Source organism: Arachis ipaensis, chromosome B8, assembly GCF_059453495.1.
Source record: "Arachis ipaensis isolate K30076 ecotype BB chromosome B8, ASM5945349v1, whole genome shotgun sequence".
NCBI classification, from domain to species: Eukaryota; Viridiplantae; Streptophyta; class Magnoliopsida; order Fabales; family Fabaceae; genus Arachis; species Arachis ipaensis.
Genome location: NC_142443.1, coordinates 17,729,700 through 17,864,173, shown reverse-complemented (window position 1 = coordinate 17,864,173; position 134,474 = coordinate 17,729,700). Strand labels below are relative to the sequence as shown.

Sequence of the window (134,474 nt, the reverse complement as noted above, 5' to 3'; positions counted from 1 at the left end):
ACCTCTCATTTTGCCTACTCGCGAAATGTGTTGAAACTCAATGACTGCTAGTGACACTGCAGCTACCTCGTTAAAGGTCTCTGGCGGATCTACTTTTCTAGGCAACAAATTCCTGATAGCCTGCAAAAAAAATAATAATCATAATAATCACAACAATGTTCCTCATGATAGTTGTTGAGTTTGGAAAACTTCAAATTGTTATGATGATCAAACATTATTAAAAATATTAATTACAAAATTATTAATTTGATGTTTGATTCAAATTGGCTGTTTAATAATTTTGTTGGTGTGCAGATTTTTGTTGGACCAAAGTCACATAAGCCTAAATTGATGTATGATTTAATTTGCTTGGTGACAATTTGGATCTTTCAGGTCTCTGAGGTTTGAATTAAAGAAAAGCCCAAAAACCTCAGGGCCATTTTTGATGAAACAAATTGTTGAAGAAAGTGGCCCAAGGATGCCATACGTTGATCCCAAAACAAAGGGGTTCAACTTTATTGAAGCATGGTTCGGTTACCCATTTGATTTGGTAGAATCCAAATTTTAATTAAATTAATTGAATGCATTGGTAACAGGAAAGAGAAAAATCAAAATTGATTTGATTGCTTTTATTGCCTCACACGTTACTATGCATAGGGGAATGGAAGTGGGATTTAATTTGATTAATTGTATTTATTGCTTCCAGAGTTTCCTTTTCTCTTCTCTCTCTTCTCTCTCTTATTTTTAGAGTGTCACTTCTATCAGAGAAGAAGATGGTAGAAGCTATCAGTAAAAATCACAGAGAGGCTAGGAACAAGCAAGAGGCTAAGGTGATGATGGCCCTTGCAAAAAAAAAAGATCCAAGGCATGGCGTGGCTGAGATCTTTTCCACTTAAGGCAAGATGTGGTGAAGAAACTTTAAGATCTCCATGCCTAAAGTAGTAGCAATCCGTTTCGGGTAGAGAAGAAGATCTCTGAGGTGAAGTTTGTTTCCACTTTTGTTCATCCATCACAGAAGGTAGCTACTGGAGCTACGTGGAGGAAGAAGCAAAAATGGAATAGATGGAGCTGTCAAGGATCAGAGGTTCATCAAGGGTCAGAGTGCTTTCTTGGAGACAAAGACAAGATCAAGGGCTCAGATTGAAGAAGCTTGTTGAGAAAGGTTGAGAGAGGTACTTGCATGTCAGTTTTGCTTTCGGTTTCCCTCTCTCTCTTCTCTCTATCCGAACCGGCCTTGGTATTGAAGAAGAAGAAAGTGGCTTGGTTGAACCGTTTCACCTTGGAAGCTTTCCCTTCTATAATAAGGGTGAACGGCCAAGGGTTGAAGCAAGGAGAGTAAGCACAGAGTTCTCATTGCTACCCAAGCTAACAAAAGTTCTTCTCCTTTAATGTGTTGCATTTTGTATTCTTTTCTTTAGTTTTGTCTGTCTAACTCTCATGGTGAAAAAGGCAAACAGAGTGAGGTTTGTAAGAAAAAGCCAGTGAGAGGAAAAAGGCAGAGTACAAAATCAAAGAAAAAGCCATAGATGTCTTAGAGGTCCTTTGTACATCTGTGTTGTGTATCATAATTATCTGGGAATCCCCTTGCAAGTTGGGTTAGCACTTAGCAGTTGAAAGTTTGGTAGGTGACCAAGTCAAGTTCAGTTTTGGGTATAGATTCTGGACTTGTCCCAGATAGGAATGGGTAGTTCCTAGGAAGAATTAGTGTATGTAATAAGATGATTATAGTGAAATTTTGTCACTGTTGTGATGGAGACTGGATGTAGACTACATTGCACTTAGCAGCTGAACTAGGATACTTCTTGGTGTGATTCTCTCTTTCTCTTATACTCCATTTTTGTTTCTGTTGCATAGGAGACAAAATCGAAAAATATCTCCTGACTGGTTACGAGACAAAAAGAAAATGTCTCTTGACTGGTTATGAGACAAAAAGCAGAAAAATCTCCTGAAGCTATTTTAAAGGGCAGAAAGTAATACTCAGTAAAAAGAGGCTAAGATTCAACCCCCTTCTCTTAGCTACTGATTACCATCAATTGGTATCAGAGCTTGGTCTCAAAGAGATCAAGCTTTGCAGCTTGGAGAAAAGATCTTGATGGTGGCTAACAGTGGCTCAAATCTGGTGGCATATACTCTGACAGAAAGATAGTCAAGCAACAGACCTCCATTCTTCAATGGAAAGAATTACAATTACTGGAAAGAAAGAATGAAGATATTTTTTCAGTCTGTAGATTACAGACTTTGGAAGATAATCCTTGAAGGTCCACAATTTCCTACCACTACAAGAGCTGATGGTGTGGTTACTCTCAAGCGTGAAGTCGATTGGACTGAGGAAGACAGAAAGAGAGTAGAACTCAACGCCAAAGCTGTCAACTTGCTCAACTGCGTGGTCAGCTTCGAGGAATACCGATGGGTATTAAGATGCACAATAGCAAAGGAAATCTGGGACAAATTTCAAATCACTCATGAAGGCACAACCTTAGTGAAGAAGACCATAATAGACATGCTGAACAGAGAGTATGAAATGTTCTCAATAAAGGAAGGAGAAATGATAGATGAGTTGTTCGAAAGATTCAACATCATCATCACTGGCTTGGATGCTATGGGAATCACATATCCTGAATCTGTGCTTGTGAGAAGAATTTTGAGATGTTTCACAAAAGAGTGGGAAACAAAAGCAATAGTGATAGCTGAAAGTAGCAACATTGATAATATGACATGATGATTTGAGAAGAAATTTGCTTGCTTTTGAAAACACTTATTTGAAAAAAGATACAAAAAAGAAAAGAATTGCTCTCAAATCTGTTTTTGAAACTCTAGATGATGAATCTAGTGATAACTCATCTAAAAATGATTTTGTTTTGTTTGCTAAGAAATTCAGGAAAATGGTGAATCTGAAGGAGAAAAATAGAGGAAGCAGCTCAAGGAAGACAAAGAAGGATCTCAGCAAAGTAATCTGCTACAATTGTAAAGAGGCTGGACACTTCAAATCTGATTGTCCGAAATGAACTGAAGAAGGAGGACAAGCCGAAAAAGGTAAAGAAGAAAGGTCTCATGGCTTCTTGGGAACACTTGGAAAATGACTCTGATGAAGATGATGAAACCGAAACCAAGTTTCAAACATGCCTCATGGCCGACATAGTTGATGAGGTAATATTTCATGAACCCTCAACTGAAGACCTTCATCTTATGATTGATAATCTTTCTAGAAAGATTAAATGTTTCCTAAGTGAAAACCAAGATCTTGAGTCTCAAATTTCAATACTGAGAGCTGAAAATGGTTTCCTCAAAGATAAATTAAGGAAAGCAGAAACTGCTGTTGATCTTGTTGAGAAAAACAAGCGGTTAAAAGCTGAACTTAAAAGCTGTGAATACCACCATTCTGTGACTGCAAATCTGAACTATTTTGAAGAAAATGATTGGCTGCATAAAGAGATAAAAAGACTTAAAGAAGACTTAGCTAACTTTGCACAAAGTTTTGAAAATTTAAATCAACTCTTGGCTAGTCAAAAACCTCTTTATGATAAAGCTGGGTGGGTTTTTCATAAAACTGCAAACTTTGTTGAAAAACCTTCTTTTACAAACATGGCGTCATCTTCAAATGATGTAAGGTTTCAAAACCCAACAAGCTTTATAAAAACAGCAACTCATAGATTTTGTAGATTATGCAATCGGAATGGACATTTTTCTATTCAATGTTTCTTTAGAGAAATAATGATTGGAAATAAGGTTTGTAAAATTGTTTGTGACTATAATGGCTTGGGACAAAGAAGATGGTTTGACGTCAAAGGATCCAAAAAGATTTGGATACCTAAGGTCACTTGAGCTTATTTTGTAGGTGTGCCTAGCATCCAAGCAAAAAGACCATGTGGTATATAGATAGTGGGTGCTCTAGGCATATGACCGGAAAGGCAACGTTCTTCATCAAGCTTGATGAGTATAATGGAGGATTTGTCACTTTCGGTAATAATGGAAAAGGAAAAATAGTGGCCATAGGTAAAGTTGGTAAGAGTTTTTCTTCTTTCCCAAGTGATGAATCTGTCCGTCCAGAAATGTCTCATCAGGATGGAGGAGATATTTCAGTTTTGTCTCCTGAACAAGCCAGAGAATCCGGAACAGAACAGTCTACTAAAGCTCATCAAGGCAGAACCTTACCTCAAAGGCCTAGAGAATGGAAGTTTCTGAAAGGCTACCCTCATGATTTCATCATTGGTGACCCATTTCAAGGCATAACTACAAGATCCTCAAGCAAGAAGCAAGTTGATCAAAGCAATGTTACTTTATTGTCCCAATTGGAGCCTCTCAACGTGAAGCAAGCTCTTGGTGACCCCTCATGATTCAAAGCCATGGAAGAAGAGCTAGCTCAATTTGAAAAGAATGAGGTTTGGACACTTGTACCAAATCCAAATGCTAAGAAGGTAACCGATACAAAGTGGATCTTTAAAAATAAATTGGGTGAGGATGGTAGTGTTGTTCGTAACAAGGCTAGATTAGTGGCCCAAGGTTATGATCAAGAGGAAGAAATTGATTTTGATGAATCATTTGCCCCGGTAGATAGAATGGAAGCAATTAGGTTGCTTTTTGCCTACGCTGCCCATAAAGGTTTTAAGATGTTCCAAATGGATGTTAAATGTGCTTTCCTTAATGGATTTATAAATAGAGAAGTATTTGTGACTCAACCCCCGGTTTTGAAAGTAAAGAATTTTTAAATCATGTTTTTAAACTCTCAAAGGCTCTTTATGGCCTTAGGCAAGCTCCAAGAGCTTAGTATGAAAGGCTTAACTCCTTCTTGTTGGAAAATCATTTTCAAAGGGGAACCACCGATACAACTTTATTTATAAAAGTATCTAATGATGATATTCTTCTTGTTCAAGTTTATGTGGATGATATTGTGTTTGGTTCGACCAATGAAACCTTGTGTGAAGAGTTTGGAAAACTTATGACTAGTGAGTTTGAAATGAGTTTGATGGATGAATTAACCTTTTTTCTTGGTCTTCAAATTAAACAAACTCCTAGTGGTATTTTTATTCACCAAGGTAAATATGCAAAAGAATTAGTCAAGAAATTTGGCCTTGAAAATTCCAAACCAATAGGAACACCTACGCATCCAAACACTAAACTTGATAAGGATGAAAATGGCAAAGATGTGGATGAGACACGGTTTAGAAGAATGATAGGCTTACTCATGTATCTTACATCCTCTAGACCGAAGATTGTTCAAAGTGTGGGTGTATGTTCAAGGTTTCAATCTCACCCAAAAGAATTCCATCTTTCAGCTGTTAAGAGAATTATTAGATACATTAAGGGAACAAGTGATTTTGGCTTATGGTATCCCAAGTCTGATGAGTTTTGTGCAGTAGATTTTGTGATGCAGATTATGCGGGTAATCGAGTGGATAGAAGAAGTACATCTGAAATGTGTTGCTTCCTTGGAAGCTCACTCAACATGTGGTCAACCAAGAAACAAGCCACTGTTGCACTTTCCACGGCTGAAGTTGAATACATATCTGCCGCTGCTTGTTGTTCTCAATTAATTTGGTTAAAAACTCAATTAGAGGATTATAAATTGAAGATCAATAGTATACCTTTATTTTGTGATAACATGAGTGCAATAAACATTTCTAAAAATCCTGTTCTGCACTCCAGAACTAAGCACATTGAAGTTAGATATCATTTCATTAGAGAACATGTGCAAAAAGGTACTATTGAATTATTGATATTCAATTTATGAAATCTGAAGAACAACGGGCTGTCATATTGACTAAACCTTTGTGTGAAGATAGGTTCTGTTCATTAAGGAACAGTTTGGGAATGTTAGATTTGAGTTCTGTTGAAAAATTGTGATTTTAATGATTCTGTTTGTTTTTGTCTCGTAGGAAGCAAGGAGACAAATCTGGGTATGTGAGAAACAAGCCATGAAGCAGGGGGGACTGAACCATGGCGTCATTAAACTTAAGCCCAACCAAACTCTTTTGGACCCACTCCATGATTCTAGCCCGTTTTTATTTTTTCATTAAAATAATATTTTTTGGGAGGTTATCACATCATATCTTTATAGGGAGAGTTCATGTCAAATCAAAATCTTTTCTCTTATTCTCTCCCACATTTCAAGGAAAAGATTTTTCAGTTACTTATTTAATTTTTTAAAAAATTTCCTTGATTGATAACCTCTCCATTAAATGCTCATTATTTTAAATGATCCTCTCTCCACTCAGCATTCAATGCGGTTGTAACCTCTCCACATTCCAACCTCTTCGACCATCTCTTCCTCTTCTCACTACTTCATTCTTTTCATCATGAGAAAAAAGTTGGCAACTAGAAGAAGTAACCGAACCCCCTCTGTCAAAAAACCTCCATCCTCTTCTGCTCCTCAAACACACACCCATATCCATATACACTCTCCTTCGTCCTCATCACCATCATCTCACTCAACCGACTCCATGAGGAAGAAAGTGATTAATCCAAAAACATAATCTCGCAAGAAATATAAGGGGCCAATGCCTGAAGAAAAAGAAGCGTCTCAGTCTTCACCTCCACCGTCACCTCCACGGCGGTCAACACCACATCCTTTTGGCCGAACTACACCCTCCCAGCGTTCGAAGAGCTATGTTCTTCTCAACACTCGTGAACCACCAAACCTGAACTCACTGGATTTTAAAAACAAGTTTGGTAAAAATCATTCTCATTTTGACCCTGCTCGTTTCCTATCTTGTGCTGCATTTGAATTCCATTATCAAGTTTTAGTGAACCGCCATTTATGTGCTTCATATGTGGTGAATCTGGAGAATCTATCTGAAAAAGGGATTGAGTTTACTGCTCTCTTTGACAAACTCAAATGGACTCCACTCTTTAAGATTCACAAACCGGTTTACCCAAACCTGGTTTGTGAGTCGTGAGTTCTATGAGAATTTGATGTATCATGATGGAGCATTACACTCCTATGTCAAAATAGTGCATCTTACCTTGAATAGAGACACTGTGAGTGCAGCCTTAGGGTATGAAGACAAAGGAGCAATGGGATACATGTATGGAAAATGGTACTCCCATGTTGGAGTTTTCCTTTAGGTTGCTCTATCTCGGGTTTGTGAGAACTTTTTTGAACTGGATGGAACTGTCTTGACCTACAAGGCTCTTGGACCTGTGAGAACTCTGCTTCATCGCATTATCAACCATGTTCTCATGCCTCAAAGTGGCTCATGATAACTGTCTGTGATACTTTGGTTTTATTTTCTATTCTCACATCTTCATCTATCTCTTTTGCATATCTCATGGCGCGACACATGTGGGATTGTGTTCGCAGCGATAAGAAGGCTAATTTACCTTATAGAATTTTTCTGACATGTATTTTTGAATATTTTAATATTGATCTGATCAATGAACCCATAGAGAACAGGGTTTTGACCATAAAGGGAAGTGGAGTTTCTGAATCCATGAAAAATAAAAAGGGAAAAAGCTCAATGGCATCCATGCTCTCTGACAGTGAAAGTGAATCTCTTCCTTCTAAATCCTCTAAACTTTCAGAATCTATCAAGGACGTATTGAATGAGTTCTCTCATATGTCAAAATTGATGGTCAAGTCTTACAAAGAGGCCAGGAAACAAGCTTATGAAAACGAAAAAGTCTGGACCAAGTACAATGACAGGATCAATCAGCTGATCAAGAGCTTAGAAAAAGACATGGCCCAATCAGATGAAGAAGATGATCACCTCAACTCGGACATAAATCTCTCTGATGCTTGACTGATGTGCTCTTTGCTACCCATCACTTTGAACTCTGTCTATTTTATTATTCTTTTGATTTAGTGTTTGATGAACTGCTGGATAACTGTACTAAACTACTTTAACTCCTTTGTTTTTTAATTAAATATTCTGCATTATTGGCATGCTATTTTCATCTGTTTTGCAGGTCCCTCCTTGATAATAAAGGGGGGAGGAATTAAAAAGAAAAGAAACAGGGCTAAAATCTATTGATAACTGATGATTATTCTTGTCCTCTAAGTTTCTGATTTTTTATTACTGATGATTATTGGTTCATGCTATATGGTTAAAAGGAGGTTTTGTGATGATCTAATTTCTGCATTATCCTGTTCTGATTTTTTTTTGTGCTCTGATGCCTTTTGTCAATTTTTACTCTGATATTTATTGCCAATTTTTCTGAAGCTTTCTTTTTTTATAACTGAATATGAGCAAATGCTTCAATGAGCCTGATTTATTACCTTGTTTGGCAAGAAATTTTGTTGGGCAGGAAATTGTTTTGAACGTGTTGATATAAGTATGTTGAGTCTTGGTTATTTGTTGCAATGTACTCTGAAAATACTCAGGCATACTTTGTTCTATGTTGTGAGCAGCGGGTTATCTAAAAGATAACAAATTTAGCTTTGATTATTCTTATCCATCTGCTCAAAAATCAAGTTGTTCAACATGTTTTTGTCTAAAAGACTCCATATGTTGAATACATTAAATTTTTTTTTAACTGTTCTAAGTTTGTTTTAAGCATGTTTCACGTACTGCTTCCACTGAAAAAATTGCACACATTAAGGGGGAGCTATATGACAAATGGAAAGGGGGAGGATTCAAAATCTTTAAGGGAGTACTCTTAATCCTTAACCTCTTTCAATTCATTTTTAATAATGTTTGCCATCAAACGGGAGATTGTTGAGTTTGGAAAACTTCAAATTGTTATGATGATCAAACATTATTAAAAATATTAATTACAAAATTATTAATTTAACTTTTTATTCAAATTGGCTGTTTAATAATTTTGTTGGTGTGCAGATTTTTGTTGGACCAAAGTCACATAAGCCTAAATTGATGTATGATTTAATTTGCTTGGTGACAATTTGGATCTTTCAGGTCTCTGAGGTTTGAATTAAAGAAAAGTCCAAAAACCTCAGGTCCATTTTTGATGAAACAAATTGTTGAAGAAAGTGGCCCAAGGATGCCATACGTTAATCACAAAACAAAGGGGTTCAACTTTGTTGAAGCATGATTCGGTTACCCATTTGATTTGGTGGAATCTAAATTTTAATTAAATTAATTGAATGCATTGGTAACAGGAAAGAGAAAAATCAAAATTGATTTGATTGCTTTTATTGCATCACACGTTACTATGCATAGGGGAATGGAAGTGGGATTTAATTTGATTAATTGTATTCATTGCTTCCAGAGATTCCTTTTCTCTTCTCTCTCTTCTCTCTCTTGTTTTCAGGTTGTCACTTCTATCAGAGAAGAAGATAGTAGAAGCTATCAGTAAAAATCACAAAGAGGCTAGTAACAAGCAAGAGGCAAAGGTGATGATGGCCCTTGCAAAAAGAAAATCCAAGGTATGGCATGGCTGAGATTTTTTCCACTTAAGGCAAGATGTGGTGAAGAAATTTCAAGATCTCCATGCCTAAAGTAGTAGCAATCCGTTTCGGTCAGAGAAGAAGATCTATGAGGTGAAGCTCGTTTCCACTTTTGTTCATCCATCACAGAAGGTAGTTACTGGACCTACATGGAGGAAGAAGCAAAAATGGAACAGATGGAGCTGTCAAGGATCAGAGGTTCATCAAGGGTCAGAGTTCTTTCTTAGAGCCAAAGACAAGATCAAGGGCTCAGATTGAAGAAGATTGATGAGAAGGATTGAGAAAGGTACTTGCATGTCAGTTTTGCTTTCGGTTTCCCTCTCTCTCTCTCTCTCTCTCTCTCTCTTCTCTCTGTCCGAACCGGCCTTGGTATTGAAGAAGAAGAAAGTGGTTTGGTTGAACCGTTTCAACTTTGGAAGCTTCCCCTTCTATAATAAGGGTGAACGGCCAAGGGTTGAAGCAAGGAGAGTAAGCACAGAGTTCTCATAGCTACCTAAGCTAACAGAAGTTCTTCTCTTTCAATGTGTTGTATTTTGTATTCTTTTCTTTAGTTTTGTCTGTTTGAGTCTCATGGTGAAAAAGGCAAATAGAGTGAGGTTTATAAGAAAAAGCCAGTGAGAGGAAAAAGGCAGAGAGTGCAAAATTAAAGAAAAAGCCATAGATATCTTAGAGGTCCTTTGTACATCTGTATTGTGTATCATGATTCTGTGGGAATCCCCTTGCAAGTTGGGTTAGTACTTAGCAGTTGAAAGCTTGGTAGGTGACCAAGTCAAGTTCAGTTTTGGGTATAGATTCTGGACTTGTCCCAGATAGGAATGGGTAGTTCCTAGGTAGAATTAGTGTATGTAATCAGATGATTATAGTGAAATTCCGTCACTGTTGTGATGGAGATTGGATGTAGGTTACATTGCACTTAGCAGCTGAACCAGGATACTTTTTGGTGTGATTCTCTCTTTCTCTTCTACTCCATTTTTGTTTCTGTTGCGTAGGAGACAAAATCGAAAAATATCTTTTGGCTGGTTACGAAACAAAAAGAAAATGTCTCTTGACTGGTTATGAGACAAAAAACAGAAAAATCTCCTAAAGCTATTTTAAAGGGCAGAAAGTAATATTAAGCAAAAAGGGACAAAGATTCAACCCCTTTCTCTTAGCCACTGATTAGCATCAATAATAATTATTATAACAAGATTACTACTACTACTACTAATAATAATAATAATAATAATAATAATAACAACAACGACGTCGTCGTTACTCTACTCATGATAACAATAATAATAATAATAAAATTATTAAACACTCTTTCCTAATTTAATTAACTATATAGTATTCTATTCTATTGTTACTATCATAACATAACAGTAAACAATAAATAATTAACAATAAATTATTAAGAATTAATAAAAAATTGTTAAACAATATTCTTTATTTTAATTTATTATTACACAGATCACATAATACAACTAGAAAATTGATTAATACAGACAGATTTATAGACAGATTTAGTCTTTATTACAGATGGATTTTTGGTTACCGACAAAATTACCGACGGATTTTGTCCCTCTGTAAAAGCTCCGTCGAAAATTATTTACCGACGGATTTTTTTTCGTCGGAAAATTACAGACGGATTTTTACAAGTTACCGACAGATTTTTCCTCTGTAAATTTTCTATCCATTTCCCAAAGGCGACAAATTTTCTGACGGATTTTTCGTCTGTAATTACAGACGGATTTTTCGACGGATTTTCCGTCTGTAATTACAGACAAATTTTCCGACGAATTTTTCGTCTGTAATTACAGACGGATTTTCCGTCTGTAATTTGAATTTTGGAAAATCATCTTACACTCTAATTACAGACAGAAAATCCGTCTGTAAATCCGTCAGTAAGGTAAAATATAATTTTTTTTATTTTTCTAATTACAAAATAAACTTATTTTCATACAAAATAAATATAAATTTAATACAAATTTTTATCTAATTTGTATTCGAATATTTATAATATTTCAAAAAATAAACAAATTCTTCGTATTATCAAACTAAAAGAAAAGTACTATAATAAACAAACAAGTCAATATAATTCAAAATATAAACAAAATGTATTGATACATCAACTATAATCCTCAATGTATTATTCAACTATACTAGAACTATCAACCATACTAAAAGCTGTTATTTTCCATACTAAAACAGAAATTGAAAAACTCCAAAATCTCCAGATCAATTTAGACCTCAGATACAACAATCTCTCAAGTGAAATCCCAGCTTTTCTTGGGAATCTGTTGAAATTAGAAGCACTTGATCTTTCCCACAATCAACTCACTGGAGAAGTCCCTCCACAAGTTGGTGACATGAGCAGCTTGAGAGTGCTTGATCTCTCCTACAATAGAAAGTGCAGCAAGCCAAATGTTCCACTTAGTTGACCAATAAAAAGTCTTTTTTCTTTAATATTTTCTTTAATAACTTAATTACAAGAATAATAAAATTTGTTAGCTATTCCATTCTACCGTATACACTTGACACAAGCAATAAAAAAGGATACACATGAGAGACTAACCATTCATGCTACCTACTGCCATATGTCCTAGACATGTTACCACACACATGAAAACACCAGTACAAATTAAAGTATAAGCAAACCTGCAACAAAAAGTGAAAGCATAGGAGCATAAACCACTACTTCAAATCAAAAGCTCTAATATTAGTTAGTATATAACATGGTTCTAATCATTAGTACTAATTTAAACAAAATATATTTAGAATTCAAAGCCTTCTTCAGGTAATAACTGTATACAAAGCTCGAGATGTGGCTTTTATTTTAATTATTTTAATTTCAACCTTGGGCTTCTATTTTGAAGAAGCTTTCGTTCATGGACCCCCTCCTATGGCGGCCACCAACACTTGTGTACAAAAACAAAAAAAATGCCAAATTTTCTTTTTCAAAAGATTAAGAAAAGTGTGGCCAAATCAATTCTGAATCACCTAACTCAAGTTGTTTAGTTGGACTTGTTCTTTCTCCTTCACCTGCCAATATATATATATATATAAAATATAATTTGTTATTGTCACTAAATAGAATAAATTATAAATTAATATACCTTATTTTCAATCTATTAAGACTTTCAAGTCTCCATACTTGAATTCTTTAATACCTTCTGTTATGCTCTCTCTATGTCATATACCTTTCAATCATTTTCATGTAATTATGGGCTTTTTTATTTAAATAGAGTAAGATATAGTGCATGAGCAATTTTATTTAAATCACAATATACAATTTCTTCTTTATTACCAAATTAAATACCGACCAACAAAAAGGTAAAGACTAAAGAACTAATAAAGATGCATGGGAAGTACACCCCTTTTTTATGTTTCTGGTACGTTATCCATGTGAAGTTGGTAAAGAGAAGCTAAGTGTAATTTAGGTTTCTTTATTTTGTCTTCAGAATGATTAACATATCTGAAAAAGGTTGGGTGTTATGTAATTTATGTGGGTCCTATATATATATTGAGCCTTGCTCATCACCCTTTCTAATTATATGTTTGTGGCATAGTTCCTTTTATAAATTGAATCATGGCACAACAATATAAGTTTCTGGCATGATCATCACCAAGCTAAGATGGCATTTAAGAAAGTAAATTTTGGTTTCAATCATGGTCTTATCATTGTACACAAGTGGCACTTGTTTATTGAGAAGCAAGGATTGGGGAGAAATTTTACCTCCACTCTCTTATTCAGGATGTCAAGATCACCGTGATTATTGTCAGTTAAAGCACAGTGCTGCACAAGATACTCAATGAACAACTCTCCAGATGAACCAACCAAGTAACAATGTGAAGCCATAACCACAATTAACTACAAGAAAAGAAGGAAGGCAGGAAAAACCAAAAGAAAGTGAAGGGTAAGAAACTGTGTTAGTTCAGAAGTAAATTACATGAACATGGTTCATAATGGATTACCTCAGAAAGTGCTTTCCGAACACCTAAACTCGGCTCCTCTAGCAAGGACTTTACAGCTTCAACAAGTAGAGGTATTTTACTATGCCAAGCTTCAAATAACCTTCAGATAAGAATTGTAGGTCAGTTTACACAAGATAATAACACACAGTAACTGTTAAGGTACCAAATTAGTCATATCCCTCAACCCAAATATAGTCTAAGCTTTTTGGTAAGGTAGTTCATGGCCTGGTGGTATTAGAGCTCCTATAACCAAATGCAGCCAAGAGTTCAATCCTTGTTTACGACTCAATCTTCCAAATAAAAGCTGAATTTCAGTAGAAGATACAGTGGACCCAAGCATTATCAGGGCTGCAGCCCCAAAAAATGTTATTGCCTGATGCGATTTGAAGGTATAAAGCTATTCATGTATCTACCGAACAAATTAAGCTTTCTGAAAATATGATTCATGACAATTATCACCAGCAACAGAAAAGCAAGAACCTTGGTAAAAGATACTTCAAAACACAAAGTCCACCAAAGGTCAATGTTTCTTCCTTCACCCTGCATTTCTGAAAGAAAAAGAAAAGTAGCCAAAAAGGCAACACTTTTATATCATATTAGGAGAAACAAAATAATTTTCTCCTTGGAAAAGGAAGAAACATCAGTGCAAATAAGGCACCTTCCTCAACATAACACACAGGCTAACAAAAATACATAAAAGAAATAGGACATGATTCAACTTTAAATCAAACCAGAAACTAGTTCAACTGATTGCCTTCCTTCATCTAATATTTAGTCTGGGTCTAATTTCTTCTAGCAAGTTATTTAGCTTTACATGGTATAACTTAATCTCCCTTCAGCTTACTATTCTTTTCCTTTTTTATCAACAGAATAGAAAATTCACTTCAACTAGATTTTCAACAACTTACATTTACAAGAAACAGAAACAAATCATCTGGATACACCAAGCCAACTGTGAGAAAGCAACGTTGTACCTCATTATACATCTGCCAAAAATTATTGAATTAAAAAAGAACATTTAACCTTTTTCATCAACAATCAGTGTCATAAATATTCAATAAGGTTGGAATCTTACAGTAAGAACAGATAGTATTACCTTAAGTCCAATTGAGAAATCTGATTGATCTTTGCTGTCATTATTTATAGAAACTACAGGTAGAAATGTTGACAGAGTAAGCATCAAATCCTGCAAATAACGAGTGTTTATTTTTAAATTTATTTATGAAAAAGGTGTTTTGTTTTAAATCTCTGAAGTAATTAGAAACAATAAAATACAGATAACAAGCCCACTAACAGAAAGAAAAGCATACAATTTAAATTAGAAACATTTACAAATGCCAAAACCCTGTAATTGGATGCCTGACAAAGCAATTCATATCACCATTAAATTATAAAAATTAATTAAAATATGAAAACAGATTTGGATAAATAGATTTTAAAGCTAACGGGATTAGTTAAAAGGCTATGAATAGCATTTTTTTCCATTTCTATAAAGATAAATTTTGCTGTCAAAATTATTGCCACTGCCACTAAATGCAGGCTCCAGTTTGACACCAACTTGAAATATTATTTTTAAGTTGCTGAAATAGCTAATTGCATTTCATAATAAATTGGAACAGCATTTTTATCCCCAGTAACTCCTGCAACCGTGTTTCCTTCTAGCAGTTTTCCATTTAAGTGTTCTGCTTAGAGAAACTATCATGCTGAATGTGGAAGCTATTACTCTGTACCTTCATAGCCATCTTTGTTTTCTGGTCCAACTAAGGAGAAACCATTGATGGCATAAGCACCATAGAGAAGACACTATGTGCTTCAATTTGTGTTTCATGTCCGGATGAGCCATGGCCACAAGCAATTGATGGAACAAGGCATCAGGGAAAGCCTGGAATAAGTCCAGAAAACACCCTATGTCTTTAGATAAACGAATAAAGCTGAATAGGTAGAAATGTTATTTCCAGTCTATGTAGGAATGCTTGTCTTCTTCTGATATGACACATTAGGGACATAACTGATTAATTTTGCGGTTTGATAGACAGCAGAAATTGTTGTTCTGGCTAGGAGGGTAGAAGTAGAAATATTCTCTAAAACCACAGCCATCAAATCAAGAATGGGTCCTACATCGCCAACCTGTTCTACAAAGCACACTACTTCAGGAATTACATTAAATCAAACTATTGGCAGTTCAGTATTTTAACAATCAGGTTCTAAGCATGAGATCTGAAAAGGAAATAGAGTCACTATCACCTTCACAGTTTGAAGAAAGTCACTAAGGAATAATTCCTGTGTTTCCTTGGACTGGTGACTGCAGGCCAAGATTTCCATCATATGCTTGACAGCCACATCATATATCCCAAGTTAAGCATACCACCTATAACAATGAAAAGTAAGAAAGTTTAAAGAATCTAGATGCATATGTTCTACATTATTAAACAACCAGAATATTCTATTACTGAAGCAAGTCAAACTTACTGTCCTATATGAAAATGAACATGATCATTGATGTAGCTCCAAGTAGAAGGATCACTATCACACTGCAGCAAGAAGCAGCAGCAAAAGAAAAAAGATAATGCAGTGAAAGGAAACACCAAAAATTGAAAAACCATGAGGAAAAAAGCTTCAACAACAAATTTTAAATCAAACTTATTACTAAAATCAGAAAAAAACAAATCTAACTAAACCTAATCTAATCAAAACCTAAAAATCCACTAATCAGAAAACAAATCTAACTAAACTAATTACTAAAATCAAACTAACTAAACAAAATTAATTGAACTTAACAGAAATTAAAAGAATTTTGAAACTAAAACCTGGAAGCATTGACTGGAGGAGATGATGGCTATGGCGCTGAGAAGATATGCGAGCCAGAACTGAGTGGGGATAAAAGGAGAGGGAGAGGCGCGGCGGTGGTGGGGACAGACGCTGCTACAGGTGGCGCCAGCGTGCTGGAGCTCACCTGAGACGAAGAGAACAGGAACTTGAGCTTGATTTGTTCTACGAACGAGAAAAAACGAGAGAGATAGGGGCTGTGTTCTACTGGTTCAGTGTTTAAAAGAGAGGAGAAGAAGGAGAAGGTAGCTGCGGTGGTTAGGGTGGCGGCGGTGGCGCTGTGAGTGAGGAAAGGAGAAGAAGAAGCTCGTGCGAGGAGAAACTCGTTGAAGGAGAGAGGAGCAACTCGTTTGTTATGTGATTTTGTGTGTGTGAAAGGGGTTCGATAGGGTGGGGAGAAGTTAGGTTTAAATTAAAATTTTTCGACGGAAAATTTTAAATTACAGACGAATTTTTCCGTCTGTAATAATTTAATAAAAATAGCATTTTTACCTATTTAATTTTCCGTCTGTAATCATTTCTCACGAAAAAAAATAATTTTACCGACAGAGTTATCGACGGATTCTGTTTTCCGTCTGTAATTTATGCTAATTCATTTTTTTGTTTTCCGACAAAAAAATCCCTCTAAAATTCTGTCTGTATTTCCGAGGGATAAAATCCGTCGAAAATATCCGTCTGTAATAACTAATTTTCTAGTAGTGTAAAAATTAATAATAAATTATTAAAAAATAATAAAAAATTTTTACACAGTTTTATTTATTATAATTTATTACACAGTACTATTAGTATCATAAAAATTAATAATAAATTATTAAAAAATAATAAAAAACTTCTAAACAGTTTTATTCTTATAATTTATCACACAGTACGGTTAATATCATAAAAATTACTGATAAATTATTAAAAAATAATAAAAACTTATTAAAAATAATACAAAAATTATGAAATAGTATTTTTTATTATTAAATAATAATAATAATAATAATAATAATAATAATAATAATAACAACATTAATAATATAATAATAACAATAATAATAATAATATTAAAATTAATAATAATAATAATATCATTGAAAATAACAATAAAATTATTAGTTAAAACACAAATACATAAAATATAAATAAATATATTTATTTATTAATCACAAAATAAAAAAAAATTACTTACCCATTGAGGATGATTCAGATATTCAATAATGTGTTCTTTCGATTTGGTAAAATCACGAACCATTTTTATCAAACCCTTCAAAGTATACTTTTTTTCTCCCACACTTGCTTCTTCACTCTTATTCCTTCTTCAGTTCTTCTTCAGCAACCTTTCTCACTCTCGTTTTACACTATACGTTTTTTCACCCTTGGACTTACTTGCGTTTTGGTTTTATAAGCGGATTCACCATCCTCAACGACACGTGTCGCGCATGCAGCTTGGGAGGCTGCCAATCGCAACCTGCGATTTTCCCTGCACGACTGACAAACGCAGCCTGCGTTTTGCCGAGTCCAATACTGGTCAACACCTGCTCTAGTCTGCATGCAGGAGACACCAGCTAGCCCTCGTTTCGAAATTCGGTTGCCTGCCCTGCCAATCGCAGGTTAAGTTTTGCAGGCACCAACATTTTCTTGATCTTCGTCCCACTCAAAACGTAGGTTATGTTTTGTGGTTTCTGACTAGCAAATCCACATTTGTGCATAATACGCCATTCATCCATTTTTCAATATTTTTCCATTTTTAAATTCATTTACAAATTAATTTTTGTCTTTTTTTTTAGAACAAGAAAAATGATCTCATTATTAACGACTAATCTTGGAGTATATAGAAGCTTCAAATCACTAACAAAAATAAGAAAAACAATTAAACAACAAAGAACAAAGTATAACCTTATTTAACTTATTGCAAATAGCAAACAACATAGTATAACACAAACAATCAACAAAGAGAAATTAAACAACATACATGTTAGATTTTAGTCTCAGTTTCTTAATTATATTATAATAAAATTTGTTAGAATTATTTATTTAGAACAAATGTTAAACAATTTATTTCTTGAGGAAACTGCTACACGACGATGGGGTCCAAAAGCAGTGCCATGATGTGATCGTTCAGAAGTTCACAGTTGGTGTATTTATCTTCAAAGTTTGCATATATAAACTCACATATGCGTGCCAAGTTAACAATGCAATCAAGGATGGGTCTTGGGATTTCCTCAGTTAATTTGAGATACTCTTCGTTCATATCCTTCCAAGAATCATTGATATCCTTTTTGATGAATTCATAGGCCTCCTCTTCTGAGAAGTCATATTGCTTCATGCAACTTTCTACTGCGGAAGCAACATGTTTCCTTTGTTGTTCAAACTACACATACATGTTGATCAAATTTAAAAAGCAGCAGTTAATTATACCCGGCACTATTCCAAAATTTATAAAATTAAATTAAAGTCATTTTAGTGTATAAATATTATAAAATATTTTATACAATTTTTCATTCATATCATTTTTGAAATGTTTATTTAGAGAGTCAATATTAAAAATAGTTATTTTTATTGATATAATATTACGTAATTATATAAAATTATTTTGTGTTGACAATGTATTAAAATTAAATTATATATATATATATACCAAATTAATTAAATAGAATTAAAAAAACTTAGACAAACCTCTACCTTATGTGAGGACAAATCATTTGTTAGTCTGCCAACAAATGATGTGGCTTTTAAGATGAAGGGAATATTAGAAATCCAATCAAACATTTCTTTGGATGCAAATTCTCCAAGAGCAATGAACATTGTTGTGAACAATGGGTTTCCTGAAGTGAGAATTCCGTTAATCTTGTAGTCATCATATGTTGGAATATAGTCCTCATGGCACCATTTTGCTTCAACCATGTAAGCTTGTACTATATTAGAAAACTGCAGGTATAATAAAGTTATTTAATTAATTAAAGTGATTATTAATCAATAAACCAATAAGTCTAATGAATGAAAGCTTACAGCCTGTTTAACATGTTGCAACACTAAGTTTGAGTCTCCACCCACATCATTCATGAAAACCTCTATTTCCATCCAGCATTCCATAATTGCATTAAAAATAACTTTAAAGCAATCCGGAAGAGACTCAATGCATCGAATATCCCATCTGAAAAATAAAAGGGCTGAAAATTAAGAAAAAGTGAAAAAAATCATGGGACTGAAAAGTGAAAAGTGATTAAGATTATTATGCGTGCAACAAAGATATTTTTTTCCCCCTTTATTGAGATAGCATCTAAAGACTGGTGAATTCTTGTTCTAAAATCAGACCTTTGGATTGCTTTGGTGAAGAGTTCAAGTTCTTCAACTGTGCCATAAACATCAAAAGTATCATCCACAAGAGAGATACATATAGACAATTTGGTTATCATTTGTCTTGCAGTGCTATATTTAGGCTCAGAGTTCGTAGCAAAAGGCCAAAAGAATCCTTCAACTACCCTATCTCTTGCATAAGGAACCTTTGTTGCAAAATCTAATTCTCTCCACCACCTGTAATACAACTAATTAGGTCATGCCATGACGGTTAATGATAGGAGTTTTTTTTATTATTTACATTTTGATAATTAACGAATGCTCTATTTTTGAATAACTTTCATAACTCAATGAACAAATCATTATCTATTTCTTCATTATAAGAAAATAACAATTTGTTTTCTATCTTCCACGTACTCTAAAGCAATCAACTAAGGTTGCATTTTTATGTTTATTTTAAAAATAAAAAAAATTATTATAACATGCGTGCTCAAAATAAATAAACTTGATGAATTCGGGCCTCATATTTCTATTTTGATTTTAATTGTCATTTATATTAGGGCAAATGACATAAACAATTGAATTGGAAACAAAATTTACATGAATTTCCTAAACGGAGAAGTGTTACGTAAATAGTTTAATTTCATGTAAATCGAATTCACTTACGTTGATTTACAATGCAAATGTAAATCGAATTGATTAAGTTTGATTTAGTGTCTTAGATAATAAATCAAATTAAAAGAATTTGATTTAGGTTTCATGTTAGTAATTCGACTGTAGTATGTTCGATTCACCTGGAATGATAATATACTAAGGTAAATCGAATGGATTAAATTCAATTTAAATTTGAAAGCACCGAATGGTAATTCGACTCCAATTAATTATATTCACCTTAAACAAATAACAAGATTAAATTGAAATAATTTAATTCGATTTAAAGCACCTCCAAAATTCCTATATATACGAGCAAAACATTGAACCCACACAAGAGTGACACTCAAAATGGCTATGGAGGATAGTTTTCTAGTTCTTGTGCACTACAAAAGCACGATCAAGAAAAAAACGCAATTGAAAATGAAGTTTACTAATAAAAATCTGTTGAGCAGCGTCTTTATCAGACCCTCTATGAGCTTGGTTAATTTTCATGATACCGTACTATAGAATTTGGGTCTGCATGGGATGAAATAGATTGAGATATAGTGACATCTCCATTTTTTGCAGCTAATCTACATCATGACGAGATTGCAGAATAAGGTCCTAACATGAATACTACTGTTATGATTTCGATTTTTACGGCTGTCGGAGAACCGGATGCGGTGGAAAATGTCCTAAGGGAGGACGATGATGTAGAGCCCGCCACGATTGCTGATGACAGTAATGATGATATAGAAAGAGGAGTATTCCTATCAGTCCTGGGGGCCGGGACCATCGAGCTTGGGAACTCAACAGTATCTCCCGTACTTTTCGACTCTAGACTTGGATGCTATGAGAGTAGAGGGGTTACTGGATGTACAATCTGATTTTGGCGCGAGAGATTCACAGGACACCGCAGGTCTAGTTGAGTTTCAAGTCGGTTAGCAGTTTCAGAACAATGAAGAAGTCATCTTATGTGTGAAAACTTATAGCATCCATCATGGGGTTGAGTACAAAGTGATGGAATCGAACCATGATAAGTACTACGACAAGTGCAAGGAGTTCAGAAATAACTGCAATGGTTGATTCGGATCACGCTATGGTAGTGGAAAGGTATTTGGGAGGTCAGACGGTATAACGGACCTCATACATGTTTGGCCACCTCGATCTCCAGTGATTATAGCAAGCTTGATTATCATGTCATATCTGCTTATATCTTTCTTATGATTAGAGCTGATGCTTTTGTGTGCATTAAGGTTTTGCAGAATGCGATGGATGCATATTTTGGGTTCAGACCTACGTACAGGAATGTGTAGTTGACTAATTAAGCAGAAGACTGTCTCGCAGATATATAGGGATTGGGAGAAGGCATACGATGAGCTGCCAAGATGGGTGTTTGGTGTTTATAGAGTGTCGTTGAGAGATCGATCTTGCAATTGCGAGTACTTTCAAACCCTCCACTACCCATGTCGCCATGCAGTTGCTTCGATTTATAATGGATGGAGCCAAGTTGCTAGTAAATCGACCTCTAGTACACTCGATTTATATATATGTATAGTAATTCGAATTATATTCATTTGATTTACTACTGTAATGTTTAAATTGGCCTAATTTAATTTGATTTACATTAAAATGTATTTTAGAGCATTGAAGTAACATTGTTCATTTTAGGGGATCCATGTAATTTTGTGATCCAACTCATTTAGTTAAGTCATTTGCCCTTTATATTAATAGTAACTAAAAGTATTTGACTAACTAAATTAGATTGATTGAATAATTAGTTCATTTATTTATTATAAAATAAGTATTAAGAATTTCAATCATATATATATATATATATATATATATTGTGTGTGGGGAAATAAACTAGCTAGGAGAACTTGAGTAGAAGTATAGCACTTACTTGGTGTTACTACCAATTTCTTTTTTATATAATTTTTGTACCATATTGAAATCCAATTTTGCAAAGCTTAGAAGATCAACCTTGTCACAGGAAGGATTTTCTTCATAAAAAGACATATATGACCTTGCCTTCATTCTTGGAATTGCCTTGTGAAGAGGTTGTTCTAAACTTTGATTGACTTGGTTAGCAAGAGATGGGCTCAATTGATTGGTGATGGACTTAAGTTTGTTGTATGTGAATTTATGTGCTTTCTCTAATATATCTTCTCCATGAACTCTTAACTATGTAGCCTCATACAAGCTCCACATTCCTTGAACATCTTGAACAAGAGTTTTTTCATCGAATTCTCCCTTCCTATTCTTGAATTTGTTGAAAACATCTATATAATTCACATATATACTAACTACTGTGAATTCATAATTAACAATTGGTATGAATTTTTTTTAGTAATGTAATTATATATAAGATAGAAAAAAGAGCTTTAGACATACCTGATGAAATGTAATATCCTTTTTGTCGGAATAAACGAAAAAATAATGCAATAAAGTGAAGGTCACACTCCTCTATAACAATATTGTTGATAAAATCATTGTGAATTTGGGCTAATATTCCGTTGATTTTATGTTCAAAATGATAAGCTATACTCAAACGTTGAATTGAGTCAATTAAACATAATTTTTGTAAGATATTATTATCGTTAGAAGATAAATACATCTTCACCTTTTTCTTATGCATTTGAACTTCTTGTTTCACAGTTTCGTTGACTCCCTGTAAATATTTTTGGTTTAATATATATGTTAGTTCAAAAGAGAGAAAAATTAACAAATTAGAGTAGTATATCATTTATTTGATATCTCTATATATGATCAACCCAATCAACATTATTATATGATGATTTATTGTGGAATTTATGGATTTGATGTAATTCTTAAATCAAATCTAATAATACAAATGAAACTGGTACAAATAATGCTTTATGTTCCAATTATATATATAATTATTCGATTCGGGTTGATAAATAAGTTTTTAAGTTTTCAATATTAAAAAGTAAAAAAAAAAAAAAAAACTTCTCTTTTTTGGTTTTCTTTTCTTTTTTTTTAAGAAATCACCCCGGCCCGCCCACCCTGTTGGCATGACTATCAAAAAAAGGAAATGGGCTTGATGAGGACAGGTCTAGGAATTACATAAATTAAAAGGGAGACGTAGTTGGAGACTTGGCTGAGTGGCATATTATATTCCTCTCAAATAACTACATTCGAATTTAAGTTTTATTGGAGGAAAAAAAGAACCCATCTAATATGTGTGAGTGTATTATATAGGTGTGTATTGCATGGAAAAAAAATAGTATTATTTGATAAATGTTGTCACCAAATTTACATTATTTTTGTTGTTATAAAAAAATTAAAAGATATATAGTTAATACTAGTTACTTTTTTATTAAAAAATATTTTTAATATTTATTTTTGAAAAAATTAATATTTAAAATTTAAAATTTTAAATTTAATATTTCAGATTAAAATTTTAAAATTTAGGATTTATTATAAAAGAGCAATGTCCAAAAAGTTTACTGATAAATATTAGCTAAAAAATAGTTGATTTTCTTATTAAACTTAGGAATATAATAGGTGCTAAATCTAACCTTTTATATTTATAAAAGTTAATACATGTTCAACATATTATGTAATATGAATTGAAATATATGCGGTGATAGACCTAAAAAAATTTTATACTAAAAGCAAAAATATACTAAAATAAATTTTTATTAAACATTAATATATTTATAATTTGAAAGACACAAAAAAATATTTATAATTTGAAATTAAAATTATATATATGCATAAAAAAATTGATACTTTTACTTATATTTATAATAATTATGTATAAGAGTTAAAACAAAGAATATGAATTAGAACTCAATTAGAAAGTTAATTTTTTTCAACTAATTTCAATTAATATCAGTCCATTTTTTTTAAAAAATTATCTTATTTATCTTAAAATTCAAACCTTTAAGTCTCTAAAAAATTGAGAATTTTTATAACTAAAAAAGTAGTAATGTTGAATAACTAAAAGTTAGCTTGTTATAATTTTTTTCTATTATTTGATATATAGGTAATATTTTTTCTTACTCAACCAATTTTTGAAGAAAAAAAAATTTACTTATATTTAAAAAATTAAACATCAGTTTAGTAATGAACTAATTGATTATTTTAAAAAATATATTATCACAACTTATTATTATTTTATTTTTAGTTTTGATACTAAATTAAATTTAATACGATATATACAACTGCATATTAAATCTAACAAAATATTTTTTTAACATAATTCTCAAAAAAATAATTTATAATTTAATATAGAAACAAAGATAATAAAATCAAATATATTCATTCATATATAATTATTATCAATTTTTCATCATCTAATGGGGGCAAATGCCCCCCTCTCTCTAACTTAGGTCCGTCCCTACATACATAAGTAAAAGAAAAAAATATTATTCTTAAAAATAGTATATTATGTGATATTTTATGATTTGAATTTGATTAAATTGATTTTAAAAATTAGATCCAAAGTTTGTTTCATTTTATATGATTTATGAAAATGAGATTATGGACAAAAACACTAGGTACTTTTATTGGAAGGAGATGTCTCGATCTCAACATGCTAGAGATATGGACAAAAACACTAGGTACTTTCATAACCTAGCGTCGACTAGAAGGAGGAACAACAAGATCGACTCTTTGATAATTAATGGACGGTTAGTGCAGAACCAGGCCAGAATAAAGGTTGCGATCAGAGGATTTTATAAAGAATTGTATCAGCAGGAATATGCTCCTACGATTGGATTCCGTGATGGGATGGTAAGGCAAATTAATGAGGAAGATGCAGCAGATCTAGAGGTGATGTCATCACCTGAGAAAATACGGCAGGCAGTTTGGGACTGTGAGTCCAGTAAAGCACCAAGTAGTGATGGGTATAATATGAACTTCATAAAAAAATGTTGGATTGAGATTGGCCAGGAGTTTACTGCAGCTGTGTTGGGTTTCTTCCAAAGTGCGAGGTTACCGAAGGATGCTAATATGACATGGGTAGCACTAGCTCCAAAATTCGTGGGAACTAAGAAAATAAAAGACCTTCGACCGATTAGTATGGTTGGTTTTGTGTATAAGGTGATATCGAAAGTGTTGGTAAGAAGAATGCGGGTTGTAATGCCAGGCTTAGTGGGAAAGACTCAATCTGCGTTTGTAAAAGGTCGCAAAATACATAACGGTGCTCTTATTGCTTGTGAGACGGTCCAATGGATGAAGGTGTGCAAGAAGAAGGCGGCAATTATCAAGTTGGACTTTCAGAAAGCATATGACAGGGTGAGATGAAGCTTTGTGGATATTGTGCTTCAAAAAATGGGATTTGGTCTTAGATGGAGGGCATGGGTGAAGGAATGTGTGACTACAGCGGCTATGTCAGTGTTGGTAAATGGGGCACCATCCAAACCATTCAGAATGGAGAGAGGTCTTAGACAAAGAGACCCTCTTTCCCCCTTTTTGTTTGTTCTTGTCGTTGATGTCTTGCACAGGATGGTGGGTAAGGCTGTCAGAAATGGACACATCTTCCCATTGCTGGTTGGAAGGGACAACATAGAGTTGTCGCATCTACAGTTTGTAGATGACACAATCTTATTCTGCCCGCAAGATACGGAGACAGTCATGACTTATAAGAGGCTTCTGCGTTGTTTTAAGTTGATGTTTGGCCTGAGTATCAACTTTGACAAGTCAAACTTGATTCCGATTAATTGCGAGTAGGAATGAGTAACGACTATGTGTGGTTTGTTGGGATGTACAGAAGTGGCTCTACCTGTCAGGTACTTAGGGATCCCCTTAGGTGCTAACCATCGGCTAGTGAAGACCTGGAAACTGATCGTAGACAAGGTGGAAGAAAAACTCAGCTTATGAAAAGCGAAGTCGCTCAACAAAGCTGGCAAGCTGGTTTTCATAAAATCTGTTCTTAATAGCTTGCCAGTTTACTACCGTAGCCTGTATAAGATGCCAAAGACGGTGGCAAAAAAGTTAATTGGGTTGCAGAAGAGGTTCTTGTGGAGTAAAGAAGATGAGAACAATGGTCTACCGCTTGTGAAATGGGAGGTGGTGCAAGCTCCGAAAAAACTAGGGGGTTTGGGGGTGGGAGATGCATTGATCAGAAATACGGCGCTTCTATTCAAGTGGTGGTGGTGCTTTTCGAAGGAGGACTATCCACTGTGGAAGAAGGTGATATGTTCTTGTAATCAGCTGAACCCAAATGTCATGATGTCCAAACAGCCTTTACCGACAAGAGGTGGCCAGTGGAAAGACATATGTCAGCTTAATATACAGGAGGAACAGGTGGGAGACAAGATTATCAATGGCCTGTCTATGGAAGTGGGAAAGGGAAGACATATTCAGTTTTGGAAGGATGACTGGTTACAAAGTGGTTCGTTGAAAGTGAGTTTTCCGAGGCTCTTCTCTATTTCAAATCAAAAGGGATCTGTCATAGGGAACAGTGGTTTTTGGGATGGATTAGAGTAGGTATGGAATTTTCAGTGGAGGAGGAATCTATTCCAATGGGAGTTAGAGCTCCTCAACCAACTTCATGACCAGTTACGGCTAATTAGATTGTCGTCTTACAGAGAGGATACAATTATATGAAAATTTGACAAAACAGGTGTATTTTTTACTAATTCTTTTGTGCAGGTGGTGCAGAATGAGACTCTCTCGGAGAATATCACTAGCTACAGTTTTACTAGTACCATATGGAGAGGATTGGTTCCCCCAAGAGTTGAGCTTTTTGCATGGTTTGTTCTAGTAGGTAGGGTGAACACTAAAGAGAGACTGAATAGGCTAGGAATTATTCATCATAATGATAATATCCTTGTTCTGTGTAAAAAGGATATAGAATTTGTGCATCATTTGTTTCTTGGCTGCGAGTTTACATGGCAGGTGTGGTGTGCTTGGTTGAAGTGTGCTCATAGAGATTGGTGTATTCCGGGATATGTCAAAGGACTTTTTGAGAGCTGGATTGAAACACCGGGTCGTAAGTCTGAGTATAAGAGGTGGATGACAAGCTTCTTTGCGATTATTTGGAACATATGGTTAGAGCAGAATAGCAGAGTCTTCCAGAATTCAGAGACAGGTGTTGATGGAATTATAAATAGGTCATTTTTGAGTTACAGGAAATAGTGTGGCATTGATCCATTTGGTTGTTGATGATTATGGCGGAGATGACAACGGATTATACCTTGTCTTGTGTTTTACTTGTGTTGTGTGTGTCTTTCTTGCTCCACTTTTGTGTTGAGCTTCTTTTGTTCCAAAAAAAAAAATGAAAATGAGATTATTCAATTTAAATTACTACATTCGTATTGCTCTTTCTATTTGGAATGAATTGAATTGGATTAATTATTTGAATTGAATTGAATTTGAATACTACTATCATTATGACTTAAATTTATATAAGTAATTCTAAACTACCAAGATTTTTACGTAACTAAATTTAACAAAGTTATAATATATATGTTTTTTTTTTATTTGTTCACTTTCGTCTCTTTTCTTCTTTTTTTCCTCTTCTTTTCATTCTTTTTTTTTTTACTTATTTGATTTTTTCTCCTTTTTTTTCTCATTGTTCTCTTCCTCTTTCGTCATCATCATCCACATCATTTTTTTCTTCTTCTTATACCTTTATTTTTTTTGTTCTTATTTATCTTCTTTATTTATTTATGTATTTTTAAAAACTTTATGAAGGAGAAGAATAAAAAAAAACAAAAAACAAAAAATGATAAAGAAAAAGAAGAAGAACGACACTGAAATTTTTATATAAATATAGAAATGAAATAGAAATGACATCGAAAATTTTGTTATATAAAACACAATTTTACGTTGATAAACACAGAATTTGAATTGATCTTTATTCTACATTGCAAGACAATTTATAGTATATAATCAACTTTAAAATAAATTTATTTAGATAAAATCGTCTATTTTTAAAGTAAAACATAAGAAAATACGAAAAAAAATATATCAATAACAAAACATGAAAAAGAAGATGAAAAATATGTTGGGAGAAAGAAAAAGAAGATATATAAAATATGAAAAAGAGGCAAAAGAAGAAGATATATATATTGAGGGAAATTTCGATATTACGGTTAAAATATTTCGGTGTTATTTTTGTTTTGAGAATTTTTAATTAGTTAAAAAAATTTTTGTATGACTATTAAGAAATTTTTCATGTCATGCTTAAAAAGTTTTAATGTTATTTTTCTGATAAATTCTGCATGTAACACCCTACCATACAGAGTCTTATGCTTAAGTCATAATTCAGAGATGGCAAGGTATTACGACCTCTAGAATAAAAATTTAGTACATATAGTAGTATAAATGACTGATTATAACTAGGAGCCTTTATAGAAAAATGGGTAAACAAAAACCGTAACTCGAAAGCGCAACACTCCGATCGATAACGTAACGAACAGGGATGAGCTAACGCGAGATTATATATATACAAAGGAGTGTCAAAAACAGGAATATCAAAACTCAAATCCGGTTGCGAAGATAACCGGTCCGAGCATAGCAATATATACATATGATAAAATAAGGAAAACCCCAAAGGAAACCCAAAGGGACACAAATACAGAAACCTATTCTCCAAAATCTCCTGTAAGAGGAGTCACCACAATTTGTATTATGTAATGGAGATAAAAGTATCTAAGCAAAACATATAAACCAAAACAGAGTCCCGAGAACAAAGGATCTTCGCTAATCCAGAAGTCTCCATCACGCCTCAGCGAGAAACCTCACGTCCTGCATCTGAAAACCACAAAATCCGCATGGGTGAGAACCAGAGGTCCCCAGCATGGTAACAGCTTCCACATATATAATACATAATAATAGAGGAAAGCTGAAGGCAATCCTAGAACTTCCTCCAGATAATATCAATGCTTATAAACAAGTTAAACCATAAGTGGCAACTGACTAAAGATCCTTCAGTCTAACTAATACTTCCCTTTCCAATCCCTTCAGACCTCCCAACCACCAGCAGGAGTATAATATAGCAAACACAGTTATATCAGACAAGAGATTTACAGTTAGGAACAGATAAGGCATTTAGACAATTAGCAAGTAATATGCAGTCAAATAGGCAATCTCAAACAATTCATATAGTATGCGTATGATGAATGCCTGTCCCTAGTGGCTGATGATATCATCTGTCGGTTATAGAGCCAACCCGACAAGTCCTGGTAGCTAACCATTGGACTGTCCCTCTGTCGTGTCTCCCCAACTCGAGTTATACTCAATATAAATTGATCATAATCATGATCCATATCCATCACCCTCACTGGTGAATATTTATGGGGGTGAGCTCATCCGGAGCTTTCACAGTGCCCGACCACCCTGACGACATAGGGTCAAAAGAGTTTCGAGTCTCAACCTGGAGCACGTGGTGGCTAGCCACTGCTTCCTCCCAGGGAAACCATCATCTCCGATAGTGGAAGTGCAAACATTCACAATTCATTCAACAGCATATATGCATTTATACTTAGCCATAATCATGGCTCCGTCGTAACACGGCAATAATCCAGTCATCCGGCTCACGGTTAAATCCATAACCAGCCAATTCATTAACAATTACGGCCCTTCGGCCCATGGCATAACAAGCACTTCCACTGCCATCCTCCGCATCTCACATAATCATCTTTGATCCTCATAGATCATTCATTTTTCCTTGCTTCACTCGCAAGTTACCACATTCACTAGCTCCTTTTCTCATTGCTAGGCATATCATAATGATTTAAGACATAAGTGGTGAGATCGGAGGCTTAGAAGTATGAAATTTGGCTTTTAAAACTCAAAGATCAACTTTGGGATGAAAACAGGGCCACACGTACGCGCACTCCACGTGCACGCGCGGATGGCCACAAAACTCATCGACGCGCAAGCGTCATACGCGCGGACGCGCGGGTTGAAAAATAGCCAAACGACGCGCACACGTCAGCCACGCGTACGCGTGGGTGCTCTTGCGCCCAGGCACAAAACTGGCACAACTCTAGCACAACTCTCTAAAAAATGGCTGGGCACTTGGTGCAGCGCATCGACGCGCTCGCGCACACCACGCGCACGCGTGGATGGTGCTTTCTCGAAGAACGGCGCGTACGCGCCAAGTGCGCCTACGCGTGGGGGTCATTCTGCTAAAAATTTTCTAAGTTAAAAACCTGCAGAATTCACAGACTCAACCCCCAATCTTCCGACGGACATAAATTTCTCATTTCAAATCGTTTTTCACCCGTTCTTCGAACAGCATGGACATCCCGGATCCAATTTCATTTCTAAATAGATTTGGCATAAATCAGAGATCCGTAGTCCAAGTTATGTCCCGTCAAAGTATGCCCAAAAACCATGTTTTCATACAAAACCACAAAGTGCCATTTTCAAAACAAGCCATTTTCAACTCTTTTCAAAATCAACCAAAACATGCCAATTTCAACCCTTTTTGAAAACACTCAAAATGTGCTAAAATCAACATCAAGCCATCCTCAACTCACACATTGACACTTTACCAAAATTCCCAAAGTCACCATCTAACCATTTTAACACTTCTCAATCAAATGGCTAAGGACAAACACAACATCATGTCAAACATCCTTCCTCATCCCAATTTCCAATTAATATCATTTCCAATCAACCATCATTATACATAATCGACATCATACTCACCATCAACATGGTACCACCCATCAATTCAACCTCAATCATCCATCAAGCATATATCACAACATGCATTTCTCATATATCACACAATCAAGGCATCAATATTCATAATCACATATATGATCACATCATATATCTCAACCATTCAACAACATCAACAATTCAATGCCTATCTTAGGACCTCTAGCCTAAGTATTTCCTACCACATTACATATTAGATACGGGAAACCGAGACCATACCTTAGCCGATTTCCCAAGCTCAACCGGAGCACTTCCAAACCACTTGTCCACAAGCTCTCAAGGTATCAACACCTCCAAGAACAGATTTTATCATACAAAACCCTCTTCCAAGCTTTCCAAAATCACCAATCAAGCTCCAATATTCACATACACACAACCTAAGCCACAATCATCATACCCATACACAACATCTCAATACCCAAACATCATAGAACAACAAATTACACTAGGGTTGAGAATCTTACCACACCCAAGGTCCAAGGAGACAAGATTAACCTTCTCCTTCAAGAGAGTTGGATCCTATAACATCAAAGAGCCCACAATCTCAACATTTTTTCTCATAAAACTCGAAATCAAGGCTGGAAATTCGAAGAGAAAAACGTGACTTACCTCAAGATTGATTGTATGGTTTTGTAGAGCTCTCCACGGTGAACGCGTGGCTGCAAACGGTGCGGCAATCGGAGCTCTAGATCAAAAGTTATGGTGGTTTGAAGATCAATCAAGGGAGAGAACTTGAGAGAGTGTTCTTCCCTCCATGGCCTCCATTTCAGCGTGTTTGAGTGATGAGTGAGGAGAGAGAGTGCTGAAAACTAGGGTTTTAGTTTAGTTTAGTTGGGCCAAGGGCCCACTTTGGGTCCGGTTGGCCCGGTTTGGCCCGTTCGGTCCAATCTTGGTCCGATTTCTATAAAATTGGTACCGAAATTCTCGTCTCAAACTCCTCTATCACATTTAGCCATAAAAATAACATTTTTGGCTTTCTAGAATAAATTCTCATTTATGGGTTAATTAGCCGTTAATTAAACGGGTCTTACATTCTACCCACCTAATTGGGAATTTTGCCCACAAAATTCAAATTCAATTACCTGAGAATAAGTGCGGATAATCCGTACGCATCTCCGACTCAAGTTCCCAAGTGTGTTCCTCAACACCGCCTCGACTCCATGCAACTTTGACCAATGAAACCTCTTTTCCACGCAACCGTTTGATACTAGTATCATCAATTCTAACTGGAGCCACTGGAAGCGTCAAATCTTCTCTTAATTGAACCGATTCGGGTTCTAACACATGGCTAGCATCAGGAGTGTACTTCCGAAGCTGCGACACGTGAAACACATCGTGCAGGCTCGAAAGATGAGGTGGTAGAGTCATCCGATATGACACCGGTCCAACCCTCTCCAGGATCTGAAATGGACCAATGTATCGAGGATTCAACTTCCTCGCTTTAATTGCCCTACCTACTCCTGTGGTTGGAGTAACCTTCAGGAAAACATGATCTCCTTCCTCAAATTCCAAGGACTTCCGCCTCTGATCGGCGTAACTCTTCTGGCGACTCTGCGCCGTAAGCATCCTATCTCGGATTTTCTTGACTTGTTCGGTGGTCTCAGCTATCATCTCCGGCCCCAACAAGCCTTTCTCTCCAGCTTCATACCAACATAGCGGAGATTGACATTTCCTCCCATACAATGCCTCATACGGAGCCATTCCGATGCTCGCATGGTAACTATTATTGTATGCAAACTCCACTAACGGCATATACCGATCCCAACTCGCCGGTTGGTCCAAAACACAAGCTCTCAACATATCCTCTAGGGTTTGGATCGTCCTCTCGGATTGACCATCTGTTTGAGGATGGTAAGCTGTACTCAAGCTTAATCGGGTTCCAAAAGCTTTTTGAAATGCACCCCAGAATCTCGAAGTGAAACGAGGATCTCTATCAGAGATTATAGTAGCAGGTACACCATGAAGTCTCACAATCTCCTTTATGTATAACCGTGCTAGCTCCTCAATGGTGTAAGTCATCCGAATGGGCAAAAAGTGAGCTGACTTGGTCAGTCGGTCCACAATCACCCAGATAGCATCAAAACCAGTCCTAGTCCTTGGCAATCCCGACACAAAGTCCATTGCAATTCTTTCCCACTTCCATTGCGGAACCTCTAAAGGTTGCAACATCCCGGAAGGTCTTTGATGTTCAATCTTTACCTTTTGACAAGTTAAGCACTTTGAAACATATTCCGCCACATCATTCTTCATACCCGGCCACCAAAACATCGCCTTTAAATCATGGTACATCTTAGTACTTCCCGGGTGAATGGAGAATCCGCTTTTGTGTGCCTCCTTTAAGATATATTGCCTCAAAGTGCCAACATCCGGTACAATGATCCTACCCTTGAATCTCCACAACCCATCTTTTTCTTCTGACACTCTCCACTGTTTTCCTTGCTCGATAGCCGGCAATACCTTCCATAACGCTTCATCATCTTCATGAGCCTTTAGGAGTTCGGACTTAAAGTCACTCGAGATTTCTAATCGGCTCAAACACAAAGTCCCAGATACTTCTCGAGCACCAATTTTTAGACTCTCGAATCCCTTGAGCAACTTCTCTTCTTGAAGCATCATCCAAGACGCATATAACGACTTCCGACTTAACGCATCCGCCACTATATTCGCCTTTCCCGGATGGTAATTCAACTCAAAATCGTAGTCCTTCAATAATTCCATCCACCTCCTTTGCCTTATATTAAGCTCTTTCTGATCAAAGAGATATTTCAAGCTCTTGTGATCGGAGAAGACTTGGAACTTAACCCCATAGAGATAATGCCTCCACACCTTCGAGGAAAACACAACCGCAGCGAGTTCCAAATCGTGCGTAGGGTAATTAACTTCATGAGGACTCAACTGTCGTGAGGCATACGCCACCACATTATGATGCTGCATCAGCACGCACCCTAGACCCTTTAACGATGCATCACAGTACACCTCAAAAGGCTCGTTCGGCTCAGGTAACACTAACACAGGTGCAGTGGTCAACTTTTTCTTCAATGCCTGAAAGCTCTACTCGCATTCAGGAGTCCAAACAAACAGAGTGTCTTTGCGGGTTAACTTTGTCAACGGCAAGGCTAATTGCAAAAAGCCTTTGATGAACCTTCGGTAATAGCCAGCTAAGCCTAGAAAACTCCTTATCTCAGTTACTGTGGTTGGTTGCCTCCAATCCATCACAGCTTCCACCTTAGTTGGATCTACGGCTATGCCCTCCTTACTCACCACGTGACCCAAAAACTTCACCTCATTCTTCCAAAACTCACACTTAGACAGTTTTGCATAGAGTTTCTTCTCCTTTAAAATCTGCAACACGGTCCCCAAGTGTTCCGCATGCTCTTCTTCAGTTTTGGAGTAAATCAGTATGTCGTCAATGAAGACAACAACGAATTTATCCAGAAACGGACAGAATACTCTATTCATGTAATCCATAAACACTGCAGGAGCGTTCGTCAGCCTAAAAGACATTACAGTGTACTTGTAATGACCATAACGAGTCCTGAAAGCGGTCTTAGGGATATCCTGACCCCTCACCCTTATCTGGTGATAACCGGATCGCAAATCGATCTTGGAGAAAACCCCAGCTCCCTGTAACTGATCCATGAGATCATCAATTCTCGGCAATGGGTACTTATTCTTTATTGTGACCTTGTTCAGCTGCCTGTAGTCCACACAGAGCCGCATACTCCCATCTTTCTTCTTTACCAGTAACACTGGAGCACCCCACGGGGAAACACTTGGTCGGATAAAGTTCTTACCCAATAATTCCTCTAACTGAGACTTTAGCTCGACCATCTCTAACGGTGACATTTTATAAGGAGCACTTGAGATTGGTCCCGCCCCAGGCACCAATTCAATAGCAAACTCGACCTCTCGGTTAGGTGGAAATTCCTCAATATCATCGGAAAACACTTCCGGAAACTCACACACTACCGGAATCTGATCCAACCTTTGATCATCACCTGAAACACCTGCGGTTAACAACAGAATACCCTGACATTCGATTCCGGAACAGTTCATCATCATCGAATTCAAGTAATAATTATTCACCACGACCGGCTCTTCTGTATCTTCCGACATAAAGTGCACCGACTTTGTAGAATAATCAAGCAGAACATGGTTCTCAGATAACCAGTCCAATCCCAAGATAAGATCAAGACCGATCATCGGTAAGCAGATTAAATTATGGACAAAATCACACTACTTGAACCTAAACGAAACCTTCGGGCATCCTAGCCTAGTTACCATGGCTTCATGGGTAGCATTATACACTTTTAGGTCATAACCTAAGGTTGCAATCTTCAATCCTAATTCATGGGCTTTCTCAAATGCAATGAATGAATGCGATGCTCCCGAATCAAATAAAGCATTTAAAGTTTGACCAGCCATTTCACAGTTACCTCGAATGAGTGTCTCGGATCCCTCTGCACCCACAGCTGAGGTGGTAAACACCCGACCAGTCTGTTGTGCTTTCCCAGCACCTTGTTTCTGCTTCTCCGGACAATTTACGGCTTTATGCCCCGCCTTTCCACAATTGTAGTACAAACCCCATCCGGCCTTGCATGGTGCTCCCGGACGGTGACTTCCACACCTAGTACAAGCTTGATCATTCTGAGGCTGCTTCCCAAACCTTTTCCCTTGGGAGTTGTTATTGTTGGACCTTCTAAAAGAACCTCCCCTCTTGAAAGGCGGACCTCTAGGTGCAAAGCTCTTCCCTCGGTTCTGTGGAAATGATCCTTTGTGACTTCCTTTCTCAGCGGCTGCCCTCTTCACACACTCTTCAGCAACCCTACACTTGTTCACCAACTCGGAGAAAGTCCTAATCTCCATTGGCCCCACTGAACCAAAAATATCACTCCGGAGTCCTCCTTCGTACTTAACACACTTCCATTCCTCATATTCCACCGGAGTCCCCTGACACATACGAGAGAATCTGAACAGCTCCTCAAACTTGTCAGTATACTCAGATACGGACGTAGTACCCTACTTTAGTTGCAACAATTCAAGCTCCTTGGCCGTCCTAGCAGAAGTCGGAAAGTACTTCTTATAGAACTCCTCTTGGAAGACATCCCAGGTGATATAATCATCACCCTGCTGCAGGAGGCGTCGGATACCCTGCCACCAATGCGACGCTTCACCAGTGAGCAAATAGGTAGCGAACTCCACACGCTGCCCTTCAGGTACCACCTGCGCTTGCAGTGCTCGTTCCATAGCCTGAAACCATGTATCGGCTTCAGTCGGGCTAGTAGTTCCCTTGAACTTCGGTGGATTAACCTTCAAAAAGTTTGCCAGTGTCATCGGGCCCAGAATTCCACCTCCGTCATTACCATGGTTGTTCATCTATTGACCAAGGGCCTCAGCAGTGGCCTGCATAGCAGCAGCCATGTTCTCCAACGCAGTCATAAAGTTCACTGGGTCGTTAGGGTTATTCTCCAGTGCACGAGCATTCGTATGACCTCTCGCACGACCTCTACCGCGTCCACGAGGCACCATCTGGTTCCTATACACACCAAACAAATTATATTAAGTTGATCAGTCTCAATATCGGAAGTCTAGTGCTTCAAAGTCCCAAATGCATGCTCATGAACGTTTATGCCAATTATATCAAGCAAATATACTAATAGCACATAACACACATACAGAGAATGCACAGAAGCATAGTCAGTCCATCCCTCAGGCTCTACAGGAACGAACTGCTCTGATACCATAATGTAACACCCTACCATACAGAGTCTTATGCTTAAGTCATAATTCAGAGATGGCAAGGTATTACGACCTCTAGGATAAAAATTTAGTACATATAGTAGTATGAATGACTGATTATAACTAGGAGCCTTTGTAGAAAAAGGGGTAAACAAAAACCGTAACTCGAAAGCGCAACACTCCGATCGATAACGTAACGAACAGGGATGAGCTAACGCGAGATTATATATATACAAAGGAGTGTCAAAAATAGGAATATCAAAACTCAAATCCGGTTGCGAAGATAACCGGTCCGAGCAAAGCAATATATACATATGATAAAATAAGGAAAACCCCAAAGGAAACCCAAAGGGACACAAATACAGAAACCTATTCTCCAAAATCTCCTGTAAGAGGAGTCACCACAGTTTGTATTATGTAATGGAGATAAAAGTATCCAAGCAAAACATATAAACCAAAACAGAGTCCCGAGAACAAAGGATCTTCGCTAATCCAGAAGTCTCCAGCATGCCTCAGCGAGAAACCTCACGTCCTGCATCTGAAAACCACAAAATCCGCATGGGTGAGAACTAGAGATCCCCAGCATGGTAACAGCTTCCACATATATAATACATAATAATAGAGGAAAGCTGAAGGCAATCCTAGAACTTCCTCCAGATAATATCAATGCTTATAAACAAGCTAAACCATAAGTGGCAACTGACTAAAGATCCTTCAGTCTAACTAATACTTCCCTTTCCAATCCCTTCAGACCTCCCAACCACCAGCAGGAGTATAATATAACAAACACAGTTATATCAGACAAGAGATTTACAGTTAGGAACAGATAAGGCATTTAGACAGTTAGCAAGTAATATGCAGTCAAATAGGCAATCTCAAACAATTCATATAGTATGCATATGATGAATGCCTGTCCCTAGTGGCTGATGATATCATCTGTCGGTTATAGAGCCAACCCGACAAGTCCTGGTAGCTAACCATTGGACTGTCCCTCTGTTGTGTCTCCCCAACTCGAGTTATACTCAATATAAATTGATCATAATCATGATCCATATCCATCACCCTCACTGGTGAATATTTATGGGGGTGAGCTCATCCGGAGCTTTCACAGTGCCCGGCCACCCTGACGACATAGGGTCAAAAGAGCTTCGAATCTCAACCTGGAGCACGTGGTGGCTAGCCACTGCTTCCTCCCAGGGAAATCCTCATCTCCGATAGTGGAAGTACAAACATTCACGATTCATTCAACAGCATATATGCATTTATACTTAGCCATAATCATGGCTCCGCCGTAACACGGCAATAATCCAGCCATCCGGCTCACGGTTAAATCCATAACCAGCCAATTCATTAACAATTACGGCCCTTCGGCCCATGGCATAACAAGCACTTCCACTGCCATCCTCCGCATCTCACATAATCATCTTTGATCCTCATAGATCATTCATTTTTCCTTGCTTCACTCGCAAGTTACCACATTCACTAGCTCCTTTTCTCATTGCTAGGCATATCATAATGATTTAAGACATAAGTGGTGAGATCGGAGGCTTAGAAGTATGAAATTTGGCTTTTAAAACTCAAAGATCAACTTTGGGATGAAAACAGGGCCACGCGTACGCGCACTCCACGCGCACGCGCGGATGGCCACAAAACTCATCGACGCGCAAGTGTCATACGCGCGGACGCGCGGGTTGAAAAATAGCCAAACGACGCGCACGCGTCAGCCACGCGTACGCGTGGGTGCTCTTGCGCCCAAGCACAAAACTGGCACTACTCTCTGGAAAATGGCTGGGCACTTGGTGCAGCGCATCGACGCGCTCGCGCACACCACGCGCACGCGTGGATGGTGCTTTCTCGAAGAAAGGCGCGTACGCGCCAAGTGCGCCTACGCGCGGGGGGTCATTCTGCTAAAAGTTTTCTAAGTTAAAAAGCTGCAGAATTCACAGATTCAACCCCCAATCTTCCGACAGACATAACTTTCTCATTTCAAATCGTTTTTCACCCGTTCTTCGAACGGCATGGACATCCCGGATCCAATTTCATTTCTAAATAGATTTGGCACAAATCATAGATCCGTAGTCCAAGTTATGTCCCGTCAAAGTATACCCAAAAACCATGTTTTCATACAAAACCACAAAGTGCCATTTTCAAAACAAGCCATTTTCAACTCTTTTCAAAATCAACCAAAACATGCCAATTTCAACCCTTTTTGAAAACAATCAAAATGTGCCAAAATCAACATCAAGCCATCCTCAACTCACACATTGACACTTTACCAAAATTCTCAAAGTCACCATCTAACCATTTTAACACTTCTCAATCAAATGGCTAAGGACAAACACAACATCATGTCATACATCCTTCCTCATCCCAATTTCCAATTAATACCATTTTCAATCAACCATCATTATACATAATCGACATCATACTCACCATCAACATGGTACCACCCATCAATTCAACCTCAATCATCCATCAAGCATATATCACAACATGCATTTCTCATATATCACACAATCAAGGCATCAATATTCATAATCACATATATGATCACATCATATATCTCAACCATTCAACAACATCAACAATTCAATGCCTATCTTAGGGCCTCTAGCCTAAGTATTTTCTACCACATTACATATTAGATACGGGAAACCGAGACCATACCTTAGCCGATTTCTCAAGCTCAACCGGAGCACTTCCAAACCACTTGTCTACAAGCTCTCAAGGTATCAACACCTCCAAGAACAGATTTTATCACACAAAACCCTCTTCCAAGCTTTCCAAAATCACCAATCAAGCTCCAATATTCACATACACACAACCTAAGCCACAATCATCATACCCATACACAACATCTCAATACCCAAACATCATAGAACAACAAATTACACTAGGGTTGAGAATCTTACCACACCCAAGGTCCAAGGAGACAAGATTAACCTTCTCCTTCAAGAGAGTTGGGTCCTATAACATCAAAGAGCCCACAATCTCAACATTTTGCTCATGAAACTCGAAATCAAGGCTGGAAATTCGAAGAGCAAAACGTGGCTTACCTCAAGATTGATTGTATGAGTTTTGTAGAGCTCTCCGCAGTGAACGCGTGGCCGCAAACGGTGCGACAATCGGAGCTCTAGATCAAAAGTTATGGTGGTTTGAAGATCAACCAAGGGAGAGAACTTGAGAGAGTGTTCTTCCCTCCATGGCCTCCATTTCAGCGTGTTTGAGTGATGAGTGAGGAGAGAGAGTGCTGAAAACTAGGGTTTTAGTTTAGTTTAGTTGGGCCAAGGGCCCACTTTGGGTCCGGTTGGCCCGGTTTGGCCCGTTCGGTCCAATCTTGGTCCGATTTCTATAAAATTGGTACCGAAATTCTCGTCTCAAACTCCTCTATCACATTTAGCCATAAAAATAACATTTTTGGCTTTCTAGAATAAATTCTCATTTATGGGTTAATTAGCCGTTAATTAACCGGGTCTTACACTGCACAATTTAAAACTCTCCTCTTTTTCTTTATCATCGTCATCATCTTCTTTTTATTTTTCATCTTTTCTTTCTTATTTCATCTTCTCATATTTTTTTTTTGTTTTCGTCCTTTTAAGAAAAATAAAATCAGAAAAAGAGAAGAAAAATGAGATAAAAAAATAAAAAATACTACAATAACATCAAAGGCAAAAAAAGAGAAAAAAAAATAAAAAAAGGACGTAGAAACAACAACAATAAAAGAATAATAATGATAAAGAAACATGCCAAGAAGAAGAAAAAGGGCGCAATGCATGTACATCTTGTGTGAATAATTTTTATTGAGTTTGGGTCAATTTAATTTGACTCAATAAACCAAAATACTTGAATGTATAATGAATTCAATTTATAATTGTTGTTAGGCTATCTCACACATGTCTGCTTGTAAATTTTTTTTCCGTTAGAAATACCATATAAAATTATAGATAACTTTAATAACAAAAAAAAAAGAAAGAATTATAGATAACTTCTATATAACTAGGGATCCCATATAACTATTATTCTTGTTAAACTTAAAAGTTAAAACTACTTATAATTTATTCACTTTACACACTACTACTACACTTATCCTAGCATTATTTTGAGTCTCTTGTATAGAAGTATCAGATCAGATACCAATCCATATTTTGAATATACGAAAAAATTCAAAAAGATATACCACGATAATATAGGAATAACAATACTCATATTTTATCATATATGTATATGCATATACAAAATTAAATAACATACCAAAGATTCGAAATCAGCATATTTCAGGAAAATATCATGCCAAATGCTAGGAGCAAAATTTACAGAGCGTCGCTTTAAGTTAGAAGGGGCAGGTTGACTCGAAGTCATCACTGGAACTGAAGCTGAAAGAGACATATAGAGTATTGGGTAATGAACGATATTAAGACGTTTTTGTTTTTGTTCATATATTAAGACGTTAAGAACCAATAACTACATGGTTTACTCATGCAAAGGGAGATGAGTTAATGTCCCTAGCTGGATGCCCATTTTCAAATATGAAAAATGGTGTGGCCCAAGTGGACAGCTATATGTTCCAAACAAGATTCCTTTTTATTTTGTCTTGTTAAAAAGTGAGTGAATTCTGTAGCCATTCCTCAATTATTAGAGAATTGCATATCCTTTATGAGTTGTTCAATTTTGATTGGAGCAATTCGATTGCATTATCTTGAATAGTGTTAACTATTTTTAACCTTAGTTAATTAAACCAAACTACTAAATTATGATAAAACTTTTTTGAAAATTAAAAAAAATGTTTAAATAAGTCCCAATTTGTAATTTTATTTTATTTTTTTCCTCAAACCACCCAATTCATCAATCAATTCCAACCACAAAAAGTTAAAGAAAAAAAGAAAATCAAAAGCTGAAATGGAACAAAAACAACGTGCTAATTAGGCATTTAACCAGCAATCACTCCTCCAAGTTTGAAGACAGGCCCCTGTTTCACCCACACAGATTGGTTTTTTGTTGGCGCAAACCGATGCAATGTCCTGGTGCGATCACCTCTAATAACGTATGCATAAAAGACAACTTGTATAGTTGTATGTCCTGCTGAAATTTTATGAAGTAATAGCTAATGATGCATGAAGTGCAGCTCCATAAGAAAGTGGATCTTCACTAACTTTGTATATACAAATATGTTGAGTCAAGAATTGATTTGATACCTTATAATGACAAACATAATTAACTATTTTCTATTATAACTAATCATTATGATGAGTATTATAAGAATCAATCAAAAAAATTAAGCAAGATAGGAAAGATTTGCACCAATCAAGGCAAGCTCAAGAAGGAATGTTTTTCCCCCTTTAATGGAAATATTAAAAATCTGATCTCACATGCTGCTTGTATAGAATAAAAGAACAAAGATGGAATGTTTTTCCTCTTAATTACCATCGACTACAAGCAATAAAGAGGTAAATGGCTAGTTGATGAAAAAGGAAGGTTTTAACCATGAAGACAAGATAACTAGCTCTATAAGAGAAGATTTGAGTGAAGGAAGAAAGCAACAATTCAAACATAATCTGATCTAAATTACATTGATACTATTTAATGTGTTGTTGTGTGTTCTTTCTTTTCTTTTCTTAAAACTAAGGGCGTGTGGTTTAAGTATTAGTTTTTATTTTCAAGAATATCATTTCTAAAAATATAGAGTTATGTTAAGTGTATACTAAAATCAGTTATAAAGTCAGTCACTAATATAAAATACATGTTAAAATATAAATATACATTAAAAATAAATTAAACCACATATATATTGGTGACTGATTTTAGTATACAAATAACATTTTTGAAAAATCTACTTAATATACTAAAACTGGGTTTTTCCCCAACTAATAAAGGTGAGGTGTCGATCCCTCTTGACTCTGTTTTCTCTCCAAAATGAATGCACTATTTTCTATTCTAAATTATTTTATAAAAAATATCTTTATTATAATTATATTATAATTAATATTTAATGAATAATACATCATTATACTAATTTAAGAACATATCTTTATTATAATTATATCAAATCAATATTTAATGCATTATTAAACTACTTAACAATTGAAAATATTTTTATTTATAATAATAATAATAATATATGATAAGAATATTTGATTCTAATCATAAAATGATCAAATCTGATGATATTAACAATGCAAATTGATTTTAAATACTTTTAGTCATTTTAATTATATTAACTTTAAAAATATTGATATAATTCTAATTCTTATTTATTATCCAATAATAATAATAATAATAATAATAATAATAATAATAATAATAATAATAATAATAATAATAATAATAATAATAATAATAATAATAATAATAACTTGAAAAACCTGTATAATATAAACTATTTCAATTACCCGTGTATTATTATTAAAATTCTATATGTTCTTAAATATAAGTCTTGACAAACACGACATGGCACGGGCTATTAGTATAGAGTTGTTTAGGTTTGTTTATGAAGATATAATAGAATTTATATTTCTAAATCTCAAGACATATATTTCTTATTTCAATATGTGTATATCAGGTATAATATTCTTATTCATTGTCCGGGATTTCTCTTATCATGATAGAAGATAATAATTCTAATCATGATGTGACAAAATTATATAATTTTAACAAAATTAATATATGATGTGTAATTATTATATATAATAAAAAATTATCTTAATAATAAGTAATTTATATATTTATTATTTAAGTAATTTAGTTTTAATATTAGTATTTGATTAAAGGTTTAATTACTCTGTTGATCCCTATAGTTTCGTGAAATTTTCAATTAGGTCCTTATATTTTTTTTCTTTTTAATTGGTCCCTGCACTAATTTTTTTTTCAATTAAGTCCCTCTTAGTAGTAATTGGCTTAATTTTATAGGAACCCAACTAAAAGAAAAAGAATTGGTATAGGAACCTAAATAAAAAGAAAAAAAAGTGTAGGGACCCAATTAAAAAAAAATTTGGTGCAAGGACTCAATTAAAAAGAAAAAAAGTATAGGGACCTAACTGAAAATTTCGCAAAACTATAGAGACCAACAGAGTAATTAAACCTTAATTAAATTAGTATTGGAGAATTTTAAATTGTTGCCTCAATTTATATATTACGACTATTTTTTGTGGATATGCTATTTTTAAATGTTTTAATATAAATTTTTTTGTGACAAATATATTTAAGTTTTTTTTTTCTTTAGATATATGTATCACCTTTATTTCTTTATTTGTATTTTCATTATATTCGAAAAAAATCTTGACCTAAACATAGAAAATTGTTTACCTAAACACAATTTCTTTGACGATAAATACAGATTTTATCGAAAAAAAATGAAACATACACCTTTTGATGATATACACAAAGTGTAATAGAAATATAGTAAATATATATTATTTTATAAAAATATCTTTAGTTGCATTATAATTAGCTCATGAATAATGTATGATTATATTATGCTAAAAAAATATTTTTATTATAATTATATCAAATTAATATTTAATATATTATTATTAAATTTATTATCAATTAATGATATTTTTTATTTTAATAATAATAATAATTTATCCTTTTATTAAAACACTCATCTAGCTGAATTAATCTAAATATATAATAAAAATAAAGGATAAATTTTTGGCTTGGAGAATAATACAATTGAATATTCTTAAAGATTTCAAAACTTTGAATAAATACGTGATGTAATAGAGAAATGCTTCTAAATATATATTCTTTCTATATTAATATACGCATGCATATCTCCTCAATATTTACTTTTTAGATCGCTCAATTTTCATTAAACGTAATAAAAATTATAAAAAATAATAAATAATTACTTGAGTTTTTCATAATTCCTATATATAGGATTTTTTTTATAATACAGTCTATATATATTTATATTTGTTTTTTATATAACAATAATATTATATATATTTATATATTTCTTTTTTTAGTTCTTTTTTAATTAAGAATATTGACACATAATTATAAAAATTAATAAAAGATAATAACATAAGAATAACTTAATTATAGTAAGAATCTCCATTAAAATTATTGACTAATAATTTGAATATAATTGATATAGTTAAATTGATATAATCGATAAAATTAAAAGTATATAGCAATTATATCAATTATAATAATAATTTACGTGACTTCGTATACAATAATTTGAATTATAATTATCATCTAATTATACTTGAATATTATTTAATTTTAGATATTTTATAGGTAAAAGTTATTATCACGTGAATTATCATCATTATTCAATAATAATAATAATAATAATAATAATAATATATCGAATTAATATAATAGATATAATTGATATAGTTCTAATTTTCATTCACATGTAATAATTTTATCAATATATATTCAAAATTTTAATCTGTATATAATAATAATAATATATGAACATAAGATTAATTAATTAACAAATTAAATTTTAATTATAAAATTTTATTTTTCACTCAAATTTTTAGTCATTAGTAATTTTATTTTTTATATTTACATTAAATTTTGAATATAAAAAGAAAAAAAATTGTATTGATTGTTATCTATTTTATTTATTTAAGTCATAATTAAATTTAATATAATTATAGTAAATCTCTATAGTTATAGCAATTTAAACCTGCTTCATATATAGCAATAATATTATACATATTTATATATCTTCTCTTTTATCTCTTTTTTAAAATTTTTGGCATATAATTAATGTGGATAAATATCAAATTCTATTCTTAATATAAAAATACAAAATTTCATTTTTTTCATTTTTATTTTACTACTATAAAAGATCATATATGCTAGAAGAAAATATCATTTGTTTACCAATTACTCTTTAATTGGATAGCTTTTACAATAATTCTTTTTCTTCCTATGAGGCGTTGTTGCAAGAAGGCAACTATCGTGGATACAAACCACCACACTCTCCAACTCTCGTGCTCATCATTTGGAGCTATATATGATATGTTATCCATGAAGCATCTATAGGCTTATCATGTATGCATAAATAAAAAAAGTTTCGTATTTAAATTTAAGTCATTTATCTGTTTGTGTGGTATATTGTAGTGTAAAATTACTTTCAATTTGTGTTGTGCAATGACATTATGGTCTAATTTAAGCTTTTACCTTAGAACTGTGTTATGATTTTATCTCATCATTTTCTCTTAGATATCAAGTTGACGTATTTTCATTTATTATTATTATTAAAACGGATGTGATATGAAATTTACAAAAAAAAAATCTCACACTCAATTTATTTTATTGTAGTCTCTATCTCTTCTATTTCTTTTTATTTTTTCTTATTCATTTTATTTTCTTTTTAAATCTTATATAATTTATTATAATTTATACCAATTAATTAATTAATTATAATTCATTATATCAGTTAGTTTAATTCATTAATTTATAATATACATAGTAAAATAGATAATTTGTTACTTATAACGTTAATTCTTCTAAAATCTAAATCAGAATAATTATATTTTTACTTTATGTTATGAATAAAATATTATTAATAATGAATAATAATTAACCACTCATAGTTTTAATCAAAGTGTTTGGATGATTTTTATATTTATTAATATTAATTGTTGATTTTTTTAGTAAATAAATTGTATTATAATTCTATGTTAGTTCATAATTGATTAACGATTAATGTTCATGAAGTTATGTTACTATAAATTTTATATTTTACAAATATTTTATTTAAATGTAATTCTTTAAAGGTAGTTAAAAAAAACAACGAAATTGATCAACAAAATAGTTAACTTATATTATTCTATTAATTTATTTAATATATTAAATTATTTTGATTAAAGTATCGTTTTTGTCCCCAACGTTTGGGGTAAGTCTTATTTGTGTCCCTAACGTTTAAATCGTCCTATTTGTATCCCTAATGTTTATAAAAGTAATTCAATGTTATCTTACTATTAATTATACTAACAAATCAGATTATATTTTTCAATTATTCTTACTTGGATGTATTCGTTGTCAATTAGGTCTCACTTGAATGTGTTCGATTTTAATATTATACCCACTATTTGTGTTTAGATTCAATTATGTCCCTAGAAAAGTGAATTATGTAAATATTGTAGGAATTAGTTTCAACTTTTAATGAGCTATTTTTCGGAGTGGATCATCGATTCTATCCCAAACATTTGTGTTCTAACTTCAAGAAGAGATTTTTAAAACTCAAACTAAAACGTTCATGATGTGTAATTGACGGCAGGATAACATTGAATCACTTTTACAAACGTTAGGGATACAAATAGGACGATTTAAACATTAAGGACAAAAATAGGATTTACCCCAAACGTTGGGGACAAAAACGATACTTTACTCAATTATTTTTTTATATTAAGATTAATCTTAAATGTTTTAAAATAAAAAGTATAATTAATTATAATTTGCATCTTAAGTTATGATGAGTATATGATATTTTATTGTGCTGCTGAAAGTAAAAATGAGATAGCAAATATAATTTTATCTCTTAATTCAGTATATTTATTTATATTTTATACTTTTTTATGATTAATTTTGTACGGAGTTGGTATATTGAATAAAAATATCTATTATAATAACAAAAAAATAAAATAAAATTTCAATCAATAATTTTATACTCTTTACTTTTTTCACTTTTATTTTAGATTTTAATTTATTACTCAAAGGTAATGAAATTTTATTGATACTGAAATAAAATTACAAAAGGATCTATAGGGTAGAATAAATAAAATAATGTGATACCTACATTGCAACATTCAAATAAAACAACTTAGGATCTAAAATGCTTATCTTTTTCTTCCTCATCAAGTTACTAAAGACTGAAAGAGTACTATTATAAATTATTTTATATTTTTTATCTATAGAATTATTTATTTATTATCTTATTAATAACAAACTTAAGAATAATTATATTTATAAATTTTATTTTAATATAAATATTATTATTAAATTTTTATCATATCTGTTCTTTTGGATGACTATTCACGCGGTCAATGTGAAAAGTAGTTATTTTTACTGATATGTCATTACGTAATTAGATGCACATGTAAAACTACTTTACACTGTCAGTGTATTAAAATTAAATTCTTAAAAATATTTGTAGTTCGTATTTTAAATTAATTTTACAAGCACCATTCCACAAGTCAGAGACAATTCTTTTTAATAGCTTTGTAGATGTTAATAGCTTTTATATTTAATTTGTTTTATAGTACGATAAAATTCATTGTTCAATCAAAAATTATTTGGCAAAAATGTTTGAGAATGAATTGGTAGAAAGGAAGGTCTATATCTTCTCAAATTTTGAGATTGAGGAATCAAGCGGAATATATCTTCCGACTGTACACACGTGCAAAATATCTCTTAAAAAGGAGTCATATATAGTACATATAGTCGATGATCATAAAATTCTGGATAGTATATTGAAACAAACAAATGAACGATTCTAATTATTTGGTACATAGTTAATTTATATTAACCCACACAAAACTATTTTCCTTTTAATTTTATGTTTTGCCAAGAAATTGTATAACAGCATCATTTTATCGATAACAAAAAGTTTAACAAATTATTTATGAAAATATTTGAAATTGTATTGTAATTTTTTTTAAAGGTATATCCTTTTATTAATATACTACTGTTAGTTTTATCATTTAACATAAAATAAATCAGTAAATTCTCTTTATTTTATCCACATACAAAGTTATAACTTCTTATATTATTCACTCATTTGTTCTTAATTTGATACTTTTAATTTAATTTATTTTTACTCAATTAGATGTTGTTAAACTCTTGACTAGAAAGGAAAAACTTATATCATGGTCAAAAATAAGGAGAAGTGACCAATACATTATGATTGATATTCATGATTTACAGTATGTAAAATTTTAATATTTTAATATGAATATTTTTTTTGGTAATAATTATGTGTTGTAGTGCAAAATCTTTTTTTTCTTTATATATTACTAGTTTACTACTACTTATTTCTCTTAATTCTTGCTTTCATTCAGAAATGAGAAAAAAATAAGATGCACACTATGATATCAATTTATAATTTAATTACTTGATCATCTATGTGATCACCAAATAACCGAATATGTAATTATTCTCTAATTTATAAAATTTAACAAAGACATTGGTAAGCATATTGGTTTAGCATTTATTTATATATTTTATTTATTTATGTTATATTTGTAATCATATTATATCTATTTTTATCAATATATTTTTTTAAAAATTATCGTTAGTGTTAGCATATGATATATTAAATAAATTGAATGATAGAAACACGTAAGTATTTTTTTTTTTTCAATCAAAATTCAGTAAAATATTGTAATTTAGATTTGCAATATCAGTATATTAATAGTGAAGTAGAGAAAAAAATATAATATCATATCAATTCTTTTTAAATAATAATTGTAATTTATAATTGAAATAATTTAAATATTTTAAATAGGATAATTTTATTTAAAGAATTTATAATTCAAACATAATTCTTATATATTTAATAGCTATATTTGAGTTAATATACTTAATACCATATTAAAAATAAAACGAACAATACATATTATATTACTTATTTATTAATTAAATTATTACAATTTAAATTAATTTCAATAAAATAATTTAAAATTATAATTTTAATCTTATCACGTGCATGACACGGATTATTACACTTGTATAATACCTAAAAATTACTTGACATATAGCATTTCTTATGTTTAGTTTGCAAAATTTAATGCTTTGGATTCTACATATTACTTAATAGTTAGTAGCACAACTTTTGCAACAGACTTTTATGCAACTGTCATTTCAACAAGCAATTTCCTATCACATTTTTCCTCCACTCATATCTAAACCATTCACTCATACATACATACATGATGTGTGTTTGAATTCAACTCACTCACTCAAACAACAACTAACTATTTTAATATAGAAAAATTTAGGGACCAGCAACTTTTGTATTTTGTGGCTAGCACTTAATCATCAAAAGAGAAGTGAGTGATCTCCCATCATTAGATTTAATCTCATACCATTAAAAATATTATTGATGGCCAATTGATGGTTACAAAACACAAAATTTAATGGCCCCTAACACTCCTCATTTAATATTTTACTGCTTTAACTTTTAAAGCCCAATCAACATCCAACACGTTTACTCATTTACGACTTCAATTCTAAATACTAACCATCCAACCAACATCAACGCCTTTCCTCCTTCCATCTAGATGCCTGCAACATCCAACCAACAATAAAATACAATACCACTATCATCCAAGACATGCTAAAAGGCTTCAATAAGTGTATCAAGAACAGCTAAAAAACTATATATGATGATTCTCACCTATTTTTTCAACTTTTCTATCTTCATTTAAGTTGTCACTTGATTATAGACTATTATTTTGTCATCCATCTAGAATATGAGAAAATTTCAGCCAGGACAAAATTGATAAACATTTAAGCTACAAGACATGCCAAAAGGCTTCCAGGAGTGCATTAAGAACCTGTGCATAGAGGACCTGCAAGCAGAAAATGGAGATGCAACATCAATAACATTAACCAACTCAAAGAATAGAACAGCACTATAAATCATTATCCGGTAAAGAACTTTATATAATGATTCTTATTAAAATATCATAATTAGAAAATAAAATCAGAAAAATATCAAAGAGATTAGAAAAAAATCAATATAATTTATTAGGATATTATTTCATAACGAGTGTACTCTTAGTCTATATATTGGTAAGAACCTTGTAATCACAAATGAAAAAATATGAATAATAAAAATAATATTTTTTTAAATAATTCTTCGTTTCTTTTTTAAACTCTTTGTACCATGGTAACATGGTATCAGAGCAGAGTTAGGTTCTAGGGACTCAAAATTTTGACGAACTGACATTACAAATTACAAATATGCTACGTAATAGTTTCGGCATGCGATCATCACAAACCAATTCTGACAATTTGTCAATTGGTTTCAAACAATGGGCAACTCTGATGAAAAAAGCAATTGGTGGAAGAAGAAAGAAGAAATACACAAAAAAAACTGCTCTAATACTGTGGGTTACCCCAGATTGGTGGAAAAACAATTCCAAGTCATCGAGAAATCAGAGTAAGGGAGCCGCCACTGTGAGCATCACAGAGGTCACCAGCAGCGGTGGCAATACCAAAAGAGAGGAAGCAAGTCACGATGCCAAGGCAGCAGAGCGGCGGTAAGGGCAAAGACTACTGAACTCCTTGACTGCTCAGCCCAGACCACGACTCAATATAAAGGGAGACCCAAAATCAGAATCCAATTAAAAAGATAAATGAATAGATTTTTGATTGTGAGGCTACCGATACTATGACGTCTATGATTTTAATAGCTTGACTATACCCTTAAAAGCCCATATTGAAACAACTAATGGAGAATTAATTGATGTTAAAGGAGGAGGCTCCATTACTTTTTCAAAAAAATTGAAATTAAGAAATTGTCTCTATGTCTCTGCACTATCATCAAAATTATTGTCTGTTAGACAAGTAACAAATGAACTAAATTGTGTGGTACTCATGTACTCTACCTTTTGTCTTTCACAGGACATTCTTACCAAGGAGATCATTGGACGTGGTACTGAGCGAGATGGCCTTTACTATGTTGATGAAGTAGCACACCAGGGTCATGCCATGCTTGCTCACGGAACGGTTACTAGGCAACTTTGGTTATGACACATGCGTCTCGGACATCCTTCATTTGGGTACCTCAAGTTTCTATTTCCTAATCTTTTTACACGTAGTACTGAACCCCTCAAATGTGAAACTTGTATTCGTACAAAAAATCACAGAGTTTCTTTTCCTCCAACCAATACTAAAGTCAATTGCAATTTTTTTCTAATACACTCTGATGTGTGGGGCCCAGCCCTTATTTTCCATAATAATTTTCAATATTTTGTGTTATTTGTAGACGATTTCTCTCGCATGACTCGGTATATTTTTTAAAACATAAATCTGAAGTATCTGATAAGTTCTTTGCTTTCTACCAAATGATTCAAACTCAATTCAACAATAAAATTCAAGTACTTCGCTCAGATAATGGTGGAAAATTTATAAACCAATCAATGCACGATTTTTTTATGAAAAATGGTCTTATCCATCAAACTTCCTGCCCAAATACACCCCAACAAAATGGTATGGCTGAGCGGCGAAATCGTAAGTTACTTGAGATGACCCGAGCCATGCTTTTTGATGCAAAAGTTCTAAAATTTTTTTGGCCTGAAGCTATAGCAACCTCTACCTACTTACTAAATCGCCTACCTACTCATGTTCTCCACCACAAAACACCCTTACAAGTCTTGGCTAGTCACACTGTAATCCCGCCTATTCTAACCTTACCACCTCGAGTATTTGGATGTTCCGTCTTTGTCCATATCCCCAAAGTCAATAGAACCAAACTTGATCCTTGTGCAAAAAAATGTGTTTTCGTTGGGTATGCTACACACGAAAAGGGGGTATAGGTGCTACAATCCAATTACTCGCCGTATTCATGTGACCATGAACTGTGATTTTTTAGAATCCGAATTTTACTTCAGCCGCCAACATGGCATTCAGGGGGAGAACAATAATGAACCATCAAGTTGGCTAAATAACCTTTGTTACCCAAAAACTGTTCAAACAGAGCAAGTAGATGGAGCCACCGAGCATACTTTACTCAACGTAGAAAACAACTCGGTACATACAACCAGTGAGAGTCCTTTTGAGAATATCAGACAACAGGTAAGTAATTGTTAATCTGATAATTTACTCCTTATTTTTAATGAGGCCACTAACAATAATAGTATAGGACTGGAACATGAAAAATCAGAGCCCAATACCTTTATTCTTCCTCCAAGAAGAAACAGAAGGATGCCTCTTGATCAGTATTCACCAGAACATGTTCTCCGTAACTCAAGATACCCGATAAGAGTGGCTAGAGAAGGAATAGCAAATGTTGCAAAGGCTTTTTCCACTAGACTCTTAACAGAAGAGATTCCAAGAACTGTTCGAGAAGCCAATGAGAAAGTTGAATGGCGAAAAGTCATGAATACAGACATGAAAACTCTAGAAAAGAACGAAACTTGGAAGAAGTGTATCCTACCGACAGGAAAAAAGCCAGTCGGCTGCAAATGGACTTTCACCATTAAACACCAGGCAGATGGCACTATTGAATGGTACAAGGCAAGGTTGGTGGCCAAATGTTATACACAGATCTATAGTATCGATTACACTGAAACTTTTTCACCGATTGCAAAGATTAATACTATCAGGGTGTTGTTTTCAATAGCAGCAAATTAAGATTGGCCACTCCATCAATTTGATGTCAAGAATGCTTTCTTGCATGGAGAGTTGAAAGAAGAAGTGTACATGAAAGCTCCTCCAGGTTTCTCAACAGAATTTAGAAAACATGAAGTTTGCCGGTTAAAGAAGGTTCTTTATGGGCTTAAACAATCTCCACGTGCTTGATTTGGAAGATTTACAGATGCCATGAAAAGGTATGGGTACAAGCAAAGTAATTCTGATCATACCCTTTTTTTGAAAAAATAGGGAGATTTAATCACTTGCCTAATAATCTATGTGGATGATAGATCATAACGGGAAGTGATGCTGAAGAAATTGAAAAATTGAGAAGGAACCTATTTACAAACTTCGAAATGAAGGATTTGGGAAGACTAAAATATTTCTTAGGAATAGAGGTTCTACGATTCAGCAAAGAAATCTTTATCTCCCAAAGAAAGTACATTTTGGACCTTCTGACAGAAAACATAAAAACCAATAAATACGCCCATGCAAGTTAATCAGAAGTTGAAGATAGTAGAAGGTACCACCCTAACAGATAAGGAAAGGTACCAGCGATTGGTTGAAAAACTAATTTACTTATCACATACTCGGTTTGACATAGCTTATGCTGTGGGAATAATAAGTCTGTTTATGCATAAGCTACAAGAAGATCATATGGAAGCTGTCATGAGGATAGTTCGATATTTGAAGGGAGCTCCCGGAAGTGGAATCATTTTCAAAAGGAATGACCATTTGAAGGTTGAGGCATACACTGACACAGATTGGACGGACAACCCAAATGATAGAAGATCAACAGTTGGTTACTTTACACTTGTTGGAGGCAACCTGGTAACTTGAAAAAACAAGAAGCAGAAAGTTGTAGCTCTTTCAAGCGTAGAGGCAGAATTTCGAGGGATCGTTAAAGACATAACTGAAGTATTGTGGATAAAAAAAAATTAATGACTGAGATTAGGTTTCCACCACAATTACCAAGCCAGTTGAAATGTGACAACAAAGCCGCAATCAGCATTTCAGAGAATCCTGTATAATATGATAGAACAAAACATGTTGAGGTGGATCGACATTTTATCAAAGGAAAAATTGATAATGACATTATTGAGTTTCCATTTGTGAGATCAGAAGATTAGTTAGCTGATATTTTTATTAAAACAGTTTTAAGACAAGTCCTTGCTAATAAAATTCTAACTAAATTGAATATTGGTGATTTCACTACTTACCTTAAAGGGGAATATTAGAATATCATAATTAGGGAACAAAATCGGAAAAATATCAAACAAAATTTAAAAAAAAATCAATATAATTTATTAAGATATTATTTCATAACTAACATACTCTTACTCTATATATCACAAATAAAAGAATATAAATAATAAAAATAATATTTTTTTAAATAATTCTTTATTTCTTTCTTAAATTCTTTGTAACATGGTAAGAGTTCTTACTACTCAACCTGTTATATATGGGGACGATATCCAAAGAAGTCACGGATCATTAATCTCTCAAAAAAATGCAATTTAATTCTAACTCTATCACAAATCATATAAACCACTTACACAATTCAATTCTATACAACAAAAAAAGAAGATAATAATTGTTTCTTTAGCATTACTATACCAACTCAAAGAGTCTAATGCCTCAAGATAATCATCACAAAATCAAGGGTTACTCACATAAACAACAATAACATCGACGGTAGATAAACAAAAACTAATATACAGTTACGGATCTAAAAAATTTGTATAAAAGAGATAAAAATATACTAAAATAAATTTTGTTGAACATCAATATATTTATAATTTAAAAGATACAAAAAATATTTATAATTTAAAACTAAAATTTTATATATAAATAAAAAACTAATAATTTTATTTATATTATTTTTAATAATAATTATGTATAAGAGTTAAAACAAAAAAATATGAATTAGAATTTAATTAGAAAGTTAATTTTTTTCAATCGATTTCAATTAATATCAGTTAATTTTTGTTAAAATTATCTTATTTATCTTAAAATTTAAATCTTTAAGTTTCAAAAAAATTGAGAATTTGTTTAATTAAAAAAATTAATTAATGTTGAATAATTAAAAATCAGCTTCTTATAATTTTTTTTATTATTTAATATGTAGATAATGTTTTTTCTTATCTAAACCAATTTTTGAAAAAAAAAGAAATTTCACTTATATTTAAAAAATTACACACCAGTTTAGTAATTAACTAATTGATTATTTTAAAAAAAAAAACATTATTACTACTTAATTATCTTTTTGTTTTCAGTTTTGATACCAAATCAAATTTAATACGATATATATAACTGCATATTAATAGTTTGTAAAACTCTCCATTTCGAAAGAAAGATTAGGTCAGCACTTAATACTTACAAGATTACAAAATAAAATATCACAACAACTCATGTTAAAGAAAAATTAAAACAGAAAAATAACACAACAGCGAAGCTCTTACCCAAATATAACTAATACCTGATGTCTTTGCAATTTACTGATAGGAAGACAAAATATGGCTACACATCAAGTAAAGCATCAACACAACTGCATAAAAAAGATAATACAAGACTTACACCACACTTCTCTCTTATATTGAGAATTTTCTTCTGATTTTATCATTGTGTTGTTCTCTTCCTTCTTCTGCTCCTTGTGATTATACTCATATTCTTGATCTCATTTCTTTCACCCAAATAAGTCCTGTCTAATGTAATTTAAGAGAGCCCCATCATCATTACAAGACAGATTAAATTGCGATCTTATTCTCTATATTTTAGTACCTTCACTTCTAGACTCACATCTTTCCTTGCACTTAAAGCCAAATTATAATCTAATAATTGCTTGCCGTTTTATTGTGTATGGTTCATTGGCTACGTACATGCATTACTGCCACTGTTATGTTGAAATGGTTAATAATTTAATTCCACCGGATGTTAGCAAAAATGATTTCACAAACTTTTTTTAAATACAAGAAGCACATGCCACAAACTTTTTTTTTGTTTGTTAAATATATAAAAGGTAACTGAATGGTAATTAAACACCAAGTTCAGTCTCTAATTATTACAAACTGCAAACAGATTAAAATAGACAAAAGAAGACATAAGCACAATGCAAACAACTAACAGAGGGAAATTAAACAACATACATATAATTATTAGAAGACTAATTAAGACCCAATAACATTTGAAAACCTAACATTATTTATCTAAGCTTTCAGCAGTTCTCCTCGTCCTTATTAACGATAACATAACACACCAATAGAGAAAGCCAACTTTAATTTTGTCCCACACACACATATAATATAACGGAACATTTGTGCATGCTAGATGACGATGGGATCCAGAAGGAGAGCCGCGATGTGATCCTTTAGAAGTTGATTGTTTGTGTATTTATCCTCGAAGTTTTCATAAACCATCTCACTTGTACGTGCCAAGTTAAGAATGCAGTTAATCACAGGCTTTGGAATAATGTCATGTGAGTTAAGGCACTCTTCATTTATATCCTTCCAACAATCACTTATTTCCTTCGAAATGAAACTGTAGGCCTCTTCTTCTGAAATGCCATATTGTTTCATGCAACATTCAACTGCAGATGCAACATGCTTCCTTTGCCGCTCGACCTACAAATTAAAGAATGCATGTCACATCCAAAAGTTGAATAAATCATTTATCATGTATCTATATATATTTATTGAGTTAAACAAAACACACCTCATGTAATATTGGTTATATATATATATGAAAAAAAAAAAAAAGAGTGACAAAAAAAATGCAATTTACCTCAGCATTTAAACTCTTGGCTCATGTGTAATCTATTATATATATAATTATTTATATACTTTTATTAATAAATAATCTTTTAAAATAAGTAATTTATGACATAATTTATGTCTTCTAAATTTTTAAATATATAATTCGACATCCTAATTTTATCAAATGGTGCATGACATTGATTTTTTTTCTAAAATTATTATATATTTTTTTAATAAGAATGTCATGATACTATTATTCTAAAAATTTAAGTTGATACGAGAAAATACATAAATGATAATATCTCTAACACACTTTTTGAAAAAGAATTCTTTTTAAAATTTTGTGTAAATTTCTTGCATAGTTTTTTTGTATAGAATAAAAGATTTCATGATCAAAATTAAAGGTCTAAAGTTCCACCATTATTATTTTTAAAAAAAGAACAAATATATCATAAGATAAATTAAAGATAAAAAATTATACACAAAATATATATAAATTAAAAAAAATTATTATGTGAGGAGACATGTTAGATATATAATTATTTATGTGAATTTTTTTATTAGTTTAAACATTTAAAAAAATTGAAGAAATAATTTGATGACAAAAAATTATCTTTCAAGAATAATAATTTTTAAAAAACTTATAAAATCTTCTTATATTATTAGTCCTTTACATTTATTAATAAATAAACTAATTAATTCTATTAATTATTTGAAATTGAATGAAACAAATTTGTTAAAAATGATGTCCACCTTATGTGTCGCCAAGTCATTTGCGAGTCTGACCATTAGTGAAACAGCATTTATGATTTTGGGAAAACCGATGAAATTCCAATCAAGCATCTCTTTAGTAGCAAAGTCTTGCATAATGATAAAGGTTGCTAGCATAAGAGGGTATGTACTCGTTTGAACTCCGTTAACCTTGTACTCATCATATGTTGGAATGTGGTCCTCGTGGCACCATTTTGCTTCAATTAAGTAGGCTTGTGCCAAATTTAATATCTGCATGTATAATAATAATAATAATAATAATAATAATAATAATAATAGTAAATACTGATTATTAAATAACTGGAAGTTGCAAATTAAAATGTAATTATTTAAATTAATGAATTAATTAAGTAGAGCCTACAGCTTGCTTAACATGTTCCAACACCAAGCTTGATCTTCCACTCTCTGCAGTCAGTGACAGTATATCAACAAATAATTCTTCTACAAATGCATTAAAAACCACTTTGAAGCACTCTGGTAGAGGAGCAATGCAATTAATATCCCATCTGATGATAAAGGAAATAAATAAATAAACTTCATGTATGTGTGAAATAATTAATAATGAGATTGGCTAAACTTAAACTCAACATATATATATATATATATATATATAATAAAAAAAATTAGTAAAATAATAAATTAAAAAAAATTAATCACTATTAAATTAATAATTTTTATCATATATATATATGTGAACTTTATTATCTTAGTTCAGTAACGATTATATACTTACTTTTTAACTTTACAAATCTTCTTATTTTAGAAAATTATTATTAGAGATATAATCATTAATGTTGCCTTTTTTTCATTAGCTTAACTTTTTGGGATAAGTAGTTTCATAACATGGTATCAGAGCTCAGAGTTCGATCTTTGATGAACCCCAAAAATGAAAAAAATAGTATAAGGCAAATAAAAAGAGAAAAGAAAGCCTATGTAAAATCAAACAAACTCAAAAAGAGGCTCTTGTTTGAGAGGGAATATTAGAGATATAACCATTAATATTGTCTTCTCCTATCAGCTTAAACTTTTGGGATGAGTGATTTCATAACAATTATGATCCATATATACATGAACAATATTTTCATTTTCAAATTGAGATAAATAATATAAAATTGGTGGTTAAAGATTAGAGATCAAATCAACCTTTTGATTGCCTCTGTCAAGAGTTGAAGCTCTTCAAATGTGCCAAAGGCATCAAAAGTATCATCAAGAAGACATATACATGCAAGCAGTTTGCCTAATATCAATCTCCAAGTACTATATTTTGGCTCAGAAGACATGGTTAGTGGCCAAAAGAATGCCTCAACCACCCTATCTCTAGCATAAATAACCTTTGTCGCAAAGGCTAATTTTTTGCACCACCTGAATGAAATAATAATACCAATACAAGTCAATATACAAATAAGGAAAAATATTGGTAACCGATAATTTTTAGCCAATGAAATAATCAATAACTCACCGTTTAAAAAAAAAAATCTAAACTTAGAAATAATAAAAACATCCAAAATTTAAATAAAAAATTTAGAATTTAGCCTTTAAAATTTAAAATTTAAGGTTTAATTACAATTTAAGATTTAGTTTTAGTATTTAGAATTTAAGATTTAATATCTAAAATTTAGAATTTACGATTTACTGATTAGAATTTATGATTTGAGATTTATGATTTAGGATTTAAAATTCAAGATTTAGAATTTAAGAAAACTGATAGTAGATTGCTAGAGGTGGCCAATGGCACGACGATGGCTGCTGGTGGTGGTAGATGGCTTGTAGTGGTATGTAAAATTTGAGATGTTAGGAGGAAGAAGAAAAACTGATAAAACAACCATTTAAAAAAAAAATTATAAATGGGTATTAATTTTTTTTGAATTATTGGCTGATGTTGACTAATTTTCTATTGGTTCACGTATAGTTGTCAGAACTGAACCGGTAATCGAACCGATTAAGTTACTGGGTTACTAGATTACTGGTTTAACTGTTGGGTTACTGATTGAACCGGTTGACCCGGTCCTATGTAAATAAAAAATAAAAAATAGTCAAAAGTTTAAAATTAAAATTTAAAATATATATTTTTACTAACATTTTAAAATATCAAATTATTTTAAAACAATATGAAATATGAACAATAAATATTTTATTATTTTTATTTTATCATAAATATTTTTATTTTGTTTTTATATTAAAATAACTATTATTTTTAAATTTTAATAATTTATTAATTAGTTTATATCTTTTATACTATTATATACTCTAAGTATTTATTAAAAAATAATATTAATAGATATTAAATAATTATAAAAAAATAAGTGAATTTATAATTATTGTTAAATAAAAATATAATTAATTTAAGAATGAGTGAGTTATAATTAAAATTAAAATAAATTAAATAAAAGTAAACTATTTGATGAAAGATATCTATATCTATTATAATTTGCATTAATTTAAATAGAAAACATAGTGGTTTGGTGGTTGTGGAGCCTTTTGGTTTCTTTGAGGGTAGGGGTTTGAACCCTACCTCAAGCATTTTGAAAATATTTTCTCCCAAGTGGTCGGTCGGACCGCCTCACCGAATTTGACCGATTCGCACCGGTTCTCATTGAGTTTGACCGATTTGTATCGGTTCAATTTCTTGTACGGTTCAAACACTGAACCGGACCGGTATAGGATCTGGTTCATCGGTTTTTTGGTCAATCCAGTTTTTACAACTATGATTGGTTGTCTAGTGTAGTTGTTTTGATTTTTTTTCCTTTAATTTTCTATTGAGAGGTTTTAATGAAGCTCTATCCAAATATATCGAGTATTAAAAATATTTATTCACTTTGACTTAGGTAATATATGTATATATAACAACTATAACAGAATATAGATAGGTAGGTAGTATTTTGCGAGTGATAATACGACTCACCTAGTGATATTACCAATTTCTTTTTTATGTAGGCTTTGTAGCATATTGAAATCTAATTTTGCAAGAGATAGAAGAACTTTGTTATGGGAAGGATTTTCTTTGTAAAATGACATATATGATCTTGCTCGTATCCTTGAAACTGTCTTGTGAAGAGGCAGCCTTAAGCTTCGATTGATTTGGTCTGCAAGACATGGACTCAGTTGATCGATGAAGGACTTAAGTTTATTGCATGTGAATTTATGTGCTTCCTCCAATATATCTTCTCCATGAATCCTTAATTGTGCAACTTCATACAAGCTCCATATTTCTTCAACATTTTGAAGAACATTTATTTCATCGAAGTCTCCTTTGATATTCTTGAATTTGATGAAAACATCTGTATAATTCACATATATACTAAATAATATGAATGCATATATAACTAATTGGCATAAATTTTAATTTATTGGTAATGTAATTATATTATTTATAATAGAATTTTACATACCTGATGAAATATGATATCCATTTTGTCTGAACAAACGAAAGAGTAAGGCAATAAAGTGAAGGTCATAATCTTCTATAGGAAGACTATTGTTGGTAAAATTATTGTAGATTTCTTCCAACGCTTTATCAACTTCACGTTCAAAATGATAAGATATACTCAAACGTTGAATTGAGTCAATTAAACTTAATTTCTGTAAAATGCTATTGTCATTCGAAGACAAATATAGCATTATTTTTTCTTTGTGTATTTGGACCTCTTGCTTCATAGTTTCATTGACTTCCTGCAAATAATTTCGAGAAATGAAATTTTTGTTGGGCATTAAACTTTTGTAATTAGGTTAATGAAAATATTTGATAAAAAAAAATAGCTCAAAATAATTAAAATTTACCTTAATATAAAAACATAAAAGAGCGAAAAAAATTGTCTCTATGCCATATAACCTTAATTGTCCTTTATGTTTGGGTGTTAATATTATGAAATTTTTATGGAGCATTTAATTTTTTTTTTTAAGAAAAAAGATTTTCTTGTTCTTCTCTCTCAAATATAGACGACGAAGTGATAAATAACATACCAATGATTGTGAATCAGCATATTGAATGAAAATATCCTGCCAAATGTTAGGAGCAAAATTTGCACAAGGTCGCTTCAACTCAGAAGATGGTGCAAGAGACATTGTTGTTGGCTTTGACTTAGATACGGTAAAGGAAACTAAGGTCTTAATGATCAATGGTGTAAGAGACATTGTTTGTGTCTATCTATATATAGATATACAAGTATGATTCATTCAATGGGAGTTGGCAAGTCCCTAGTTGGCTTAGTAGGGTAGAAATCTATATATTTAAAACAAAAATTACAAGATATGTATATATGAGAAGAAAAAATTATGGAGAATTAAATTTTACTTAGTCAATATTAGATAATTTTAATATGTAAATTTGTAATTTAGAATTGAATTTCAACATTTTATGATTTAGAGTATAGAATTTGTATAAACAAAATAATTTTAAAAAATTTGACTAATGTTAACTGAAAAAAATTAATTACCTAATGTATATGAGCAAATCACATAATCAAATTAATTGGAAGACAAAATTACATGGATGTCTTAAATCAAAATACGTTATATACATGTCGTTAATCACATTTATGTATAAATCGAATTGATTGATAAAATCGATTTATCCATAGTAGTAATAAATTGAATCAATAAGATTCGAATTACTTAAATTTTATGTAAATTGATTATAGTAAATTCGATTTACTTGAATTCTATATATGGGTTGCAATTTGTATTTTATTTACCCATAATAAATCGAAACAATGTGCTTTTATTTACAACCATAGTTTATTACTGTTAGTAATTTGAATGCAATAGCTTTGATTTAGTATATATATATATATAAAATTCGAATTCACTTGTTTCAAATTACATTTAATTCAACTTCACCCACCAAAACGCTGGTCCTAGAGATAAGCAAGGGAAAAAACCCACTAGATTCAATAAACAGCAAAAATGGAAGACGATCCGAATTGTATCTTGGACGGAGTTGCCCACATTACTGGTAACATCCATAAAGAGGTTAGTGAGTAAAATTTATTTCATTAAGAAATAAAGAATTGTTAATGATATTAAGTCGCTTAGATTTGATTGTTTACGTTATTAGAATTTTCAAACTTTAAATGGTAACTAGAGTGGCGATTTATTAGTTTGTTAGAACATTGAAAACTACAAATGCAAGTTGGAGAATTGATAAATAAGTGTTACTTCGAGTAGTGACGTGAGCTTTGGTTATAATTTATAAGTTTTAAATGTTAGAAGTTTAGCTAAGTTGAAAGTTTTGTCATAGTTTAATTTAATTTAATTTAGGTTTCAAGTGCTAGATTAATTAGGTATTAGAAGGTTATGAAAGAATCAATTTGATTTAATTTATTTAAATTTAATTTAATTTCTAAATATTAGATTAACGAGATACTACAAGTTTAGTTATACTTTAATTTTTGGAAGAAGGGACAAAATTACATGTGAAAGTTCGCACGCTGGACACGATTATACTTCAATCATTTAATGAGTCACGTGTGCACACTATCTATACACTTATTTTTCGTGTTTATTTTATTTAGGAAGAAGGGACAAAAATACACCTGAAAGTTTACACGCTGGACACAATTACACTTCAATCATTTAACGCCGCCACATGCCGATGGTTGGAAGGGTAAATGTATCTGTCGGAGTGTATAAGTGGTGTGCACGTGTGACTCATTAAATGATTAAAATGTAATCGTGTCCAGCGTGCGAACTTTCAGGTGTACTATTGTCCCATCTTCCTAAAAAAATATAACGTAAAAGATTAAAAGTTGTGCCATTTTAATAATAACTAAAGAAGAGTTTTTATTTGTTTATTAAGAAAACAAAAACGTAAGTTAAAAAATATAAAAGTCAATATTAAAATAAATCTGATTTATTAATTAACTATATAATTATAGAAATGTTTACAAAATGCAGACTAGGCTATTTTAATACTATAGCTTTTTAAAAACTAAAAAACAAAAGAAAATTAACAAGATTATATTATTTTTCTCTTTTCAACTTAATTAGGTTATCTTCATTAATAAAAAAATAAAAAATAAATAAGAAAAAAATGTATTATTAAAAGGACAGCCCAATGTATAAATATGTTAATGTGAGATTTGGAAAAAGACTCCATCCAAAGAGTGTATTATACACAACTTAATTTAATCATTACTTCAGTGGTTATTTTTACAATCAGTATAATTACGTATTTTTTAAAAATTATCTATTATTCAATTTTTAGAAGAGAAAAAAATAAAAAAAATAACTTTTCATAAAAAACAAATAACTTTCTATAAAAGTAGGTATTTAAATTAATTAGATAATATTATTCAAATAAAAAAACTAACTAAAAATTAAAAATTTAAAAGATAAGTAGCATTTTTCTTTTACAATTTGAACCTGTGTGTGACCTTAAAATTACATTAAAATAATTCAATTATTACTCTAAAACGCTCATTTAAAACATGTGTATGTAAGTTAATAGTTTAATTTAGATGCACTAATCATATAGAACGTTTTGTACTCATATTTCATCATACAAAATTAAATAAGATGCCAAGGATTCAGAATCAGCATATTTTCGGAAAGTATCATGCCAAATGCTAGGAGCAAAATTTGCAGAAGGGACAGGTTGTCTCGAAGTCATCACCGGAACTGAGACTGAAAGCGACATGTACAGTACTGGGTAATGATCGATATTAAGGCGTTGAGAACCAATAACTATATATAGAATATGGTTCACTCATGCAAAGGGAGATGAGTTAATGTCCCTAGCATTTTCAAATGTGAAGCTGAAAGAGACATGTATGGTACTAGTTAATGAACGATGTTAAGGAGTTAAGAACCAATAACTATATATAGAATATGGTTCACTCATGCAAAGGGAGATGAGTTAATGTCTCTAGTTGGTACCACACAAGATTCCTTTTTATTTTGTCTTGTTAAAAAGTGAGTAAATTCTCTAGCCATTCCTCAATTAGAGAATTGCATATTCTTTATTATGAGTTGTTCAATTTTGATGGGAGGAATTCACTTGTATTATCTTGATTAATGTTAACTATTTTTAATCTTATAAATTAGTTAATTAAATCACACCACTAAAGTATGATAAATTCTTTTTGCAAATTAAAAAATATTTTTAAAAATCCCAATTTATAATTTAAATTTTTTTTTTCAAATTATTCGATTCATCAATCAATTTTAATCACAAAAATTAAAAAGAAAAGTAAATAAAAAACTGAAATAGAACCAGTTATTTAATTAAAAAACTGCAAGTATATAATAGGACGCGGTCGCGGGAGAGGCAGAGGTAGGTTAGGCAATGTAAATTCTGAAACCGTAGGGAACAACTCTGTAGACTTTATGGATACCCTTGGAAACATGGCTGTGGCTATACAGGCAACAGTTGAAACGCTGAAAAACCATATGAATAACGGGAACAATAGAAACAACGGAGAAGAGGGGCCAATGACTCTCGCCTCCTTTCTGAAAGTGCACCCTCCAACCTTCAGGGGGACCTCAAACCCCACTGAAGCAGATAACTGGATTCAGGCTATGGAACGGGCACTGTAGGCTCAGCAGGTTCCCGAGGAGCAGTGGGTTGAACTCGGGACTTATCAGTTGCAAGGTGAGGCCCAGTACTGATGGCAGGGAACACGACATATATGCAGCCAGATGGTGCTATGATTCCTTGGGAGGTCTTCCAGACAGAGTTTTACAGAAAGTATTTTTCCAGTTCGGTCAGAAATGCTAAAGAACTTGAATTGCTGCAATTGAAACAAGGCCAGATGACTGTTACTGAGTATACTAACAAGTTGCACCGATGGAGATCCGAGTCTTTTTCGAGCTCGTAAACAAAAGCCGAGTGGTAGAGGAGTGTGTGAGGAAGGCAGCATTGGAGAAAGAAAGTCTGAGGATGCCATTTTAGAGGGCTCAAGGCAAGAACTTTGCATCGAGGGGAAGAAATTTCAAGCGTGGAGGTTTTGTTCCACAGCATAATCAGGGTCAAGGCAATTTCAAGAGGCCGAATAACAATGCTAATAAAAGGAGAAGGTATGGAAAGCAGACACAACAAGACGTGGGTTGTAAGAGGTACGGAAAGTATCATCCGGAAATCCCGTGCAGAGTAGAATTGGGAGTGTGTTTCTTTTGAGGACAACCCAGGCACCTGGTTTGGAATTGTCCAGAGAAGAAGAAGTATGAGACCGGTAGAGTACAACAGCCAGGGAGAGTGTTCACCACTTTTGCAGCAGGTGCCGAGGGATCCGAGACCTTGATCAGAGGTAACTGTGAAGTAGTTGGTAAAATTTTAAGTGATTTGTTTGATTCTAGGACGACGCATTCATTTATAGCATTTGAAAGGGCTAGTGAGTTAGGATTGAAGATTGTGGTCTTACGTTATGATCTAAGGGTGCATAATGCCACTTCTGAAGCCGTTGTGACTAGATTAGGATGTCCGTAAGTCCTATTCCGGGTTAAACAACGTGATTTCGTTCATGATTTGATTTGTTTGCCGATGACTGGTCTGGATCTCATTTTGGGACTGGATTGGTTATCTAAGAATCATGTTTTGCTTGACTGTTCTGAGAGATCAATATACTTTATGCCGGAAGGATCGAAAGGGCCGGTCCTGGTGAATAGCTACTATTTGAACTCCATGATAGTAAACTGTTCTGGATATGAATGTCAGGGTGTTATGCTATTAACTGCGGGTGTTTTGGGAGATGAACAAAGCTTAGAGCAAATTCCGGTTGTTTGTGAATTTCCTGAGGTGTTTTTGGATGACATTGATGAATTCCCTCCTAATCGAGAGGTCGAGTTTGCGATTGAGTTGGTGCCTGGGGCAGGTCCAATCTCGAGTGCTCCTTATAGGATGTCACCTTTAGAGATGGTCGAGGTTAAGGATTAGCTGGATGACTTAATGGGTAAACGCTTTATTCGACCGAGTGTTTCTCTATGGGGAGCATCAGTACTTCTGGTAAAGAAGAAGGACGGAAGTATGCGTCTGTGTGTCGATTATCGGCAGCTGAACAAGGTTACCGTGAAGAATAAGTATATGTTACCAAGGATCGACGACCTAATGGATCAACTTCAGGGAGTCGGAGTCTTTTCCAAGATTGACTTACGATACGGGTATCATCAGATAAGGGTTAGAGACGAGGACACTCTGAAGACTGCTTTCAGAACGCGATACAGTCACTACGAGTACATGGTAATATTTTTCGGGTTAACCAATGCCATGGCAATGTTTATGGACTACATGAACCGAATCTTCTGTCCATGTATGGATAAATTTGTAGTTGTCTTCATTGATGACATCCTCATTTACACCAAAACTGAAGAAGAACATGCAGATCACTTGCAGATTGTGTTACAAATCATGAAGGAGAGGAAATTGTACGCCAAGTTATCTAAATGTGAGTTCTGGAAGAGTGAGGTAAAGTTTCTTGGTCGTGTGGTAAGTCAACGGGGGATTGCTATGGATCCTGCTAAAGTTGAGGCAGTAATGGATTGGGAACGACTAACTACTGTGACGGAGATTAGGAGTTTTCTAGGTTTGGCGGGTTATTATCGGAGGTTCATTAAAGGATTTTCACAAATCGCTTTACCTTTAATTAAGCTGACTAGAAAGCATGCACCATTTGTTTGGACTCCTAAGTGCGAGGAAAGCTTTCAAGCATTGAAGCAGAGGTTGACCACTGCACCTGTATTAGTGCTGCTCGAGCCGAGTGAACCGTTTGAGGTATACTGTGATGCATCACTAAAGGGTTTAGGGTGCGTGCTGATGTAGCACCGTAATGTCGTAGCATACGCCTCATGGCAGTTAAGGCCACATGAGATGAATTATCCGACTCACGACTTAGAACTTGCTACCGTTGTGTTTGCTCTAAAGATTTAGAGACATTACCTCTATGGCGTCAAGTTTCAAGTTTTCTCCGATCACAAAATCTTGAAGTACCTCTTTGAGCAGAAAGAATTGAATATGCGTCAAAGGAGGTGGATGGAGCTTCTAAAGGACTATGACTTCGAGTTGAATTACCACCCTAGAAAGGCAAGTGTTGTGGCAGATGCTTTGAGCCGAAAGTCCCTATGCGCTACTTGGATGATGCTACGAGAGGAGTTTGGGACTCTGTGTTTGAGCCAGTTGCAAATTTCAAGTGATTTTAAAACTAAACTTTTAAAGGCTCAGTAAGACGATAAAGAAATACAGAAAGTATTACCGGCAATTGAGCAAGGAAAGCAGTAGAGAGTATCATGGGATAAGGATGGGTTATGGAGATTTAAGGGCAGAATCATTGTGCCGGACGTCAGAAACTTACGGCAGGATATCTTGAAGGACGTGCACAAAAGCGGGTTCTCTATTCATTCGAGAAGCACTAAGATGTATCAAGATCTGAAAACGGTATTCTGGTGGCTGGGAATGAAGAATGATGTGGCATTGCACGTTTCCAAGTACTTAACTTGTCAGAAAGTCAAAATTGAGCATCAAAAACCATCAAGAACCCTTCAGCCCTTAGAAATTTCGCAATGGAAGTGGGAGAGCATTGCAATGGACTTCGTGTTGGGCTTACCAAGGACTTGGGGTGGACATGACGCTGTTTGGGTGATTGTGGATGGACTGACAAAGTTGGCTCACTTTCTTCCTATTCGGATGAGTTGTACGTTGGAGGAGTTAGCGCGGCTGTACATTAAAAAGATTGTGAGGTTGCATAGTGTGCCTACCACCATCATATCCGACAGAGATTCTCGTTTCATCTCAAGGTTCTAGGGAGCCTTTCAGCAAGCATTTGGGACTCAGTTGAGTTTAAGCACTGCATATCACCCTCAAACAGATGGTCAGTCAGAGAGAACAATTCAAACCCTAGAGGATATGCTGAGGGCTTGTGTCTTGGACCAGCCGGCAAGCTGAGATTGATATATGCCGCTGGTGGAGTTTGCATACAACAATAGTTACCATGCGAGCATCAGAATGATTTCGTATGAGGCTCTGTATGGGAGGTAGTGTCAATCTTCGCTATGCTAGTATGAGGTTGGATTGAAAAGCTTGTTAGGGCCTGAAATGATAGCTGAAACTAATGAGCAGATAAAGAAAATCCGAAGCCGAATGCTTGTCGCTCAAAGCCGTCAAAAGAGCTATGCTGATCAAAGGCAGAATCCTTTAGAATTTGAAGAAGAAGAGCATATGTTTCTGAAAGTTACTCCAAGAACTGGAGTGGGTAGAGCAATTAAAACAAAGAAACTGAATCCTTGTTACATCAGTCCATTTGAAATTCTGAAGAGGATTGGACAAGTGGCTTATAGGATCGCTTTACCGCCGCATCTTTCGAACCTGCACGATGTGTTTCACGTGTCACAACTTTGGAAGTACACTCCTAATGCAAGTCATGTCCTAGAACCGGAATCGGTTCAAGTAAGAGAAGATCTGACACTTCCAGTAATCCCGGTTAGGATTGATGACACCAGCATCAAACGTTTGCACGGGAAAGAAGTATCACTGGTTAAGGTGGCTTGGAGGTGGGCTGGAATTGAAGAACATACTTGGGAGCTCGAATCGAATATGCAGAAGGACTACCCACACCTCTTTTCAGGTAACTAAATCTGAATTTTGAGGGCAAAAATCTTAATTAGGTGGGTAGGATGTAAACCCCGTAAATTTAGTAAATAAATAATCAATAAATTAAATTTTAATAAAAGAAATTAGGAATGTTAAATCTTATAATTTAATAAGATAGAGCTAATTAAAACAAGAATTTTGACACTAATTTTAAAGAGTTTGGCCCAAGATTAGGCCAAACGGGCCGAACTGGTTGAACCGGGCGCAAATAGGCCCAAGGCCCAACCCATCAGCCCAAAACACTTAAGAAGAGTCCATCCTCTTCCGCCATTCAGCAAAAGGAACGCTGAAGCATACAAGGGGGAAAGAAGATAGATTTCCAAACCCTTGACTTTGATCCAAATCGCCATAACTTCTCACTCCGAGCTTTGATCGCCGTACCGTTTGTGGCCACGCGTCCGCGGCGTCGAGCTCTACAAAGTGCGGTGACTAATTTGGTAAGAAAGTCTCAATTTTGATTTCAGTTCTTCCTTCCCCAATTTCTCAAAAAATTGGATATAGTGAGTGTTAAGATTTTGGTCCTTTTATGTTATAGGACCCGATTAGCTTGAGAAAAATGTTCAATCTTGCTTCATTGGTGCTTGAACAAGGTAAGAATCCTAGAACCCTAGCTAATTCTTTGATTAAGTGTGTTGGGTATTAAATTTTGGGTATGTATATGTGATAAATGTTTTAGGTGTATGTATATATGTGATATGAAGCAATTGGATATGTTGGAAGCTTAATCGGAAGCTTGGGATTTGGTGCTAGTTGCTGAAATCAGTGTTGAGGGCTTGCTTCTTGCCTAGTAGGTTGTCTTGGGTTATACGAGAAAATCGGCCAAGGTATGGTTTAGGTTTCTCGTATTTAATATATAATGTCTTGTGAAAACTTAGGCTAGATGACCATAGGATAGGTTGGAACGTATGAGTATGTTGAATGCTTAGTGCTTTCGATGATATTGTTGTTATTGATTGAGTATTTGTTGGTTGACTATGGTTTATGATGATACTAGGTTGTTAGGTGAAGAGTTGATGATGGTGATATGAATAGATAAGAATGGGTGGTGGTATATTGATGATTTTGTTGACATTATTGAGAAATTTATGCATATGGTTGTTTAAAATTGAGGAATGGTTGTATATGGTAACATGTGGTGGATGTGATGTTGTAATTGGTGTTGGGGTGCTGATTATATATATGGAATGTTGAGGTTGAGTTTGAATTTTATTAAAAATAGAGGTTGGGGGTTTTTGTGTAAAATTAACTTTTGGCCAAACTTCAACGAGTTATAAGTCGGCTTCCAGATGTTTAAATTATTTTAAACTTATTTGATACAAAAATTGGGTCCATGAAGTTTACACCGTTCGAAGAATGGGTGAAAAATGTTTTAAAACGAGAAAGTTATGCGCATCGGAAGTTCGATATGTAAAACTAAAATTCTGTAAACTTAACCATTTTTTACTAATTTGCAATGCATGCGTACGCGAACCCCTCCATACGCAGATGGGCGTTTTTGTTTGACATGCATGCGTACGTGGACAAGGTAATGCGTACGCATCAAGGGCAAAAAGAGACCATTGCCTACGCAAGCTTGGGTTTCATATGCTGACGTTTGGTTCTGTTCAGTGTGCCTGCGTACGCGGACGAGGTAATGCGTACTCGTGATGGGCAAAATGCACTCCCACACGTACAAAAATATGAATTTTGTGTTTTAAAGCTTAATTTCAAACCTCTAAACTTCTATTTTTTCACTTTTAACCCTAAATCTTAGTAATAGGCCTAGTAATGAGATGAAGCTAGGAAATGGTGGTAACTTGGGGGTGAAGGAAGATTGGAAAATTGATGAAATATATATGAAAATGTGAATACTTGGAGTGTATTTGGTGCCATGGTTTTAATGATTGATTTTGCAATGATTATGAATGTTTATGAGGCTTATACACTCAATTTTATCCGAGATACGAGTTTTCTTGGCTAAAGTATCGTGGCTTGCCACCACGTGTCCCAGGTTGAGACTCGATACTCTATTGACCCTAAGACGTAAAGGTGACTTGTGCGCGAAATCGTGATCATCTACAATGGCTCCAAAGACTTGGTGCTCTCAAACATGAATCTCACTTCGTCACAATTCTACACAACTAACCAGCAAGTGCACTGGGTCGTCCAAGTAACAAACTTTACGTGAATAAGGGTCGATCCCACAGAGATTGTTGGTATGAAGCAAGCTATGGTCATCTTGTAAATCTCAGTCAGGCGGATTCAAATGGTTATAATGGTTTTTGAAAATATAGAGGTAAATAAAGCATAAAATAAAGATAGAGATACTTATGTAAATCATTGGTGGGAATTTCAGATAAGTGCATGTAGATGCTGTATTCCTTCTGGATCTCTGCTTTCCTACTGCTTTCATCCAATCATCCTTACTCCTTTCCATGGCAAGCTGTATGTTGGGCATCACTGTTGTCAATGGCTACATCCCGTCCTCTTAGTGAAAATGGTCCAAATGCTCTGTCACAGCACGCTAATCATCTGTCGGTTCTCGATCCTGCTGGAATAGGATTCAGTAATCCTTTTGCGTCTGTCACTACACCCAGCACTTGCGAGTTTGAAGCTCATCACAGTCATTCAATCCCTGAATCCTACTCGGAATACCACAGACAAGGTTTAGACTTTCCGGATTCTCAAGAGTGGCCACCAATAATTCTAGCTTATACCACGAAGATTCTAGTTAAGGAATCCAAGAGATACACATTCAAGCGTTGTTTGCATGTAGAACGAAAGTGGTTGTCAGGCACGCGTTCATAAGTGAGAATGATGATGAGCGTCACATAATCATCACATTCATCAAGTTTTTGTGTGCGAATGAATATCTTAGAACAAGAATAAGCTGAATTGAATGGAAAATAGTAGTAATTGCATTAATACTCGAGGTACAGCAAAGCTCCACACCTTAATCTATGGTGTGTAGAAACTCCACCGTTGAAAATACATAAGAACAAGGTCCAGGCATGGCCGAGAGGCCAGCCTCCATGAAGGTCTAAGATAGCATAAAACGGATCAAAGATGTCTAATACAATAGTAAAAGGTCCTATTTATATCAGACTAGTCACTAGGGTTACAGAAATAAGTAAATGATGTAGAAATCCACTTCCGGGGCACACTTGGTGTGTGCTTGAGCTGAGCATTGAAGCTTTCGCGTGTAGAGGTCTTTCTTGGAGTTGAACACCAGTTTGTAACTTGTTTCTGGCGTTTAACTCTGCTTTGCAACCAGTTTCTGGCGTTTGACTCCAGAATAGGGCAGAGAGCTGGCGTTGAACGCCAGTTTGCGTCGTCTAAACTTGGGCAAAGCATGGACTATTATATATTTCTGGAAAGCCCCGGATGTCTACTTTCCAACTCAATTAAGATCACGCCATTTGGAGTTCTGTAGCTCCAGAAAATCCATTTCGAGTGCAGGGAGGTCAGAATCCAACAGCATCAGCAGTCCTTTGTCAGCCTCTGAATCAGATTTTTGCTCAGGTCCCTTAATTTTAGCCAGAAATTACCTGAAATCACAGAAAAACACACAAACTCATAGTAAAGTCCAGAAATGTGGTTTTTATTTAAAAACTAATAAAAATATAATGAAAACTAACTAAATCATACTAAAAACATACTAAAAACAATGCCAAAAAGCGTATAGATTATCCACTCATCACAACACCAAACTTAAATTGTTGCTTGTCCCCAAGCAACTGAAAATCAAATAGGATAAAAAGAAGAGAATATACTATAAACTCCAAACTATCAATGAAACTTAGCTCCAATCAGATGAGCGGGACTAGTAGCTTTTTGCCTCTGAACAGTTTTGGCATCTCACTTTATCCCTTGAAGTTCAGAAGGATTGGCATCTATAGGAACTTAGAATTTAGATAGTGTTATTGATTCTCCTAGTTCATATGTTGATTCTTGAACATATAGCTACTTTATGAGTCTTGGCTGTGGCCTAAAGCACTCTGTTTTCCAGTATTACCACCGGATACATACATGCCACAGACACATAACTGGGTGAACCTTTTCAGATTGTGACTCAGCTTTGCTAAAGTCCCTAATTAGAGGTGTCCAGGGTTCTTAAGCACACTCTTTTTGCTTTGGATCACGACTTTAACCGCTCAGTCTCAAGCTTTTCACTTGACACCTTCACGCCACAAGCACATGGTTAGGGACAGCTTGGGTTAGCCGCTTAGGCCAGGATTTTATTCCTTTAGGCCCTCCTATCCACTGATGCTCAAAGCCTTGGATCCTTTTTATTACCCTTGCCTTTTGGTTTTAAGGGCTATTGGCTTTTTCTGCTTGCTTTTTCTTTTCTTTTTTTTCGCATATATATATATATATATATTTTTTTTTTTCTGCAAGCTTTGTTCTTCACTGCTTTTTCTTGCTTCAAGAATCAATTTCATGATTTTTCAGATTATCAAATAACATTTCTCCTTTTTCATCATTCTTCAAGAGCCAACATATTTAACATTTATAAACAACAAATTCAAAAGACATATGCACTGTTCAGACATTCATTCAGAAAACAAAAAGTATTGTCACCACATCAAAATAATTAAATTAATTTCAAGGATGAATTCGAAATTTATGTACTTCTTGTTCTTTTGTAATTAAAACATTTTTCATTTAAGAAAGGTGATGGATTCATAGGACATTCTTGGCTTTAAGACACAGTTACTAGATTCTAATGATCATGTAATAAGACACAAACATAAACATAAAGCATAGAGAATAAAAACAGAAAAATAAAAAGACAAGGAGATTAAGGAATGGGTCCACCTTAGTGAGGGTGGGGTCTTCCTTTTCTTGAAGAACCAATGGTGCTCTTTGGTACGCAAAATTGTGATCCCTGGTAATGGCTCCAAAAACTTGGTGCTCTAATCTTAATTCATAATTTGTCACAACTCCATGTAGCTGACCAGCAAGTGCAATGGGTCGTCCAAGTAATACCTTACGTGAGTAAGGGTCGATCCCACGGAGATTGTTGGTATGAAGCAAGCTATGATCATCTTGTAAATCTCAGTCAGGCAGATTAAATTGGACATAAAGGTTTCGAAAGTATAGATAAAGGGAGCGTTAAATAAAGATAGAGATACTTATGTAATTCATTGGTGAGAATTTCAGACAAGTGTATGGAGATGCTGTGTTCCTGTTGAATCTCTGCTTTCCTACTGCTTTCATCCAATCCTTCTTACTTCTTTCCATGGCAAGCTGTATGTTGGGCATCACCGTCGTCAATGGCTACATCCCGTCCTCTCAGTGAAAATGGTCCAAAATGCTCTGTCACAGCACGGCTAATCATCTGTCGGTTCTCGATCATACCGGAATAGGATCTTCTATCCTTTTGTGTTTGTCATCACGCTCAGTACTCGCGATTTTGAAGCTCGTCACAGTCATTCAATCCCTAAATCCTACTCGAAATACCATAGACAAGGTTTAGACTTTCCAGATTCTCACGAATGTCGCCATCAATTCTAGCTGATACCATGAAGACTTTGATTCCACGGAATGGGAGGCTCGGTTGTCAGGCGAGGCAACCATTCGTCGTGGGTCAAGAATCCAAGAGATATGCGCCCGGTCTAAGGTAGAACAGAAGTGGTTGTCAGTCACGCGTTCATAAGTGAGAATGATAATGAGTGTCACGGATCATCACATTCATCATGTTGAAGTGCAACGAATATCTTGGAATAGGAATAAGTTGAATAGAATAGAAAATAGTAGTAATTGCATTAATACTCAAGGTACAGCAGAGCTCCACACCTTAATCTATGGAGTGCAGAAACTCTACCGTTGAAAATACATAAGAACAAGGTTCAGGCATGGCCGTGAGGCCAGCCCCCTAAACATGATCAATAGTTTCCTAAGATGAACAATAGATTAAAACTGAGACCAAGGATGTAAATACAATAGTAAAAAGTCCTATTTATACTAGAGTAGTTACTTGGGTTTACAGAATTTAAGTTTAAATGCAAAAATCCACTTCCGGGGCCCACTTTGGTGTGTGCTTGGGCTGAGCTTTAGCTTTCCACGTGTAGAGGCTTCTTTTGAAGTTGAACGCCAAGTTGTAACGTGTTACTGGCGTTCAACTCTGGTTCGTGACGTGTTTCTGGCGTTTGACTCCAGAATGCAGCGTAGAACTAGCGTTGAGCGCCAGTTTGCGTCATCTAATCTCTAACAAAATATAGACTATTATATATTGCTGGAAAGCCCTAGATGTCTACTTTCCAAATCCATTGAGATCGCGCCATTTGGAGTTTTGTAGCTCCAGAAAATTCATTTCGAGTGAAGGGAGGTCAGAATCCAACAGCATCAGCAGTCCTTTGTCAGCCTTTTTTTAGAGTTTTGCTCAGGTCCTTCAATTTTAGCCAGAATTTACCTGAAATCACAGAAAAACACACAAACTCATAGTAAAGTCCAGAAATGTGAATTTAGCATAAAAACTAATAAAAACATCCCTAAAAGTAACTAGATCCTACTAAAAACTTACTAAAAAGAATGCCAAAAAGCGTATAAATTATCCGCTCATCACAACACCAAACTTAAATTGTTGCTTGTCCCCAAGCAACTGAAAATTAAATAGGATAAAAAAAAGAGAATATACTATAAATTCCAAAATATCAATGAATATTAATTCTAATTAGATGAGCGGGACTTGTAGCTTTTTGCCTCTGAACAGTTTTGGCATCTCACTTTATCCTTTGAAGTTCAGAATGATTGGTATCTATAGGAACTTAGAATTTCAGATAGTGTTATTGATTCTCTTAGTTAAGTATGTTGATTCTTGAACACAGCTACTTTTGAGTCTTGGCCGTGGCCCAAAGCACTCTGTTTTCCAGTATTACTACCAGATACATACATGCCACAAACACATAACTGGGTGAACCTTTTCAGATTGTGACTCAGCTTTGCTAGAGTCCCCAATTAGAGGTGTCCAGGGTTCTTAAGCACACTCTTTTTGCTTTGGATCACGACTTTAACCGCTCAGTCTCAAGTTTTTCACTTGACACCTTCACGCCACAAGCACATGGTTAGGGACAGCTTGGTTTAGCCGCTTAGGCCAGGATTTTATTCCTTTAGGCCCTCCTATCCACTGATGCTCAAAGCCTTGGATCCTTTTTATTACCCTTGCCTTTTGGTTTTAAGGGCTATTGGCTTTTTCTGCTCGCTTTTCTTTTTTTTTTTATATATTTTTTTCTGCAAACTTTTATATTCACTGCTTTTTTTTGCTTCAAGAATCATTTTTATGATTTTTCAGATCATCAAATAACATTTCTCCTTTTTCATCATTCTTCAAGAGCCAACATATTTAACATTCATAAACAACAAATTCAAAAGACATATGCACTGTTCAAGCATTCATTCAGAAAACAAAAAGTATTGTCACCACATCAATATAATTAAACTAAATTCAAGGATAAATTCGAAACTCATGTACTTCTTGTTCTTTTGAATTAAAACATTTTTTCATTTAAGAGAGGTGAAGGATTTATGGAATTATTCATAGCTTTAAGACATAGTTACTAGATACTAATGATCATGAAGTAGAGACACAAAACATAAATAAACATATAGCATAAAATCAAAAAATAGAGAATTAAGAACAAGGAAGTTAAGGAATGTGTCCACCTTAGTGAGGGTGGCGCCTTCTTGAAGGACCAATGGTGCTTTTTGAGCTCCTCTATGTCTCTTCCTTGCCTTAGTTGCTTGATCCCTAGTGATTTTGGTATCCCTATCCTTAGTTGCTCCCAATAGTTGTAGAGAAAAATGTATCCCCTGATATATCTCAGGGATCTCTTGATTTGTAGTCAAATGCTATACTACTGAGCTATGGATCCTTGAGATGAACCTTTCCATCTCCCATGACTCAGAGGTGGAAGCAATTGTCTTCCCTTTTCTCTTCTTTTTTTTTTTTGAGGTTTCTTTGGCCTTAGGTGCCATCAATGGTTATGGAAAAGCAAAAAAGCTATGCTTTTACCACACCAAACTTAGAATGTTGCTCGCCCTCGAGCAAAAGAAGAAAGAATAGAAGAAGGAGAAGAAGATATGGAGGAGAGGGAGAGATGTGTATGTTTCGGCCATATGGGTGGGATTGGGTGGGGGAGAGATGGATGGATGTGAGTGGTGAAGAGGTGATGGAGAAGAGAGATTGAGGTGATTGGTGAGGGGTTTTGGGGAAGGGTGTTTATTGGAAGGAGAGAATGAATGTTGAGAAGAGGGAAGAATATGAGTGGAGGTAGGTGGGGATCCTGTGGGGTCCACAGATCCTGAGATGATCCTGTGGGGTTCACAGATCCTGAGGTGTCAAGGATTTACATCCCTGCACCCATTAGGCATGTAAAACGCCTTTGCATACAATTCTGGCATTTGAACGCCGAAGTGATGCTCGTTCTGGGCGTTCAACGCCCATGTGCAGCATGTTTCTGGCGTTGAACGCCAGTTTCATGCTTGTTTCTGGCGTTGAACGCCAGTTCCATGCTTGTTTCTGGCATTCAGCGCCAGCTCTTCCCAGGGTGTATTCCTGGCATTTGAATGCCTGGATGTTGCTTGTTTCTGGCGTTCAACGCCAGATCCATGCTCTGTTCTGGCATTGAACGCCAGCCAGATGCTCCTAACTGGCGTTTAAACGCCAGTAAGTCCTTCCTCCAGGGTGTGATTTTTCTTCTGCTATTTTTGATTTTATTTTTAATTTTAGTAATTTTTTTCGTGACTCCACATGATCATGAACCTAATAAAACATAAAAGAACAATAAAAGAAAAATAAAATTAGATAATTCAAAATTGGGTTGCCTCCCAGTAAGCACTTCTTTAGTGTCAATAGCTTGACAGTGAGCCCTCATAGAGCTTCACAGATGTTCAGAGCTTGATGAGGGCCTCCCAACACCAAACTTAGAGTTTGAATGTGGGGGCTTCTCAACACCAAACTTAGAGTTTGGTTGTGGCCTCCCAACACCAAACTTAGAATTTGATTGTGGGGGCTTTGTTTGACTCTGTATTGAGAGAAGCTTTTCATGCTTCCTCTCCATGGTTGCAGAGGAAGATCTTTGTGCTTTAAACACAAGGTGGTCCCCATTCAATTGAAGGACTAGCTCTCCTCTGTCAACATCAATCACAGCTCTTGCTGTGGCTAGGAAGGGTCTTCCAAAGATGATGCCATCATCCTCATCCTTCCCAGTGTCTAGGATTATGAAATCAGCAGGGATGTAAAGGCCTTTAACCTTCACTAACATGTCCTCTACCAATCCATAAACTTGTTTTCTTGACTTGTCTGCTATCTCCTCTTCTTTTTCAAAAATTTCTGTAAGGTTTTCTCTGGATTGTTGTATTTTAGCTTCTCTCAGTTTCTTCTTCAGAGTCCTTTCAGGTTCAGGATCTGCTTCAACAAGAATGTTCTTGTCCTTGCTCCTGCTCATATGAAAAAGAAGGGAACAGAAAATAATAATAGGGATCCTCTTTACCACAGTATAAAGGTTCCTTTATGTGAGTGGAAGGGAAGAAGAGTAGAAGAGAAAAATTCGAACATAAAAAGAGGGAGAGGGTTCGAAAATTTTTTTATTTTATTTTATTTTTTTTGAATAGAAAATAGTTAGTAGATAAATAAAATAATTAGAAAGAGAGGTGAGAGGGAGAGAATTTCGAAAATTACTTATTTATTTATTTTTTGAAAAATTGGTTAGTAAATTTTTAGAAAATAAAAATTGAAAAAAAATAGTTAGATGATTTGGAAAAAGTTTTTGAGTTTAATTTTGAAAAGATAAGAAGTTAGAAAAAGATATGATTGAAAAGATATGATTTTGAAAAGATATGGTTTTAAAAAGATATGATTGAAATTAGTTTTGAAAAAGATTTGATTTTTTAGAATCACAATTAATGACTTGACTCACAAGAAACCACAAGATATGATTCTAGAATTTAAAGTTTGAATCTTTCTTAACAAGAAAGTAACAAACTTGGAATTTTTGAATCAAAACATTAATTGTTGATGTAATTTTAAAAAATATGATGTAAAAATAGGAAAAAGATTTTGAAAAATATTTTGAAAAAGATTTTAAAAATTTTCGAAAACCAAAGGAAAGGATCTGATTTTGAAAAAGATTTTGAAAAGATATATTTTTGAAATTGAAATCTTTGACTTGACTAACAAGAAACAACTAATTTTAAAAATTTTGAAAAAGTCAACCCCAAGGTTTCGAAATTTATGAGAGAAATAAGGAAAAGATATATATTTTTTATTTTTGAAAATTTTTATGATGAGGAGAGAGAAAAACATGATAATGACTCACAACATGAAAACTATGAATCAAAACACATGATGCATGCAAGAACACTATGAATGTCAAGATGAACACCAAGAACTCTTTGAAGATCATGATGAACATCAAGAACATATTTTTGAAAAATTTTTGATGCAAAGAAAACATGCAAGACACCAAACTTAGAAATCTTTCATGTTTATACACTATGGATGCAAGAATGCATACGAAAAACACCATACAACACAAAACAATATAATATGAAGATCAAACAAGAAAGTTCATCAAGAACAACTTGAAGATCATGATGAATGCAATGCATCAATGCAATTTTCGAAAAATGCAAGATGAATATACAATTGACACCAAACTTAAAACTTGACTCTAGACTCAAACAAGAAATAGAAAATATTTTTGGTTTTATGATTTTACAAAAATTTTTTGGTATTTTTCAAAAATTAATTGAAAAAGGAAAAATAAGGATTTCAAAATTTTTAATGTGAATTCCAGGAATCAAGCAATGTTAGTCTAAAGCTTCAGTCCAGGAATTAGACATGGCTTACTAGCCAGCCAAGCTTTCAGTGAAAGCTCCGGTCCAAGACACTAGACATGGCCAATGGCCAGCCAAGCTTCAGCAGGACATTACATGCATTGATGTGATTAGTTGAAGCCTCAGTCCAAAAGAATTTAGACATGGCTTTACAGCCAGCCAGACTTCAATATGTCAACATGTAACTCTAGAATTCATTCTTAAAAATTCTGAAGAACATAGAATAATTTATTTTTTTGAAAATTTATTTATTTATTATTTTTTTTCGAAAATAAAATTGATAAAAACAAAAAGCTTAAAATTAAAATAAAATTCTAAGCAACAAGATGAACCGTCAGTTGTTCAAACTCGAACAATCTCCGGCAACGGCGCCAAAAACTTGGTACGCGAAATTGTGATCCCTGGTAATGGCACCAAAAACTTGGTGCTCTAATCTTAATTCATAATTTGTCATAACTCCGTGTAGCTGACCAGCAAGTGCACTGGGTCGTCCAAGTAATACCTTACGTGAGTAAGGGTCGATCCCATGGAGATTGTTGGTATGAAGCAAGCTATGGTCATCTTGTAAATCTCAGTCAGGCGGATTAAATTGGATATAAAGGTTTCGAAAGTATAGATAAAGGGAGCGTTAAATAAAGATAGAGATACTTATGTAATTCATTGGTGAGAATTTCAGACAAGTGTATGGAGATGCTGTGTTCCTGTTGAATCTCTGCTTTCCTACTGCTTTCATCCAATCCTTCTTACTTCTTTTCATGGCAAGCTGTATGTTGGGCATCACCGTCGTCAATGGCTACATCCCGTCCTCTCAGTAAAAATGGTCCAAAATGCTCTGTCACAGCACGGCTAATCATCTGTCGGTTCTCGATCATACCGGAATAGGATCTTCTATCCTTTTGTGTTTGTCATCACGCCCAGTACTCGCGAGTTTGAAGCTCGTCACAGTCATTCAATCCCTGAATCCTACTCGGAATACCACAGACAAGGTTTAGACTTTCCGGATTCTCACGAATGCCGCCATCAATTCTAGCTTATACCACGAAGACTTTGATTCCACGGAATGGGAGGCTCGGTTGTCAGGCGAGGCAACCATTCGTCGTGGGTCAAGAATCCAAGAGATATGCGCCCGGTCTAAGGTAGAATGGAAGTGGTTGTCAGTCATGCGTTCATAAGTGAGAATGATAATGAGTGTCACGGATCATCACATTCATCATGTTGAAGTGCAACGAATATCTTGGAATAGGAATAAGTTGAATAGAATAGAAAATAGTAGTAATTGCATTAATACTCAAGGTACAGCAGAGCTCCACACCTTAATCTATGGAGTACAGAAACTCTACCGTTGAAAATACATAAGAACAAGGTTCAGGCATGGCCGTGAGGCCAGCCTCCTAAACGTGATCAATAGTCTCCTAAGATGAACAATAGATTAAAACTGAGACCAAGGATGTAAATACAATAGTAAAAAGTCCTATTTATACTAGACTAGTTACTAGGGTTTACAGAATTTAAGTTTAAATGCAGAAATCCACTTTTGGGGCCCACTTTGGTGTGTGCTTGGGCTGAGCTTTAGCTTTCCACGTGCAGAGGCTTCTTTTGGAGTTGAACGCCAAGTTGTAACGTGTTACTGGCGTTCAACTCTGGTTCGTGACGTGTTTCTGGAGTTTGACTCCAGAATGCAGCGTAGAACTGGCGTTGAGCGCCAGTTTGCGTCATCTAATCTCTAACAAAGTATAGAGTATTATATATTTCTGGAAAGCCCTAGATGTCTACTTTCCAAAGCCGTTGAGAGCGTGCCATTTGGAGTTTTGTAGCTCCCGAAAATCCATTTCGAGTTCAGGGAGGTCAGAATCCAACAACATCAGCAGTCCTTTGTCAGCCTTTTTTCAGAGTTTTGCTCAGGTCCTTCAATTTCAGCCAGAATTTACCTGAAATCACAAAAAAACACACAAACTCATAGTAAAGTCCAGATATGTGAATTTAGCATAAAAACTAATAAAAACATCCCTAAAAGTAACTAGATCCTACTAAAAACTTACTAAAAACAATGCTAAAAAGCGTATAAATTATCCGCTCATCACTCTTGAGCTCTTCTATGTCTCTTTCTTGTCTTTGTTGCTCCTCCCTCATTGCTCTTTGATATTCTCTAATCTCATGGAGGATGATGGAGTGCTCTTGGTGCTCCATCCTTAGTTGTCCCATGTTGGAACTTAATTCTCCTAGGGAGGTGTTGATTTGCTCCCAATAGTTTTGTGGAGGGAAGTGTATCCCCTGAGGCATCTCAGGGATTTCATGGTGAGGGATTTCCTCATGCTCTTGGTGAGGCCCATGATCTCTTGTTTGCTCCATCCTTTTCTTAGTGATTGGCTTGTCCTCATCAATGAGGATATCTCCCTCTATGTCAATCCCAGCCGAATTGCATAGATGGAAAATGAGGTGAGGAAAGGCTAACCTTGCCAAAGTGGAAGACTTGTCAGCCACCTTGTAGAGTTCTTGAGGTATAATCTCATGAACTTCTACTTCCTCCCCAATCATGATACTATGGATCATGATGACCCGGTCTACAGTAACTTCAGACCGGTTGCTAGTAGGAATGATTGAGCGTTGGATGAACTCCAACGATCCTCTAGCTACAGGCTTAAGGTCCAGTCTTCTCAATTGAACCGGCTTGCATCTTGAGTCAACTTTCCATTGAGCTCCTTCCACACATAAGTCCATAAGGACTTGGTCCAACCTTTGATCAAAGTTGACCCTTCTAGTGTAGGGGTGTGCGTTTTCTTGCATCATTGGCAAGTTGAACGCCAACCTTACATTTTCTGGACTGAAATCTAAGTATTTCGCCCGAACTATGGTAAGCCAATTCTTTGGATTCGGGTTCGTACTTTGATCATGGTTCCTAGTGATCCATGCGTTTGCATAGAACTCTTGAACCATTAAGATCCCGACTTGTTGAATAGGATTAGAGAGAACTTCCCATTCTCTTCTTTGAATCTCATGTCGGATCTCCGGATACTCATTCTTTTTGAGCTTGAAAGGAACCTCGGGGATCACTTTCTTCTTGGCCACAACTTCATATAAGTGGTCTTGATGGACCTTTGAGATGAATCTCTCCATCTCCCATGACTCAGAGGTGAAAGCAATTGCCTTCCCTTTCCTCTTTCTTAAGGTTTCTCTGGCCTTAGGTGCCATTGATGGTTATGGAAAAACAAAAAAGCTATGCTTTTACCACACCAAACTTAAAATGTTTGCTCGTCCCCGAGCAAAATAAGAAGAGAAATAGTAGAAGAAGAAGAAAATGGAGGAGAGGGAGAGAGGTGTGTATTCGACCAAGGGGAAGAAGAAAGGGTTGTAATGTGTGAAAATGGAGTAGTGTTGAGGGGTTTATATAGTGGAGGGAGGGGGTTTGGGTTCGGTCATTAGGGTTGGTTGTGGAGGGAAAAGAATTTGAATTTTGGAGATAAGTGGGGTTTATGGGGAAGAGTGGATGGATTTGAGTGGTTAAGGGTTTTTGGGGAAGAGTTATGGAGGTGATTGGTGAAGGGTATTTGGGGAAGAGGTTTATGAAAAGGTGTGAGGAGGAGAGAAGAAGAGGTGAGGTAGGTGGGGATCCTGTGGGGTCTACAGATCATCACTGCTCCAATTAGGCATGTAAAACGCCCTTAGCATGCATGTCTGGAGTTAAACGCCAGCTTGCTGCTTGGTTTTGGCGTTAAACGCCAGCTTTTTGCCCATTCTTGGCGTTAAACGCCACTTCCATGCTTGGTTCTGGCGTTAAACGCCAGTCTGGTGCTTGTTTCTGGCGTTCAACGCCCAGAATGGTGCCAGACTGGGCGTTTAACGCCCATTCTGCTACCCTTACTGGCGTTTAAACGCCAGTAAGTTCTTCCTCCAGGGTGTGCAGTTTTTCATTCTGTTTTTCATTTTATTTTTGATTTTTCAGTAATTTTTGTGACTTCACATGATCAGCAACCTACAAAAAACATAAAATAGCAATGGAAAATAAATAAAATAATTAAATAACATTGGGTTACCTCCCAACAAGCGCTTCTTTAGTGTCAATAGCTTGACAGTGAGCTCTCATGGAGCCTCACAGATGTTCACACCAAAGTTAGAGTTTGAATGTGAGGGTTCAACACCAAACTTAGAGTTTGGTTGTGGCCTCCCAACACCAAACTTAGAGTTTGACTGTGGGAGCTTTGGTTGACTCTGCAGTGAGAGAAGCTTTTCATGCTTCCTCTCCATGGTTACAGAAGGAGATCCTTGAGTTTTAAACACAAGGTTGTCCTCATTCAGTTGAAGGACCAACTCTCCTCTGTCCACATCAATCACAGCTTTTGCTGTGGCTAGGAAGGGTCTTCCAAGGATGATGGATTCATCCTCATCCTTCCCAGTGTCTAGGATTATGAAATCAGCAGGGATGTAAAGGGCTTCAACCTTTACTAACACGTCCTCTACTAATCCATAAGCCTATTTCATGGATTTGCCTGCCATCTCTAATGAGAATTTGGCAGCCTGTACCTCAAAGATCCCTAGTTTCTCCATTACAGAGAGTGGCATTAAGTTTATGCCTGACCCCAGGTCACACAGAGCCTTCTCAAAGGTCATGGTGCCTATGTTACAGGGAATTACAAATTTACCAGGATCCTATTTCTTTTGAGGTAGAGTTTGCTGATCCAAGGCATTTAGTTCCTTGATGAGCAATGGAGGTTCATCCTCCCAAGTCTCATTACCAAATAATTTGGCATTCAGCTTCATGATTGCTCCTAATTACTGGGCAACTTGCTCTTCAACAATGTCTTCATCTTCTTCAGAAGATGAATAGTCTTCAGAGCTCATGAATGGTAAAAGGAGGTTCAATGGAATCTCTATGGTCTCTAGATGAGCCTCAGATTCCTCTGGTTCCTCAAAGGAAAATTCCTTATTGGTAATTGAATGTCCCAGGAGGTCTTCCTCACTAAGATTCACGTCCTCCTCCTCCTCTATGGATTCGGCCACACCAAGTAATGTTATGGCCTTGCACTCTCCTTTTGGATTTTCTTCTGTATTGCTTGGGAGAGTACTAGGAGGAGTTTCAATGATTCTTTTACTCAGCTGGCCCACTTGTGCCTCCAAATTTCTGATGGAGGACCTTGTTTCATTCATGAAACTTAAAGTGGCCTTAGATAGATCAGAGACTATATTTGCTAAGCTAGATGAATTCTGCTCAGAATTCTCTGTCTGTTGCTGAGTGGATGATGGAAAAGGCTTGCTATTGCTAGCCCTGTTTCTTCCACCATTATTAAAGCCTTGTTGAGGCCTTTGTTGATCCTTCCATGAGAAATTTGGATGATTTCTCCATGAGGAATTATAGGTGTTTCCATAGGGTTCACCCATATAATTCACCTCTGCTATTGTAGGGTTCTCAGGATCATAAGCTTCTTCTTCAGAAGATGCCTCTTTAGTACTGTTGGATGCAGCTTGCAATCCATTCAGACTCTGAGAAATCATATTGACTTGCTGAGTTAATATTTTGTTCTGAGCCAATATGGCATTCAGAGCATCAATTTCAAGAACTCCCTTCCTCTGAGGCGTCCCATTACTCACAGGATTCCTTTCAGAAGTGTACATAAACTGGTTATTTGCAACCATGTCAATGAGTTCCTGAGCTTCTGCAGGCATTTTCTTTAGGTGTATGGATCCACCTGCAGAATGATCCAGTGATATCTTTGATAACTCAGACAGACCATCATAGAATATATCCAGGATGGTCCATTCTGAAAGCATGTCAGAAGGACACTTTTTGGTCAGTTGCTTGTACCTCTCCCAAGCTTCATAGAGGGATTCACCTTCTTTCTGTCTGAAGGTTTGAACATCCACTCTAAGCTTTCTAAGCTTTTGAGAAGGAAAGAACTTGGCTAAGAAAGCCATGACCAGCTTATCCCAAGAGTTTAGACTATCTTTAGGTTGAGAGTCCAACCATATTCTAGCTCTGTCTCTTACAGCAAACGGGAAAAGCATAAGCCTGTAGACCTCGGGATCAACCCCATTGGTCTTAACAGTATCACATATCTACAAGAATTCAGTCAAGAACTGAAAAGGATCTTCTGATGGAAGTCCATGAAACTTGCAGTTTTGTTGCATCAGAGAAACTAATTAAGGTTTAAGCTCAAAATTGTTTGCTCCAATGGCAGGGATTGAGATGCTTCTTCCATGTAAATTGGAATTTGGTGCAGTAAAGTCACCAAGCATCTTCCTTGCATTGTTATTATTTTCGGCTATGTCTCCTTCTTTTCCGAAAATTTCCGTCAGATTTTCCCCAGAGAGTTGTGCTTTAGCTTCCCTTAGCTTCCTCTTCAGAGTCCTTTCAGGTTCAAGATCAGCTTCAACAAGAATGTTCTTATCCTTGTTCCTGCTCATATTAAAAAGAAGAGAACAGAAAATAATAGGGATCCTCTTTGCCACAGTAGAGAGGTTCCTTTATGTGAGTAGAAGAGAAGAAAAAAGAAGGAAAAGAGAAAAATTCGAACACAGAGGAGAAGGGTGGGTTCGAATTTTTGAGTGAAGAGAAGTGTTAGTAGATGAATAATTAAATAGAAGGAGATGGAGAAGAGAAGAATTCGAAAATTACATAAAAAAAATTAAAGTTAAATTCGAAAATTTTAAAAAGAAAAATGAAATTAAATTAAACTTTAAAACAATTAATTATTTAAAAAGGAAATTTTGAAAACAAGGGGAGGGGTTTTCGAAAATTAAAGAGAGAGAATTAGTTAGATAGTTTTGAAAAATATAAGAATAAAACAAAAAGATAAGATTATTGAAAAAGATTTGAAAATCAATTTTGAAAAGATAAGAAGTTAGAAAAGATTTTGAAATTGATTTTGAAAGAGATGTGATTGAAATTTATTTTGAAAAAGATTTGAAAAAGAAATTTAAAAAGATTTGATTTTAAAAACTAAAGTTGATTACTTGACTAACAAGAAACAAAAAGATATGATTTTAAAATTTAAAGATTGAATTTTTCTTAATAGGCGAGTAACAACTTGAAAATTTTTTGAATTAAAACTTTAAATGTTAGTGAGATTTTCGAAAATATGAAATAAAGATAAGAAAAAGATTTTGAAAATCAAAATTTAAAATTTTCAAAAATATTGGGAAAAATGAAAAAGATTTGATTTTTGAAAAAGATTTGAAAAAGATAGAATTTTTAAATTGAAAATTTGACTTGACTCATAGGAAACAACTAAATTTTAAAAAGTTTTGAAAAAGTCAACTCAAATTTTCGAATTTTTATGAGAGAAAAAGGGAAAGGTATATTTTTTATTTTTGAATTTTTAATTATGAAAGAGAAAAACAATGAAAAGACTCAAAACATGAAAATTACGAATCAAAACACACAATGCATGCAAGAATGCTTTGAATGTCAAGATAAACACCAAGAACACTTTGAAGATCAAGATGAACATCAAGAACTTATTTTTGAAAATTTTTTAAGAAAAGATAAACATACAAGACACCAAACTTAAAAAATTTTTAATGTTTAGACACTATGAATGCAAAAATGCATATGATGAAAAACAAGAAAAGACACAAATCATAAAAATGCAAAAATCAAACAAAGAAGATCATCAAGAACAACTTGAAGATCATGAAGAACACCGTGCATGAATTTTCGAAAAATGCAAGAAACATAGAAACATGTACTTGACACCAAACTTACAATTTGACACTAGACTCAAACAAGAAACATCAAATTTTTTGTTTTTTTTATGATTTTATTAAATTTTTTTGTAATTTTTCGAAAATTATTTTAGAAAAGGGAAAATAAGGATTTCAAAAATTTTTAATATGAATTCCAGGAATCAAGCAATGTTAGTTTAAAGCTTCAGCCAAGCTTTCAGTGAAAGCTCCGGTCCAAAACACTAGACATGGCTAGCCAAGCTTTAGCAGGACATTACAAACAACAGCCAAATTGATGGGAATCAACTAGCTCCTATGATGATGACAGCATCATCTGAAACTCTAGAATTCATTCTTAAAAATTCTGAAGAACATAGAATAATTTATTTTTTTGAAATTTTTTTTCGAAAATAAAAGGCTTTAAAAATAAAATAAAATTACCTAATCTGAGCAACAAGATGAACCGTCAGTTGTCCAAACTCGAACAATCCCCGGCAACGGCGCCAAAAACTAGGTGCGCGAAATCGTGATCATCTACAATGGCGCCAAAGATTTGGTGCTCTCAAACATGAATCTCACTTCGTCACAATTCCACACAAGTAACCAGCAAGTGCACTGGGTCGTCCAAGTAATAAACCTTACGTGAGTAAGGGTCAATCCCACGAAGATTGTTGGTATGAAGCAAGCTATGGTCATCTTGTAAATCTCAGTCAGGCGGATTCAAATGGTTATAATGGTTTTCGAAAATATAGAGGTAAATAAAGCATAAAATAAAGATAGAGATACTTATGTAAATCATTGGTGGGAATTTCAGATAAGTGCATGTAGATGCTGTATTCCTTCTGGATCTCTGCTTTCCTACTGCTTTCATCCAATCATCCTTACTCCTTTCCATGGCAAGCTGTATGTTGGGCATCACCGTTGTCAATGGCTACATCCCGTCCTCTCAGTGAAAATGGTCCAAATGCTCTGTCACAGCATGACTAATCATCTGTCGGTTCTCGATCCTGCTGGAATAGGATTCAGTAATCCTTTTGCGTCTGTCACTACGCCCAGCACTTGCGAGTTTGAAGCTCGTCACAGTCATTCAATCCCTGAATCCTACTCGGAATACCACAGACAAGGTTTAGACTTTCTGGATTCTCAAGAATGGCCACCAATAATTCTAACTTATACCACGAAGATTCTGGTTAAGGAATCCAAGAGATACACATTCAAGCCTTGTTTGCATGTAGAACAGATGTGGTTGTCAGGCATGCGTTCATAAGTGAGAATGATGATGAGCGTCACATAATCATCACATTCATCAAGTTCTTGTGTGCGAATGAATATCTTAGAACAAGAATAAGCTGAATTGAATGGAAAATAGTAGTAATTGCATTAATACTCAAGGTACAGCAGAGCTCCACACCTTAATCTATGATGTGTAGAAACTCCACCGTTGAAAATACATAAGAACAAGGTCCAGGCATGGCCGAGAGGCCAGCCTCCATGAAGGTCTAAGATAGCATAAAACTGATCAAAGATGTCTAATACAATAGTAAAAAGTCCTATTTATATCAGACTAGTCAATAGGGTTACAGAAATAAGTAAATGATGTAGAAATCCACTTCCGGGGCCCACTTGGTGTGTGCTTGGGCTGAGCATTGAAGCTTTCACGTGTAGAGGTCTTCCTTGGAGTTGAATGCCAGTTTGTAACTTGTTTCTAGCGTTTAACTCTGCTTTTTAACCTGTTTCTGGCATTTGACTCCAGAATAGGGCAGAGAGCTGGCATTGAACGCCAGTTTACGTCGTCTAAACTTGGGCAAAGTATGGACTTTTATATATTGCTGGAAAGCCCTGGATGTCTACTTTCCAACTCAATTAAGAGCACGTCATTAGGAGTTCTATAGCTCCAGAAAATCCATTTCGAGTGCAGGGAGGTCAGAATCCAACAGCATCAGCAGTCCTTTGTCAGCATCTGAATCAGATTTTTGCTCAGGTCCCTTAATTTCAGCCAGAAATTACCTAAAATCACAGAAAAACACACAAACTCATAGTAAAGTCCAGAAATGTGATTTTTATTAAAAAACTAATAAAAATATAATGAAAACTAACTAAATCATACTAAAAACATACTAAAAACAATGCCAAAAAGCGTATAGATTATCCGCTCATCAGTGACCGGGCACTTATAAATTCTCGGGAAGGTTCCCCCATTGAGCAATTATATATAAATGAGAAAAAGCTATGAATAGAGTCTTGGGGATGTGCGTCGGGGGACAGTCCAGGGTTTAGCAGTCGGTCTTGTCAGGTTGGCTTTATAACCGATAGATAGGACTCATTAGTCATAGGACAAACATACATCATGTGCATATTGTTTGAATTGCTTGCTTGTGCATTAATTGGGAATTTCTAAGTGATTATAATATGCTAATTGTTATACTTGCTATCTATATTACTTGTATTCTACTTGTGTTTATCATTGTCTGCTTGTCTGTCTGTGCAATTTCATCGGTTAAGTTAGAACCTTAGAGGACTACCCGTTTATGGTTTCTGTTTTAGCTCTTTAAGATTTACAATTCGAGTGTCGGCATCCTAGGATTGTCTCTGGCATTCCCAGGACCTTATATCTTATGTACGTGGCAGCTTTACCATGCTGAGAACCTCCGATTCTCATCCCATATGATATTGTTGTTTTTCAGATGCAGGTTGAGAGGAACCTCGCTAGGCGTCTGGAGTTTCTGTAGCGAAGTGGATATTTTGGGACTTTACTTTCGATCTTTTGTTATATATGTATAGACTATCCTCATGTATATGTATATATATATATATATATATATATATATATATATATATATATATATATATATATATATATATATATATATGTTAGTGAACCTTAGTTTTCTTCATATGCAAGTTACGCTATTTCTGAACGTTGCACTTTTAAATTTTGCGATTTTGCTTTACCTATTCTTCAAGGCTCCTAGTATACTACGTTCTTTCAATTATTATATGTATTGTATTTTATTTTAGAGGTCATAATATCACACCACCTCTGTTTTACGACTTAAGCATAAAACTCTGTATGGTAGGTGTCACAGGAAATCCAAATATGTAGCCTAATTATTATTGCTGCGAGCAGCCATGATTATAGAGTTTTATACTGCAATTTGGAAATAAAAAGAAGAAAAAGTATGAAGAAATAATGACTTGAATGAATAATGTGAATAATGATTTAAAATTGGAAGGTGATGAGCGGATAATTTATACGCTTTTTGGCATTGTTTTTAGTATGTTTTAGTTAGTTTTTATTATATTTTTATTAGTTTTTAATTAAAAATCACATTTCTGGACTTTACTATGAGTTTGTGTGTTTTCCTATGATTTCAAGTAATTTCTGGCTGAAATTGAGGGACCTGAGCAAAAATCTGATTCAGAGGCTGACAAAGGACTGCTGATGCTATTGGATTCTGACCTCCCTGCACTCGAAATGGATTTTCTGGAGCTACAAAACTCCAAATAGCACGTTCTCAATTGCGTTGGAAAGTAGACATCCAGGGCTTTCTAGAAATATATAATAATCTATACTTTGCCCGAGTTTAGACGATGTAAACTACCGTTGAACACCAGCTCTCTGCCCAATTCTAGAGTCAAACGTCAGAAACAGGTTGCAAAGTAGAGTTAAATGCCAGAAACAGGTTACAAACTGGCATTCAACTCCAAGGAAGACCTCTACACGTGAAAGCTTCAAGCTCAGCCCAGGCACACACCAAGTGGGCCCCGGAAGTGGATTTTTACATCATTTACTCATTTCTGTAAACCCTAGTAACTAGTTTAGTATAAATAGAACTTTTTACTATTGTATTTAGATCTTATGCATTTGTAGTTTATCTTTGGATCATATTGATCACGTTTTGGGGCCTGGCCTCTCGGCCATGCCTGAACCTTGTTCTTATGTATTTTCAACGGTAGAGTTTCTAAACACTATAGATTAAGGTGTGGAGCTCTGCTGTTCCTCGAGTATTAATGCAATTACTACTATTTTCCATTCAATTCAGCTTATTCCTATTCTAAGATATTCATTCGCACCCAAGAACATGATGAATGTGATGATTATGTCACGCTCATCACCATTCTCACCTATGAACGCGTGCCTGACAACCACTTCCATTCTACATGCAAACAAGGCTTGAAGGTGTATCTCTTGGATTCCTTAACCAGAATCTTCGTGGTATAAGTTAGAACCCATGGACGGCTATTCTTGAGATCCGGAAAGTCTAAACCTTGTTTGTGGTATTCCGAGTAGGATCCGTGAAGGGATGGCTGTGACGAGCTTCAAACTCGCGAGTGCTGGGCATAGTGACAGACGCAAAAGGATAGTAAATCCTATTCCAGTATGATCGAGAACCGACAGATGATTAGCCGTGCTTTGACAGAGTGATGAGAGGAAGATTGATGGTTTAGAAGTTATATTAAACTCTCGTTGTAAGTATAGTCACTAAACCAAGCAATCAACCTTTCTTTCAAACGTTTTTTTGGGTGTCACAAGTAACAAACCCCTTTAAAAATTGTTAACCGAGTATTCAAACCTCGGGTCGTCTTCTCAAGGAACTGCAAGGAAGTATGTTCTTATTATTGGCTATGGAGATTGTAACTTCGGGGTTTCAAGAACGGGGAATAATTATGAAAATTAATTTAAATGGCAATTAAAAATAAATAAATACTGTAAAGCAAACTTTTGGCAAGGTAAGAGAAATTGGAAGTCCAACTTAATTATCTCTCTCAACAATAATGAAATTTGAATCTAAATTCCACTTAGTTAACCTTTGAAACAAAGGTAAGTCAAGGGACTAATTAGTTTGACCTTCGAATCCTATTTATTTCCTAAAAAGTTGGGATTATTGAAGTTCAGTTCAATTAGCAAGATAACGATTATCAATTTTGCTGAGCTTAATAACTGTTGAGTTACGAATTCCTTAACCAAGACCAAAAGGGTAAAAAGTAAATTGCTGGAATAAAAAATGTCCTTAGATGGGAGCCAATAGTAACATGAATTAAAAAGAGCAATCATAAACTGAAATACCTCAAATATCATTAAATTCAAATAATAGTCTGTAACATGGAATAATTCATAAATTAAATTATAAAAGGAAATAATCAATTCAAATGCTGGAATAAATAATTAAAGTGAAACTTAAAACAAAGAAATATTAAACCTGGATCGAGAGTCACTCTTAAAAGCTAAGAGAAGTCCTAAATCTTAAGAGAGAGAGAGGAGAGAACCTCTCTCAAAACTAAATCTAAATAATTGAAAATAAAAAAAATGCGAGCTCCCTTTGAATGGATGCATTCCTCCAATTTATAACCTCTAATCTGTGCTGTCTGCGCTTGGATCTGGGCCAAAAGGGCTTCAGAAATCGCTGGGGGCGTATTCTGTAAATTCTGATGCGTGGCCTCTATCACGCGTCCGCGTGGGTCACGCGTCCGCGTGGGTCACGCGGTCGCGTCATTCGGATCTTTTCCTTGCCACGCGGTCGCGTCAGCGACGCGTCCGCGTCGTATGCGTTCTGCTTGAGGAGCGCGGTCGCGTCAGTCATGCGGCAGCGTCGCTGCTTCTTCGCTTCTGGCACGCGATCGCGTCGTCCATGTGATCGCGTGGGTGCTAGTTTCTTTAAAGCTCCATTTCGCACTTTCCTTCCATTTTTGTATGTTTCCTTTTCCATCCTTTAAGTCATTCTGCCTTAGAAAATCTGAAACTACTCAACACACTAATCACGGCATCGAATGGAAATAGAGGTAATTAAAATAATTAATTTTAAAGCTTAGGAAACATGTTTTTCACACACATCACATAATAAGGAAGGAAAAGTGAAACCATGCAATTAATATGAATAAGTGGGTGAAGGATTGAATAAATCACTCAAACTAAGTACAAAATAACTCATAAAATATGGGTTTATCAACCTCTCCACACTTAAACAATAGCATGTCCTCATGCTAAATCCAAGATAACTATAAAAGAATGAAGAGGAATAGTAGAATGCATGAAATGCAACCTATGTATATGAATGCAACTATATGCAAAACGTTTCTACCTACTTGGTTAAAAGTAAATAAGTTCTCCAAGACAAATATGAATCAAATTCCACTAATTTAAGTTATATAAAATAAAGACAAGTAAACTTGTAAGAAGATAGCTCATGAAAGCAGGGAACATAGAATCAAGCATTGAACCCTCACAGGAAGTGTATATCACTCTAATCTCTCAAGTGTATAGGGTTATTCACTCTACTCTTCCCTATTCATGCTTTCTAAACTTTGTTCTTCATCTAACCAATCAACAAATATTTAATGTGCCAATGCAAACATCATGAGGTCTTTTCAAGGTTGTAATGGGGCCAAGGTAAGGGTGAGGGTATATATATATATGGCTAAGTGAGCTATGAACTGAATCCTTGACTAACCTAAGCTCTCACCTATATACACACTCTATATATTTTTAAATTCATGCTTAGCTACCCAAAATTCCCACTTTTGTATAATTCCCATACTCATGTACCAAATTTTCTTTACTTTTATCACATGTGCATTGATCTTTTTATTAACTTAGTATTGGGGTAATTTTGTCCCCTTATTTATTTATTGATTTTTTTTTTGAAAAAGCAAACATAACTTGTCAATGCACATGGATTTTTCATTATTTTTCTATTTTGGTTTTTTTCATGAGTAGGTTCCCAAATTTCCAATATTAAAATAAATTAGAAACATGATACATTCCCTTATTAACCCATGTTCCCACAATTTTCCCACACTTAATTAACACACTATCTTAAGCTAACCAAAGATTCACTTGGGATAATTAATTTGTTTTCCGCTTAAGGCTAGTGTTGCAGTTATAAAACAGAATAAATGGGGATAAAAAGGCTCAAGGTGGCTAACAAGGGTGATGTAAAGGGTAGGCTTATTTGGGATAAGTGAGTTAAAATCAAATAATGGCCTCAATCATATGCAAGCATGTAAATACACTAAATGTTGGACATATAGATTGGAACAAAATATAGATTACAATCATAGAGAAGGAAACACACAGGAATAAAATATTTATGGTTAAATAATGTAACCATATAAATAAGCTCAAATCTCACAGGTTGTGTGTTCTTTGGCTCAAAAACCATGTTCCACATACAACTTCAAACAAGTTTAACACATAAAAGTTTTTAAAATTTTTTTTATTTATTTAAATTAGTGAAAATTTTCAAAAATAGGATCTTACGAAGAAACTTATTATTTTAATCAATCAGTAACTAAATGCAAAAAATCAAATAAATATGCAATTAAACATGCAAATGCAACAACTAATTTAATAAAGAAAATTTAAACATTGGTGTTGAAACAGAAAGGTACTAACCCATGGAGATCGGTATCGACCTCGCCACACTTAAAGATTGCACTGTCCTCGGTGCAGGCTAAGATGTGCAAGTGGACGGGTGGTTTCAACTGATGCTTTTCTCTATAGATTGTGCAGATTGACTAGCCTGTCTCCCCATGTAAACGTCTTCCGGTTCTCTTCCTGGTGGCCATCCTGAAAGAAAAAAAAAAGGAAGAAGAGTAACCCAGAAATAAAGATAGGAAAATAAATACAGTATGGGTGGGTTAATGCCAAATAATAAGGGTCTCAATTACATGGTAGCTACAACATGCAAGTGAGAAAATAATAGAAGCCATGGCATGCCAGAGGTACAAAATGTACAACAATGGGGAAGAGAGTGGGGAAGGAGAGATAATATAAATTCATGTCAATGCAAAGGTAATACAGATATAAAAGATTGGCATTGATTTAAATAATATTACTTAATCAGAATTAAACAAGTCATTAAGCACCAAGAAAATACCAGAAAAGATGTAACAGTTGAATAAGAACATTTGAACACCAATGGTAAAATAATAAATTTAGAAAAATAAAAATATGCAATGAATGAGAGTATGCAATAAAATAAAATAAAATAAAATAAAAGATAAGAAGAATGAGAAGGGAAAGAAGGGGAGAAGAAGTAAGTATGAAAGGAGGGAGGAAAAATTAGGATTGGGGGGAAAAGATAAAAGATTTGGCAAATTAGGATAGGCTGTGCGGCGCAAGCGATGCGGTCGCGTGGGGCACGCGGTCGCGCGGCCTGCGCTTAAACTGATTGACACAGTCGCGTCGGTCACGCGGTTGCGTGACCCGTTTTATGCTACTGGCGCGAGGGCAGCCTCGCTTTCGCACAACTCTCTATTCAGAAATCATTAATTGCCAAATATTGGGTGACGCGATCGCGTGGGGTACGCGGTCGCGTGAGATAGACTGCGCGTCCAGCGCCAGTCCAGCACCACTCTAGCACAACTTTTGGTTGTGCACCCTTTTTACGTCGAAAATCAGGGCACGCGGCCGCGTGGGTCACACGGTCGCGTGAGAGGCCATTATTCCCATGTGACGCGGACGTATCAGTGACGCGGTCGCGTGGGACGATTTGTGCCACTGGCACGCCTCCAGCCACGCTTCAGCGTGACTCTCTGTTCGTTTTTATTTTCTCCCCTTTCCTTGCGACGCGGACGCGTCACTGATTTGGTCGCGTCGCGTGGCATTTTTTTTTAATTATGCAATTATGCAGTATGCAATATGCAGTGCTAATATGAATGTTATGCATGATGCCAGGTTCAATAAAAATAAAATAAAAAGGAAATAAAAATAAAAACAAATAACATGAAATAAACTGAAAAAGAAGCGACCATACCATGGTGGGTTGTCTCCCACCTAGCACTTTTAGTTAAAGTCCTTAAGTTGGACATTGGAAGAGCTTCCTGTTATGGTGGCTTATGTTTAAATTCGTCCAAAAATCTCCACCAGTGCTTGGAATGCAAATAGCCTCCGGGGTCCCAAACTAGGCATGTAAAGCTTCTGAACAGCTTCAAACAGATTGTTAGGCTCCCGGGATGACGAATGTCAGAATAGAATCCATGATCCCAAGCTTTATTTTTAAATCCGCCTCCGTAATGATCTATTTTTTTCCATCCGGGCGGTTTAAAAAGTAGATTCTCACCCTGGTGACCAAACGTTTTCCGTGATCTATTCAATTGAGCATGATACCAATCCGTGTACTTCGAGTTGAAGTGTGGAACCTTATTGAACCTTGTGCACCAGCTCTGAGCACGAGCCATTTCCCTCTTACTCTTAAAGCCGCAGAGAGCTCTAAGCTGGCCATCTGTTTCAAGCAAACCATATTCAAGTGGAAAAATAAAGCAAAGGGTTAAGGATTGTACCCACTTGGAGCTTGTATTAGGTGGTAATGGCCTTGGGATAGGTGTTTCTGGTGGTTCTGTAAGTTCTACTCCCTTGTGCTCTTCTGTGAATTCCTCCACTTCCTTGCAAGGTTCTACAATTGTATCTGTGTCCTGGTCAAAGTCTTCTATGTCTTCCTCATCACTTGAGTCATAGATTGGAGGTTGAGAGAAATCTACCTCCGCATCATTTTCGTATTCACTTGGGGAAGATTCTTCGACCTCAGAGAATTCACTTGCGGATGCAAGTTCATTACTAAGAAAGCCAGACTTGTGACTATCATCATCAAGGGAATTTGCTTCTTGGATTATTCCGTCTGATTCTTCATAAGCGACTTGCCTTGGGGATTGTGTACTATCCTCCTTAGCATCAACTGTAACGTCCCTAACGGAGTAATCCTCAGCTCTGGATTCCCATGGAGGTTCAGCATCTCCTAGATCTTCAACCAACTCTTCTTCTTGAACAATGACAACTTCTTCTACTTGTTCTAGTACAAATTCGTTCTCTGTCTTGTCCACTGGAGTTTCTGGTGTTTCCTTTATGCTCCGCTCTTCATTAGACTGTCCACATGGGGTTGTGGCTGATCCTTGTATATTTGAGCGCCTTGAAACCCATTGAATTACTGCTTGCTCCAGTTGTCGAATGGTGGTTTGAAGATTATCTACTGTTTCCTTTAGGCGAACCTCTGCTTCTCGGGTTGCCGGACTTGGACATGATACATAATAAAGTGGTGGTGATTGGGAGTGATTGGGTTGGTACTGGGGTAAGGAAGGATCACATGATGGCGAATGGTGAAAAGAAGCTTGTGAGTGTGGTGGTTCGAGGTTATGTTGAAAGGATGGTCTACATGCACGGGGTGGGGCTTGTTGGTAGTTACAAGGTTGTCCACCATATCCTGCAGCTGGGTATGCATTGTAGAATGGCCTTTGTCCATGATATCTCGGAGGTGTTGTTGCCTAAAGGGTTGATTAGGTCCTCTTGTCTCCATCCATCCTTGATTGGTTTGACCTTGATGCATATTCCTGCTGTAACTTCTATTTCCTTCAACAAAGTTAGAACCAAACTCAAAGCAAGAGGGGTGAGAGTTCATGGTAGAAAATAAAATTAAAAAGGAAAAATAAAAATAAAAATAAAAATAAATAAACAAGCAAAAGAAAAAAAAAATTTACAATAACCAATAATAAGGCACACATTAGCAGTTCCCCGGCAACGGCACCATTTTGATGAGAGGAAGATTGATGGTTTAGAAGTTATATTAAACTCTCATTGTAAGTATAGTCACTAAACCAAGCAATCAACCTTTCTTTCAAACGTTTTTTTGGGTGTCACAAGTAACAAACCCCTTTAAAAATTGTTAACCGAGTATTCAAACCTCGGGTCGTCTTCTCAAGGAACTGCAAGGAAGTATGTTCTTATTATTGGCTATGGAGATTGTAACTTCGGGGTTTCAAGAACGGGGAATAATTATGAAAATTAATTTAAATGGCAATTAAAAATAAATAAATACTGTAAAGCAAACTTTTGGCAAGGTAAGAGAAATTGGAAGTCCAACTTAATTATCTCTCTCAACAATAATGAAACTTGAATCTAAATTCCACTTAGTTAACCTTTGAAACAAAGGTAAGTCAAGGGACTAATTAGTTTGACCTTCGAATCCTATTTATTTCCTAAGAAAAAGTTGGGATTATTGAAGTTCAATTCAATTAGCAAGATAACGATTATCAATTTTGCTGAGCTTAATAACTGTTGAGTTACTAATTCCTTAACCAAGACCAAAAGGGTAAAAAGTAAATTGCTGGAATAAAAAATGTCCTTAGATGGGAGCCAATAGTAACATGAATTAAAAAGAGCAATCATAAACTGAAATACCTCAAATATCATTAAATTCAAATAATAGTCTGTAACATGGAATAATTCATAAATTAAATTATAAAAGGAAATAATCAATTCAAATGCTGGAATAAATAATTAAAGTGAAACTTAAAACAAAGAAATATTAAACCTGGATCGAGAGTCACTCTTAAAAGCTAAGAGAAGTCCTAAATCCTAAGAGAGAGAGAGAGGAGAGAACCTCTCTCAAAACTAAATCTAAATCATTGAAAATAATAAAAATGCGAGCTCCCTTTGAATGGATGCATTCCTCCAATTTATAACCTCTAATCTGTGCTGTCTGCGCTTGGATCTGGGCCAAAAGGGCTTCAGAAATCGCTGGGGGCGTATTCTGTAAATTCTGATGCGTAGCCTCTGTCACGCGTCCGCGTGGGTCACGTGGTCGCGTCATTCGGAGCGCGGTTGCGTCAGTCATGCGGCTGCGTCGCTGCTTCTTCGCTTCCTCTCAATTTTAAACTATATCTTCTCTTATCATATCTTCTATCTTATTTTTTCCAAATAAATCTTTTTATCATATCTTTATCTCTTTTTTTTTCGAAAACCCACCCTCCCCCCCTTATAAATTTGAGTTCGGCCTCCCTCCTCTCCCATCAACAATTGCACCTAGCTTTCCTTCTATCCCTCTCCTTTTTTTTCTTTTGCTTGAGGACAAGCAAACCTCTAAGTTTGGTGTGTTTATCCGCGATCACTAAGATCATGGCCCCCAAAGGAAAACAACCCACTCAAAGAGGCAAGAAAGAGAGCGTTCCAAAACCACTTTGGAATCAAGGAAAGTTCTTATCTAAAGAACATTCGGACCATTATAACAAAATAATGGGTCTGAGATCAGTGATCCCGGAAGTTAGATTCGATCTGAAAGAAGATGAATACCCGGAGATCCAGGAGCAAATTCGAATCAGGAGCTGGGAAGTCCTAGCTAATCCTGAAACGAAAGTGGGAAGGAACATGGTCCAGGAGTTCTATGCTAATATGTGGCAAACTGACAAGCAAAAACTATCTGGGACTGCTCTCTATGACTATCGGACCGTGGTCAGAGGAAAGATTGTTCATACCCACCCTGACAGGATCAGGGAGATCTTAAAGCTACCTCAGCTGAAGGATGATCCAGACTCCTTCAACAGGAGGATGATGAGAGCAGACAAGGGCCTGGATAAGATTCTAGAGGACATATGTATCCCTGGAGCCAGGTGGACCACCAACACAAAGGGTGTCCCAAATCAACTCAAGAGAGAGGATCTCAAACCAGTCGCCAGAGGATGGCTAGACTTCATTGGGCATTCTCTGTTGCCTACTAGCAACCGTTCTGAAGTCACAGTTAAAAGAGCAGTGATGATCCATTGCATCATGATGGGAAAGGAAGTGGAGGTTCATCAGCTGATTTCAGTTGAACTCTACAAAATTGCTAACAAAAATTCTAAAGAGGCCAGGTTGGCTTATCCAAGCGTGATTTCTCTGCTCTGCAAGGACGCTGGAGTAAGGATGGGAATAACTGAGTATATCTCAGTTGAGAAGCCAATCACCAAAGCATCAATGGAAAAACAACAAGCACAGGATGATCCCATCAAGAAGAGAGCACAGGAATTCCTCCCATAGATCCCTCAATCTGAATACTGGGAGTATCTTGAGACGTCTGTTACCAAGATACGGGAAGCTATGGAGCAAATAATAAAAGAACAGAAGGAACACAGTCAAATGCTGACCTATATGTTTAAAGAACAAGAGGAGCAAGGGCGTGACTTAAGGGAATTGAAGCACCAAAAGTCTTCTCTTGCAGGACCAAGCACCCCAAGGATCAGAGGAACCCCCGTTCCCCCAGAATAAAGGTTGTTAATTTCTGATTTCTGCCTTAACTCTGTGACTATAGAAGTTTACCTTAGGAGTCATATAGTAGTAATTAGTATCTATTTTGATTTTATCTCCAATTAAGCTATAGTTTATTTTTCTCATCATCAGCAAACATGAATAAAGTAGTAGATCTTTTGAATAAGAGGCAATAAAATTTCAAGTTTTAATAAGAGAAATTCTAATTAGTTAAATGTGGTGGCAATGCTTTCTGTCTTCTGAATGAATGCTTGAACAGTGCATATGTCTTTTGAATTTGTTGTTTAAGACTGTTAAATATGTTGGCTCTTGAAAGAATGATGAACATGAGACATGTTATTGATAATCTGAAAAATCATAAAAATGATTCTTGAAGCAAGAAAAAGCAGCAAAGAACAAAGCTTGCAGAAAAAAAAATTAGAAAGAAAAAGAAAAAGCAAGCAGAAAAAGCCAAAAGCTCTTAAAACCAAGAGGCAAGAGCAAAAAGTCAATAACCCTTAAAACCAAAAGGCAAGGGCAAATAAAAAGGATCCCAAGGCTTTGAGCATCAGTGGATAGGAGGGCCTAAAGGAATAAAATCCTGGTCTAAGCGGCTAAACCAAGCTGTCCCTAACCATGTGCTTGTGGCGTGAAGGTGTCAAGTGAAAACTTGAGACTGAGCGGTTAAAGTCAAGGTCCAAGGCAAAAAGAAGAGTGTGCTTAAGAACTCTGGACACCTCTAATTGGGGACTTTAGCAAAGCTGAGTCACAATCTAAAAGGTTCACCCAATTATGTGTCTGTGGCATTTATGTATCCGGTGGTAATACTGGAAAACAAAGTGCTTAGGGCCACGGCCAAGACTCATAAAATAGCTGTGTTCAAGAATCATCACACTGAAATAGGAGAATCAATAACACTATCTGAATTCGAAGTTCCTATAGATGCCAATCACTCTGAGCTTCAATGGATAAAGTGAGATGCCAAAACTGTTCAGAAGCAAAAAGCTACTAGTCCCGCTCATCTAATTAGAATCTGAGCTTCACTCAAAAACTCTGAGATATTATTGCTTCTCAACCTATTAGTCTTCTATTTTATTTGTCTAGTTGCTTGAGGACAAGCAACAGTTTAAGTTTGGTGTTGTGATGAGCGGATATTTTATACGCTTTTTGGGGTTAATTTCATATAGTTTTGAGTATGTTCTAGTTAGTTTTTAGTCTATTTTCATTAGTTTTTAGGAAAAATTCATATTTCTGGACTTTACTATGAGTTGTGTGTTTTTCTGTAATTTCAGGTATTTTTCTGGCTGAAATTGAAGGAGCTGAGCAAAAATCTGATTCAGGCTGAAAAAGGACTGCTGATGCTGTTGGATTCTGACCTCCCTGCACTCAAAGTGGATTTTCTGGAGCTACAGAACTCGAAATGGCATGCTTTCAATTGCGTTGGAAAGTAGACATCCAGGGCTTTCCAGAAATATATAATAGTCCATACTTTGCACAAGGATAGATGACGTAAACGGGCGTTCAACGCCAGTTCTCTGCCCAATTCTGGCGTCCAGCGCCAGAAAAGGATCAAAAGCTGGAGTTGAACGCCCAAACTGGCACAAAAACTGGCGTTCAACTCCACAAATGGCCTCTGCACGTGAATTGCTTAAATCTCAGCCCCAGCACACACCAAGTGGGCCCCAGAAGTGGATCTCTGCATCATCCATCATAGTTTACTCATTTTTTGTAAACCTAGGCTACTAGTTTTGTATTTAAACAACTTTTAGAGACTTATTTTGCAGCTCATGACATTTTTTAGATCTGAACTTTGTACTCTTTGACGGCATGAGTCTCTAAACTCCATTGTTGGGGGTGAGGAGCTCTGCTGTGTCTCGATGAATTAATGCAAGTATTTCTGTTTTCTATTCAAACACGCTTGTTCCTATCTAAGATGTTCATTCGCGCTTAACTGTGATGAAGGTGATGATTCGTGACACTCATCACCATTCTCAACCCATGAACGTGTGCCTGACAACCATCTCCATTCTATATCAGATTGAATGAGTATCTCTTAGATCTCTTAATCAGAATCTTCGTGGTATAAGCTAGAATTGATGGCGGCATTCATGAGAATCCGGAAAGTCTAAACCTTGTCTGTGGTATTCCGAGTAGGATTCAAGGATTGAATGACTGTGACGAGCTTCAAACTCCTGAAGGCTGGGCGTTAGTGACAAACGCAAAGGAATCAAGGGATTCTATTCCAACCGGATCGAGAACCAACCGGTGATTAGCCGTGCTGTGACAGAGCACGTGAGCGTAGTTTTCACTGGAAGGATGGAAGGTAGCCATTGACAACGGTGATCCACCAACACACAACTTGCCATAGGAGGACGTGCGTGCGTGAACAAGAAGACAGAGGAAAGCAAAGATTCAGAAGACAAAGCATCTCCAAAACTCCAACATCTTCTCCATTACTGCATAACAAGTAACCTTTAATCCATGCTCTCTTGTCTATTTGCAATTCAACTGATAAATATAATTGACTTCCTGACTAAGATTTACAAGATAACCATAGATTGCTTCAAACCAACAATGTCCGTGGGATTCGACCCTTACTCACGTGAGGTATTACTTGGACGACCCAGTGCACTTGCTGGTCAGTGGTACGAGTTGTGAAAAGTGTGATTCACAATTTGTGCACCAGCATACATCCGCGAGCTGGGCTCAAGCATCGGAGAGTAAGATCTACTGGTGAATATCTCGCCTCCAGCCTCAGTCGCTGTGTTCCCACTTACTCCACCACCGAACTGGGTGGCACCCGCAGTGCCCCGACGTCTGGCACTAGACCGACGAACACGGTGATCGCCCCCATCTCTAGCATCCCCGCCTGCATCATATCATCTAACCATCGCCACTCTCAACCGGTGTCCCGGGTACTAACACGATGGCGTCTCTCAACACGCCGATTGTCCGGCATATCAGGTAGCTATGATCTGCGTGGGACCTGAGACGACCCTCTCTGAAATGCATCTGGAGGTATCTCGGTGCCCCTGGGATCCGCGAATGCTGCCCCTAGGCTAAGGAACCTATGAGCCTCGTGGTACCACCAATCTAAGTAATCAGCGGAGGGACCGGGATCTGCCACTCGGTCAATGGCAATGACTGCATCAAGTCTGTTCCCCCAGTGTAAATGCCAGGTCTGATAGTAATGGGGGAAACACCTATCTCCTCTCCTCCCGTCCTTAGCATGCAGCCAGTCTACGTTCAAAGCATCCTCGGGGATATGCTGCACTCTACCCAACTGTGGGACAATCCTATCAACCTGATGCCACTCGATGACCGCAAAGTATATCAAAGTAGTGACTGCTCGCCATATGCAACAATGCTCCTCTGTAAGTATCTCCGGATGGACCACGGCAAGTACATCAAGCGCGGAGTAGGGCTCCTATACAATCTGAAAATTCAGAACACATCAGACATTACCACAACAAGTATATATTTAGTCACGACTCGAAAGCAAACCACAAACGAAACCCTAACAAGTATAATACTTACGTCACGAGCGGTCAAGCGATCCAATGCAAGCCGAGAACTTAGGACCCTCTGTTCTTTTCCATCGTTCGGAGGTAAGTAAGCAGACCACCTAAATGTAAATCAGATGAGACACAAACTTAAAAAACCGCCCATGAAATTTTTAAGCTTTCAAAAAACATAACCCATACCTGGATGCCAGCGGAAAAGAGAAAACCTCAAACCCGGACGGCCTCAACGACAGAAACTGCTAGAATATCCAACTCTGTAGCAACTGGAGGTGACCCGCAAGGTTAGTCACATTTCTGTTCGCTACCCGACACATGCATCGGTACAACCAAGCCAAAGCGGCCGACCCCCAGCTATACCTCCCCATGTCATCAAGGTTCGCCATAAATGGCAACCACCGTATATGTACCCGGTTTGCACTCTTGTCCCCCAAATAATTGAGTGGATAATAGCATCATGATGTAGGCACGTGCATAGATGCGAACAGTCTCCTCGGTCGCATCTGGTGGTAGCACCCTAAACCTCTCGTGGAACCATGTAAAGTGGACCGTCATCTGTTTGACCTTATTTGGTGGAGGCATGTCACCGAATAGGTCCTGAAACCACTCCCAAGCTGGTCGGCCACCCTCCATGTATTTCTCAAACTCACCAAGGCAACCACTCACAGCCTCTCTATCCACAGGCAACCATAGCTGAAATGCCACGTCTTGCAATGTCACTGTGCACTCTCCGAAAGGCATGTGGAACGTGTGCGTCTCAGGATGCCATCTCTCAACGAACGCACTAACCAATGGCTCATCTAATCAGAATCATTGGCTGTTTAGCCTGGCCAAATAGTACAATCCAACCCTCTCTAAATACAAGATGATCCTTTCATGTATGGGCTTATTTTGTTGCCGTCTCACACTGTATATACACCTAGTGGGCTGCACAGAACATGAAAGAAATACAGGATAGAATTAAATTCTCCTATCCATAAAAAAATTTCCCTATCTAACAATAACAAATATCTTAAACTATCAACAAATAATGAACCGGTAAACAAATTCAGTTAACTAGTCATATTCAGTTAACTAGTTATATTTATAATTAAGATTTCCATAACCTAAACCAACAATATGTAGAAAAACATTCATTGAAGGGAACTACATTCAGTTAACTAGTCATATTTATAAATTAACAAGAAAAATTAAAAACACCATCCCAAACCGATTAAACTAACATCCTAACATGCGAAGCCTAATTTCAAACTAGAGGGATTAATCTACAAATTCTAGTTCATCTACCTTACATACCATTTTTCTAACTAACAAATGCTAAGCCTAAAAAAAAAATTATTAGCTAACCTCGTCACCAATGGAACCGGCAATATGCGCAACACCGTTCAGTCGGTACAAACTCCTTCTATCTGCCATGATATCCCGCCGGAGGTCGCCACTCAGATACCTCGGACCCGCTCTTAACTTGCTTTGACCTCTCTCTAGAATTTTCTCTCTCTAACCAACCTCACAAACCCTCCAAATGAATAATCCGCGGCTGCCTCCACGGTTTATATAGGCAACCATCTTCCACGTAAATCGCTATAGGCTCTAACGGTTTACGCACGCACACCAACGCACATAAACCGCTGCTGCTAGCAGCGGTTTATGACCAACCCAGATCAAACGTAAACTGCGGCAGGTACTAGCGGTTTCTGTTCTGTCACCTTTGCTCGTAAACCGCGGCTGGTACTAGCGGTTTCTATCTTGTAAACCGCTACTGCCAGTAGCGGTTTATATTGATACGTGAATCAATGTATTTGCGTATTCGTTTTGAAAACAATGTATTTGCGTAATATTGAGAGTGAAACAATTTATTTAAGTAAATTGTCCTAAAAAAATTTAAAATTTAATTATATTCTCCGTAAATATTTTTATAGTTTAGCAAAATAAATATAATTTTTTCTTTAATATTATATAGATTATTAAAGAAATAAATTGATACGGTAATAATTTGAATAAACTAATTAGTTACAATTTTTTATTTAGCCAAAACTGAATAAGTTAGTTACTTATAATTATTGTCTTTATCAAAGAATAAATTGCTAGCAAATTATATATTCTAAACAAATAATAGGATAAGAATTCAAGTTGATATTTATCAACTTCTCATATAATTTAATATAGTTAAATAAGATGACCAGGCTCAAATTGATATTTATTAATTTATCGTATAATTTGATAAAAATAAATAAATTGCAATTTGTTTTGTATAGCATTAATTAATAAAAATTTTAAAATTAGTAAAATCTTTTATATATATAATATTTTATGAATTTTCATAATATATAAAAAAATAATTTTATCACTTAGTTATACTATTTAAATTTTTGCCGAAATTATTTAATTTAACTCTATCTATTTTTTATTTACATGTTTTATTTATTATTCTGTTCCATCAACTAAGTCTTTAATAACTGTTTATACCCAGGGTCGAGCTGTCCGACGACCCGGGATGTTAGCGACAAGACGACCGACCTCTTCATGTCCGACTATCCGACCTCTTTTCAAAAGAGATCGGCCAAATTGCCAGGAAAGCCCAGTAAAGGGCCCAAATAGAGGAACACGACCTATATCCAAAGGCAGTAAAAGCCTATAGAGATAAATGCGGTTCCTTTGAAGATAAGCTGACCTCACCCAAAGATAAGATAAGATAAGATAAGATAACTAACTTATCTTACCTAAGAAGGTCAGCCCACGACCATTATAAATACACTGGAGCACCCAGGTATAACTCATACTCTGATTCTACTAAAAAACCTACTTAATACCCTTGCTAACTTAAGTATCGGAGTCCTTTGCAGGTACCACCATCCTCCGGTGACGAAGGATCAGCAGTCCGGCCAGTCCCACAAGTCGGACACGACAGCTCCGGCCGCCACCCACCAGTCGGACACGTCATCTCCGACCAGCACAGAAGATCTCGTCCGAGATTGACCTACAGTTTTAGGTAACCTTCGGAACATTGGCGCCGTTGCCGGGGACCTGGAAGTCATCCCATCAACATGGAGGACGACCATGACAACGACCACGATTCAGATCTAGAGGATAGAACACCGCACAAAAATGCGGACACTACACTGAAAGATACCCCAGAATCTAACAGGGACAAAAACTCACCAAATCCGGGAGTGATAGAAGCGCTTCAAGATCATTTAAAGCAACTTGAAAAAGAAAGCCAGCATCAACGAGAAGTTGGGAAGGATCTACAAAAGGAGGTAAGGCGACGCCGAGAATTAGAAGATAAACTTCTAAAACTCGAAGCCGATCTCAAAGCCAAAGCTACTCGGTCCACTCTTGAGGACAACTCTCGCAAGGATCAAGATCCATTCACTAGGGAGATCATGAAGACCAAAATCCCTAAGGACTTCAAACTTCTGGATATGTCTTTGTACGATGGCACTACAGATCCCAACCATCACCTCAACAATTTCAGAAGTAGAATGTACCTCACCAACGCCTCAGATGCAGTTTGCTGCAAAGCCTTTCCAACAAATCTTACAAAGATAGCAATTAGATGGTTCGACAATCTATCTCCGAGGTCCATCTCATGCTTTGACGACTTAGCCAAAAAGTTCCTGGCCAGATTCTCCATCCAAAAAGATAAAGCTAAGCATGCTCCCAGTCTATTAGGAATCAAGCAAGGAGATCGGGAAAGTCTTCGCAATTAAATGGAAAGATTCAACAAAACATGCCTAGACATACAAAGCCTACCAACAAAGGCCGCCATCATGGGCGTCATCAATGGCCTACGAGAGGAACCTTTTAGCCAATCTATATCAAAGAAATACCACACATCTCTGAATGAAGTGCAAGAACGAGCGGAGAAATACATCAACATGGAAGAAAATTCTCGACTAGGAGAAACCTCAAAATCCGGATTCACCTACCCCCCCCCCGAGACAAGGATAAAGAGTCCAAAAAGAAGGAAGATCGACATGGGGAAAAAATTAAAAAATATCATAATTATACCCCTCTTCGGGTGTCCCTTGTGGATGTCTACAAAGAAGTCTGCCACACAGAAAAAATACCCCCAGCTCGACCACTCAAAGGCAAAAAAGGAGGAGGAAACCGGAACGAATATTGTGAATACCATCGAGTCCGTGGGCATTCCACCGACGAATGTTTTGACTTAAAAAATGTCATAGAAAAATTAGTAAGAGAGGAAAAACTAGATCAGTATCTGGCCACCCGGGACGATGAGCAAAGAAAAAGGAGAAGGGACGAGGATGTTGGACGAACCGAGCGATCACCTCGTACACCAGAAAGACATGTCCATATGATACACGGAGGGTTTGCAGGAGGAGGAAGCGCCCGACATCCCTGCAATTACATTTACCAAAGAAGATGCATCCGGTGTCATCTCAGGACACGACGATCCCATGGTCATCACCATTATACTGGCAAATGCAAATCTCCACCGCACACTGATAGACCAAGGGAACTCCGCCGACATCTTATTCAAAACTGCCTTCGACAAGCTTGGCTTAGAAGAAAAAGAGCTTAGAGCATATCCAAACAGCTTGTTCAGACTGGGAGACACCCCAGTGCAACCACTGGGATACATCTCACTACACACAACCTTCGGAAAAGGAAACTAATCCAGAACACTCAAGATAGACTACATCGTGGTCGACGTGAGTTCAGCCTACAATGCCTTAATAGGTCAGACAACATTAAATCAACTCGACGCAATAGTCTCAACTCCACATCTATGCATAAAATTCCCAACTGCAGTAGGGATAGCTACGATAAAAGCAGATCAGAAGATGGCACGCCGCTGTTACAACGAAAGTCTAAACCTCAGAGGCAGAGGAGAATAATTCCACACAATCGAACTTGGTGGAGTTCAGAGGAAAGAAGAACTCCGTCCACAACCTGAAGGTGAAGTAGAGAAAGTCCAGATCGGAGACATCCCGGACAAAACAACCAATATTAGCACGATTCTAAGAGGAGACATAAAAAATCACTCATACAGTTCTTACGAGATAACATCGATCTCTTTGCATGGAAAGCTGCAGACATGCCAGGCATAGACCCCAAACTAATGTGCCACAAGTTGGCGGTCTACCCAGGATCTCGGCCAGTACAGCAGAGACGAAGACGACTTGGGCCAGAACGATCCAAAGCTGTGAAAGAGCAGGTACAAGCCCTACTGGAGGCAGGATTCATAAGAGAAGTCAAGTACCCACTATGGCTAGCTAACGTCGTCTTGGTGAAAAAGTCAAATGAGAAGTGGCGAATGTGCACCGACTACACTGATCTCAACAAAACCTGCCCAAAAGATCCCTATCCACTCCCAAGTATCGACGCTCTGGTGGATGCCTCCTCCGGATATAAATACCTCTCATTTATGGACGCATATTCAGGATACAATCAAATCCCAATGTATCCACCAGACCAAGAAAAAACCTCGTTCCTAACACCAAAAGCAAACTACTGCTACATCGTAATGCCCTTTGGTCTTAAAAATGTGGGAGCTACTTATCAAAGATTAATGAATAAAGTCTTTTCAGACCATATCGGAAAAATCATGGAAGTCTACGTGGACGACATGTTAATAAAGACACAAAGTGAAGAGACGCTATTATCCGACCTGGCCCAAGTGTTCGACACAATAAGAAGGCATGGCATGCGATTCAATCCTGCAAAATGCACCTTCGCAGTAGAAGGTGGAAAATTCTTGGGCTTTATGCTCACACAAAGAGGAATCGAGGCAAATCCGGATAAATGCCGGGCCATACTTGACATGAAGAGCCCGACTTGCGTCAAAGAGGTACAACAACTCAACGGGAGGTTGGCAGCTTTGTCTAAATTTCTAGCCGGATCCACAATAAGATCTCTTCCCTTCTACGCCACTCTAAGGAAAGGAAAAAAGTTTGAGTGGACAACCGAGTGCGAGCAAGCCTTCCAAGATTTCAAAAGATTCCTGGGACAACCACCTATCCTAACTCGGCCACGGACAGGAGAACCACTCATACTGTACCTCGCGGTAGGAAGTCGGGCAGTAGCCTCAGCACTAGTTCGAGAAGACGACAGTGGGCAACAACCCATTTACTTCATCAGTAAAGCATTACAAGGATCTAAGCTGAACTACCAAAAAATAGAAAAATTTGCCTACGCTCTCATACTAACATCTCGACGACTTCGTCCATACTTCCAAGCTCACACCATTAGGATTCGGACCAACCAGCCCATAAAGGGGATTTTGCAAAAAACAGACTTAGCGGGTAGAATCTTGCAATGGGCCGTCGAATTGTCCGAATTCGACCTTCAATACGAAACTCGGACAGCTATTAAATCACAATACCTGGCCGACTTCATTGCAGAATTTACAGACACCCTGGAAACCCCCACAGAATGAAATCTCTATGTGGACGGTTCCTCAAACAAAAATGGAAGCGGAACGGGTGTGATAATTGAAAGCAACCAAGGGACTCAAATTGAATTCTCGCTCAAATTTAGGTTCGCTGCCTCAAACAATCAAGCAGAATATGAGGCACTACTAGCTGGTTTGAAGCTGGCTAGGGAGGTTGGAGCTCAAAAGCTTCCTTATGCTCGAGTCATAAGTCAATGATATTACGGTGGTACGACTCTCAGGTGGATTTTTAATATATAAATATAGGTAATTTCGAAAAGAGTATTAATCGAGAAGCCTGAAAAGAGTAGAAATAAAATTGCGAAGACGTATCACTCACGTTTCGACAACAAAAGATAAACCGTGAAGCCGAAAATGATATACGGACAAGGCGTAGAGGAGATTAAGAGATAGATAACAGATAGATATATATAACATAAGTAAATAGCCACTAGTCGCGACCCGCGAAGTTTAGGCCGGCTAGGGTACAGTATGAAAGTAGATGACAACAGTATATCCTAATCTCTCCCAAAGGAAACATAAGAGCCTCTATAGGCAAGTTCCAAAAGAGTTCAATACATAATATAATCTTTTCAAAACATAGGTGGAGAGATTCTAATCAAACACAAGGTAGAGGAAATAAAGATCTTCGCCGTCTCTCAGACGACCCACAACTCACTTCTGAGCACTTGGACCTGTATCTGAAAAACAAGAGATATATACGGAATGAGAACCCCGGGCCCATGGGTTCCCAGTACGGTAAAAGTGCCAAATAAATACAATGCACTGCAATAAAAACTCACCAAGCATCCTAAACTCCTTTTCACCAAGTATCCAGCCTAGATTCTCACTAATCTATAAATAGGCATCTGTCGTAAGGGAATACTAAATCTAGATCACATCTCATATGACTCCCAACTCGCTGACTCTCCCACGAATCAGATTTCAGAATCATAAACAAACCCATCATCAGTCGTGCTGTCTCAGCAATTCTATATCAATATATCATGCCCTCCCTGGAACTAGTGAAACCACATCACTGCGTCTACCCAGGGAGCTCAAATCATCTCAACTAATGATCACCATCATCATGCAATTGCATCATCAATTCATCTCATCAAGAACAGCCCTCAACCTCCACCGACACCAACATGAGGGGCCTCTCAGTTGTACAAACACAAGCAATACAGGCAAGTAATACACAGTTAGGGTACAAGTAGAACAAGTAGCACATAATCAGGTAACTTAGCATATATAATGTAGAAATCTAAAACAAATAGGCAAACCCAAACAATTCAAACATATGCAAATGATGAATGCCTGCCCTATGGCTGATGATATCATCTGTCGGTTATCAAGCCAACCCGACATGTCCGGTAGCTAACCCGGGCACAGTCTCTCTGTTGCGTATTAATGTCATTAGAGGGAATATGTGCCCTGTCACCATTAGAGGGTATCTGCGCCCTGTCGCCATTAGAGGGTATCTGCGCCCTGTCGCCATTAGAGGGTATCAGGGCATCATTAGAGGGTATCTGCGCCCTGTCGCCATTAGAGGGTATCGGTGCCCTGTCACCCTTACAACCAGAGAGAAAACACAAGCATGCTTACATTCAACATTTTTCATCATTATTCATTTATCATATTCGTTAATTTATCATATATGCCTTTATACTCAGCCATAATCCATAACGGCTTTGCCGTAACTCGGCAATAACTCAGCCACCCGGCTCACAATTCAATCCAGAACTAGCCAATTTATCAACATGGCTCCGCCGTATCCGGCAAGAACTCAGCCATCCGGCTCATGGTCCAATCAAGAACCAACCATTTATTAATAAATATAGCCCTTCGGCTCATGGCATACACGGTACTTCCACCGCCATCCTCCATATCTCATATAATCATATCTGATCATCATTGATCATAACCTTTTCCCTTGCTTCACTTGCAAGTTACCACATCTCCTAGCTCCTTCCTCATTGCTAGGCATACCATAATGATTTGATACATAAGGGGTGAGATCGGAGGTTTAAAAGTATGAGGTTTGGCTTTAAAAACTCAAAAATCAACTTTGGCATGAAAACAGGGCCACGCGTAGGCGCACTCCCCGCGCACGCGCACTCCCCGCGCACGCGTGGATGGCCAAAAACTCATCGACGCACGAACGCGCGGGTTGAAAAATATCCAAACGGCGCGCAAGCGTCAGCCACGCGTACGCGTGGGTGCTCTTGCGCCCAGGCACAAAACTGGCACGACCCTGGCACAACTCTCTGGAAAATAGCTGGGCATTTAGTACAGCGCATCGACGCGCCCGCGCACACCACGCGCACACGTGGATGATGCTTTCTGGAAGAACGGCGTGCACGCGCCAGGTGCGCCTACGCGCGTAGGGTCGTTCTGCTAAAAATTTTCTAAGTTAAAAGCTGCAGAATTTACAGATTCAACCCCCAATCTTCCGACGGACATATTTCCAATCAACCATCATTATACATAATCAATATCGTACTCACTATCACGTGGCTTTACCCACAAATCAACCTTAATCATTCCTCAAGCATATATCACGACAAACATATCTCTAATGCATCATCATACCATCAAGGCATCAATAATCATAATCACATATATGACCATATAATATATCTCAACCAAAACCAAACATACCTCATCTATATAATTGCACCCAAATTTACCAAATCCCACACCTCAACTCCTCAAACCTTATTATTCAATAACCAACCCAATCATTCATATATTCATTATCTGAAATTCATCCAATCACTTGTGTCATCATACAATGCACACATCAACTTACCTTTCTCACCTTTTTTCGGCCTCCGGCCCAAAATCCACGGCCTCCGGCCCAATATCATAATTTAAATGCATAAACTACAAATCAATACTCATTACCCAGTACATCAAATTCTCAATACACCAAGCATACAAGGCCACACAATTCTCAACCCAAATCATTAATTCACATTACATACCAACTATGCATATTAGCACCAACCATTTACACAATCCAAACTTAATCCTAGGGGCATCTAGCCTAGGAATTCTCATCATAACACACGGTACTTAAATGAAACTTAAACCGTACCTCTTGTAGCCAAACCAATTGAGCCTCTTCTTTGGAAGTCTTCACCAACCTTATCTCCAAGCCTCACCAAAGCTCCTCAAGCAATACCAATCTCTCAATTGTGCACCAACATCACCAAATACACTAACATAACCAATATCACATACATACATCAACCTAGGGCTCATAAAAATGACAAGTCACAAGGGTTTGAGCACTTCTTACCTCAGCCCATATGAAGTAGGGATAGAACCCACTTAGAATCCATGTTGGAGTATCCCTAAACACCCAAAATCACAAGATTTCAACACTAATTACCCAAAAACGTGTAACAGTGGGAAATTTCGAAAACTGGGCAGAGATGAATAGAATACTCACCACAAAACTTAGATAGAATTGTAGAGGATGAGAAGAGCGATGCGTGGCCGCAAACGGCTCGTCAATCGGAGCTCCGTAGCTCAAGTTATGGTGGTTTGAAGATCAAAGAGAGTTAGGTTTTCTCTCTTCTCTTCTCTCTTCCCAATTTCAGCGCCCAACACCCCTTCTTTAGGGCAAAATAAGCTGAAATGCTCATAACTAATGTTTATATATGTTGGGTCTTGGGCCCACTTAGGCCCAGTTCACTTATTTTTGCCCATTGGCCCAATTTTGGGCCAAAACCTTTAAGATTAGCGCTCTAAATTGCACTTTAAATATTTCTACCTTCCCTAATTATAGTTCCTCATTTATTAATCTTATTTACCCATAATCAATTTCCTCAGCTGTAGTACCAGACAGATCTCAGCCGGTACTGCCGGTCAAAATTCCACTGCGCGCTTTTACGCAGAAAACTATGTTTTCCGACTCGGAAAAATTCACTGAATCCAAATATCATATTTGAATTATCAAATTCCAATTGCCAAATCTTCCAACCATATTCGCTCTTATTTAACTTATTATTTAATTAATTTCGGTTAGACCGGGTATTACATTCTACCCCCCTAACAGAAATTTTCGCCCTCGAAAATTCCATCCATCATTGCGAGTACGCGAGCGTAGTCTGCCTCTATATCCAACGCATAACAGTCCCAAGGTCCTTTTATTCTGCGCGCTTCCGTTGCCGCGCTCTGATTTCTCTATATTCGAGGTTCTCGGTCATTTGTCCAACGCCGACCAATAGTCTCGTTCCTTACTTTTATCGTCTCATCAACTCACCCTATTAAATCTCAAATCATGTCATCAATAATATCACCATCGTCGTTAATCACAGCCATCGTCCCCCATCACTATAATCAATCAAAGATCATCACCACATCTTAATGATACTCCATCACTATCCTCTCTCTCTGCCAAGCCAATTACCACTAATCACAGCTCAACTCCAAGCATAAACTCCAAACTTACTTTCTTATTCTCAAACCCTCGAATTTCCACATGACTTGCTGCTATAAAGCCTCCGACTCATCAATCAAAAACCCCTTTCATTTCTGGAAAGCAAATGAGTTTGAAATAACAATTTAACAAAATTATAAGAATCCGCTTTCCTTTAATAATCTATAAAAGCATTCGAGACACATCTCTTTTGTTAACGTTACTCATATCAAAAATCATCCTCAAAACCATAACCAACGCTCTTTCAATTTCTTGGGAAAAATTTTCAACAGTACCTCCCCAAAAATTGGAGTTTACCACCCGTCACGGGTTCCCTTAAACCAATCTCAGTACCGCATCAGCATTCCAATTTAGTGGTTTTCACATTCGTCTTTCAAAACCAATCATTATAAATCTCAATCTAATTCCAAGGTCACTATGACCAAACATCATGGTACTCATCTCTCAAACACGACAACTTGCACTCTCTCATCATCTAAATCCAATTATGCATCAATGATAATTTCCTCATCCGCTTTAGAACCATCAAAGCTCGCAGCCGCAATCAATTCCAACTATTGGGGATCATTACTTGCAGTAACCCGCTTAACCCTTCTAGTATTCAAACATAAGATACTATAGTAAACTTTTACAGCTCTTATTCGTAGCTATCCTGTGTTACTACTTCCACAAGTTTCCGCTGCTTTATTCTGATCTCTCGTCTAGTACGAGTTCTATCACTTACTTCCTCACAACCACAACTTAGCATGACTGGCATTCACTAGATTTCTATCTATGATAGCCAAAACCACATACCAACTTAATCGTACTTTTAACACGTTGTTACCGATCTTTCGCTTACCAATTTCCAAACCGTCGGATCTAACGGTATCACCCGTTGTTGTAGTGAACACACGACCTTGTTGTTGGCCCTTGGTAGTATTCCGGTTGACCTTCTTAGGACATTTCCAGGACACGTGTCCAACTCCTCTACAACCATAGCAAAGTCCCAATCCACCTCGACACGGAGTTCCCGGATGATGGCTTTGACATCGCCCACCAGTCATTCCACTCTGAGGTTGCTTTCCGTTAAAGGCCTACCTAATCACTTATGCTCACCAAACCTTCTATTAAGATAACTTAGGGTTATCTAGAACAGATCATAATTTTTCATTCGACCATGTATTATGAGTGAATACCAGCCTTCAGCATTATCTAAAGTGGTAAAGAATTAAGTTATCAGTTTTCTTATTACCTCAGGTACGAAAATCAGACCTGGCAGTCTCCCGGTCCTTCCGATGTGGGCAATCTCTGACCAAATGTCCTAGCTTTCCGCAATTGTAACACAAACCCAAACCATAACGACACGGTCTATTTGGGTGATGACCTCCACATCTCTGACAGCTCAAAACATCTGAAATAACCACTATTTGCTTTTCCCTACCTTTTCCTTGGGAATTCTTATTTGTCGCAAGGTCATTTCGCCTTTGGGGAAGACGTTGTGGGTATCCTCTTCTCTTAAACTCTTGACCCCATGTTGAGTATTCCTGATTGTGCTCTCTGCGGTGGGACTCCTGACGGTCATTCTTCGTCTCAACAGCCTTCCTCACACATTCTTCAGCAATATGGCTCTTGTTCACAAGTTCGGAGAAGACCCTAATCTCCATCGGTCCAACGGAGCTCAGGATTTCACTTCGAAGTCCTCCCTCATACTTAATACACTTCCATTCCTCGAAGTCTCCCGAGGTTCCTTGACACATACGAGAAAACCTGAATAACTCCTCAAATTTATTCGTATACTCAGATACGGACATTGTACCCTGCTTCAGCTGCAGTAATTCAAGTTCCTTGACCGTTCTAGCAGAATTCGGGAAGTACTTCTTATAAAATTCCACTTGGAAGGTACCCCAGGTGATAGGATCATTCCCCTGCTGCAGGAGACGTCGGGCCCCTTGCCACCAATGCGATGCTTCCCCCGTGAGCAGATAGGTAGCAAATTCAACACACTGTTCTTCAGGCACCAACTGCGCTTGCAGTGCTTGCTCCATGGCCTGAAACCAGGTGTCAGCTTCAGTCAGATTAGTGGTTCCCTTGAACTTAGGTGGATTAACCTTTAAGAAAGTTGCCAGTGTCATCGGGCCCTGAGCTCCACTTCCGCCATTGCCATTATTGTTTATCTGTTGCCCAAGAGCATCCGCAGTGGCCTGCATAGTAGCAGCCATATTCTCCAACACCGCCATAAAGTTTACCGGGTTATTCGGGTTGATTTTCGGTTCCTGAGTACTAGTACAATCTCTCTCACGTCCCCGACCAGGTCCACGAGGCGCCATCTGGTTCCTATACACACCAAACAATCGATATCAAGTTGATCAGTCTCAATATCGGAAGTATAGTGTTTCAAAGTACCAAAAGTACACTCATGGACTTCATGCTAGATGTATCGGTTAGATACCCTAACTAGCACATGCACAGACTCAGAGTATGCATTGAAGCATAAGCAGTTCCATCCCTCAGGCTCACGAGGACGAACTGCTCTGATACCATAATGTAACACCCTAATATTCAAATCCTTATGCTCGAGTCATAAGTCAATGATATTACGGTGGTACGACTCTCAGGTGGATTTTTAATATATAAATATAGGTAATTTCGAAAACTGGGCAGAGATGAATGGAATACTCACCACAAAAATTAGATAGAATTGTAGAGGATGAGAAGAGCGACGCGTGACCGCAAACGGCTCGTCAATCGGAGCTCCGTAGCTCAAGTTATGGTGGTTTGAAGATCAAAGAGAGTTAGGTTTTCTCTCTTCTCTTCTCTCTTCCCAATTTCAGCGCCCAACACCCCTTCTTTAGGGCAAAATGAGCTGAAATGCTCATAACTAATGTTTATATATGTTGGGTCTTGGCCCCACTTAGGCCCGGTTCACTTATTTTTGCCCATTGGCCCAATTTTGGGCCAAAACCTTTAAGATTAGCGCTCTAAATTGCACTTTAAATATTTCTACCTTCCCTAATTATAGTTCCTCATTTATTAATCTTATTTACCCATAATCAATTTCCTCAGCTGTAGTACCAGACAGATCTCAGCCGGTACTGCCGGTCAAAATTCCACTGCGCGCTTTTACGCAGAAAACTATGTTTTCCGACTCGAAAAAATTCACTGAATCCAAATATCATATTTGAATTATCAAATTCCAATTGCCAAATCTTCCAACCATATTCGCTCTTATTTAACTTATTATTTAATTAATTTCGATTAGACCGGGTATTACATTAGTTTAAAAGATTGAAAAATTAACAAATTAAAGTATGTTACTCATCTAATGTCTCTATATATGATCAACCCAATCAAGATTATTATATGATAATTTATTGCGGAATTTGTGGATTTGATTTAAATCAAATCTAATACAAGTCAATCTGGTACAAATAATGCTTTATGTTTCAAATAAGTATATAATAATTTGATTCGCGTAATCCACCTGACCCAAAAAAAAAAAATAGGCCAAATTTTAATAAATCATATTTCAAATCAAGAAAAAGAAAAAAAATTCTATTATTTGATAAATGTTATCAACAAATTCAAATTATTTTTGTTGTTATAAAAAATTAAAAGACTAAAGTTAAAAAATAGTTAATAGTAGTTAATTTTTATTAAAAATATTTTTTAATATTTATTTTTTGAAAAAAATTAATATTTAAAATTTAAAATTTAGAATTTAATATTTAAAATTAAAATTTTAAAATTTAGGATTTATCATAAAAGAGCAATGTCCAAAAATTTTATTGATAAATATTAGCTAAAAAATTGATTTTCTGATTAAATTTATAAATATAATAGGTGCTAAAACTAATTCTTTATATTATAAAAGTTAATACATGTTTAACACAAATTTTGTAATGAATTGAACATACATAAGTAAAAGAAAAAGACATTATATATTCTTGAAAATAGTATATTATGTGATATTTTATGATTTGAATTTGATTAAATTAATTTTAAAAATTAGATCCAAATTTGTTTCATTTTATATGATTTATAAAATTGAGATTATTCAATTTAAATTGCTTCATTTGTTGTATTGGTATTTCTAGTTGGAATGAATTGAATTGAATTTGAATACTACTATCATTATAACTTAATTTATAATAGTAATTCTAAACAATCAAAGATTTTACGTAATCAAATCTAATTAAATCATAATATATACATGTTTTTTTTATTTGTTTTCATCCTTTTTTTTTCATCCTCCATCTCATTCTTTCTTCTTTTTTCATTTGATTTTTTCCTTCTTTTTTCATGTCGTTCTCCTCTTCTTTTATCATTATCAACGTTATCATCCACATCATTTTCTTCTTTGTCTAATACTTTTATTTATTTTTTATTATTATTTATCTTCTTTATTTGTGTATTTTAAAAACTTTATGAAAGAGAAGAATAAAGAAAAAAAAAACAAAAAATGATAATGATAATGATAATAAAAAAAATATTGTGTACTGAATGTAACACCCTACCACACAAAACTTTACGCTTAAGTTGTAAAACAGAGGTGGTGTGGTATTACGACCTCTAAAATAAAAAAATATATATATATATAATAGCAGAAGAATTATAATATGCTAGGAGCCTTGAAGAATAGAGAAAATAGAAATCGCGAAATAAAAGCGCAACACTCGAGAAACGAGTTAACTTGCGTGCTAAGAAAGCTACCGCTGTCAAGTGTACAGTCACCCAAAACAGGAACAGAGAGTCAAAGATACAAAATACAGGGGGGGAGCTAGAAGAAATATTAGAGGGGGGCTAAAAATATTTGCACAATAAAATAATATTAAAATAAATTTTTGAGGAGGCTAAAATGAAATTTACATATAATTTACATGTAAAAAATTAAAATTAGGGGGGCCGTTGCCCCCCTTTTGCAGTATGTAGCTCCGCCCCTGCACACATATATACATATATATACATATCCAAAACCCAAATGTACATAAACAAAATCCTGCCTCTCCATACACCTCTAGGAGGATAAAAAAGAGTAAGTTATGTGGAGAGAAAGCTAAGTACATATATATACATCATAGCATAACAAAATAACCCAGTAACCACTCCGCTTCAAGAGTCCAGATGCCTAACGAGATGCCTCTCGACCTGCATCTGAAAAACAACAACATAGTATGGAATGAGAACCAGAGGTTCTCAGTATGGTAAAGGTGCCACACACATAATATATAAGGTTCTGGGAATGCCAGAGGCAATCCTAGAACGCCGACACTCAGATTATAGAGCTTAAAGTATTAAACAGAAGCCATAAAAGGTGGTTTTCTAAGAATATTTAAACCTAACTTAACTTAACCTTAAATCTAAGTCCCATACTGCCATTTCTCCATACCTCCAACTCCATCATGCATTTTCACAGACAAATAGACAGATAAAGGTAAGCACAAGAAGGTTACAAATACTGCAGGTAACAAATACACATTTAACATGGCAAGTACATATAGGCGGAAATAGATCCTCTCCATTTTTTTTGTCACTGGAGAGAATAAAGTGTAATCTCCCACCTTTAATTCTACAAGTGGGACCAGAAATAAATAACAGAGAGAATGCAATGAAGGGTGAGATCTTCCAATGGATACCATCCAGTTTTTTCCTACTGGAGAGGATCCACTCCCATATAGGCACACCTAATTAAAGAACAAGCAAGTAGTTCAAGTAATATGCATATAATGCATGCCTGTCCTATGGCTGATGAGGCTCATCTGTCGGTTATCCAGCCAATCCGACAAGTCTGAATTGTCCTTAGACTGTCCCCCGACGTGCATCCCCAAGAGTCTATGCATAGCTTTTTCTCAAATAGTCAATATTGCTCAATGGGGGTAACATTTCCGGGAATTTATATAGTGTCCGGTCACACTTACGTCGTAGGGTTAACAGAGTATCGAGTTTTCTACCTGGTACACGTGGTGGCAAGCCACAAACTTTATCTAGGGAATCTCGTATCTCAGATCATTCAAATTCATAAGCCATATAAATAATTCAATTATAATTCATCAACATCCACATCATTCCCAATCGCATCTCATTCATCATCATACATCAATCATATTCAATCCTTATCCTTCATTATCACACCTCCCATTCCGTCCATCAATAGTTCTAATTCAAAACATAATTCATTATTTTCTAAATGAATCAAACTTAAAACATGCTCATTTTCTTAATAACTCTAAATCAAACCATATAACATTTGAATCTAAATCTTTTTAAATAATCATATAAATAAAATCTCTAATTTTTATAAAATTTCGGCAGCATCTCCTCTAAAACTCGGACTTTGCCACCCTTTTCGGGTCCAAACCTGCATTCTTTCCAATTCAACATACCCTTCCTCATCATTATAACAATCACCACAATAAATCTATCTCAGATCAACAATTATACTCATACAATATTCAAATCCAAAAACCAAAATTCAACTAAAAATCATAGTTCACAAATCCTAGGCTTTTAACACAAAATACCTCATTTTTCATTCAAAATTTCCATTCCAATTATTTTCAAACCTATTACCACCAATCCAAATTGCCAACAATAATCCTCAACAAGCTCCATATCTTTTCATCAATCATTTCAACCAAACCAAAATATAGCCATATAATCAACAATTCAATCACATATCCTTTCAAAGATCCAACTAGCAACCAATATCATCTTACAAACAAATCACCAAACCAAACCAAGCATATTCCTCAACCCATTACTAAACATTAAATATACACCTGCATTCCAACTTATCCTATGGTCATCTAGCCTAAGTTTTCACAGAACATTATATATTAAATGCAAGAAACCTAAACCATACCTTAGCCAATTCCTAAGTATTATTCCAAGACAATTTTCCTAAAAGAGCACAGGCCTCAAAACCTCAACTAATCCGCTTCCTCCAAGTTCTAGTATTCACAATTTCAAGCTCCAATTATTTATTCACAACCTAATACACATTTATAACACATATATATCCAATTTAATACTCAAAGCTCAAATCCAATGAAATTAAAATAGAATTATTATATTCTCACCTTACCCAAGCTTCACATAAACAAGAGTGAACGTTTTCCTCAAGCTAATTGGATCCTAAAACATCAAAGAACAAAGAAATTCAATATCTCCACTTAATTTTCCAAAATTGGGGGAAAAGATGGCTGCGAACAGAAAAACGAGTTACCTATGAAATTGTTCTGGTAGAAGTGTAGAGTTTGACGCGGTGGACGCATGGCCGCAAATGGTGCCGCGATCGGAGCTCGGACGGAGGAGTTACGGCGTGTTGAAGGTTGCCGTTAGGTTTGGCATTCTCTTCCTCCTTGGGAGCGTTGCTGCTTCTGTTACGTTAATGAAGGGAAATGAGCTTTTAGGCTCATTTAAATGCTGGCCGGTTGGGCCCACGGGCCCGGTTTGGGCCCAGTTCGACCGGTTCGGCCTGTTCGGTCCAATCTTGGACCGTTTTCTTTGAAATTAGTGTCAAAATTCTCGTTTCAATGAGCTCTAACCTAATTTAATATAATATTCGCATTTCTAATCTTTATTAAAAAACTAATTTATTGACTAATTATCTACTAATTTAACCGGGGTTTACATCCTACCCACCTAACAAAGAATTTTGCCCTCAAAATTTAAATTCAGTTACTTGAAAAGAGATGTGGATAGTCCTTTCGCATATCTGATTCGAGCTTTCAGGTATGTTCCTCGATACCAGTTCGACTCCAAACTACTTTTATCAATGATACTTCCTTCTCGTGTAATCGTTTAATATTAGTATCATCAATTCTCACTGGAATTACTGGAAGTGTTAGATCTTCTTTTACTTGGATTGGTTCTGGTTCTAGAACATGACTTGCATCAGGAATATACTTCCGAAGCTGTGACACATGAAACACGTCGTGCAAATTCGAAAGATACGGTGGTAAGGCAATTCTATAAGCCACTGGCCCAATTCTCTTCAGGATCTCAAACGGTCCAATATAACGGGAATTTAGTTTCTTAGTCTTGATAGCTCTTCCCACTCCAGTGGTTGGTGTAACTTTCAGAAAAACATGCTCCCCTTCCTCAAATTCTAAAGGCTTTCACTTTTGATCAGCATAACTCTTCTGGCGGCTCTGGGCTATAAGCATTCGACTACGAATCTTCTTTATCTGTTCAGTAGTTTCAGCTATCATCTCAGGCCCTAACAAACTTCTTTCTCCAGTTTCATACCAACATAGTGAAGATTGACATTTCCTGCCATACAGAGCCTCATATGGAGCCATTCCAATGCTCGCATGATAGCTATTGTTATAAGCAAACTCCACTAATGGCATATACCGATCCCAGCTTGCTGGCTGGTCCAAAACACAAGCCCTTAGCATATCCTCCAAGGTCTGAATAGTTCTCTCTGACTGACCATCTGTCTGAGGGTGATACGCAGTACTCAAGCTTAATTGAGTCCCAAATGCACGCTGAAAAGCTCCCCAGAACCTTGATGTAAAGCGAGGATCTCTGTCAGATATAATGGTAAAAGGCACGCCATGTAACTTGACAATTTCTTTGATATATATTCGAGCCAATTCCTCCGTTGTGCAACTTATTCGGATAGGAAGAAAGTGAGCTGATTTCGTCAGTTGATCCACAACCACCCAAATAGCGTTACAACCAGATTGGGTTCTAGGCAAACCTATCACAAAATCCATTGCGATACTCTCCCATTTCCATTGTGGAATCTCCAAAGGCTGAAGGGTCCCTGATGGTCTCTGATGCTCAATCTTAACCTTCTAACACGTTAAATATTTAGATACGTGCAATGCCACATCATTCTTCATTCCTGGCCACTAGAACATCGCTTTCAGATCTTGATACATTTTGGTACTCCCTGGGTGAATTGAAAACCCACTCTTATGAGCTTCCTTCAAGATACTCTGTCGTAGGTTTCCAACATCTGGCACAATAATCCAGTTCTTGAATCTCCACAAACCATCTTGATCTTCTACCACTCTCCACTATTTTCCCTATCTAACTGCTGGTAATACCTTTCATAACGCTTCATTGTCTCGATGAGCCTTCAGAAGTTTTGATTTAAAATCACTTGAAATCTGCAACTGACTCAAACACAAAATTCCAGATTCTTCTCTAATTCCCAAATTCAAACCTTGAAATGCCCTTAGTAATTCTTCTTCCCGTAGCATCATCCAAGCTGCATATAAAGACTTCCGACTCAAGGCGTTCGCCACAACGTTTGCTTTTCCTAGATGATAATTCAATTCAAAATCATAATCTTTCAGAAGTTTCATCCACCTTCTCTGACGCATATTCAACTCTTTCTGCTCAAAAAGATACTTCAAACTCTTATGATTTGAGAAAACATGAAACTTAACGCCATAGAGGTAGTGCCTCCAGATCTTTAAAGCAAACACAACAGCAGCAAGTTCCAAATCATGTGTCGGATAGTTCATTTCATGCGGTCTTAATTGCCGTGAGGCGTATGCTACAACATTCTGGTGCTGCATCAGAACGCACCCCAAACCTTTCAGAGATGCATCACAGTATATTTCAAACGATTCACTTGGTTCAGGTAATACCAATACAGGTGCAGTAGTCAACCTGTGCTTCAATGCTTGGAAACTCTTTTCACACTCTAGAGTCCAGACAAAAGGCGTATCCTTCCTTGTCAATTTGGTTAAACGTAAGGTGAGTTGTGAAAATTCCTTAATGAATCTGCGATAATACCCCGCCAAACTTAGGAAACTCCTGATCTCTGGCACTGAAGTTGGTCGCTCCCAATTCATTACTGCTTCCACCTTAGCAGGATCCACAGCTATTCCCTGTTTGCTCACCATGTGACCGAGAAACTTCACTTCACTCTTCCAGAACTCGCATTTAGATAACTTAGCATATAACTTCCTGTCTCTCAGAATTTGCAGCACAGTTCGCAAGTGATCAGCATGCTCTTCTTCAGTTTTAGAATAAACAAGAATGTCATCAATGAAGACAATAACAAACTTGTCCAGATACGGTCGAAAAATCCTATTCATGTAATCCATAAATACTGCTAGAGCATTAGTCAATCAAAAATACATCACCGTATACTCATAATGACCGTAACATGTCCTGAAAGCAGTTTTCGGAATATCCTCATCTCTAACCCTTATCTGATGATACCCGGATCGCAGATCAATCTAAGAAAACACACCAGCACCTTGTAACTGATCCATTAGGTCGTCAATTCTAGGTAATGGATATTTGTTCTTCACAGTGATCTTATTCAATTGCTGATAATCAACACACAAGCACATACTCCCGTCCTTCTTCTTTACCAATAACACTGGCGCTCCCCACGGAGAAACACTTGGTTGGATAAAATGCTTACCCAACAGATCTTCCAGCTGAGCTTTCAGTTCAGCCATTTCTAAAGGTGACATCCTGTAAAGAATAATCGAAATTGAATCGGCTCTAGGCACCAACTCAATTGCAAATTTAACCTCCCGATTAGATGGAAATTCATTAATATCATCTGGAAACACATCTGGAAATTCGCATACAACCGGAATCTGCTCTAAACTCTGATCATCACCTGATACTCCCGCAGTTAATAACATAATACCCTAACATTCAGTTCCAGAACAGTTTACTATCATAGAGTTCAAATAGTAACTATTCACCACAACCGGTGCTTCTGACCCTTCCGGCGTAAACTATACTGACTTCTCAGAACAATCAAGCAAAACATGATTCTTAGATAACCAACCTCTCGGTTATCCCAACATCATCTGCCTGCAGGATACGTCATATTCCCTACCACCAATGCTGAGCCTCGCCTTGCAGCTGATGAGTTCCAAATTCATCCCATTGCTCCTCAGGAACCTGCTGAGCCTGCAACGCCCTTTCCATAGCCTGAATCCAATTATCTGCATCAGTGGAATTTGAGGTTCCCCTGAAGGTCGGAGGGTGAAATTTCAGAAATATAGCAAATGTCACAAGACCATCCTCATCATTATTGTTCCCGTGATTATCCTGGTTTATCTTATTACCCAGTGCCTCGGTTGTTGCCTGCATAGCTGCAGCCATATTTCCCAGAGCAGCCATAAAGTCTACTGGATCATTCCCTGCCAGGCCAGGAGTAACGGTGCCTATCCTATCTCTACCTCGCCCACGACCGCATCCGCGAGTCGACATATGGTTCTCATACACACTAAACAAGTGATATTAAGTTGATCAGTCTTAATATCACAGGTCTAATGCTTTAAGTTCCCAATGCATGCTCACAAACGTTTATGCTATATATATCAGTCAGATATCCTAATAGCACATAAACACATATACAGAGAATGTACATAAGCACAATCAGTCCGTCTTTCAGACTCTATAGGAACGAACTGCTCTGATACCATAATGTAACACCCTACCACACAGAGTTTTACGCTTAAGTCGTAAAACAGAGGTGGTGTCGTATTACGGCCTCTAAAATAAAACGTATATATATAATAGTAGAAGAATTATAATATGCTAAGAGTCTTGAAGAATAGAGGAAATAGAAAACGCGAAATAAAAGTGCAACGCTCGAGAAACGAGTTAACTTGCGTGCTAAGAAAGCTACCGCTGTCAAGTGTAAAGTAACCCAAAACAGGAACAGAGAGTCAAAAATACAAAATAACGAGCTCCTAACTCAGCCTGCGAAGTCAAGACTGGCCGGAGAATACACACACACACACACATATATATATACATATCCAAAACCCAAATGTACATAAACAAAATCTTGCCTCTCCATATACCTCTAGGAGGATCAAAAAGAATAAGTTATGTGGAGAGAAAGCTAAGTACATATATATACATCATAGCATAACAAAATAACACAGTAACCACTTCGCTTCAAGAGTCCAGACGCCTAACGAGATGCCTCTCGACCTGCATCTGAAAAATAACAACATAGTATGGAATGAGAACCGGAGGTTCTCAGTATGGTAAAGGTACCACACACATAATATATAAGGTCCTGGGAATGCCAGAGGCAATCCTAGAACGCCGACACTCAGATTATAGAGCTTAAAGTATTAAACAGAAGTCATAAAAGGTGGTTTTCTAAGAATATTTAAACCTAACTTAACTTAACCTTAAATCTAAGGCCCATACTGTCATTCCTCTATACCTCCAACTCCATCATGCATTTTCACAGACAAATAGACAGATAGCAAGCACAAGAAGGTTACAAATACTGCAGGTAACAAATACACATTTAACATGGCAAGGACATATAGGCACACCTAATTAAAGAACAAGCAAGTAGTTCAAGTAATATGCATATGATGCATGCCTATCCTATGGCTGATGAAGCTCATCTATCGGTTATCCAGCCAACTCGACAAGTCTGAATTGTCCTTAGACTGTCCCCCGACGTGCATCCCCAAGAGTCTATGTATAGCTTTTTCTCAAATAGTCAATATTGCTCAATGGGGGTAACATTCCCGGGAATTTATATAGTGCCCGGTCACACTTACGTCGTAGGGTTAACAGAGTATCGAGTTCTCTACCTGGTACACGTGGTGGCAAGCCACGACACTTTATCTAGGGAATCTCGTATCTCAGATCATTCAAATTCATAAGCCATATAAATAATTCAATTATAATTCATCAACATCCACATCATTCCCAATGGCATCTCATTCATCATCACACATCAATCATATTCAATCCTTATCCTTTATTATAACACCTCTCATTCCGTCCATCAATAGTTCTAATTCAAAACATAATTCATTATTTTCTAAATGAATCAAACTTAAAACATGCTCATTTTCTTAATAACTCTAAATCAAACCATATAACCTTTGAATCTAAATCTTTTTAAATAATCATATAAACAAAATCTCTAATTTTTATAAAATTTCGGCAGCATCTCCTCTAAAACTCAGACTTTGCCACCCTTTTCGGGTCCAAACCTGCATTCTTTCCAATTCAACATGCCCTTCCTCATCATCATAACAATCACCACAATAAATCTATCTCAGATCAACAATTATACTCATACAATATTCAAATCCAACAACCAAAATTCAACTAAAAATCATAGTTCACAAATCCTAGGCTTTTAACACAAAAAACCTCATTTTTCATTCAAAATTTCCATTCCAATTATTTTCAAACCTATTACCACCAATCCAAATTGCCAACAATAATTCTCAACAAGCTCCATATCTTTTCATCAATCATCATTCAACCAAACCAAAATATAGCCATATAATCAACAATTCAATCACATATCCTTTCAAAGATCTAACTAGCAACCAATATCATCTTACAAACAAATCACCAAACCAAACCAAGCATATTCATCAACCCATTACTAAACATTAAATATACACCTGTATTCCAACTTATCCTATGGTCATCTTGCCTAAATTTTCACAAAATATTATATATTAAATGCAAGAAACCTAAACCATACCTTAGCCGATTTTCAAGTATTATTCCAAGACAATTTTCCTAAAAGAGCACAGGCCTCAAAACCTCAACTAATCCGCTTCCTCCAAGTTCCAGTATTCACAATTTCAAGCTCCAATTATTTATTCACAACCTAATACACATTTATAACACATATATATCCAATTTAATACTCAAAGCTCAAATCCAATGAAATTAAAATAGAATTATTATATCCTCACCTTACCCAAGCTTTACATAAAAAATAGTGAACGTTTTTCTCAAGCTAATTGGATCCTGAAACATCAAAGAATAAAGAAATTCAATATCCCCAGTTAATTTTCCAAAAGTGGGGGAAAAGATGGATGGGAACAGAAAAATGAGTTACCTATGAAATTGTTCTGGTAGAAGTGTAGAGTTTGACGCGGTGGACGCGTGCCCGCAAATGATGCGGCGATCGGAGCTCGGACGGAGGAGTTACGACGTGTTGAATGTTGCCGTTAGGTTTGGCGTTCTCTTCCTCCCTGGGAGCATTGCTGCTTCTCTTATGTTAATGAAGGGAAATGAGCTTTTAGGCTCATTTAAATGCTGGCCGGTTGGGCCCACGGGCCCGGTTTGGATCCGGTTCGACCGGTTCGGTCTGTTCGGTCCAATCTTGGACCGTTTTCTTTAAAATTAGTGTTCAAATTCTTGTTTTGATGAGCTCTATCCTAATTTAATATAATATTCGTATTTCTAATCTTCTTTATTAAAAAACTAATTTATTGACTAATTATCTATAATTAACCGGGGTTTACACTGAAAATTTTGTTATATAAAACACATAAATTTTACTATGATAAACACATAACTTGAATTGATCTTCATTTCTTTATTGTAAGACAATTTATTGTTTAGGATTTAGGAATATATATTCAACTTTAAAACAATTTTCTTTAGGTAAAATCTTTTATTTTTGAAGTAAAACATTAGAAGATATAGAAAAAATTATATCAATAACAAAACATGAGAAAAAAATGAAGAATATGTTGAGAGAAAGAAAAAGAAGATAAAATATGAAGAAAAAAAAAGCAAAAAAAAAAAGAAGATATGCTGAGAGAAATATAATTTCGATGTCACAGTTAAAATATTTCGGTGCTATTTTTATTTTGATAATTTTTAATTAGTTAATTTTTTTGTATTACTATTAAGAAATTTTGGTGTCAAAATTTAGAAATTTTTCATATCATGCTTAAAAAGTTTTAATGCTATTTTTTTGATAAATTCTACACAATTCAAAACTCCTCTCTCCCTCTTCTTTATCAGCGTCATCATCTTCTTTTTCTTCTTCATTTTTTTCTTCTTGTTTCATCTTTTCATAATTTTTTATGTTTTTACCCTCTTAAGAAAAATAAGAATAAACAAATAAAAGAAAAAATAGACAAAGAAAAAATAAAAGATAAAAAATACTACAATAACAGGAAGAGGAATAAAATAAAATAAAAAGGCGCAACAATAGCAATAACAATAAAAAAACGACGATGAGAAAGAATCATGCCAAAAAGAAGTGCATGATTCACGCACACTTTTCATGGATGATTTTTATTAGGTTTGAGTCAACTTAATTAGACTTAATTGATAAAAATATTTAAATGCATAACGAAATTCAATTTATAATTGTTATTGGGCTATCTCACACATAGTAGCCTGTAAATATTTTTTCTTTTCCGTTAGAAATACCATCTAGAATTATAGATAACTTTAATAACCAAAAAAAAAAAAGACTACTTCTATATAACTAGGGATTTTTATTCTTGTTAAACTACTTAAAACTACTTATAATTTATTCAATTTACACCCTTCTAATACAACACTTATCCAAGCATTATTTTGAGTCTCTTACATAGAAGTATTAGATCAGATACTAATTCATATTTTGAATATATGTAAAAATTCAAAAAGATATATCACGATAATATAGATATATCAATACTCATATTTTATCATATATGTATATGCATATACAAAATTAAATAACATACCAAAGATTCGGAATCAGCATATTTCAGGAAAGTATCATGCCAAATGCTAGGAGCACAATTTACAGAGCGTCGCTTTGAGTTAGAAGGAGCCCGTTGAGTCGAAGGCATCACTGGAACCGAAGCTAAAAGAGACATGTATAGTACTGGGTAATGAACGATAGTAAGGAGTTAAGAACAACTTAGTTATATATAGAATATGGTTCACTCATGCAAAGGGAGATGAGTTAATGTCCCTAGCTGGATGCCCATTTTCAAATTTGAAAAATGTGTGGCCAAGTGGACAGCTATGTATCAAACAAGATTTCTTTTTATTTTGTCTTGTTAAAGAGGGAGTGAATTCTCTAGCCATTCCTCAATTAGAGAATTGAATATCCTTTATGAGTTGTTCGATTTTGAATGGAGGAATTTAATTGTATTATCTTGATTAATGTTAATTATTTTTAGTCTTATAAATTAGTTAATTAAATCAAACCACTAAACTATGATAAATTCTTTTTGCAAATTTAAAAATATTTAAATAAATTCCAATGTGTAGTTTAATTTTTTTTTTCAAATCATTCGATTCATCAACCAATTTCAATCATAAAAATTAAAGAAAAAAGAAAATCAAAAGCTCAAATTGAACCAGTTATTTAATTAGAAATCTGCAAATATATATAATAGGAAGTTATTTAATTAATTAAAGTGATTATTAATTAAAATGATTAATAAACTAATAATAAGTGTAATTAATAAAAGCTTACGGCTTGTGTAACATGTTGCAATACTAAGTTTGAGTCTCCACCGACATCATTCATCAGAATCTCTATTTCCATCGAGCATTCCATAATCGTATTTAAAACGATTTTAAAGCACTCCGGAAGAGATTATTCTTTTTTTTTTTTTTGGTGACTAGGAAGAGATTATTCAATGCAACGAATATCCTATCTAAAAAATAAGAATAAAATATAAAAGGTCTAAAAAATCTCGTAGACACATGTAGCCTAATTTAGGTGAAAAATGTTAGGGCACAATGAATTTGGTGAACAATATGAACAACGGGCTTGAAATTAGCCCAATTAGTTTACTAATATAGGTATTTTCGTAAATATCCACCTTTCCTAAATCCTAATTTTAATTATCTTAATTACTTTCATCGTAATCACCCCATCCACTCCCCCCTTCTTTGACCCAACAGTAAAACCCTTTTTTCTTCCTTACGTTTTGAACACCATTCAGGAAAGGAAACATTAGTCTTCCCTCACAGCCATTTGAAACGGCATTGACGAAGGGAGACCTTCCCACGTTAGCCGTTTCTTTTTCGTTGCAACCCGTCGTCCACCCTGCCACCCGCCGAACCAACCATCCACCGGCGCCTCCATTGTGAAGACGTGAAGCAGCAGGCAAGCATCCGTGGCCCCGTCGCGTGGAAGTTGGCCAGAAAACCACCGGTGTTGTCCTTTACCCACAATCTCCGTTGGTTATAGCCCTTGCATGTTCGCGTCGCTTGGAGTCATCCTCGAATACAACAAGAGTAGCCATGGGCTGTTTTTCCCTTCCCAGATTGAAGGTCGGTAACCCGATAACCGTTAATTGAATGTTTAGATGTTCATAGTTACTTTTATGTTCTGGTTGCATATAATGGTTTTGCTGGTTGCGCAAATTTCTGGCCCTATTTGAGTTCTGCAAGTCTTTGTAAACATATAATGGCCACGTACATGTTTCTGAGCATCCGAGTTTTTTTGCGTCTTATTTTTTAATGATTTATCGTATTTGGGTTTGTTTTGGCTCCAGGTATTAGTAAGTCAGCAGTTCGTGTGAAGCACGTGCTATGAATATGTTGATTTGTGAGTTGTTTAATGAATCTAAATCGGATGGTCATTTTTATACATGAATGGATGGTTAAATATTTTTTACAGGTGTTTGAAATTAGGTTGAGGATGGTAAATATTTGATGGAGCCTGGGCTTGATATTTTAGTTGTGAATTCTTTATCTGTTTCTGGTTCATTTGATTGACCTTTAATTTCTATAAATGATGGATGTTCAATTTTGTAAGAAAAGATGGATGAAAAAATGTTACATTCTCTATATTATTTAGTTAGAAATTTCTGATGTTGGAAATCTATGGAGCCTAGCAAGCTGGTTATATTAGGACTTGTTTTCGTTACTTACATAATTAGAAATTCAATTTGTAACAGCTATGCTTCCTAGTACCTTGTTTAGCTTGTTTTTTTTATCTGCCTTTGTACTCTTACTCTACACGACTGTCGGTGTTATGCTGTTGATTCTCAATTTTTTTTTAAATTAAAGCATGGATAGAAATATCACATGGTTCATGGATCCTTGGATTAAAGCAAACATGTTTGAAATTTGATGGAGCATGGACTTGATATTTTAGTAGTTAATTTGTTATCTGTTTCTGGTTCATTTGATTGACCGTTGATTTCTATAAATGACGGATGTTCAATGTTGTAAGAAAAGATGGATGAAAAAATGTTACATGATCTACATTATTTAGATAGCAATTTCTGATGTTGTAAATCTATGGAGCCTACCAAACTGGTTAAATGAGTACTTGTTTTGGTGACTTACGTAATTAGAAGTTTAATTGTTAACAGCAATGCTTCCAAGGACCTTGTTTTAACTTGTTTTTTTTAACTGCGTATGTACTCTTAGTGCACACGACTGTGGGTGTTATGCTGTTCATTTTGATATAATTTTTTTTTAAATTAAAGCATGGATAGTAATATCACATGGTTCATGGAACCTTGGATCAAAGCAACATGTTTAAAATTTGATGGAGCCTCGGCTTGATAATTTAGTAGTTAATTCTTGATCTGTTTCTGGTTTATTTGGTTGACCTTTAATTTCTATAAATGACGGATGTTCAATGTTGTAAGAAAAGATGGATGAAAAAATGTTACATGATCTATATCATTTAGGTAGCAATTTCTGATGTTGCAAATCTATGGAGCCTACCAACCTGGTTATATTAGTACTTGTTTTGCTGACTTACGTAGTTAGAAGTTTAATTTTTAACAGCTATGCTTCCAAGGACCTTGTTTAACTTTTTTTTTTTAACTGCCTATGTACTCTTATTGCACACGACTGTGGGTGTTATGCTGTTCATTTTGATATGATTTTTTTTAAATTAAAGCATGGATAGTAATATCACATGGTTCATGGAACCTTCGATTAAAGCAAACATGTTTAAAATTTGATAGAGCCTCGGCTTGATAATTGAGTAGTTAATTCTTTATCTGTATCTGGTTCATTTGATTGACCTTTAATTTCTATAAATGTCGGACGTTCAGTTTTGTAAGAAAAGATGGATGCGAAAAATGTGACATGATCTACATCATTTAGGTAGCAATTTCTGATGTTGCAAATCTCTGGAGCCTAGTAAGCTGGTTATATTAGGACTTGTTTTGGTGACTTAAGAAATTAGAAGTTCAATTTTTTACAGGTATGCTTCCAAGAACCTTATTTAATTTGATTTTTTTTAAACTGCCTATGTACTCTTACTGCACATGACTGTGGATGTTATGCTCTTGATTTTCACATTTTTTTTAAATTACAGCATTGATAGTAATATCACATGGTTCATGGATACCTGGATTAAAGCAAAACATGTTTGAAATTTGATGGAGCCTGGAATTGACTTTTAATTTCTATGAATTACGGATGTTTAATTTTGTAAGAAACGATGGATGCAAAAAAGAGATGGCTTTTAGTGGTGGCTTAACTAGATATGAGTTAAATTGGTTGTAAATATTATAGTTGCATAATGTTTGATGTCTACATATTTATGACTTTATTATTTTCGATCATGGATGTTATAAAGACTCGTGTTAAAATTTTAAGAATAATACATAGTTATATAGAAATAATATTTTTTATGCGTGTGAAATTTTCTTTTCTAAATAATGCGAGCGGACTATTGATGAACCTATGAGAAAGAACCGGAATCAGAGAAAGCAATAGATGTACCTAGAGCCCGTTTGGGAAGTAGCAGAAGCTACTTTTTCTTTTTTACTTTTAAATTATGAAAAGTCACAATAAAAAAACTAAGAAACAGCAACAAAATATACATTGACACACATTTCATATTCATTTTTTTTTCACCTACCATATCATGCACAACAAAACAACAAGTACTAACTATACAATAATTTCTTTTGCATTGCCATCAATATTATTATGAATTAGAATTTTAATATCCATTTCTTGTGTAAAAAAATTGTATTTTTTCAGTTATTTATCCAAACACTACAACTTTAAAATAAGTACTTTTATAACTAAAAATCAACACAAAATAACTTATTTATAAGGTTCTATTAATAAAAGTCCTTCTACTTTAAGCTCTTTTTTCAAAAGAGGTTATTTAAGTTG

At 35.7% G+C, this 134,474-nt stretch overlaps 4 protein-coding genes and 1 non-coding gene across 5 annotated transcripts; 2 read left to right on the top strand and 3 right to left on the bottom strand.

Annotated features, from left to right (window-relative positions):
* Positions 1-11,880: 11,880 nt before the first annotated feature.
* Positions 11,881-15,014, bottom strand: LOC107613602 (protein SHOOT GRAVITROPISM 6-like). The gene is made up of 7 exons (XM_088495982.1): positions 15,003-15,014; positions 14,369-14,458; positions 14,181-14,258; positions 13,753-13,820; positions 13,273-13,372; positions 13,034-13,168; positions 11,881-11,955 (listed from the first exon to the last, which is right to left on the bottom strand). The coding sequence occupies exons 1-7, from the start codon at positions 15,012-15,014 to the stop codon at positions 11,881-11,883; spliced, it is 558 nt and encodes a 185-aa protein (XP_088352108.1).
* Positions 15,015-18,008: 2,994 nt separating this feature from the next.
* On the bottom strand, positions 18,009-130,261 carry LOC107611935 (putative sesquiterpene synthase). The gene is made up of 7 exons (XM_088496754.1): positions 130,103-130,261; positions 22,405-22,681; positions 21,914-22,292; positions 19,396-19,614; positions 19,090-19,234; positions 18,763-19,008; positions 18,009-18,451 (listed from the first exon to the last, which is right to left on the bottom strand). Exons 3-7 carry the CDS (start codon positions 22,045-22,047, stop codon positions 18,155-18,157), a joined length of 1,041 nt encoding a protein of 346 aa, XP_088352880.1. The 5' UTR covers positions 22,048-22,292; positions 22,405-22,681; positions 130,103-130,261; the 3' UTR covers positions 18,009-18,154.
* LOC107610605 (putative sesquiterpene synthase) lies at positions 55,870-61,376 on the bottom strand. Its single transcript, XM_088495393.1, has 7 exons — positions 61,187-61,376; positions 60,635-60,910; positions 60,148-60,523; positions 58,389-58,607; positions 57,607-57,751; positions 57,228-57,476; positions 55,870-56,342 (listed from the first exon to the last, which is right to left on the bottom strand). The coding sequence occupies exons 1-7, from the start codon at positions 61,374-61,376 to the stop codon at positions 56,046-56,048; spliced, it is 1,752 nt and encodes a 583-aa protein (XP_088351519.1). The 3' UTR covers positions 55,870-56,045.
* Positions 68,266-69,577, top strand: LOC107610602 (uncharacterized). The gene is made up of 3 exons (XM_016312636.1): positions 68,266-68,703; positions 69,356-69,410; positions 69,522-69,577. The coding sequence occupies exons 1-3, from the start codon at positions 68,266-68,268 to the stop codon at positions 69,575-69,577; spliced, it is 549 nt and encodes a 182-aa protein (XP_016168122.1).
* LOC148547340 (small nucleolar RNA R71) lies at positions 85,396-85,503 on the top strand. Its single transcript, XR_015897377.1, has one exon. It is a non-coding gene; the product is annotated as a small nucleolar RNA R71 (small nucleolar RNA).
* Positions 130,262-134,474: the final 4,213 nt, after the last annotated feature.

What these genes read in the sequence shown, in the direction of transcription:
- LOC107613602 (XM_088495982.1), bottom strand. An exon ending in TGTTTCTGTTTCTTGTAAAT is followed by an intron (nt 13,821 to 14,180) that starts GTAAGTTGTTGA and finishes TTTTTCTTTCAG; the next exon opens with AAATGCAGGGTGAAGGAAGA. An exon ending in TTCGGAAAGCACTTTCTGAG is followed by an intron (nt 13,169 to 13,272) that starts GTAATCCATTAT and finishes CTTTTCTTGTAG; the next exon opens with TTAATTGTGGTTATGGCTTC.
- LOC107611935 (XM_088496754.1), bottom strand. Translation starts at nt 22,047, where the DNA reads ATGAAGGCAAGGTCATATATGTCTTTTTATGAAGAAAATCCTTCCTGT. An exon ending in TGCAACATGTTAAACAGGCT is followed by an intron (nt 19,009 to 19,089) that starts GTAAGCTTTCAT and finishes TTATACCTGCAG; the next exon opens with TTTTCTAATATAGTACAAGC. An exon ending in ATGATTTGTCCTCACATAAG is followed by an intron (nt 18,452 to 18,762) that starts GTAGAGGTTTGT and finishes ATGTATGTGTAG; the next exon opens with TTTGAACAACAAAGGAAACA.
- LOC107610605 (XM_088495393.1), bottom strand. Translation starts at nt 61,376, where the DNA reads ATGTCTCTTACACCATTGATCATTAAGACCTTAGTTTCCTTTACCGTA. An exon ending in TGGATATCATATTTCATCAG is followed by an intron (nt 60,524 to 60,634) that starts GTATGTAAAATT and finishes TGAATTATACAG; the next exon opens with ATGTTTTCATCAAATTCAAG. An exon ending in TTGACAGAGGCAATCAAAAG is followed by an intron (nt 57,752 to 58,388) that starts GTTGATTTGATC and finishes CTTTATCATCAG; the next exon opens with ATGGGATATTAATTGCATTG.
- LOC107610602 (XM_016312636.1), top strand. Translation starts at nt 68,266, where the DNA reads ATGATAGCTGAAACTAATGAGCAGATAAAGAAAATCCGAAGCCGAATG. An exon ending in ACGGGAAAGAAGTATCACTG is followed by an intron (nt 68,704 to 69,355) that starts GTTAAGGTGGCT and finishes TTTATGTTATAG; the next exon opens with GACCCGATTAGCTTGAGAAA. An exon ending in TTCATTGGTGCTTGAACAAG is followed by an intron (nt 69,411 to 69,521) that starts GTAAGAATCCTA and finishes TGTGATATGAAG; the next exon opens with CAATTGGATATGTTGGAAGC.